The sequence below is a fragment of the Numida meleagris genome, chromosome 4 (assembly GCF_002078875.1).
Source record: "Numida meleagris isolate 19003 breed g44 Domestic line chromosome 4, NumMel1.0, whole genome shotgun sequence".
NCBI lineage: Eukaryota > Metazoa > Chordata > Aves > Galliformes > Numididae > Numida > Numida meleagris.
Genome location: NC_034412.1, coordinates 42,223,147 through 42,348,579, shown reverse-complemented (window position 1 = coordinate 42,348,579; position 125,433 = coordinate 42,223,147). Strand labels below are relative to the sequence as shown.

At 39.2% G+C, this 125,433-nt stretch overlaps 2 protein-coding genes and 2 long non-coding RNA genes across 9 annotated transcripts; 1 reads left to right on the top strand and 3 right to left on the bottom strand.

The window, feature by feature from the left end:
* Window positions 17,044-19,376, bottom strand: LOC110399020. 2 transcript variants are annotated; one of them, XR_002438826.1, is made up of 4 exons: window positions 19,281-19,376; window positions 18,727-18,830; window positions 17,473-17,663; window positions 17,044-17,184 (listed from the first exon to the last, which is right to left on the bottom strand). It is a non-coding gene; the product is annotated as an uncharacterized LOC110399020 (long non-coding RNA). The 2 variants fall into 2 exon arrangements; XR_002438825.1 differs by having other exon boundaries at window positions 17,044-17,663.
* LOC110397719 lies at window positions 23,094-40,501 on the bottom strand. Of its 3 annotated transcripts, none has more exons than XR_002437940.1 (5): window positions 38,996-40,501; window positions 38,320-38,526; window positions 25,772-25,881; window positions 24,808-24,898; window positions 23,094-24,586 (listed from the first exon to the last, which is right to left on the bottom strand). It is a non-coding gene; the product is annotated as an uncharacterized LOC110397719 (long non-coding RNA). The 3 variants fall into 3 exon arrangements; XR_002437941.1 differs by lacking the exon at window positions 38,996-40,501 and adding an exon at window positions 38,900-38,978; XR_002437942.1 differs by lacking the exon at window positions 25,772-25,881.
* On the top strand, window positions 29,721-57,866 carry HPGDS (hematopoietic prostaglandin D synthase). The gene is made up of 6 exons (XM_021394411.1): window positions 29,721-29,838; window positions 40,508-40,649; window positions 51,360-51,452; window positions 53,559-53,668; window positions 56,727-56,825; window positions 57,425-57,866. The coding sequence occupies exons 2-6, from the start codon at window positions 40,517-40,519 to the stop codon at window positions 57,587-57,589; spliced, it is 600 nt and encodes a 199-aa protein (XP_021250086.1). The 5' UTR covers window positions 29,721-29,838; window positions 40,508-40,516; the 3' UTR covers window positions 57,590-57,866.
* SMARCAD1 (SWI/SNF-related, matrix-associated actin-dependent regulator of chromatin, subfamily a, containing DEAD/H box 1) lies at window positions 60,472-105,201 on the bottom strand. Of its 3 annotated transcripts, XM_021394410.1 has the most exons (24): window positions 105,049-105,201; window positions 104,679-104,873; window positions 94,809-94,983; window positions 90,811-90,988; window positions 88,690-88,753; window positions 84,905-84,993; window positions 83,217-83,306; window positions 82,513-82,597; window positions 80,686-81,077; window positions 75,865-76,067; window positions 74,281-74,371; window positions 73,034-73,133; window positions 71,373-71,432; window positions 71,088-71,163; window positions 70,383-70,518; window positions 69,279-69,416; window positions 68,890-68,985; window positions 65,652-65,769; window positions 65,275-65,396; window positions 63,948-64,136; window positions 63,006-63,124; window positions 62,036-62,218; window positions 61,321-61,430; window positions 60,472-61,027 (listed from the first exon to the last, which is right to left on the bottom strand). In XM_021394410.1, the coding sequence occupies exons 2-24, from the start codon at window positions 104,845-104,847 to the stop codon at window positions 60,966-60,968; spliced, it is 3,045 nt and encodes a 1,014-aa protein (XP_021250085.1). In that variant the 5' UTR covers window positions 104,848-104,873; window positions 105,049-105,201; the 3' UTR covers window positions 60,472-60,965. The 3 variants fall into 3 exon arrangements, with proteins under 3 accessions (XP_021250085.1, XP_021250083.1, XP_021250084.1); XM_021394408.1 differs by having other exon boundaries at window positions 60,472-61,430; XM_021394409.1 differs by having other exon boundaries at window positions 60,472-61,430; window positions 65,658-65,769.

The window sequence follows — 125,433 nt, the reverse complement described above, 5'->3', positions numbered from 1 at the left end:
AGATTAGATCTACTATGATGAATACCACAATTAATTGAAGCTACAGTGAGGGTATAATTCTCAATAGCTGGAACAGCTGCTGAAATCTGGATTGAGCAGCTACTGGGAAGAGTATTTCTCCAGTTAGCACTGGTGTTGAAGCTTTTATCACAGATCTTGCAGTCCTGCCATGCCCAGGGCAGGCATTCTCACGAGTGCTCCTCAGGGCAGCTGCCTCCATGCAAGGTACCTTCACAGCTTGTAGCCCCTCTCCTGGCAAGATTTCGTTGTTACATTCCCTGGACAGAGAGCAGGCAGAGACTGACTGTAAACATCCAGGCACAAAGGCAGGCCCAGCAGTTGATCAAGAGGCCCTGTACACTCCAACTTCAAGCTGAATCTGCATCAAGATCATCTGTCTTTCACTGCAGACAGAAAACAGGCAATGTGAAGAGGTTTAAAGGCATTTCACATAATAAATAACACAAAACCATCTCTAGTTTTGTTGTTGGAACAAGAGAAAGGTATGCTCTCAAAAACCAAGAGATAATTTGCAATCATGTTCATTTCTGAACAGTGCAAGGGCATGTTAAGAAATGTGTATTGTTGAATATTAAGAGAGAAAAGAATCATATAACAATGAGCAAAACTGATTAATTCAGCAATCCACATTTGCGAGGGATTCATCTTCCACAGGTTTTAAATAGCTAAAGATTGATTTGGGAATTCATCTTCGGATTGTTATAAGATAGAGTGTAAACATTCAAAGTCATCCTACTGTGATTCCGACATCTCTGAGAAGTCTGACATACTTCACATGACACCAGAAACATCTTCATTGCAAAGGAAAACAAAAGAATTAGCATGGCCAGGCCATCTTCTCTTATTAATGAAAGAACGTTAGAAGCTCAGGGCTCAGAAAAGTTCGCAAGAAATCTCATGGTTTAGACTCAATCACAGATAAGAATCTGTATCTCACTGTTTGCTCAGAAGGTATGAGGAAGAAAAGAACATGTTAGTACTTATCTAGAACACATCTGATATACAGATCACCCAACCAAAAAAAGTGTAAAGATGTGAAAGCTTGACTCTTTTCTATCCCTCTAACAGAGGGTACACGGCATTAGCCAATTGTGAAATTTGATTATGCATTTGTCTTTTCCTCCTGTTTTGCCTATGCCAAATCTATGGAAGCCAGTCAGAGAGAAACTGGAGGTAAATAAGGTAACATGCCTGCTGGAACAGGGACTCCAGCACAATTCTTATTCCTTTCTTCCAACCTTCTTCTCCTTATCCCACAAGGGCTGACATTGTTTCTACCCCCTTATTCCACCAGCAGAAATAGGTTACCAGAACTCAGACACAAATTTTCCTGCCAGCTTTATCATTTCTTGGAGTCCTTCCAGAGAAAAGAACAACATGGCCAAAATCCACTCCCAGTCTTTTGTTCTTCATGTGAGGACAAAGACTCTTCAGCCACATTTTACGGTCTTCACGGCCATTGTGAAGTCCCTAGCCCTCAGGAGAGTAGTATCAGCATCAACCCACAGCCAAGGGTTTCATCTCTGTCAGAGACAGAAAATATCAGAGAAAGAAACATAGGAGTCATAAGACATCTAGAGACACCTTGACCTCAGGACAGGAATCCTGGTTCCTAGCTGCTGCTTCCACCACATTTACCCTCTAGAAATGTTTGAACTGGAGTGGAAATGCATTGCTTGTGCTGGAACTGGGTCCTCAGACCAGTATTTTCACAGTGCCACCAATCTGTAAAGCTAAAAATTTCTAGCTTTTTGACAGAGCTTCAGTTAGCAAGCTGTAATATTTTCACTTTTAGCTATCATTTTGATTGAGAAACATTTTATGATATCAGAACTCTCCACAGAAAACAGACATTTTACTTTCTGACTAACTCACAAGTTTTCTTCTGGCGCAATTCATTGAAAAAGATTTCTCCAACAACTTAGTGAAAAAAGAAAAAACCCTAAAAGTCACAAATTTTGTGGTCAAAGTCATGGCAGTGACAGCACAAAGATTTTTCTTTGTTGAACCGTTATCTTCTGTACTGAATTTTTCCATTTCAGCTCAAAGGTGACTTGTTCCTATAAACAGAAACAGCAAAAACGTTTTCACACTTTAAATGCTTTAAAACAGAATTGTTTTGTGTAAAAAGCAGGCTTGGATAACTTCATCCTAGAAGGTTAATGCATGAGAGTCCCGTATCAGTGCTGATAAGGGCTCTCGATAATGAGGTTAAGAAAAGAAATCTAGTCCTTGTATTGCCTTCCTAATTCAAATATGGTTTCAAAAAGAGGCACACGGAATAAGGAAGTCCTTATAGGTCTACAGTTTCTACGAACTAAGGGAAGAAAGAATATACAAGGATGTAATATAGCAGTAAGAGTTGTGTCCTTGAAGAGACAGAGCTACAGCTACTAATATCCAGAAGGGATACGCATTTGACAACTGCTATGCTACTGCTTAGACATCCCAGCCCAGAACACTTAGCAGAAAATGCTCTGCTCTGTTAAGCATCAGCTCCAGGGAATCCAGTACACCAGCTAACACAACTACAACCACCCTAGAGACACAGTGAAACACTGGCCTTGCTTTGTGCAGTGTGCTTGTGAGTAATGGCCTGCCATGTTCTAAATACAGCACGTTGCAGAATATGGTAATGAAAGAGCATTGAAAGTGACCTTCCTGAGCTGTACCCTGACAAATAGTATTTCACTGACCATACATCAACTCCATTCTGCAAGTCCTTCTTTTGTCATGGCCAATTCTCAAACTGTCCAATGGGAACTAAAATCCAGGTTCCCATTAAAATTAAGGGTATGAGATAAGCAGTAAATTTCAAAACTTCTCAAGATGTGTTGTGAAACAAAACCAATAAATACATTACATCTTCACGCAATATTTCTGTGTTTTAAGTCGGTCTTCACATAAAAATATCCTCGAAGTGAAACCAGAGTAAAATGGCAGTTAAATGATAAACTCAAATAAGATGTGTCTTACAGTCTTTAGTCTTGAATATCTTCAAGACTTAGTGGCAAATACAGACAACAATGTTGTTTCTTACCTCAGAAAATGAAAGTAACAGTGTGCTGCAACTGAATTAGATGCATTGTAATGATTTTACCCTGAAGTGAGAAGAAATTTGGATTTCATCTCTGCTCTCAAAATAAGGCATCACTAATATCTTCTGGGTGACAGTTTGACGTATGAATTTGATCTGTTTTCACACACAAGTGCTAAAATTAAATGAAAGCAAACTCAAGATATCTCCTCTTTCTTGCATCAAGATCTTCTGTGATTTTATCTTCATGAGTTTCAATACTATTCCATAGAAAAAAAAAGAAGAGAGAAATAGTTTAGCATCACAGAACAGTTTAGACCATCTAGCTCCAACATCCTGCTATGGGCAGGGGCACATCCCACTAGATCAGGCAGCTCAAAGCTGCATCCAGCCTGGCCTTTAATGTCTCGAGGAATGGGGCAGCCATGGCTTCTCTGAGCAGCCTGTTCCAGAGCCTTACTACTCTCACAGTCAAGAATTTCTTCTAAATGTCTAATCTAAATCTAACCTCTTACAGTTTAAGGCCATTATGCGTTGTCCTATTGCTACACTCCCAGATAAATGGTCCCTATCCAGCTTTCTTGAAGGTCTCCTTCAGGTACTAGAAAGCCTCTATGAGATCTCTTAGGAGCCTTTTCTTCTCCAACCTGAACAGCTCAGGCTCTCTCATTCTCTCTTCACAGGGGAGGTGCTCCAGTCCTCTGATCATGCCTCTCTTCTGGGCTCAGTCCAACACGTCCATGTCCTTCCTGTGCTGGGAGCCTCAGAGCTGAACATAGTACTTCAGGTAAGGTCTCATAAGAGCAGAGTAGAGGGGGACAGTCACACCCTCACCCTACTGGCCACACTTCTTTTGATGCAACCCAGGTCACTGTCAGCTTTTTGGGCTGCAGGTATGCATCGCTGGCTCATGTTGAAATTTTCATTACCCCTAAGTCCTTCTCCTCAGGGCTGCTCTCAGTCCATCCACTGTCAGCCTATATTTGTGTTTGGTATATCTCTGACACAGGTGCAGGGCCCTGCACTTGGCTTTGTTGAACTTCAAAATATTCGCGGCTCTTGGGACAGCTACAGAAACCATAACTATTCCATGATAATAAATTTTTTGAGTTTAAGAAACCTTTAGTCACTATCAGAACTATCCTCACCACTGCCATACTCTAGATAGAGGTCTTGACACTACAGCATCTACCATGCAGCCAGTTTTTATGCATGCCTGCATAAGACTGACCTACAAGTCAGGTAATCTGTCTACATCAACAGACTTATACATAGGTCTGTTTAAAGACCAGGACTCCTTTCAGAGATGTTTCCTTCAATTCCGCCACTCCCTTTGATGCCTCCTCTGCCAAGATGCATTAGTGGCAGCATCAGAATGTTGTGACCTCAGCATCCAAGACTTTGTGTGAATGCTGCAAACACTGAACTCCCATCTCTTTTTTGTTCTTGATGTAGACTCTCTGGCAGCAGTGAGGAAAGGTGTTTTGCACCTTTGCATTTTAAGATTTTTAGTTTAGATTAATGCCCCCCCTTAAAAAAAAAAAAAACAAAAAACTCAACTCTTCATATACATGAACTCATGCATAAGCAGCATAAATCTCAAACTGTATCTGCAGGATGGTCGATAGAGAGTATATACTGATTAGGCAGGAAAGCTCCATGTCTTTTTCTTCTTTTAGATATGTCTACCAGCATGTAAATACATACTTCACCTATATTAACATTAGCGTGGTTAATACTTAAATTCACTTTTTTTTCTTCTCCAGAAGAGGAAAAAAATAAAGAACTACTCAAAATCCTGTTCTTCCATTCACTATGCAATTTCAGTTCTGTAATCTCTTCTGTGTCATGGTCTGGTTTTTATTTCTGAGTTTCTCTTGCAGTAATGTCACATGAGTTCCTGTAATCCCTGTTCCATCTGGTACAGAAGGCACTGGGGTGCACTTACCTTCATCAGCAAAATAGGTATTACTGAAAATCCAGCCTTTCAATAAAATAAAATATGTAAGATAAAACCACTTTCCTATTAGAAAATGTTTAAGATGAAACCTGCCTTGAGAGATTAAACAAGGAGCCTAGCTATGCTGGCAAAACTTCAGTATTTTGCCGTGTCTGTTCTGTGCAGCAATTTGTGAATGTAATGGTGCTCATTGTGCTATCCAAACCCTGAAAAAGAAAAAAAAAAAACAAAACCAAAAGCAGAATTCTTTCTGAGTCGGCTTCCTGATATGTTATCAGATTTTTGGAGTACACTCTCTTAATACTAGTAAGGAGCAGCAAAAGCAATAAGGCGTACAGGCACCAGAACTACCTCTGATTTGGCTGAGTTGCACATGGCTGCATTTCAGGTCTGACAGAGTAAACTGGTACAGGAATTATAAAAGATGGAAGAAAGTTATTAGCTTTAATTCAGAGGGGGAAGAACAGCACACAGAAATGGAAGGACTTGCTGAGTATCTCAAAGGAGGATGGTACGGTAACTCAGGTGTCTGGGCTTATGCTACCAGCTGGTGTCCTCCTTCCCATTCCTACAAGCATAAGTAAGAGCAGCTATTTCAAGAACTTCTTTCCTGCAGTTCTCATGGAAATCGAAACACAAAAGGACGCATTCCCTGAAAAGGATATAATGTGTCGCTTCCTCTATAACTTATCAAGAAAACTTTGAAAAAATTAAACATTTTTCCAATTACAGCAAATACAGGATAGCCAGAATGTAAAATCATTGCTAGGCGACTTCAGGGAGAGATGCCCTTCCTCGATGCTCAGAACTGCAGAGAAGAGAGAAGCAGATGGAATAAGATGTTAAAACAGAAGAATAGAAGGACATTTTTGTTGTGAGACAGTGTCTCTTACACAGAGCTACATTAATGACTATTTCAGGGTTCATGTATTTCTAAATATTTTAATACTTTTTTAAAAATCATGAGTTTATAAATAAATGTCACTGAAAATTTTAGATTAAGTTCTAAACCAGTCAGATTGTACACCTAAAACTGCTGGGACTGCCTACTTTTGTGTGCATCCACACATTTTGATTAAAAAATTGTTTTAATTTTAAAAAAAGCTTTCTCTAATATAGTGAATAGTTTTCACTGATGAAATTAAGTGTCCCTTTACGGATTGCTTCTTCTGACAACTCTAATTTCGAACTCTTCATCTGACAGCTCAGCTCTGCCGAAGGCAGGTGTACAGAAAACCTGATGTTAGCCTGCAAAATACACTTTGCTACTATTAAATTCAAGAAATGGGGCTGCACAGGATAATATTGGTGTAGTAATTCTCATTTGTTTTGTGCTTTTCCCAAAGCTTCCATGTATTCTTTCTTTCTTTCTTCCAAATGATAAACAAAAAATGACCCTTACTCCCCTTGTCCCCCATCCAAAATGAATAAATAAATAAATATTTCCTTGGCAGGGGTACATTTGGGCAGCAAGATCTTTGAGGCTGATACGCTTTAGCAACATTCCTGCTTCTATCCAAAACTGTATTTAGATGCAAGAAAAAGAATGAGTAGAGCAGTGAGAAAACAAAAATTCAGAGACGGAGCAGACCCAGCTCTCTCTTGCCTGCTGGTGTATCATCAGCATTCAAGGATGGACTACAATTATTCATTTTTATAACTAGAACAAAAGAAGAATTTACCATAAATTCCACAGGAACCACGGCTGCCAGTGCATAATGCAGATTGCTTAGGCAAACAGCATAGGTTTGCAGGTTTAATGTTGTAGTACTTGACTACTCATTATTGCAGCTCTGTCAAAAACCAGCAGTCAAAGAAACAGATAAAGAATCTTCAAACAACATCACGGCAGTGGTGTAGTATTATATGCCAAGGAAGAAAAAAGTCCAGACCTCAACAGGCTAGATGTGCCATGACTTTTTTGTTATTAATAAAACCAAAATAATAACCAAACTAATTAAAATGTCCCTACACCCATCTCAACCTAGTGAAGTCAAATGATGGTAAATTGGGATTGGGTGCAAGATACAGTAGAAGCACTAAGCCTCTGTTCAACAAAGCCAGTTCATGCAAATTCAGTATTGTTTTCCTACTATCAATTTTTCCTGTAGCCATCAAGACCAGAGTAACAAATCACTCACTTTACCTCACGGAATCAAGATCTACTGTTAAATCACAAGCTCCATTTGGGCTCTCATGTAAGTTTTAGGGCAGTGAGAACAGAGGATGGTCTACAGCACTGATCTTCACACCTGCGTCCAAAACACAACCTTAGCCTTTTTGCACATTGCTGATGAGAAATATTTTTGGATAGAAATCACTGTTAGTACTTACTTCAAGAGCACTGATCCTTCTTTATTTCTAACTTTCTCTCTCAGCTCACTTTTTTCCACACCTAAGCCAGCAAACATTACTCCGGTCCATCACTAATGAGGTCTGCTCCAATTAGGTTTCATACAGAAAGTACAGCAGGAGGAAGGTTTGGGTGAAGTGGCACTACAGCAGAAAACTAATATGTTAGGCTGAAAAAACTGGCCGTGCTAATCTTTCCTCTGCCTCCAGTTTTCTCTTTCTTATCTTGCATGGCTCACATCTCTGTACTTTTTCACAATTAAACATCTTTCTCAGAACCCTGCCAAAATTCTGCAGCTGTGCCATAGCAAAACTAGATTTTGGACCATGGACAGCTGAACTCTTTGCGAGAGAGTTGCAGCTCCTCAAAACATAACTGGAAAGAACTGAAGCATCAATACTGCCAGAAGGCCAAGCCCAAAAAGAGAAGGGAAAAGAGAAAAGCCCTCAGATAGAAAAAGGGGAGAAGGGAGTGAAAAAAAGTAGATAAACGATCAGTTGGACTGGAGAGCCAAAGAGAGAAAAGAATGCAGTTACAAAAGAAAAAACAACACTCATAAAGAAAAAAAAAAACATAGAATGCAAAACAATTTGCATTTGACTACAGCAAAGAAACTGAGATGACCGGTAGCGTGGAGAAGAACATGAAGGACAGGATAGAAAGTGATCAAATAAATGTAGGTGAATACTACTCAAATTTGGAATGTAACCTCTTTGTATGTCTTTTATTGCCACTCTTCAAAGAGCAACTCTCTCAGACATGAATCTGCCAAAAGGGTTTTATTTAGAATTTTGTAAGTATTTCTGTTATAAGGCCTTATATCTCCCTCATAGCTGTGAACATCAGCACTTGAAATATTCCTACATGTCTGCAAGCTCAATTTTTTCCCCTTGGCCAAATAGTACTTAATCACATTGATGATAGCTGAGGATATAGTCTGGTGTGATCAAAACTCTGTATGCAACCAAAAAAATTGCGAGTTTCAACAGTGACAAGATTTGATAAAAGGAGAGTTGACCAGAACATTTCAGGCTCTCTACCATCACCATATGGTGATGAAATGTGCTGTTGCATTGGCATCCTGCTAATACTGGCTGGGTTCTGCACCTGTGATGAGAATGCCTCTCAGGGAACAGAGGGTTTATAGTGTCTCACAGCAACACCAGGTTCTACTGAGTGAGTAACGTGAGCTGCTCACACATTTGCACTTTTTTTTATCACATATCCAGGTCTCCTTTTTAATGGATATTCACACACCACAGCCTGCAGGACAGGGACATACTGCAGGCCCTTTAAATTCTGCTTCCACTGTTTGCTCTTGGCTGCAGCTTGTGTTTCCTTCATTCCATTCACAAAAGCAATTCCCACTGGCAACACATGATCAGAAAAGACTGCTCTGGAGACTAGTTCATGAGTTCCCATCAGTCCTCACCCAGGAAGGTTCAGTCTCCCAGTGACTGGAAATCATATTCCAATGCTGAGTGCCTGCTAGGAGATGTTTCACACTACAGGAAAATACTGGTGAGCTTTTCCACACCAGGAGGTGGTGTGGGAAATACATGCCCTAAAGCTTCTTTTCCAGTGTGGGAAATACATGCCCTGGAGCCCAGGGAGCTTAACCCATGAGTCACCTGGCTTGGCTTTAGATGTTGGAGAAAAGAATAAAAGAAAAAGCATCAAGTTTACTCATTGAAGTCAAAGTTTAAACTTGGGATTACAGAGTATGAAAGAAAGCTAGAAAAGAAAAACATAGACATTACACTATTTGCAGAGAACCTAATTCCAGTCTGTCCTTCTAGCTTGAACAGGGCTTCTCTGAGGCATATCTTCGACGAGGAAAACAGGCTGATGACTCACATCCTATCTCCAGTCTTGCCTTCCAGAGCTGATCTGTGGCTTCGTCCACCCTTGGAATCAAGGCAGAATCCCCCAGACCCATTTTGCTCCCAGGCACTGTCTTCCAGAACTGAAGTCCCAATACAGCAGGTTTGTCCATCCAACTGCCTCTGGAATATGTTACCTGAGATGTAGCTGCATCTTCTCCCTGCTTTTTGTTTCAATGTCGTTCTTAGTGCCTTTCAATGCACTTTAGACCTCCCTGATTCTCTTTTGTTTTAACAAGAACACGGCATGGCATCATGAAATACTACTGCAACTTTACCCATGCACCAACTTATTTTTATTTCATTTAAGTGGTCTTGTTGAAGGCCTGAACATTATAGCTCTTTACAAACTATACATCAATCAAAGGATTAACTACATAAACATTTTGTTAAATTTGCTGTCACTATTTCATCATTCACTGATGATAACTGCATATTTGATTGCTAATACTAATTATTAGCCTTGGCAGATTTGCCCCGTATAGTGATTTCTACAGTCCCTTCCCTACAAAAGCATTTCCTCACCTCTGATCACCTCTGTGAAATTATCATGGATAATTTCTTGCTTTCTCCATGGTGTTTCTCAGTCCTTCTATCTGATTCCCCAGCATCTCTACCTCCACCTAATCAAAAGGGTCACAGCTGGAGAGGAGATAAATACATGAGTTGAAAAAGTATGAATTGCCTCTGTATATAACATTTCCTAGTGATGTCATGCATCTCACAAAAAATCTGTAGGCAGAATGAATCTCAGGCAGAACTGAAAGGAGCTATTAAAGGCAAAGAAGAGGAGGCAATGAAGTCATCTCTTATCTATCTTCCTCTGGTGGAACAATTACAGCCGCAGTTACCTGGTTTAACATTCGGCTTGTTAGAAAACTAAGGTACTACAGAGCATACTCTGTACTCATACTCATACTGAAAATACAGGGCAGCTTTTCAGTTTTCAAAATTTGTTCTTATGACTGTAAAGTATTTTTATTTACAAGTGGTAAATCAGTACACTTATCAACTGGAGTTACAGCAAACTAATAATTTCATCTTTACAGATGCTCCTACAAAAACATCTCCAGAAAAATAAATTGACGTCAAGATATCACAGCTATCAGAAGTATGCAAACTAAGCCTGGGGTTTAGATTTAGTTTTGTAAACGATGTTTTTCCTTGTGCGCTCACACTTACAAACAAATTTGTTTGGTAACAGAAGTTTAAAGAGGCACTGCTGAATCTTCCTTCACACGTTTTGAGAAAAGGATAGTTGACAGCTATCTTGGAGAAAAGTATAAAATCAGAATTCCTAGATGTGAGAATCGTGTCTTTTATATTTTATGGAAAGCAAAATATTCACATAAAGAAACCAACAGCTCGTGGTCATGAGTTTACTACGTAGGTTTATTTTGTATCATTTTTAAGAACCTTAATACCTTACTACGTAGGTTTATTTTGTATCATTTTTAAGAACAAAGTTCATTTTGTTAAAGAACAAAAAGTGTCTATGTTTTCAGTGTTAACGGTACAAAAACTGGTTGGATCTTTGGAGCGTCACTACTGCATTAAGCCTGTATTTCCTGAAACATGCTAGCATTTATTAGCTGACAGATTGACATGACACTTTAAACTCTTGGGATTCTTGCTTACCGTACAGAACAAGGAAAGTCTTTTACCAAAGCTAATGCTGTGCTATTTGTAAAGTCAAGCATAAAATGGCATTACATTCATAAAGCACCATTATACTCACTGCTTTGTGCTCACTTATTGCTTAAAATGTGACAACAAAGCAGCATAACTTACTTGAACAGAATGGATCTGTGATGACCTCACCATGACTGGCTATCAATAATGGCCAAAAATGTACTTGTCCTGTGAAAAGCGGAGAATTGAGTTATGGAGACAGCATTTGCTTCTCCCAATGCAAAAGGTCTGTCACATTATGCTGTTTAAAATAATACTGCTACTTGGTAGGAAGAGAGCTGGAACATTTGACCTAAATTTGACCATTTGAGAGTTGGAACAGATGACCTAAAATGGTCCCTTCCAACTCAAATGATTCTATTTGCAAGAGACTTGACACCTTACATATCACAGGGTCCATGCCCATTTGAAGCATAAATAAGATGGCAGGTACCCTAGCGTAGAAACTGGACTGCTGCAACCAAGAGACTACGTATGTATCCAAGCATTAATGGCATGTTCTTAGCCATAAATGGACACATCTCCTTCAGTTTGGCTTTAAAAGCCCAGACGCAAATGCAGGATAGACTTGCTCTAAGTTTATTGTATCTAAAAGTGTATTAATATGTTGGAAATTCTCTAAATGGATTAATTTTTGCACCCATACTTGATTGTGTAAGTATTTTTTTCCTCAAAATTCTCTGTTTAAGAGCTCTCTTAGAGCTGTCTTCCAAAGCATATTCACTTAAGTTTTCTGTATTTTATTTATTTTCTGTCTGTAGTTATTTTTCCCCATTTCCTAACCTGGCTAGGAATTTAAAATATCTCATAGTGCTTCTTAATTATAACTGTTGAAAACTATAATGCAGTGAAAAAAAGCAATGTGATATCAAGGAGAAGCATTAATAATTTTCAATATTCAAAGCTTTGCTAAAAAGACGACCTCAAAAAAAGGACTAAATACATCTTTAATGTGTTACATGGAACTAAGAACTTTTTACTGGGGTTATTTAAAATAGAAATTTATTTTCTGATGTATTTTTTTTTTCCTGGGAAACAGGTTATACTGAAAAAGATCTACATTAATTCAGAAATATTTAAAAAAATCTATATATCATTTCAGTGTGACTTGTGCAGAAATTAGTATATTTCATTTTGCCGAATGGACCCTCATTGTTTAGTTTTTTGGCAGTTAAAAAAAAAAAGGAGACCACCACTCCCTTTGCCTCAGAGAAAATATACTGACATCCACCCTCATCCAAGTAAAACATTACAAATTTCACACTGCCTAAACTGCTTGGTGTGTGGGAGTTGCACAAGCAGGTGATTCACGAGAAAGTTATTTTGGTAAAGGAAGAACTTCTATAAAGCGTATTTTAAAAGAAGAATTATTTTCCCCTTTCCTACACCTCCGATGCATTTACAAAAAATCTGGATAAATACTGAAGTTACAAAGTGCTTTGAGATATTTGGAGATAGATTATTTCCAACACAGTCCCTTCCAACACAAGACATTCTATGAACCATCTATGGTTTCAGTAATTCAAATCAATTTATGAATGCAATTTATGAATTTAACATACTAACACAACCTGCTGAGATGAAGTATGTAGAAGTAAATTATTGATTTTTGAGGACTCTTATTCCTAAACAGAAAAAAGTTGAAATATGAGAAATTCATATCAGCAAAGCTCTGCATTCAAATACCAGACTCTGTCGTGCAAGTTAATTCCAAATCCTATTTAGCTCTCATAATAGCCCCTTCTGAGAGATTTTTGTTGTGTACATCAGGTGGCTGTAATTACTGTTCTTCAAGAAAATCCCCAAATAACACTTTCTGCTTATGCTTCAAGGTAAAGAACATTTCCCCATCCAGGCTACTACTCACTGATACAACTGCAGTTTCCTGGAGATGAGATTTTTGTGTATTGTTCTATACATCCAATAAATATTTTAATTTCTCAATTACATCCTGAATCTACAGACACAAGGGGCACCAGGTGGATGCAAAATCATTCCCACCAGTTAGAGAAGAAACCTTGTCATCTCAAAAAAAAAAAAACAAAACACACCCTAGAACAAAAACAGTTGAACAGATGGGCATCTTGAATTCCTTTGCCTCTACTGTGCTTCAAAAACCTGAAGAAATTCGGGAATTTACTGATGTCTACTGCCCTCTTATGCATTGGTGCTCAGTTTGTTTTTCCCCACCATATTTCCCTGCTTGTATAAAATACTCTGATGTGTTTACCATAAGGATGCGATGAATTCAACTCAAAGAACATATTTCTGTGAGCAAAATTAGAGCACCTAGTGAAGGATTTTTGCAGCCCCATTTTTATCTCTGTAATATAAATCAGCTGTGTCAGTACTGCACAGAAAATCCTATGACTGAGCTGTTGTTGGAGTATTACCAAGTAAAACCTGTCAATGGTATCTACAACAGCTAACCTAAAACTATCGACTAATCACAAGCATCTGCTGGGCTCTAAAAAGCAGAAAATGACATAGATCTTAATCAGATCAGACACCAGATTCTCTCAACTCTATCTCAAAGTCTATCTGATTTCACGCTTCATTATAAAATCGATTAATTGTTTCATTGCCTAATCACTCTATGTATTGTTTATAAAACTTTGTGTTGATATTCTAAAAGGTCACAGGCAGTCATGATATTTTGTCTGGGAACCCCAAAGGACATGTGTGGAAAAACAGCATTATTTTTAAAAGAACATACTTATAAAACAATTCCATGAATGAGTTCTCCTGATCATTCGAAGTGACATGATCAATTGTACCAGCCACAGGGCACTTCCTGCATGCCTAACAGCTCTGCTTTCAGAGGGGCATCTCGGCCTCTTTTACAAGGAGAGAAGTGTCATTCACAAACCCACCCCCAGTACCACCTTTTCCAAGAAATGCACTCACACTTCTCCGCAGAAGAGCTGGTCCTCCTCAGAGCTGAGAGCCAAAACATCTTCAGTGCAGTGAGTCATTTTCTAAGCAGAAATTAAGCACAAAACACACAGTTAATTAGAACAGATAAAATTACTAGGGACTACAACACGCCAGATGTGGAACATTCAAGCTACAACATTTTGTCGCTTTACAATAATAATTTCATTTTCCAAGCAACTTAGAAATTTGAGTGAATATTTACGGAAAACTGGATCATTCACTTAAGCATGAGCTTCCAAATGAAGTTTATTTTAAGGAAGTTCTGTACAGTTTATTCTATCAAGCTTTTCATTTACATCTAGATTCAGCAAAGCTATTAGGCATGACGTGTACAAGCTCAAGATGTACTTTCATGAATATATAACTAGAAACATCAATTTCAGACAAACAGGACTAACATTATCAAGAATGGAAAGAATTTGTTAAGATTAAGCCCTGCAAAAAATATGTATATATCTTTTCTACTACAGACAGTCATTGTTGGCTGAAAACATTTATTTCTATTTCATCTTTTGTTCCAGTTGCCATGCATGTGTTCCAAAGAGCACTCAGCCTTTGCTTACTTGAATAAGTGTTTCTATAACAAATACTTGATTTTTACCTTGAGTTCAATTTTACAGTGTAGATTTATCCACTTGTCTTTAAGCTTATTCATTGATGATCTGTTGTGCTCTCTTCCTTTGCGATTTACAAATATTGTTCAGAAAGGGCACAAAGATGGTACTTTAACACTCTCTACTTTTAAGTTATCGATAATTTACATAACCCTGTCTCACAGGTCTTCTGAAATCGTTCCTCATTCATATTGAACCTGCAATCAGAACTGTTCTTCATCCAGTGTAGTATCTTGCTCTTGACAACTACAACTCACTCTTTCAAAGGACACATACTAGAACATACAAAGAGGAGCCATAGAAAAAGCTTATTTCCTATGGAACAATTTTTCAGCCCATTAGTTAGAAGGTGATTGAAGTTTCCTCTCATATTTTAGGTCTTCCTTTGCCTTTCACACAGAAGCAGCAGAAGTCCACAATATTCCACATCCCTCACTCTAGGTCTGTGTCTGCTGGTTATGGTTTTTACTTCTATCCATTCCAGGAAAGTGATCTTCACACAAATCTTGTATTTCTTGAAGCTTCTTCAGTACTACTCCATCCTGTCCCAGTACAAAGCACTAAAACCTACATTTACTCACACTGATTTTGTACTGGGAAGTGGCCTTAATCAGACTTTTAAAATTAACATAAACCTAATGCTCATGAGTTGGGATCACACGAGAAAGACAGTGCCTTGTGGCCTATAGGCCCCTGTGGGTGGGATGAGCACACTGCAATGTTTGATTGCTGCTTGAGAACTTGCCTTCAAAAGACATGCTCACTTCCATGAGGAAACTCACTCATAGCTTCTGTTCCTGCCCTGTACAGGACATCTCATATTTGGGAAGTTGGGTAGAGCCCTACCTGATCTATGGGCTCCAAGAGCAGGAGGGCAGCAAAATTTCCTTTTCACAAATATAGTAATTGCTAGGTGGAAAGCTCTAGAAAATAGTCTAAAGGAACAAGTCTCACTACAAACACTTGACGCTAAATAAAACTATTTACGGAAACTATTACTCTTCTGGGATGACAGCACATGCATTACAAGTAAAAACTTGGTCTTACCAAATTACTGATGTTTTCCATTGACTTTGTGAAGAATTCCATCTCTTCTTTCTTTAAAATTTGAGCTGCTAGGAGACATTTCTATTTAAATATTGATTTCCAATATTTCTCTGAAGAACAGAGGTCTAACACAACTGGACTGCCTTTTCCTTGAATCTGTAAGAATTCGGTAAATATTTATTTTGGCTAATCTACTAACAACAGTACTTTTATAATCTTTCACGAGTTAGGTTGATTATATACAGTACTCACTGAGAACTACATTTACTCATGTACCTCATCCACAAGAGCACAAAACTTTGTTTCCAGTCTTCTGCTTTCACTATTTCAGAAACTATGGTTAATTTGAGACTTGCTAAATAACATCTCCAGTGTACGCCTAGGCATACATTTAACAGTTTCAAAAGCAAAGACAAGACCACTTCCAAAAGCTCTGTTCCCTATGGGGAAAATAGAAAAATAGCTGTGAATCACAATGCTGGTGGTTTTGACATTCATGATTTGTCCTTTCCACCCAGTTTATTAAAAACGAACATCATCATTTGGCCACTGCAGGGATGCCTCTTAGGAATAAGTTGTTCTAAGTCTAACTTGATCAACAACATGCTCAGTTGTTTTCAAGACACTGCTGTACAGGATTCAAAAGCTTGGTTTATTGCTAGGAGTTCTTATCAGGTCCTACAAAAATTTCACAGTACCTTCTTGGAATAAGTCCTACATGTGCATAGCATTCTTAGGTAGTAAAAGTTTCCCCAGGGGTTAGCACAAGTTCACAAATAGTCTTAGACTCTCACTTCTAGGGGAAATTGAATCAGATGATCTCAAGAGGTGTCCTTAAATGGTATGAGTAACTTTAACACCATAATCTGTTTAGTACTGCTGCTGCAATTGTTCTGTTGCTGCTACATTCTTGCACGCGTAACATCAATTTTTGCATCATCTGCAGTTCATTGGGCTACAAATAACTGCAAATAGTTCCTATTGATTAGCCCCTCATTCATGGATAATGTGAAAATATGAGGTCAAATATAGCTTCAGCAATGGAACAAACATGTCATCTGCAGCATTAGGGGTTGGCTAAAGTGTTTGCAAGCAAAGTCATACAGAGGGCAAATCCTTCCAGGGTCTCGTTATGCTAAGAGATAATCCTTGCATTGTCTGTGATTGGGTTTGGTTCAATTTTCTATATAAATTTAGTAAGACTTATGTAAAATAAACCTTGTGAGAAAGTATAAACTGTGCTAAACTTGAAGGATGTTTGCCAACGTGTTTTTCCTCCCTCTGAAGAATGTACATACACGTCATAGTAAATTACAGTTACATCAAGTTACAGTTATACAAATTATAGTTACATTAACTCTCAAGAACACAAAATTACTTTTTTTTTTTTCAGTTAAATGGGAAAATTACCAGAATTCTCCCATGATTTTGCTGTTTATTTACAGGAAAACCAAAAGTGTGTCACTGAAAGCTCATACAATGGCAGAGTTTGACTAGAAAATAATTTATCAAGAATTTAGTAAGTTTACTGACATCTTACTGTAAGTGGTGATTTCTAGGCAGAAAACACACCAGCAGGAAGAACTTCAGCTTGGAAGAAGATGCTTGGAAGCATGCTGAACATATTCTACAATGTTTTCCTATAACATGAAGACAGAAAATCCATCTGTTTGGGTTGCATATTGCATGGTGAAAAACAGACAGTGTTCACCACTTAAGGAGATGTCATGTTTTTCACACACACCAGAGAAGGAAATGATAGTATTGTCTCTTGGGGATGGCTTCTCCCAAGCCTCAGGGCTACCTGGATAATCAAAACTTCCCCAGTCACTCATTCAGGCAGGTCAGGAGGCAGGTAAAGAGGTGAGAAAGCTGCCTGCAGGCAAGCTGTCAGACTGGCAGCATAAGGCATAGGGTTGGACAAATACCTGTTTTATCTCATGGTGCAACCCGAGGTCTGATATCCAACCCCACCCTAACAAGACAGTCAGTTCTTCCAAGCCCCGTGTGGCAACCTGCTTTCCTCTCTTCCTGTTGTTTTCTGAATCAGGGGGAACAAAAGGGTGCATTGTCTGAACCGGTGAGCAGTTTCATCGTGGTTTCCAGAAAAGCTGAACAACTGAAAACAAAACAGAAAGATACATTATCTTGTCCCATTTTCAGCCCCTTGCAAAAGTGCAGTGATTATTTTATGTACAGAGAGGTGTGGGAAGCCTCTAACACACATGGGGATTTGCATATCCACAGTTTCAAAGCTTCGCATAAAAGAGCATTGTGCACCAAACCATGTACCATCCAGTAAGACATTCCTAGATAGGTCAGAACGCTGCAAAAAACAGGTAAAATATTATCTCAATCATCAAAACAGCACAAATCCACAGTGCAGATAAAAGACAATTTACATAGGTATTTAACACTCTTGAAAAGATCAATTTTAGCTAAGAAAAGCACATTTAAAGATGTTGCGAAAGCCTGAAGATTACAGCAAATATTTTGAGTAAGACATCAAAATAGTTATACTCCAAGCAATTTATGTTTTCCTTCAATTTTACAAGAGTGGGTGGAATGGTGTAAAATATGTAAAATATGTATGAGGTAATCAAGTGTTTTACATCAACATTCAAGTGTTTTTCCTACCCCAAACAGACAACGATAAAAATTGCGATGTCTAGAACGTGGTAGAACTTGACCTTTTACACAGTGCAATTTTAATTTGTTTGTTTTCCTTCCTGTTAAAAAGAACTGAGTGGCTATTTGAAAGTCTTTTTAGAGAGACCGCTATGTTACCTGAATCTCTTGAAAAGAAAATTGGGAGGAGGAGAAAGGGTAGAAATAAACGTTTTCACAACATTATAATAGAGGATTAAACGCTCAAAATCAGCAATCTTTTAGGAACAGCTCATCTTGATCATTTAAAACTTCTTCATGGGAAGCAACCATGAGTCAGGATTGTATTCTGACTCACACAAAGCAAAAAAATATTGATACTGACTTTAAAGACTCAATTCTGTTACAGCCTGAGGTATTTAACATAATTTCCTGTTACACCTAGGAGAAAAGAAAACAAATCCAGGCACTGTAACAGGGCAAGCTCTGATCTTCACATAAATTAAAGCCCAAATCACTGAAGTTGTACTGACATGAAACAGTAATAAAACTTGGATCATTTAAAATTATTTTACCTCAAAATGTCTTCACGCATCTACATCACTTTGCACTATCACTGTAGATAAATTCGTCTAGCCGATTGTTCACCTTTCTATACAAACCTGAGGCAACTATCACCCTAGAGATGAAATAAGAACATTACAAGAAAATATACTATTTTCTCCCCTTCCGCCTCTACAAGGACAGCAGAAAATGTTGTAGCTTTGCTCTACATTTTACTTGCAATATGTCTGGTTTTCAGGGAGAGAATATCAAGCACGATCATTCTTGGAAATTGTTTCAGCCCAGATCACAATTCTAGGTGCTAAATATTTTATGCTCCCTGGCACCTGAGAAAAAGGAAATGGGGAGGCTCGGCTCTGTTCTCCAGAGCTGCAAAAGGAGAGTCTTAAGCCAGAGGCTCCATGCTGCTCTGTCTCAATCCACAGACGAAAAAATCACCAGACAGAAAATCGGTTGAATCACAGAGTCACTTGGGCTGGAAAAGATCTTCAAGATCAACAAATCCAACCATCAGCCTGACCTACTAAGTCCCAACACTCAGCCATGTCCTGTCTCTCTCAAATACCTTCAGGGACTGAGACTCCACCACTTGCCTGGGCAGACTGTTCCAATGCCGCCCATTCTATGAAGAAATCCTGCTATTTGATTCTTCCCTAATACCCATGATAACCATCACAGAGAAAAAAAGAAAAGTTTTCTCTGCCTCAAGTATTTAGCTTATCCCTATCACATGTTGGAGAGCTTTCCCCATCTGATTCTCTTTCTAATCATGCCTAGTATGTGTTAATTTGTAATTAGTTCTGCTGTTTGCACCTGGCCTGACATCAAACAAATTCTATCTCCTTTCAACTTCTGCTGCAGTTCAAGCCACTAAACAAAAGAGACTGTCTTCATGTATTTCAGGTTCAATAACTGCAGGCAAGCACAAGATGAAAATATTTATTGCTAGAATTAGAAATGGCCACCAGGTCTATCCACTAAGTTTTGTAATTCTTTGCTTTCTATGGGCAGCTCAGGAATGCAGCTACCTCCCAGGTGCATGATTTTCAGTTATTTTTGCACCTAAAGTTTTAAGAAACTGGAAGCACATACCTTTAAGTAACGTGCCTGCAGCCTTGAACATACCAACCCAGAAGAAGGCATGGAGGAAAATCAGGGAAACCAGGTGATAACACCATGGGTCAGGGCAGCATACGTTAGCTGAAGTCCCCATAGGCCATAGCCAGACAAGCACCACATGCTGCATGTGGCTCATGTGCAGCACAGCCAGCTTGTCCAGGAACAAGCATACTATGTGACCAAAGCATGCTTGGTGAGATGCCTGTCTTCAGTCTCAGCAGCCATCACACCACTTAACGGGACAAAAAATAGAAGAGGCTAGAACCCTTTTACCTACCTATTTTTCCATAGCCGATATAAATTAAGACGAAGAACACCTGAGTACTTTCCATTTAAGCACTTCAGACTATTACTTTATTCAGAAAGGAAGGAGAACATCTAGTAATCTGAGATTAAAAACTATTCCTTTCCCCATGTTTTTTGAGAAGCAGAACATGAGCAGTCCTTTTCTCCTTAAACACAAAATCATAAATGGATAATTTCCTTGCTCATAAGCCCATAACAATTTTCTATTGACTTCTGTTAATTCTCTGTTGAATTCCACGTTCACAGCTTCCCTGGTTTAGAATTCAATTAGTTCCTGGTGCACAGAGACAGATTCACCACTTCTTCCTCCTGTCTCTGTGACCAGTGCCAAGAGATAACTCAATCTCTTGGAGTTCTTCCTCAAGACTATTAATCAAAGGCATCCAGTATTTCAGCTAAACAGTTTTATTCCTTACCTACTATTTGCAGCAAGATTTTCTTATATATTAATGTGTATACACTCCTTTTAATCTCCTTCAACATAACCACATCTTTAGGCTTTAGTAGTCTAGTTGCAGAGTTGGGTAAGTTCTGACCTCTGAAAACAAATTCAAGCATTTTTCTCAATGCATTTATGCTTGGAGTCATCTGTACAGATTTCTACCATGAGTAAAACAGTTGTTGCTGGAAAGTTGCTGCTGGAAAGTTGCTGCTGGAGTCAAGAAGGTTGCTTTAAAAAAGGAGTTCTGGCTTTTGTGCAGGATGAAGTATCTAACTTACATGCTTCGTGAAGTATTTCTGGCTCTGCTGAGTGTCAGGTAAATTTGGCCACGGAGACTGAATCATTTGTCTGGCTTGCTTTACCAGATCATCCAGGCATATTTCCAGGAACAAAAAACTTCTACAGCAACATTATGGAAAAGAAATACAACAAACAACAAGTTTTCAAACTTCATTCTTCACAATCTACTTTTGTTTCTTTGAAAAAGACTGTGTTACTGAATGATTCATTCTGATGAATCACAAAGGATGGCACAGTGAAAAACTTCTGGGAACGTTCACATTTTAAAGGCTATAGGGGAGGATTTTCCCCCTCCCCACAGCCTCAGCATGCAAATCTGCAAAATGGGGGGATGTCTTCCCCACCCCAGCCCTGTGCCCCCGGTGTTTCTTAGCGAGACCCTTCAGTACTTTCTCAGGAGATGAAGCAGCTTTATGGTATTGAGAAGGCTCCTCTTTAAACACTTGCATTATTTCCTTCTTAAATACAATGCATGCAATGACACTGCTGCTGAAACCTATCTGTGTGGAATCACGGAGAGAGCACATGTGCTATATTACGAAGCTTAACATTTAACTAATTGCATTGGCCTACTTGAGTGAATCAGAGATTATTCTCTCACTCATAAAACACATCTGATTTCTCTAGGTAGCCATTCATGCAATGTGAGACAATTGCAAGGGTCCTCAAGGGGATGAAACCCTGTGATTCAACTATTCAAACATAAACAGAGAGCATCTCCAATTTTCATCAATAATTTAACCACATGCAAGAAGTGTGGAACAAAACTCTCCTCTTCTGCAACCTCCACACAAATATTTTATTCTTAATTCTTTTTTCTTTTTTACAGAGGGATAACAAAGCTTTAATTGAAATACAAAAAGCAGCTGACTGGCCCTGATGTAGTGATGTACTGTTTTTTTGGTTGTTTCTTTTTTTAATTCCACAAGGGGTTTTCTGCAGGATGTAATGGGAAACAAAGCATTAGCACAGAGACCGCAAATGGGCGCAGGCCAGATGTCAGCTGATGTAGGAAGGAGCTCTGGTCTGTGCCTCTGAGTAGAGAGACCCTCTGGATACCTGTGAAGTATTTCAGATGAGACATCCGTTGCTCACATATTATCCTGCAAGCTGAGAAGGGTTGTTGCTTCTCTTCTAGGCTGGAGATGCAGTAAGATAAAAGCATTCGCACTGTGGGGTGGTATTTGGGTTTTCATTACTTTGGCCTGTTTCTCACAAATAGGTGAACTGAGGAAGTCAACAGTGTACCAGCTTATTCTCCCGCTTCTTATGAACAAGGGTGAGGTAGTTCCTGAACACATTCAGCTGTGTCCAGTGGTCTGCTTTTGCTCTCCATGTAGCACTCTGAATATGAATATGGCATGTTGGCTTGTATCAGAAATAGTGTTGCCAGCAGGAGCAAGGAAGTAATCACCCCTCTGTATTCCGCCATGGTGAGGCCACACCTCAAGTACTGTATTCCATTTTGGGCCTCTCACTACAAGAAAGACATCAAGGCCTTAGAGTGTGTCCAGAGAAGCATAACGAAGCTGGTGAGGGGTCTGGAGCACAAGTCTTATGAGGAGCGGCTGAGGGAGCTGGTGTTGTTCATTCTGGAGAAAAGGAGGCTCAGGGGAGACCTTATCGCTTTCTATAACTACCTGAAGGGAGGCTGTGGTGAGCTAGGGGTTGGCCTCTTCTCTCATGTAACTAGTGATAGGATGAGAGGGAATGGCCTCAAGTTGCACCAAGGAGGTTAATGTTAGATGTTAGGAAATACATCTTTCTCTGAGAGTGGTCAGGCGCTGGAAATGGGCTGCCTGGGGAGGTGGTGGAGCTGCTATTCCCAGAGATGTTCAGGAAACATTTAGATACTGTATTGAGGGACATTGGTGATAGGTGGACTGTTGAACTGGATGATCTTGGAGGTCCTTTTTCCAGCCTCAGTGGTTCCATGAATCTTTCCATTTATGCTTTCCATTGTTCTTTGCACAAAAATTCTGCTGCCAGGAATACAGAAATAACCCCCAAAACTGCAGGCATCTGTTTAGTTGACTGCTTCTCGAAGCTGCCCAGTTTTCAAACCAAATTCATCAGATTTCATTGATCATTAAACTTTAACTATTATTAGAGCTTCAGTAATGTTGATGGGACCTATCTGATTAAGAATGGATAATCTCTCAGATTCATTCATGACCTTTACTGTGCATCATTTTTTTTTTGTTATATAACATAATATAATAATCAAAGCAATGTATATGCATGGACAAAACAAGCTACAAATGTAAAAATAGACATATTCACGTAAATGATGGGTTTAAAGAATGCTCACCTTTAGCATTTTACTATGTTTCAAATTAAAGAAGAGCAACAAAAATGGTAATTCACAATGAATGTGGCAATATTCCATAATGAAATAGGTGATTATTTTCGATTCTGCCATGACACACGGTTCTTTGAGCAAAACTAATTTTCAATTTAGGTTGCATTTACTAAATATTAGGTCAGTCTGAAGCTTTATTTCTTCGAATGAATATATCATTTGCTACGAGAAGAAAAATTTCTGAGTTCCACTATGTATAAACATAAAAAGCCAAGCGTCGCTGTATTTACAGGTTTCTGAATAATTGCCCTCATTAAAAATTATGATGGTTTTATTAATCTCTAATATCTTATACTGACTGACTTGAACGAACGAATGTTTAGTACTAGAAGAAAAATGCTCTACTTCATAAAATAAAAAGACAAGATCAGATGAGGAAATTTTCAAGGAAGTGAAGACAACCACTACTTATAGAGTTACACTGAAACCTCTGCCCTGAGCACTCAAGGACACTTCTGCAGACAGTTCTCCTGACACACATAGCATGCAAGGAGACTCACTAGCATGAAGTAACATAGTGTTTGATTTCAAACTTTTTGCCTAACTACGTGCACTGGGATGCAATGCAACGTGGTGACTGGCAAAGGAGAGGTGGGGAAGGGCTGCACTGATTCAGAAGCCAGGGGAATTACACCACTTGGGATGATGGTGAAAGACGTGGGCTGTAGTGTACTTATCCAATAACAGCCAGTGAATACTCTGAAAGAGACATCTGCTGAGCTAAATCTTGGATTTAGTTTTAATCCATGTGGCTTCCTCTGCATTTATCTGGGGCTTTCAGACAGTGTGGAGGGCCTCAGTGTGACCAAGGAAGAATACAGGTCACTTAGTTAATGTCTCCATGTCCCTGTATAACATTCACAGAAAACTGACTTGGTGACTCCATAGAATACATAAACATACGCCCACAAAGCCTTCCGTAGGGCTCACCAGCATTGGCTGTGGCTGACCACAAGAAAGCTAGATAGTTTGTTCTGTCACCAACGGGCAAATGGCTGAAACATAAACTTCTGTGTGGTGGGGCAGCAGATTCTCCTAGGAGACCACCTCTGCCACACACACCAGTGAGAAGATGTCTGATCCGAATGGATGTGTATCTCATCTGGGTAGAGAGATGTTTCCTTCAATAGAGAAAAATTCCAACTAGTTTATTTTCAGTTCTAAAGCTTCCAAAAGATGGAAAGAAGCAAAAGATCATTGGGATGAAAAGCAACATCTCTCATCACAACAAGTTGCAATGTACAGTCCCAGGCGAACTGCATGCAGCTGGCTGGCTGACAATTTTTTCATACTGCCAACAGCTGTTGCAGGCTGTAAGGGCAGCATAACTGGAGAGCTTAATCTGCAAGAAATTACCAGAGGAAGCGAAGGTTAAACCAGTTCAGCACATTACTGACTTCATTAGTTTAAATGTATGTGCATAAATGTATTCATATTTTAGGAAGCATGGGAATTTATTTCATTGTTAACTCAAGCAGTGAGTAGCATATAGCAGAAAAAGAAGTATTACTTTTTCTTCAGGAGAACACATCTGCTTTTAATCCTGTATAGAGCTGTGCTCACCTGTGCAATGAGAGCTTCTGGGAAGCAACCTTCATACATCTTATGGTGCAGTTCTGCCACAGGAAAAGCTTTTTTCCTGGAAAATTTTCTTCTAATGAAATGGAAATAAAAAGTTCTCAGTTGCTTCTTTCCAATGAAGGAACTGCCATGAGCCATAGACCACCTTATATATTTAATGAACAATTAAAAGCTGGTAAAATATGTCTTTAGTTAAACCTATTTAAAATTCCCTCTTTGGGATGTATTTGAAAACACTCCACTGACCTACTGGACGAAAAGAATGCTTAAGCATAAATCTTCACTGCAAAGTCGAGGCAAGCACGAATGTAAGGAGGTGCTACCTTCATGGTTTAGCCTAGGCAGTTTGTCTTGAATCTCAAATTATACAAGTCCAGAACATCAACAACCATTAACCTATGAAAAATGAATGAAACCCCAAAACATATGTGAGACATGTATCAGGCCTATTTCTGTAACACCAGCGAGCATTGTTCCGTAACCACTGCATTTGCAGATTGCATACAACAGGAATAAAGCACAACAACGCTGCACAGACTTTCCTGAGGTCAAACAAAGTGAGGAAGGTCTCCATTGACTTCAGGAAATCAGCTTAAATAGGCCTGACACCACTTCCTTTTCTCTTTCCTTGCTGTTTCCTTATTAACGTCTTTCTTTACTTTCTCCAACTGTAAGTGGTCCCAACCGTAAGTAAATTGCTAGCTTAGTTCAATGAACTAATATTTCATGTGAAATATCTGTTCTTTCTCAAGAAATATGAGGAAAAATCTTTCTCGGGTATTCTTTCCTTAAGTAGGACCTTAGTAGATGAAAACTTATTTTCCTTAAAGGGAGGTCAAGATGTAACAAAAGGATTTCACAACTATTTTGTGGTCAATACCAGTGAGACATGATATGATAATACCTGAAATACAGGAAAAATACAAGAGTAAAATAATGGAAGGACCTGAAGGTGCTGATCCAACTGGAGGCAACCATGCAATAAAGTGCCAATGTGTGAGATCTCCAGAACACATCACCTCCTCATTACATTCCATCAGCTCTTGCCACAGCATACTTTCCAAAAACGTCATCAACCATGGGAAAAGAAAGCAAAAGGCATGATTGTAACATGTCACAAGATCAGAACAGAAAAAAAGAAAAACAACAAGCCTCTATTCCTGGTAACAATGATGAAGAATCATCTTTACCTTGTGCATAGAGCTTAATCAGACTTACGTAGTCTACTGCGACAATAATAAAAATGTTAGGCAGCATTCATTTAAACTTCAAAGCATCAAGTGGTAAGGGCATGACACTTTTTCCTGGAATTAAGATTTTTGCTCCTACCCCTAAAGCACAAATTAGATATTGTACCTTTTCTGCTGTGACTCTGGAAAGCCTTTAAGTGTGACTTTTCTGCATGATTTGTTTACTCCACATAATTTCTTCTTCAATAACATAGTTTCCAGTGCAAGTCAGTTAATTCTGCTCCTGAGTGACATCACTTGAAATGGGATAACAAAGAGCTGCACTGTTCTTTTCCCTTTAAAATCTGGCTTCTTGAGATTGAATACCCTTACAATACCATACTGTACTGATTAATTCCCAGCAGTAATAAGTCCAAGCAGTTACCTATTCCTAGTCTTGTGATTTCCTGTTGTTTTTTTTCTCCAATATCTCTATTGAAATACAGTGGTTGCTCATAGTAGTTCATTTTTGTTGGTTACAAACTTTGAAAACCATGTGCAAGTTTTTGCATATTATATCCTTACGCTTGAAAGTTTTACTTTCTTATTGGAATCAGAAGACTCCACAACACAATCAACCACCCAAAATACTGAAAGTTATTCTTAAACTTCTGTCTTCTCTATTTATAGCAGTAAAGCAAGTAGAACTGTTAATAAACATCCATCTTTGCTTGTACTTTGGGAAATGCAAATGCAAACAGTTGTTCCATTTTTTTGGAAGCCATTCTATAGCCTTAATTATTTTCACTAAAAGAGAAGGCCAAAGCCATATACAGTTTTAAAGAAGCCATAGTACAGTGGATTTGCACAATGAACTGTTTTGTTTTAGTTCCTTTCTCAGTAATCACTAATGCTCACTTTTCTCACCAAATATCAGGTTTATGTTTTCACAGCATTACATAAAGTGACTTTAACATCCTGCCCCTGTGTATCAGTGGTTAGCTTACTACCATGTAGGTGAAATTATTTTTCTCCTTGTGCATCAGTTTACAACTGTACCTTCTGAATTCCATCAGCTGTTATTTCACTCAGCTGTGCAATCACAGGGCTATTCTGCACTTTTTCACAGCCAGTTCCTATCTTCACAACCATGAATAACTGAACACTAGGGCCACTAATAAACCCTGTAAGACTGATGAATATCTCTCTTCAGAGAGAGAAGTGACTTTTAGTCAGCAGTTTTATTCACGTGAAGATCTTCCTTCTCATGACTCCTTAGCTTATTTGAAAACCTTTTTTTTAAAAAAAAAAAAGATTCTGTAGAAGTCCTTTTGGAAATCTGTGTATGCTGGTATGCTGTATTAACTTTCTCTCTCATCCATATTCTTATTGACTTCATCGCTATCAACTGTAAACGTTTATAACAAATTTTTGACACTTTATATAAACCTTGTTGATTCTCCTTCAATAGATCCTATTTATTGCGGTTTTGCTAATTCTGTTCTTTTACAGTATCCCACAATGACTCCAGAGCAGATTTCAGAAACAGTTTGATAATTTGAGAGAAATTTTCCATGAATATTAAAAAATTAGTCTTGTTCCATTTTCGCTTTAAAGCAGCTGTTACTAATCTATCCAAAACTCAACGAAGTAAGTAGCCATAATGTTTTCAGTCATTTAAGTTGTGTTCACAATAACTTTCCAGTGAATTAAAGTATAAGGTAATAGCCTTAGAATTCTCTCTCCTTGTTTATGCTTTCCCAAGTCACTAACTGGCACTTAAAAGTTACCCAGTTACATTGGTCAGATTAAATATATCACCTCCTGGAAGTTAGCTTCTGATTGGAGTCTGTTGCCCTGCTTTACCTTGTCACTGCTTTTTTTTTTTTTTTTTTTTTTCTTAGAGCAGACCCTTTGGAGAAAGGCACACTGGTTCACTTCCCACTGAACCAGTGCACACTGGTACTGCAAGCCAACTACACTGAATTTGCACATTCATTGTCATCTTCAATTTGTGGTGTGGAGTGTCTCAAAGTTTTTAAATGCTCTAATGAACAACCAGGTAGGAAGACAGTAGATCATTAATCAACAGGTCCAAAGCTTGCCCAGTTTTCTCTCTTCTGCAATTGTGAATGGAAAATACTAGTTACTGAGTTTGTTCAACTTTTTGATCCTCTGCAGTTGGTAAAACAATGCACTGTGGTACTTTATAATCTCATTTAGACTTTGATTCGCTTAATTCAGTTTGAATTGATAAGTAGCCAAATGTCCATATCCCTGCATAAAAAAAAAAAAAGAACGTACAGTAAACATTATCTCATTCAGTATGAGATGACATTACAGTATATAGTTCCAGTGCAAAGTGCTGCAAGCACTGGAGCACCACTCCTATGAAGAAAGGTTGAGGGTGTTGGGCTTATTTAGCTTAAAAGAGGAGAGGGCTCTGCGGAGACCTCAGTGCAGCTTTTCCAGTACTTGAAGGGTGCTTACCAGTGGGAAGGGGATCAATTTTTTCCATGACCTGATAGTGATAAGACAACAGGGAAGGGCTTTAAGCTAGAAGAGGGGAGATATAGGCTAGATGTTAGGAGGAAAATTTTTTCCCCTCAGTCTTGTGAGGCCCTGGCACAAGCTGCCCAGAGAGGTTGTGGATGTCCCATCCCTGGAGGTGCTCAAGGCCAGGCTGGATGGGGCCCTGGGCAGCCTGATCTGGTGGGTGGCAACCCTGCCCATGGCTGGAGGGGTTGGAACTAGATGATCTTTAAGGTCCCTTCCAAACTGAGCCATTCAATGATTCTGTTATTAGCTGATCACAAACTGCATATACATGCAATGAAACATTAGTATTTCCATATCATTGCATTTAATTTGAATGTATAACAAACCTCCTCACCAGGAAATTTAGGAATGATATCATTGTTACACAGCCCTAAAGTTACTGTAATTTTTTGTACAAGTTGCATGTCTTTAGTACGATATAATGATCCTCAAGAGTTTGTTTCAGGAAACCGAACAGCGATGTTAAAAAAAAAATTATGGATTATATGATAGAGTTTGTAAGTATTAGTATTCATCCTTGTTCATCATGGGGACAAAGGAAAAAAGGTCACATTACTATCTAAGAAAACATTCAAATGTTTAAGTATTATTTAAGAAAAAAAAACAAACAACAATAATTTCCACAAGTGATAAGAGCAGTAACACAGAGCGCAGACTACCAGCATGCATTACTCGTGGGCAGAGTTCACTAGAATCCCCTTTGCCCCCTTCACTGTTAACAGCAAGAAACTCTTAAACCACTCACTTCTTTATGAAAATGCTTGGAAGTTGAATTTGCTTTTTTTTTTATTTTTTTTCTTATTTGTCTCCTGTGTTTTAATGTAATAGCAGCCATTTTAAGTATTGTTCTTTAACTCAACCAGAGCTGAAGGGATTTCTGATTATCAAAGACACACTTTGAATTTTGCTCCCTAATTAAAAAAAGCAAAAAATAAAACAATCATTTGGCTCGGTTACCCAGTGTCTGACCATTCAAATGTCTGATTCTTTTTTGCCCTACAAAGGAATTCAAATTATTTTTGCCCATGAACACAAGCTGAAATGGTGCCCAATTCGCTGCTATTTAATTAAAAAGAAAAGTCTCCAAGCTGCTTGCTTGTTTTCCAAGGAAATGATGCATTTGCCTTGTGAGCACTGATGCGTGAAAGAGAGTCATGATGACATAGTTGTCATGGGGGAGTGGTTTGCATGTTAACAAACACTATATGTAAGCCTTTTCCACAGGGGCCAGCCCTCAGAGCAGCTCCTGTGCACTGAGGAAGGGACCACGTACCACCGCACCCAAGTAAGTTCTGTTTCAGCTTTGCTTACTGCAAGAACCTGGCTTCTCTTCTTTCCACTTTCTTCTCCTGATCTCGTTCTGCTGTTATAACAGTTGCACAGTATTTCACAGTATTTGCTTTCAGCAAGTCCCGCTATTTGTGCAACAAGTTCTGAGAGTATCTCTTCTTCGTAACGTTGATAAGTTTATTGAACATAAGTCTATAGCTCCTGGCATACTGAAGGATAAAACTAAGCTCTGCACATCAGCTGCACTAGCTATATACCCCTTTTTTTGCTGCTTACAGGCATCTTTGAACTCCCACCTGTACTTTTGGCACCTGTACAGACACTCGCACTGCCACAAACAAGCTTCAGCTATTTCTTCTCTAGAGGCAAAGAGGTGGATTACAGCAAGCCTCCGCCTCACCAGTAGCTTATGCAGTCAGTGCTGAGCAGCTTTCATACTTGAGATAATTGTCAGAGAAACACGTTCAAAAGGAAGGGCAGACAAAAGACTAATGCCGATTAAGCATGCAGGGTTCTGCGGAGGGCTTTCAGCAAGCAAGAGAACATTCTAGAGCAATATTCTGCTAGATGTAATGACTGACACATGCACTCGCTTATGTAACCAAACCAAATCTAGGCTAATGTCAGAGAATTAGATACATATTAAGCAGCACTACCCAGTTCCTCCAGGTCATTTTTATGCACTGTTCTGTTTATTTTCCAAATTCCTGCCTGTTCACTGGCTCATCAATGGATTAACATACTCTCATTCTAATTCCTACCATTATTTTATAGAAGAAATCCTCCTGCATCTGCTTCTACTTGCTGCACTTTTCTCCGTTCAAAAATTTATGCGATTTTTGTCTTCTACTTCAAAACAATTCTGAGTATCCAGCCAGGATTTTTTTTCTTTAAAATCTCACTGCCTTCATTTGTCTATGTGCAGAATTGTCCTGAGCACATTTTCTCTGCTAAAAGCCATCCTCTACTCACTGCCTATTTCAAATAAACAAACAAGCCTTAGCTTTATAGCATGTTTTTCTGAATTTCTATCAAACTTATAACTATCTGGAAACACTAGAACTTTCATATTCAAATTTTATGAAGAAAAAATAGTGGTCAGAGAAATCTCTTGGAAGTTTGCTTCTGTTTATGCTCTGGTTTTCTTTAATCCAACATAGAAACTCTCTCTCCCTAAAACATCCTTGGTGTGAATGATCCCTGCCTTGGATGTATGCAGCCACGTCACATCTATTGACATAGAAATAAGACTGAAGCTCCTTCAGTTTTAAACCAAAAAATTACACAAGGTGACTTCCAGAATTCCAATTTTGTGCAGATACAAATGCGTTGTCCTCAATGCAGCAAACTCCTATGCCACCGATGGACATAGTCTGTAATCTCAGGGTTTGCTCTTAAGATTTCTAGTAGCTGTTTGCTATACTCAGCTGTTAGAAAGCAGAAATTGTTGAAAATATAGGTCGTTTATGAGCAAAATCGCACCAGTAGTTAATTGCACTAACAGCCACTGCTGGTTAGGTTGGTATGCCACTTGCTGATTAGCAAGTGGCACACCATGCTGCTGAAAGATATGCATACGAATATATGATGAAGGCTTACCATACATGCTCCAAACCTCCAATAGTCAAATATATTCACCCTGTTACTAGTTAATCCAGGAGGAAAATAAATAGAATCTGCTATATCCCACACAGCTCATACAGTGTAAACAACTTCACATATCTGGAGTCCATCTGCTAACACTCCCATAAAATAAACTATAGCAATGAACTGAGAAAGTTAAATACTCAGCGTTGCCCCTCCTTAGAAGTGATTGGAAAATAGAGCTGGAGTGACTCTGAAAGTAAGAGCCTGAAATGAAACAGGAGAGAAAACAAGGACATTCAGCTAATATCAGAAAGACACTTCTATGCTTCGGATTTGGGTAACAAATGGCAGAGGAATCTTGTGATACTACCTCCCTATTTTGCACCAGGTGGTATTTGTGGGGGTGGGAGAGTGGACATTATGACCTTCAGGGTCTGCCAAAGCTAAGTCCTGCTCACAGATAACTAACACTGGGATCCTTCATATACAGTCTTGTGCTGAGCTGGGCTTGAATAGAAGTAAGTCTCCATTCAGTGTTTAAAGGGAGATTACAAACAGAAGAGAAATCAACTTTTTACATGGGTAGATAGCAACAGGACAAGGGGAAATGGTTTTAAGCTGAAGGAGGTGATACATAGATTAGATGTCAGGGAGAAGTTTTTCCACAGAGAAATTCCTGAGGCACTGGTGCATGTTGCCCAGAGAAACTGTGGATGACTCATCCCTGGAAGCATTCAAGGTCAGGTTGGATGGGGTCAAGGGCAGCGTGACCTAGTTCCTGAGATAGCAGTCACAATTCTGTCCACAGCAGGCAGTTGGAACTTCACGATCCTTGAGGTCCCTTCCAACCCAAGCCATTCTATGATAACACATAAGTAGGAGTTGAAAGGCTTCACAAACTTGCTGTTGTACAATAACTTACCAGCCAGAAAGAACAAATGCAGGACACCAGTCTAACTGCCTGCCTCAGATAAACATTCTGTATCAAGTTCTGGGCAGAGGCCGATGAACCCACGATCATCAGCACTGTCCCAGAGCTAAGCTCTGCCTATTGCTGCCATTATAAAAAACTGAAATGGTTAAAAATTACGGCTATGTTTATTACCCTTAAATGTAGGGACAAATAGGTTAGGGTTTTCACGTCACGCAGTTAGTGAACATAAGTCAGGAGAAGTTGGACATTTACTACCAGATCTAGGTGGTTCCCAGCCTTCTGGCCAAGTGTTGCCCAAAGCTGTAGGTCCCCACTTCTCAAAACGAGCCTGTTTGATGAGACCAGTGAAGTCCAAAGAGCACCTTAGTTAGAACTTTGTCTCCTTGGGTTCATTCTGCTGTGAAATTAACATCAAATTAACTGGAAAAACAGCACCACCACCACAACCAGGAGATAAGAGCACTAGGTCTGACAGAGCAGTGTGTTCCATCACTCTAAGGCTGACCATGGGGGGGTACAGGAGGCCTAGTGGGCAGCGCTGGAGACCTCTGCTAAGTGAGTAAAATCAAGGCATATTTGCACGGTAAATTGAGGGAACACACATTCTCCTGAATATCTACATAATTTATTTATTTATTTAATGTCTGCAGTGCTGTTTGACTTTGGCTAGTCGTGCTGCAGATTCACAACAGGTGGCAGCTGAAGAACAAAGCAGTTTAGACTAGTCCAGACAAAGAGCTGGAGTAGCTGGTATATAAGGGAAGAAAAAAAAAAAAAAAAAGCTATTTTTTCCCCACATCTAAGGAAATACACTAGATGGCAAAGACAACCGTTACAAAGTTACGGTGTTGAATGAGTTTGAGCATTCAGGACAAGGACATGAATTCCCCTGGCAGAACCAGCAGCCACCTTTGGAGAGCTGACTAATGCACTTAAGACACAGCAGTGACTTGCAGCTATCCTCTTTGTTTTATGGGGAGAAAAAGAGAGGGTGCTGGTTTGTCTGAAGACTACAGAGACTGCAACGCACAAATTTTACAAGCATGACTGGTGTTGGCAAGAATTATGATTATTTAGACTTCTGTTCTACCATAAAACACTCCAGGGAATTTTTAAACATTCGAGGAGGAAGTAAGACTTAAATAGTCTCTCATGAGAAATTATCTTGCCACTCCCTTGTCTGAATACTTCCTGACATTTCTCCACTTGCAATTTTATTACTCCGTATCCCTTGGTCTCAGGTGTCCAATTTACACTCATTTGAAACTCATTACATTTTGTACAGCCTGAGAGGCTGTACAAAACAATTTTAATATTTATTTACATAAAAGAGGGACCGAGGAATTAAAAAAAAAAAAATCAAAAATCTGAGGGTCAGACAGAAAGCAAAGTTGTCACAGATGCTCAGGTTCTAAAACAAGGAGCCTGACAAAGCAGACTGAGAAGCCCTGTCCCATTGCCATTCTGAGCAGATCACCACCATGGTGGTTGACTCAGAAAAGATCATGTGAATGCACAAGATTCACATCTAGCTACTCACATGGAATTAAGCATGCACTTGGATGTACAGAACCATTCTTTCATCCAACACTTGCTTTGACTCCAACAAAAACCTAGCACGGAATAGAGTTAGGACCCAAACCTGTTCGATTCCTCCTTCACCTCTCACTGACTTTCATATTCCAGGCTAGAGACTGACCCATGGCCTGCTGCAACTAACAGGAATTATTCCCAAGGACAGTGATGGATACAGGGCAAGCTTTAGGAGAACGGGGCACTGAGAATGCATTAGGAAGGAAATAAGAGGAAAAGGCACCCTTTAAATTCCAAGGCAATGCTGCTTCCCTACTTTTTACGTAGAGACTCTGTGGGCAGTTCCACATATAGAAAGGCCAATTTCGCCACCAAAAAAGGTGCTCCCCATAAGTACAGATCATATTTGTAAAGATCTATTTGGTATTTAGCAATTCCTAAAATATTTACGGTTATAACTTCAGGTGATTGAATATATCATTAATGTATAGCCAGCAACATCTTAAGGACTCTTCTCACATCAGAAGACTCATTCCACTACGGGTTGCAAGTAACAAATGCACTGGATAACAGCACACAAAAGTCCATTAAAAATATATATATACTTATAGCTGTGTATATATCTAATCTTGAAAACCAAGCTAAAGAGTATCATGCTGTAACTATTACATTTGGGATTTGTTGTTTCAGAACTCAGTCCTACATCAAATTGCATAAACATTTACTTCAGATGGTTTGCGCATTAAGCAGAAGGGAGGGTGCACTTGTTTTTTTTTTTTAATTTTCCTCTTCAATGTCCAGATTACTATCTGGCATAGAGAAAAAAAAAATCAAATTAAAATGTTTACTTCCTGTAAATGGGAGGAGTGGGAAGAGACAATTGCTTTCAGAAAGTCAGTTTATGTCAAATGGAGCCGACAGCAGTTAAACAGAATTACTCAAAGTTTATCATTTTACCATATAAAAACAAAGACCACTGGTGAAATCTTTAATAGGAGACTGCGCAGGTCTTCCAGTGAATCTGCTAATATTCTCCATGCATCCTTCTCCAAAAGAAGGATGGAAATTTTCTTACTTTCTTCACTAAAGAAGAATTAATATATTTTGGAGGAGAAGAAATAGTTGGTTTTTTTTCTTTTGTAATTTTCCAAAACTAAAAATGTCCCTTTAGCCTCCAACATTTTTTACTGGGTGTTAAACATAGGAGTTCATTGTTGAAAAAAAAAAAAAAAGGACATATTTTATGTTCTGTGGAAAATGAGTGTTTTTCCTTCTAGCAGTATGTTGAAAGAGGTCCATCTAGATTCTTCCAATAGGACTTTGAAGCCAAGATTCTGCAGTCTCTCAACTTCAGCCAAAACCCAGGTCATTATCAGCTCAGATTTCTTTTAGTACCATACACAGGGCTTGAGAGGCTGGCCCAATTTGCAGAAGGCTTGCAAGGCTCTTTAGGTTTCTCCTGCCAAAGCACAGCATGTGTCATGGAAGCGTCTGCCACTTCTCATTGAAGTGGCAGGAAAACTAACTCAGAAAGGGAACTGTTCCAAAAACTGGGGGAGAAAGCTGCTTTAGTCCTCTCTAGACAGATGAGGTATCTCCATGTCAGAGGACAGTCAGCAAGGTAGGCAAAACTGAACTTAATATTGTTAGTGTTTCACAGGTGAAATGAGACACAGAGAGTGCCTTTTCTGGTTAAAATCTTTTTATATGCTTCATAAAGAAACACAGCTCTTCCCAGCTCCTAAGCATTAAAACTAACAATTAATGCTTCCACTTGGATAGGTAACTTCTGACAAAGTAACCTAAGAAAAACCTCTCTTTTAATGCGTCTGTCTGAAGAAAAACAGAGTCAGCTTCTCTCCTTTTCTTTTCTATATTCAATTTCCTAAGCGGTATTAGTACCATTTTGCCTAGCAGCTGAGACAAACAAATAGTTTTCAATGCAAGAGGTTCAGCTGCCAGGAGTTAGAAGGGTTAAGCTGCATCCTGGGTATCACAGAAATACACAAGTGAGTAAGCATATGAACTAGTTGAAATTGCGGTACTCTCTCTCTGGTAGGACACGCAAATCAGGCTGTTAGATCTGTATTTATTTCAGACCTACTCATCTATTTTCCAGACCAGATTTGTTCAAACATTGCAAAGAAATGCCAACTCCTTTAAAAGCAGAATATTAAAAAAAAAAAACAACAACAACAACAACAACAAAAAAAACCACTACCACCAACTCTTCCAGGCTTTCAGTTTTCAAATACAATACTGCTTAGGGAGGGCACGATCTCTGTTTTCCACTTCATAAGGCAGGATACTTCTTAGCAGAAAGATACCTGTAGACTTAAGAATCTTTTGTGCCCTATTGTAAAATAAACAGAGGTACCCATCCACTAGCTCACTTGCCTTCAGGGGAAGTTTTTCACCTTCCTTGCCACAGATGGCTCCATGTTACCTTCTCATGCCCTTCAACAGACATAGATTTCCCCTCAGGCAGATGCCAGGACCCAACCTTATTTTTGTTTCATCACTAATGGTTCAGACTTACTCACACGCAGCCACCCGTGCCCAGTGAGGTCTTGGCTGCTGAACCCTGAAGAGCCCCCATAATAGACAAATATATGTATGAAGCAATGCATCACCTCTTCCAGGCCGACAGCTTGGTGTGTAGAGATACACTGATAAACCTCAGATCAACACTTCTGCCCTTGCTTGCTGGAGAGAAAAGCTTAGCTTTTAAAAGTCTTCGAACAGTGATGGAATCAAAGCCTATATATTATAGGAAAGAAAACCCTTACTTTTTCACAGTGCAAAGTACAATGAAAGGAGATTGAGGAATATTTGTTTGCATTACTTTGAACGCTGGATTTTCAAGAAATGTAATGAAACACCTCTACAAAGGCCAGCATTCCTCAGTTTAGCTGGACAGAGCACACCAGGTCTCTGCATGAGGGTGTGTCATACCAGCAGAATGCATGCTGTGCTCTTGTGAATTAGAAATGGAGGTGGACACACAAGGACCTACACTGTCACTGAGGACAGGCAAAAGCATTGCACATCTTGCAGACACAGAACTGCTCACTTCTGCATCCTTCAGGTTTCTTTGTATGGTTTGTAATCTGTCGGTAATTCTTCTTTTCTGTTGTAGCTCTCTCTGAAACCCAGCATCTTAGTTCTTAGATAACGATGCTGATTCCTTCTAAGCTTTTAAACTTCAATCTTTTTTGAAGTTTGCAAATTGTCTGCTCAGTCCTGCTTACAACTGGAAAAGAAAAGACTCCTAACTCATCAGGTAACACAGTTTCCCCATAGAGACATATAATTGACTTGAATTACTTGAAATTTGTTGTAAGATGCCTAAGAAGCTTGTAACTCCAACCTGCATTTTGATGGATGAGTTATATGGAGGATGTCCCCCCCTACACATAGCTGGGGTGAGATGAGACCAAGATGGCCTGCACAGATCCATGCATCACTGGTACCAGCCATGGACCAGTTTTCACCATTTTCAGCTATATTCATGGCTTAAGAAATTGAAAAATAAGAAAAAACAAACAGCCAAGAAAAAAATATCAAAACAAACACTTCTTAGAAGACAGATTTATCAGTGGAAATTAGATACTCCCATCTGCATTTATACACACTTGTCTTATGACTTACCTGAACAGAACTTACAGCACTAAGCAGGTGGCTGCAAGCTTTTAAGTGGACATTAAGATCCACTCCCTCCAAGGCTTCATTTTACATAAAGTTATTTTTTCAATATTTACTTTTCTTAGAGCTGACATTTTTCAATCAGTTGGAATAATTTTCTTAAAACTAGTTTTCAATTTGTTCCAAAAACAAAACAAGACGGGAGAATGAAGTAGAAGAGGATAAGAGGAAACATGACTATCTTTCTTTCAATGTTTGGCAAAAAGGTTTTCGGAACACAATCTTTTCTTTCATTTAAGAAATCTACGTGGAATTGTTTAGGAAGTGCTACTCCTGACATTTCACAACGAATATAAATAAGAAATAAAAACTACAAACATTTACAAAAACATGCTTACGACGAAACTATAGAGACTTCTAAGATGTCACGCATTTTTTGGTAAACTCCTCGTAGGGTTACTTTGTTGTTGTTCACAGATGGAAAAAAAACAGAAGTTTAAAAGTGCATCAGCACTGCAAATACTTGATTACTCCTTGCAGCATATTTATTAGAAATTTGTTTAGCTTTGCTTTAAACACTTGAAACAATAGTTTCCACTACTTCCTTGATAGACTAAAACATTCCACAGCCTACTACAACTCTCAGAAATACTTTCTGGTATTCTGCCAGAACTCTCATTTCTTTACATCATCTCACTGCTCCTGCTGATACTCAGCTTTCTCTTCTATGCATAGAGTTCTCTTGTGATATAGATCAGACTGCTTCAAGATGCTTACCACAAAAAGTATTCTGCTTCACTTATCCATAGCCCGGTCTGCGTACAGGACCATACGTTAAGCCTTCTACCCTTGTTCTTTTCAGTGCCTCCCAACTGCTGGTAACTTTCTGCTAATGAAGGCTCAGGGCAGCCAAGACACTCAGGCTACAGGTGGGAGGTAGTCCACAGCACTAGACTTGATATTAAAAGAGCTTTGTAGACACCCCTGGAGAACAAAACAGACAGTTACATGGGCTTAGCATGCTGAAGGTCACATCCTCTACAAATGGAGGTTGAATTAGTACTTTTCTCCTATGCTTATATAACAATTAGAACAAGCAATGTTTTTTTTGATTTAGTTCCTTCTTCTGCCTTTTTCTCCCCTCCCATGTCTAATTTGGACCTCAGAGAACATGTGCTTAAAAAAAAAAATATATTGTTCTTCCCTCTCAAATGACTACCCAAAATCAAAAGCAGAAAAATTAAAATAAAAAAGAACACCCTCTAATCTCATCCTCTCATGTTACACTTCTGACACTCATTGCACAGACAAATACATTTTCCAGTAATACATCTAGAAAACTAATGGCACAACTCACATAGCTTATTTTACATACAGCTTCCATCTTTTCTACAACACAAATAAAAACAACAGCAAAACACTTTCTTGACTTTAAACACAACAGCAGTTATACCTTTGTTCTGAAGAACCTGTAGATATCTCCACCTGTATCCCCTGGTGGCTATGGTTGCTTCCCATCCCAGCTGGCACCTTTCAAACACCTCCCTTGGATGATGAGCTTTTCTGACCCAGCTGTGTGCTGCAGGAGGTGTCTTTCATGGGGAATTAAACAGTTTCCACTGTGCCCATTCGGAATTCTTTTTGTTTTCCTTTACTACTCTTATTATGGAAAGTAGATGGTTTTACTTCTGAGGAGAAAGTTGCAAATGCAGTTTGCTGACTTCAATGTGACTGAAATGCAAGTTTCCCATTTTCCTGAATAAAGAACTTCTCCCTCTGAAGTAAAAGCTGGTGATACATCTGCTTTCAGACACATGTTTTCCAAGGCCAGATGACTAAATAGGAGGTCATTTCTCTTGCAAGGCCATTTATTAGCACTTAGTCACAAAAAACTTCTCTTTCTTTACTGGCGCAATGGAAATTATCTATGTTGCATGTTTCATTGATAACACTCTGAGCCTGATGTATATCAAAAGGATGATAAATGGCATGTAAGATCTACTTTAAGGCTGAAACATTCTCAGTGAAAGAATTATGTGTTAGAGACACACGTGGGTGGTAGTTTTAATTTCCTTTAGCCAGTACATTTAAACCTTAGCTGAGCCCATAGTCATCTCATATAGTGCACTTTAGCGCCACATGCACGGAGTTTAAAAGCTTATTTTTAGTTTAAAGGGACCTTGTCTAACCACCTTTCCTGAACCATCCTCACTGTACAATCCAGCTGATAACCATTTTCTACTGTTGCATGTTACACTGAGGATCAAATTGAAGTATCCTGCAATGTGACTCCAAACTAGCACTGAAAGAAGAAATTCACTTGAAAACCCAACAAAGCTTTTTAAGTTTTCTTTTGGTTCTAAACAAGGACTTGCAAGAATTTGATGCCAATTTTCTTAAAATCACAGTGTGTAATAACTGCCACAGAAAATTTTGCTCAGGTCAGTTCTGCATGCAGCTAGGGTAATAACAGCTAATGAATCAAATTTCAACACTTTGCCAATTTGCCTGATTTTGTCTTGAATGAAGATCTCCATGAGCAGTTGAGGTGAGCAGGGCAAGCTTGAACAAAACATCTGCTCAGCAAAGCATCTATTTCCTGTTTCAGTATATGGTTTTAAATGTGCACTCTGATCAAACACTTCATAGAAATGGCCTGAGCTTGAACTAGCAACAGAAGTAAGCCTAGGCTGAGAGTTATTAGTAACTGAAAAAATCAAGTCATCTTTCTGGAGATATCTAAGGAGCAATTTCAGGTTGAAATGCAGTTGCCCATTTCTGAATATTGTGTCTGACAAATGCGGAACAAAATGACTAATGCAATGATTGCAGTATACAACACATCATGGCTCAGTGCAATACATCTTTTGCATTGTACAAGCACATTTCATTAACAAGCATAGGTTGTGCTTTGCTAAGATGTTTGTTGCTCATGTTTCAAGTAACTCAGAGAATTCCCTTTCAGGGACCCAGCATGCCCCAGTACAAGCTGACGTACTTCAATCTGCGAGGAAGAGCAGAAATCAGTCGCTACCTGTTCGCCTATTCAGGCATAAAGTATGAAGACCACAGGTTGGAAGGAGCGGACTGGCCCAAAATTAAACCAAGTAAGTAGTGCAGATTCTTATATCCAAATCTCCACTAGAAATGATGTCAAAATGCAAAACAATTTTGGAGGTACCTTTGTGTTTCATAACCAGAAGCACATTCAATCTTGGCTTTAATTAAGGATATGGGAGTTTTATTGCCTAGATCTAAGATGGCCAAAATAGCATTCCTGATGCTCTCACAGAATTCCAAACACAAATCTTCAAGCACTCTAAAATGACTTACCTGTGGTCATTCGAATGAGCTTTTACTCCTAACCAATTTGGTTTGACTAGTACCTGCCTAATGCTGACTAAACATACGTTCATCTTCCTGGGTTCTTTACAGTTGGTCTCAAAGACCACACTGCAGCCTTCACTCCAGTTTTAGAAAGCCAGGTTGGAAAACGACTGCCATGGACACCCTTTTGCAACAAGAAAAGTCTTCAAAGAGAGAAAGTGATGAGAAAAAAAAAAAATGAAAGAAATCAGATTATTTAAAGAGGAGAGAAAAAAAAGATCAAAAGAGATGCCACTGTGTTGTTGTTCCCAAGAACAGCACAGCCCTTCCCAGACTTCTGAGAGTATGCTGTAGGCTACAATGCTCAATTTCATGTGTTTTTAAGTTAAAGAAACATCCTTTGAGTTATTGAACCTGTATGTTACATCTGCTCATTATATTAACCTCAGTTCAAATGAAACTGAGTTCAAATAAAGAGAGTGGGGAGATTAAATCTGAGATATTTATGACTTCATTTCATGGATTTGGCCTATGTTTTGTACATAGTCTATGAAACTTTTAAGATACAGAAGAAAGAATAACATCTTAAATGTAGGGAAAATATACAACTAATGAACACTGCAATATTTCTTGGTAAGTTTTCACACCATTTAATAGGCCCAGTCGGTGGGTTATCAAATTCTTGTAGGGTGCAGTTAGGTTTCTCTCTTTCCCAAAATGTACTCAGTGAGTTGAATGGCAAATAGGCAAGCACTGCTGTTTTCCCAGTGATAGATGAAGCCAACCGAGCTGCTTGAGTGTAAAAAACATTGGCTAACATCCCACAAAGAGGCATGTCAGTGACAGACTTTGGTATCCTATTTTTTTAAGATCTTATAGCTTGCTGACCCTGTGGCACAGGCTATTTCTCCACTCAGGGAAGTGAAGCAGAAGCTAAAGGCAATATTGAGAATTCAGATGAATTGAGGAAATAACTCCATAAGATTTTTTCGTATTTAGGTGTGCACATATTCAGATGCACACATCAACTTCTGTCCCAAAACAAAGTTCAGACAATATTAGCAACACATAAGTTCAGTATACAAAATTCTAGAATTTCAATAAGACAAATTAAAAAAGATAAAGCAAACATAGTGACTTGCAGGCAATAGAGACATTTGCACCTTAGGAAAAGCTGTTCAAACAGCAGTCTGTCAGCCAAGGTCAAGGTGCTGCATCTCTCATTGAGGTTCAAGTTGGATGTTAGGAAAAATTTCTTCCCCGAAAGATTAGTCAGGCACTGGAATGGGCTGCCCAGGGAGGTGGTTTAGTCACTGTCCCTGCAGGTGTTCAGGAAATGTTTAGATGTTGTACTAAGGGACACGGTTTAGTGGGGAAATATTGGTGGTAGGTGGATGGTTGGTCTTGGAGGCCTTTTCCAACCTTGGTGATTCTATGATCTGTGCAAAATTTATGCTCGTTTAAAAATTTCAGGCTTTGCTTCTGTTCAGTCAGCCAATGGGAACTTGAATGGATCATGCTAATTGACCAGGAAAGATTTCTCATGTGAAGAAATAGTTGGCGGCACGTCAGAAAGTGCTGTTGTATCTCTTGCTTCTGGAAGGCTCACTGAATCGTACCTAGCTCAAATACCTATGTAACAGTGGCCTTTGCCACCAGTGGTGTTTGCACTGCAGTCAGTTTTCAAGTTCAGAAGTTTATCAACTAAAACTAGAGTTAAGATATCTTGTTCTGCGTGCAAAACAAATTAACATTGCTAAGGAAATTGCCTGGAGATCAACCAGTAGATGACTACCACATCCTCCTCTTCTGCAAAGCAATATTTACTCACTCATGGTATTTCCAGACAAATTATCTGCCACAGGCAAATCATTAAGCTAAGCTCTAGATAAAAGGTAGCAATGGGGCTTGGATGTTAACAGCCTCACACTGTACATGATCAAGGGTCACTGTCCAGATCTGCCCTCAGGTGCTGAAACGCTGAGCATACCATGACTTAGCAAAAAATGCCTCTCAGCTAGGTTGTATTGGATTTGTGTGTCTTAACACTACAACAACATAACATAAGCCATTTGGATTCTCTACTGGGCTGAATTTTCAAAATGCGCCTCAGCTCCCTCCATGGAGGATCATATTGAAGAGGGAGCAGCCATCTGAAAAAGCACCAGTCCTTAGGAAACTGGGTTACAGGGCCCTTGCCAAAATGTTCAGTTACTGCTTTGTTGAACACTACATATGAAATGAGGGGATCCCTACAACCCACTGAACACACACAGGCATAGTTCTCTCTGCCGGCAGATCTCACTGCTGTCATTTCTAGACATTTCTAGAGGTGACTTCTAATGAAGATCAGGAATATTTTTCCCATTTTGCCTGTACCGTGTCTAACTTCTGCTCTTATGGGAGTAAAGTAGCAGATTCCAGTCAATCTCAGCATGGTGAAAACAAAAGGGTGCTAAAATATTAAGGAGAATTACAGCTACTTTTGATGTAATCACAGCTAAAATAATAACAACTTGGTACACTGCTTATTTTGTAACCCTCAAAAATCATTAAAATTGGCCGAAATCATTGAACTAATTGCATTATTGTATATTTAAGTGAGGTTAAGAAATAACACACAGTAAAAATGCTATGTACACTTGCACACAGTAAGGTATGTTTGCAGTCACCCACTTGACTTTGATAGATCTAAAACTACTTTTGACTGCAGAGTCTGCAAGTACAGTGTAGGTGTGCTTACTGCAAAACCTGAAGTACAATAAATTAGGAAAAAAACAGTTAAGGAAGCAGAAATTGTTCTCTTAACAAGTTTGGATAAGAACAGTCTCTTCATGATTCAAGGGAACAAATCAAAGTATTTAAGTTTTTCTAAGAGCACAAATTATCCGCATAGAGGAAGAGTTTGTTTCATCAGTTACCAAAAAATTAAGGTATGGTTTCACAACAGATACCACCCTGCCGCCCAAATCATCATCCCATATAAAACAGAAAATACTGCCACTGTTCTGAAGAAAGGAAATTGAAAGCAACATAGAAAATGTCTATGGTGAGATTAATGTGCAGAAACGTCATTTAGAAAGCAGACTCGCAGCTGCTGCAAGTCTAATTCTGGACTAGACAGAAGAGTGTTATGCTTTTTTGTTGTTTGTTTTGGCATTTTTAAGTGGCTACCCCAGCAAGCTGGTCCTTTCAGCATGTTCAGGCAACTAAGTAACTTCTTGTGCCTAGAAACACTGTCTCACTTGATTCTGTTTACACCCAAGAGGTGGGAGTTTATTTTGTAGAGAAGAAGGAATAAATTTATAAAGTTAAAAACATGCGTCATTTGTCTTACATATTCTAAATATACATTTTCTGTAACTCAACACTTCTTATGTGCTGATTTCAGGCAAAAATTGTATTTTGAAAATGAACAAGTCAAAGAAAGTACTAAGTGAGTTGAACAGCTTTAGCACAGACTTGAATAAAACAGCTGAAGATCAAGAAGCAGCTTTAAATGACCCTTCACTCTACATAAAGTCAATTGTCAAAATAAATAAACAAACTCAATTTTACATTTGCTTTAACTTGAATATGCCATATTTAAACTTTAGTCAATTCGAGAACTATTTGCAATCATGTAATACTCTGTCTTAAGATCGGTTTTATCACATAATAGGCTCCTGTCAAAAGAAAAATGAAGTATTATTGCACCAACAAAAGGCACAATATAGCTTAGAAGCTACTGCAATAATGTTCTAAGTTAACATCCTCTTGAGACACTGGGTTAGCGTGCAGTAACAGCCACTGTTCTGTGCCTCATTCAAGGAATTTGATGCAATGGCAATTACACAGACTTTTTAGTCATAGCAAAGGATGCTTTAATTGCGCTGATAGCTGTAAACACCCCATAAGCTGTTTAGGAGGTGGAACAGTTCCTGAAAGGTCCTCAGGAAACCCAACAGACTAATTATTGTACTGAAAATATTTCCAATAGATAAATCTTTATAGACGCTTGACAGCAGATAAAGATTTTTTGGGGGAGTACCTGTCCTGTTTCCTAAATGACATGCTGCTACATAGATCTAGCTAGAATTATACACAATAATGATCTTTTACTCAAAGATAGGGCTTAGCAATGGCTTTCACAGAAAATCTGAGTTGTAATAGCAGCAGCACTAAAGCTGGACTGAAGTTGGAGCACAGCACCATCCTAGTCATACATTTCTAGGAGGTACAGGTGCTGGATGCCTCCAGCTCTATCCCAATCACTTCCCAGGGGCCTTGCCCCCCTGCCAGCCTTACAAAAAAAAAATATTCTGTACACTTGTATTGGAAGATGCAAAGTTTCTGACATATGCGTTTCTCGTGATCCAATTTAAATATTAATGGAAAGGAAAATAGTGATGGACCATTTTCAAGTCAAAGAAGAATTCATTTTGACAAGGAAAGGCAGTAAGAAGCATAGCTGTAATGTTTATTTTCCCCCATCTTTAACCAATTGAAATACCTTGGGATGATGCCAGTCTCAGCTGCCTGATTGCACCATTATTCAGGTTTGGAGGAACATTCAACTACTTAAGTATGGTCTGCTTAGCATTAAGACTATGGAAAATTTAACTATAGTCAGGAGGACGCATGAGGAGGAGCAGGTCTGTTAGCAAGTATCAGTCACAGGAAATATGAGTACCTAAACTGAACATCTGGGAGCGAAACTGAGGCAAGCCAGGATGATTGTGGGGAGGAAGGAACAGAGATGATAATGAGAATAATGAAGAAGCAAAGATGAGTGGAGAAGGATCAAAGAACTAAGGGAAGGAGAAAATTAGAAGACTGTATCTTTGTAGGGGCTCCTCAGTAGCTGAGGAAGCATAAGTGAGAGCGTAGCTGGCAAGCTTGAGTGAATCTGTTCAGCTCTGAGTTAAAATACCCCTCCCTGTCCTTGATAGAGAAACAGGTCCACATGGTTACTATCCACTGGGCTATGCCCAGGAGGCTGGGCAAGGAGCTCTTCTTGCTCAAGAAGAAGTTCTGAACACTTTAGAGAGAAGCCATAGGCACTCCAAGAAGACAGTACGTGTCACAGCCCTTGGGGGACTTCATGAGATGGAGGAAATTTATACAGACATCCTTGCTTTTAACACACATCAGGCTGCATTCTCTCTGCTTAGTATCCATCAGAGACTATGAACATCATGGCTCCAATCACAACAGACATTCAAAACTGAACTATAAAAATAAATTATACAGTGTTAAACACTAGGCAGATACTTCAGTGAATCCTTCCTGAAATGAGAAGAGAGGATGTAGATCAACCTGATGACTTGCACTCAGCCTCTGCCAAAGTTTTCTTGAATGCATGCAATACTAAAACTAATGAATAACCAGGATAAAAAGAAAAGTAAAAATCTGCATATTCAAGTTCAATTTAAAGACAATCACGGGTTTAGTTTTGCAAGCAGCATACTTAAAAAAAAAAAAAACAAAAAAACACAAACCTGTTCTGTTTTTCAGGGAGTTTTCACTTGAAATCTGTAAATCAACACAATCTTTCACAGGGCCTTCTCCATCAGATAAACAAGAAAACGAGGGGATGCTAAAAGAGAAATTTCTCATGCCTGAGAAATGATGCTTCCAAGATGACAGTAGCAGACTTCTCTAGTTTTCTTTCTTAAAATGAATTTGATTAACTGGGAGCTGAAACTTCTGCAAAACAATTTGAAATGCTGTTTTGAAAAGCATGGAAAGAACATCCATGTTACTCCCAAGGGTATAAACTGACATAAGTAGTCCCCTATAACTGATCAAGGTTAAAGAAAAATGAGCAAAGTGACATGCACCTCCACTCAGTATGCATTTTTTTTTTAAACTCTTCTTTCATGTTTTCTCTCTCATTCTCATTCTTTGCAAGAATGAGAATAAGATCCCTCTCATATTCTGGATGCATGTGCCACTTCTTTCAGTTTCTTATTTAAGGTAGGAGCACAGCAGGAACTTACCTATGTGCTTTGTTCGCCTAGAGCTACATGAACTCTACCTTTCATCAGTAGCTAAAGGGAAGTTCGGTATATAAAGAGGTGCTGTAAGAAAGACTCTTTAGCAGGGTCTGTCTGATAAGACAAGGGAAATTATTTCAAACTAAAAGAGGGGAGATTTAGACTAGATATAAGGAAATAGTTTTTACAAAAGGAATTTTTTTTTACAATAAACATAGAGAAGCACTAGAAAATTTTGCTTAGAGAGGTGGCAGATGCTCTGTCCTTGGAGACATTCAAGGTGAGGCTGGATGGGGCTCTGAGCAATCTGATCTAGCTGTAGATATGACCCTGTTCGTTATAGAGGAGCTGGACAAGATAATCTTGAAGGGTCCCTTCCAACTCAAACAATTCTATGATTCTACGATCTAAAAATGGATGATGAAAATTCAACAGTGTCTTAATGTAGTGTTTATGTACACATTGTATTCATAGAACTCCAGAGGTTCCTTGAGCATATGACGTCAATGAGGAGAGCAAGGGCCAAAAGCACTGGAGAAGGCTCAAAGGAAACCATGGAAGACCACATCCATGGTGTAAGGATAGCACTGAGTGTTTTATGTTGTAACTTGAGGTCTGTGAGTAGATAGCCTGGCTGTGTTATCTGTATGTGGGAAATAAGCTACATGTATGGTGTCTACAGAGGACACATGGAGGTTTTTTTGCAAACCCTGCAACCAAATGGCAGTCATTTGGTGAGAAGAATGCTTACATCCTTCCCAACAATGAAATGAAATATATAACACAAACCCCTCTTTTCCAATCATAGAAGGAAATTTCCAGTACTCACAGAGAACATATTCCAGCCCACAGCATTCAAACTTGAATGTACAGGCAGTCTCCTAATGATGCTGTGAATTTATTAATATGGAAGTTTTTAAGTTATAAGAGCAAGGTGACACTTCACTGCATGGTACTAAGAACGTGGACATTGCTTCATGAATTTTGGATACTAATGCTTCAAAAGCAAAAAGAGTTTCTAAAAAAAATCTTCTTCAGCCTGAATATCCAACTTGATAAGCCATTATACCTTCTCCTCCAATATGGAGAAAATGCACTGTAAATGTTTTCCATTCTGACTGTTCCTTGGGTATCTGCCATACTTTCGTGTGTGTAAGGATAGCCCACCCTGCAGCTAAAGATTTTTGAAGAACTGACATATTTTAACAATGATCAACACAAATGGGCTTTCTTCAAACCTCTCAGAAGTTGCACTCATTTACAGCTCAGTAATTCAATACTCAACAAGAAACCAGCATGGTAAGGTCAGTGTATGGTCATATCAGACACTGCACCATCAAGAAAAACATCTATATTCAAACGACAAAGACTTCTTCCTCTTAGTAAGAAAGAAAAATAATCAAATGACATTTAGAAGAGAAAAAAAAGGAAAAAGTCTGTCTTATTTACTATCTGTTACGCTTTAAAGACTTCATTGCTTAGTAATGATAACAACAAGTATGCTGCCTCTTAGCACAAAAAAAAAAAAAAAAAAAATCCAAGCCCCATTATAAAACATAATAACAATTCCTTTTGGATCTTTCAGATTCATGAGGTAATGTGCAATAAAATCTACTCTGATTTATTAATTTTATACTGCTTTATGAATCACGCAATTATGAATATCTCCAGTGCACACAAAGCAACAGCTGTATTAGTGTATACTTCATTTTAAAAATCAGTTTCTTTTCTGGGAAAAAAAATAACCAGATTCTAATGAAAACAGGTCAGCGCTGAGAAGAAAACTGTTTCTAGGCAGTAATGGTGCTTTCAAGCCATTTCCTAGAATCCTGTGGGACACCAGGAAAAAAACAAAGTAATCCAGACATGGGTACACCCCTGAGAAACAGGACATGGAAGATGACTAGCACACTGCCACACAGCTGCCTGTCACATCTTCACCCATCTTCCTTGGCCATCTGTAAGATGTTTCCCCCCTTTTGCCATGATAGAGGGCTTCTCAGCAAGCAAACAAACTAGCTGGTTTTCATTTTCCTCTTAATGAGCATCAGAGTGAAACGTCAGTCAAACTACAGCTGTCAGACTTCTCCCCTCAAGTGTAAACTCATTAGAAAGTAGTCTGTTCAGTTTTGGATTAAGCAATTACAGTTTCCCAACCCGAACTGTCATCACTGTGTTCTGGCAGTTATTGCCAAAGAATCTGGCTGATTCATGTTGACCAAGCCAAAGCTGCATCAGACTGCTGCACTCCTACCAGGTCTCTGCAGGCATCCCATTAACTCCTTCTAGGCAACATTCTTTGTTTCTGAACTACACTTTATCTATTACCCTCTTGCCAAGCTCTGCAATGTGATCTCTTCTTGGGCTAGGGTGCTGGAAGGACACTTCCTTGAAGTATGGATGCACTGCTATCCAGTATGAGCAAATACATTCCATGGCTCTGCAGCTTTGGACACACTGGGGCTCAGGGCACCCAGCACTATTAGCCCATGGCTGAACCAAGTCTGTTCTCATTTTCACAACCAGAAAGCTCTTCAGTTTAGCATTCAGCAATGTTCTTTTTCTCTCTGTATTTGATAAACAGGTGAAGTAATATGTGGACTTTCCAGGACCTTGCTGCTCACTGGATGATAAAAATATGAAGTCTTCTAGGAGAAAAGGTTACTATTGTTTCAGTACAAACTAGCATTGCACGCTTTCTCTCTGGAGTAATATAGTTGATCCTCTTTGAGCTCTCTTGCTTCTGCTAGTCATCAATGTCGACACGTATCCTGGCCTCACAGTGCATTGAACTTGGGGAAAGAAAGGTTCTCTGCTCAGATGCAGGAAAAATTGCACACAGGAGTCCTGCATGTCCTGTGCAGCTGCCAAATTAATTCTACAGATACAGATTTGACATTTAAGGTGTTGTGCCTCATGAAATTCACATACTGCATGTTAAACCACAGAGCCATGTGGCAACACTATTATTATTTTGATAAACAGGTGAAAAGTGCATAAGATTTCATTATTTTTCTCCTTCCATTGCTCATCTACTTTAGGAGAAAGAGTGTTCCAAATTACTCACCAGGAGATCCCATCAAATTTGAAATCTGGTGTGCACTTTCTTAGCAAGTGGCAGCAGAGGATTTGGAGAAGCAGAGAAGTCAATAACATTTGTGGAAAGGTGTACACCTCAAGGGTAGCTGAGCGTATGTACTTCTCATCTCCTTGGAACCTGCAGAAACAACAGAAATTGAGTTAAATCACTAAACACACCAAGTTAGTTGAACTGATGCACAGATTCCTCTGTCCTCCATAGCTTATGTTAACAAGGAATGCAACCTAAGCCATATCTATCTAAAATGATCATCAGACGAAAGGAAGAATGTATACATCACCCTAAAGGTGACAGTTTCACATTGCCTTGCATGTGGTGGCATTCAGAGAAGCCCTGCTCCTACTAAACAGTCAGAGAAACCCCTCACCCCATCGGACAGCCCTGCTGGCCTTTCTGAATTACAGGCCAGCAAAGACTTTTGTAGCAACCGGAATAGATGAGGGAGCAGTGTGTTACCTCCCTACTAGCCACAGCCTCCTATACCTTTAATTCTCTGCCACGTAGCATACTGAAGACTCCTGTAGTCATTAGCTTCTCAGATTTTCCAGCTTCCCATATTTTTCTCAGATTCAGCTTTGTTCCAAGGTTCCAGCCCCACTTGCTGTCATGCCAACCAAAATTCAGCATAACAGAAACCAAAGTTTTCACATACAATATATTATTAAATGAACAGATTCTCACGGGTATCTATCATGCCTGCTTAGTCTGCCTTCACCTAAGCTCAATGTCTGAAGGCCTTTTCCCCAGGACTGATTTTTTGTTTTTGAATGCAAACCTAGTCAAATAGATTTGAATATCCTACCATTTGTGGTTTGTTGTGAGATGAACTTGTACTTGTCTCCTAGTGAGATAAGCTTTCATACCATCTCTGTTGGAGAACTGTCATGTGGAAAGTCTTGTCATAAGATAAATTCTGAAATACAGAGAATTCTGCTGAATTTAAAACAACAGCAAGCAAGTAAGCATCTTTGCAGTCTTTGCCCAATCTTCTATTTCATACCCCAGTTGGACCCTGCACTACAAAGACTTTAGTAGTACTTTGCCCAGCCTTGGCATTCACTTTCCTGGGGAGGAGAAAGCTGAGAAGAAAAGAAACTATAAGCTTCTGAAGAAAAATCTCCCTCTGTAAAGAATCCAGGACATCTAGGGACATATTCAGCCTTCAAAGCACAAGTCTAGGAAATAGGAAATGCGGTAGTTGGTTTCTACACTACAACTGCCTTCTTGCAGTGTGAGGTGGTTTCTCCTTAACCTGACTTTTCTTTCTAGTCTGTGTCTATAGCATCTCCCTACAGAAATACTGTGAACCTGCTAAGTGCTATAACAAAGTTTTCCCTCCAAGAGTGGCAAAAGTGCAACTCACTGTTAAGGACAATGACTTCATTTCATTTCATTCTTTTCTTCCCTCCAAGCTATCCCATTTGGCAAAGTCCCTGTTCTGGAAGTTGATGGAGTGATCATTCACCAGAGCCTGGCAATTGCGAGATACCTCGCCAGAGAATCAGGTAACTCATTTTACAACTTTCTTGCTCTGTTCTGCGCTCACTTTTAATGCTCTGGAACAAAATACACCCAATCACCGCCAAAAGCAGAAAGAAACTAACAGCTTGACAAGCCCAACCATGGAGTAGGACTTCTGTGAGTCACCAAAGCCCTAGGGCAAAATACAGAGCTACTCAAATGGAACATAGGGAATAAAAATCAAACCACAGTAAAGAGTGAGGCTCAAAGTAACAGTCTGCAGCACGATGTGCCGTGGTGTTCACAGCTGAAATCACTTGGCAGAGCTTCCCGTTTGTACATTAAGTATGTTGAAAGGAAACCTCACAAATAATCCTGAGCAAACTGTTCTAGCTATGGCTATGTCTCTATTCATTGCAGGAGAGTTGGAGTAGGTGACCTTTAAAGGTCTCTTCCAGCTCAAATGATTATAAAAGTCTATGAACCCCTTTACAACCAAGTGCATCCCCTTCTGCATCTAACACCTGGGTTTTTGTTCAACTTCCACAGTCACTAAACCTTACCCTTCTGTCTCTACATGACAGAAGGTGTGTACCTGCAACCTCCTTCCCCTCCACCCAATGGCTCTCAGGGTAGTTTTCCATGCAGCTACACTCTGAGCTGTCATGAGAACTGGAAAGCGCCCAGGTAAGGAGCTTTTGAAAGCACTTGAGATGATTGCAGCCAGCAGACAGAGCACTCCAAAGAAGATGTAGGCAACAGTTCTGCTCAGGCAAAGAGATTAGATCAGACGGTGACTTCACTCATCATTAAATACTACACACCATGAAAGCACTCAGCCAGCTAGACCAAACGATATAAGGCTCTTTAGTAACGCAAGTAATCAAAGAGAGTAGTCAGGGCTTGCTTTAGGTCAGTAGCTATCATTCAGACTCATGTGCAAAATGAGTCTGCTTGAAAGCAGATGTGTTGGTGATGTGCTGCATGTCAGCAAAGCAAAACAGGCTGGGAAGCAAAGTGCTGTCAGACTGTTTTTGTATTCTGAGCAGAGAGACATGACCTGCCTTTCAGAGCACTTCCAGATATCCCATGTTTTCCAGCTGAGGAAACAGTGAGAAGCTCACAGTGTTATTCTTCAAGGCACTACCATAATGTATTTTCACACGTCGAGCAATACTGCCTATTTCCTCCATCCCTGATACGATCTATTACCAGGGAAGAGGATGATGAGCATCTACGTGGCAATATAAGACTGGGAAAAACGATGAGAAATTCCTCCTCCCTCCCACGCCACCTTCCTGCCTATCTTCTGCTGGGAGGCTGACTGGAAGTCGTGCTCCTTTTATAGTCAGAAATTACCACTTGATATTCCCTCATGGCTTTTTCCATCAGACTGCAATGGGAATTTCCTTCTGGCCAATCCTGGCAAATTCAGACCATGCTGCTTATGTGTCAGTGCATCAGAAAAAGAGCACGAGTGGAAGGGGAAAATAAAACCTTTTAAAATTCCCAGTGACAATTTTCAGTAACCCTTTAAAATAAAGAAATGGCATTTCTGGGTGTCCATCACAAACAGTTCTTTACTGAAAGCTCACAGAATTTGGTGCCCAAAAGGAGTCGCATATTCATTGCCTTCAAATGCTTAAGGTGTAAGTCAGGGAAGTGACTTGACAGAGGAAGGGCGTATGACTTACAGGAGTCTAAAAGAACAGAGGAAGAAGAAGATGGCCTGGCTCTGCACAAAGGTGAAAGCCTGAACACAGGTCTGTGAAAAGAGAGCAAGGGAAAGAAGTAATACTGAGGCGACCACAGGCAAACCAGAGAGCAGCAGGGGAGGAAAACAGATTTGCTAACCAGACAAAGTAATCAAAAGTAAGCAGTATGTAATGAGAAGGTTTAAATGGGTAGTGCGTTCAGGTGATGGAAAGAAAAACTTGCACTTCAGGGAGCTATATGAGGCTGTACGGGGAAAAAGCAAAGGTAGGTGAAATTATGCCAGGATGTAAGGAAGTCAAATGCATATTGTTAGTATCAAAATACTCTGAATAGCACATGTTTTTATGGAAATGTTCACAAAGAACAGAGCTTTCCTCTGGGGTATCGAACATTCCTGAGGTGTCCCTAACCTCTCTTATGCTTGCTTCTGACAGGTCTGGCAGGTCAGACTCCAGTGGAGCAGGCATTGGCTGATGCCATTGTGGACACCATGGATGATTTCATGACACTGTTCCCCTGGGCAGAGAAAAATCAGGATGTGAGGGTAAGACAGCCACTAAGCTAAACAAAGATAACCCATATGAATGCCTACCTGAGCATTTCCTCTGCAGAAAAAGCCCCGTGCCAACATCTGGGTCCATCATCTCACCTCACACCAAGGTGGAGGACCTCCACAGCTCTTCCTCCAAGCTAACTGAGTTAAGGTCATCCTCCCCCTTCCACCTCCACAAGATTTCCCCCCATAGTGGGAACAATGAGGTCAGCATTACCCATCTTTCACCAGTTCACCTTAAATTGAGGATACCATATGCATATACATCAAACTGCTCTTCAAAGAGCACTCTCATCCCAGCAAGCACTGTAATATCTGTGCCCTGTCACAGAGAGCTCAAATCTTTCTGCTTCTGGTATTTCAGTAGGATTAACAGCTCTATCCCATTTTCTTTTTGCATTCCTACATCTTGGTTTCTTTTTAACATTTAATAAAACTTCAATAACTTCACAACCCCTTGGCCCCACCACCACCCAGTGTGGGTTTTCTGCAGACACCAGTGTCCATGGTAATATGTGGCTGTGATATTTTAACACAGTCACGGTCAAGTCCTAGGGCACTTGGAGTTTTGGTATCCCTCTGTTTCCCAGGACTCACTCATCACATCCTTAAATGCAAGCCTACAGATTTGTTACTCAGGGGCAGTGAGTTAATGCCAGCGTTGCAGATATTCCATATAGTTCTGACCTCAGCAGATGACCCAGCCCTTTTAGGAAAGTTGTGATGCAGCAGCACTTCTAATCATTAACCACCAGGGCAGCCACCTTCTCCCTGTCCAAATATTTTGGGCTGAGTGGGATATTGTATTACAAAAACCATGGAGGGCCAAATGTTGACAAACTAATAAAAATCAATGAAATTATACAAGACCTGGTAGGGGAAAATCTGAAGTCTCAAGTTTTAGTACACAAAAATGCTGATTACTTTGCTTCCTAGAGAGCTTGTGGAATTTCCTAATTTCCCTCTGGTTTGGCAAGGGAATGTTGACTCACAGTTTTTGAACATTTAGAAACAGGCACAATATTGCTCGTGTAGTAGTGCAGAAGAGTATGACAGCCACAGAGCTGCTTCCCAGTTCCTCCCTCACTGGGCGTGCCCCAGATGTCCCAAGGCACTTCTCTGAAACAAGGACCTGGATCGTAATTCCAGTGCTCAACGTGAAAGAGAGCAGTGCTCACAGGCAACCCTCATGTGCCTGTGTGCACGTATGCTGCCTGGCACTGTTTGGGGGCCAAAAGGTCTAGAAAATTTCCAGGAGTCTGTAGCACTTCTGGCACTAATAGCAGGTCTCTCTGGGTCCGCTGCTACCACCTTGTGGTCGATGTGCAAAAGGACAGAAAGGATGGAGACTTACGGGGTAACGAGATTTCATTTATTTTGTATATTTTGCAGAGGGTGGCAATATTACAAAAAAAAAAAAAAAAAAAAAAAAAAAAAGGAATGTTACAGCACCAGCTGCAAATCTGACATTTCTGGATTGCAAGCTTGTGGCTGTGACTTGCAGTCATAGCACTCAGTTCAAAGAATCATAGTACATCCTGAGCTGGAAGGAACCCACAAGGATCTTGGAGTCCAGCTCCTGGCTCCACACAGCACCACCCATACATCAGACCATACAGATGTCTGAGAGCGTTGTCCAAACACTCCTTGAGCTCTGGCAGCTTGAGGCCGTGACAACTGCCCTGGGGAGCCTGTTCCATGCCCACCACCTTCTGGAGAGGTGAAAAGCCTTTTCCCATCGCCCAGCCTGACCCTCCTGTGATGCAGCTCCATGCTGTTCCCCTGGGTCCTGTTGCTCTCAGAGCAGGGAAGAGCTCAGCGTTGCCCCTCCGCTCCCCTCATGAGGAGCTGTAGGCCGCCATGAGGCCTCCCCTCAGCCTCCTCTGCTGAGTTACCTAGCTCTTTGCAGACAGCAGGAGGAGATGCCAAATCTTCAGTCTGATCTGCAGAAGTATAGGTTGTATTCCAGCCAGTATTTTTTAGGTTAGGCTGCTGCTGCTTCTAAATTTTATGTTCTTCATCAACCTGAATTTCAAAGCTGTTGAAACAACTCTGTTACTATATAGCAATTCTTACTTTACCAAGCCTGAATGGCTTGGTTAAATGTGTGACTGGGTCACATATTAACTGCTCAAACTGTGCCAAAAAGATCAGGCAGATGACCACAACTGTTGCAGTCTCAATCATTTCCATTCAGGTGACAAGAGAAAAGCAGCTATCTCCCGAGGAAACAGCTAGCCCTTTACACGCAGTCTTAAAACCTTCTACTGGGGGAGCAGCTAGTGGAGAACTGCTACTGTGCAGTCTTACTCTTATACTCTTATGCACCAACATGCGAGGTATCCTCCCATCCAGGCTTCAGCTTCAAAAGCCATGAAGCACCTCAAATCTCACTGTTGCATAAAGAAAAACAGAGTACAACCTGCTAACTTGAAAGCCCAAAGATAAATCCAGCAAAAGATCAAAACCCTGGTTCATAGCACACGTGAGGAGGACTGGCAAGGAAAAATAATTGACCAGCTCTTGACTGACAGCAGGGAAGTGAGCTTATGGGATTCTGTAGATTTGAGAGATGGTACAAGAGGAACGTCCATGAAAGCTTCCCAAATCTATGGCAGGGCTCCTGCCACTTTATCACAGGTAATTGAGTGGCGTCACCACACACATTGCTCTGTGGGAGCTCTCATCATCCTTCAGGTAGCCAGCTGCATTGCGACACAGCTCGCTGAGTCTAGTGCTTAGCATTTCAGGCAGCTGACACACTTCACAGGTAGTTCACCTTTCCTACATTGCATAGTAACCCTTTGCAAGTACTCAAATGAGAATACAGCTGCCTCCACATTTCTTTATTTTAAATAACTTCTCTGTTTGCTTTCTTGATCTGTACTTGGATGTTAACACATTCCTTCCACCAAAGAGGAACATGACAACTCTACTTGGGTCAGACCATCTATCACCTTTTCCAGTTTTCCCTGCTCATCTTTATTCCTAAGAAACCCTCAGGAATCCAGTTTTCCTGACTGCTGTGCATGTTCTGTTCCTCTCCCAGGAGAAAGCTTTTAATGACATCCTCACCAACAAAGCCCCTGAGCTGCTGAAAGATTTGGACACTTTCTTAGGGGACAACAAATGGTTTGTAGGGAAATCTGTAAGTATAATTTTGGTTTCTCTCATTCCAATGACACTGCCAGTGAAATGCAAGTGTTAACTATAGTTAAAAAAATATGGATTTCATGCTATCCCATGAAATCTTGTAAAAACAAGTCATTATTATTATTTGTTTTTAATTCTTTGTTCTTACCAATACACAACTGGTTGCTCCGTTGTAAGGTGAACACTGTTCACACCATCAGAAAAGGAAAGCAAACCAGGATAGATCTGCATTTCCATTCAAGATGTTGATACAAGACATTGTAAATGTTTTTTTACTAGTTAGAGGAGGTATGAGTTAAGAACTCTGCTTAGAGTCACTGCTCAATTTATAAGATAATATTAAAAAAAAAAAAGAAAAAACAATCTTAGTAGCAAGGACCTCTTTTAACTAATTTTTACTCAAGTTAATCCATGCATTGCAGCACAATTACTATCTTGGTAACTTAAAACAACAACAACAAAACTTAGCACAAACCAGATCAATTCATGCTTCATTTTTGCAGAGATTTCTTTGCTGTTTGCAGAGAGTACTTGTAGTCCCAATTTTTTGAGATAACCGATTAAAATTTACAACATTTTCTCTCTTTCCACCAGGTAACATGGGCTGATTTCTACTGGGATGTGTGCAGCACAACGCTTCTGTCCTATAAACCTGACCTGGCAGACAAGTACCCCAGGCTGTTGGCTCTCAGGGACAGAGTTCAAGCACTGCCCGCTATTGCGGCCTGGATCCAGAAAAGACCAAAGACAATAATGTAGATTGGCTACTCAGCAGAAAAACAAATGCATGGTTGTTTTTTTTTGTTTTTACACATTACAAATGTGATAAGTTATTAATTTTAGAATCATTTAAATTAATTTCAGGTGGGTATGCAGTACCAAATCAGAATGTAGTAGAGTAGAGCCTGCGTAGAGGTGCTGTTCCAGCTGCATTCCCTTCACCACTAATAAAGTGTTTGAAAAACACAGCTCATGTTCTGTGGGTCCTCAGAGGGAGAAAAAAATAATAAATACTACTGGACAGATATAATCTCAATGATACTTTGTGTTCATTGTTGACTTTCTGGAGGAAGCGAGGTTAAAGGAGAGGGGAAGTGTTTGGGAGGATTATGGACACTAGGCAGCACAGACGAAAACTACTCACTCTCAAAAGATGTCAGGTTTCTCCAACACTTTCTCAGCCTCCTGCAGTTTCTGCTGTGGCATTACAAAAAATGCAGCTTCCCAGCTGAACTACTGCCCACATTAGCACCAGCTATAAGCACACCAACTGAAAAAACATTCAATTAATCAGCATCTCTCCAGTAAAAGCAACAAACAACAGTGGCAGGGGTGAAAACTAAATTCAGAAGAAAATAAATGGAATATGCCAATGGTTTGTTCTTCCAACAATGGGGAAAATAGGTCTGTGAAGCTGCTGAGAACAGGGACAGTTATAGATGAGATAGGTTTACCCGAGCTCAATGGGAGACAAGCACTCATAAGAGGACTCTGTTGCATGTTTTAAATGGATAAACCACTACAGACTGGGCTGAAAATGGACAATGCTGGGAAATTGCTTCCCTTTACAGTTACTCTCTCCCCCTGCCCCCAGTCCAATGAGTATTATTTTATTAAGCTATAAAAGTGACATAAACCAATCACTAAGCAGTTCAGAAGCTAAAGGTGTATTGGCAGAAAAGGAAGCAAGGTTCAGTCTTAGGTAGATATGGATATGCAATCTCCACTTGCTCTTGCAATTCTTTCCATACTTTGTTGTAGCTTCTCTTATTTTTCTTCCCTCAGCTTCCAATATACTGTCCTCTTCAGCAAGTCAGACCAGAGACACAAAGTAACTGAGGCTAGCAGTGACCTCTGTGTCCATCTGATCCCACCCCTACTCCAGCAGGGACACCAGGACCATGTCCAAGAGGCTTCTGAAGATCTCCAAGGAGGAGACTCCATAACCTCTCTGGGCAACTTGTGGCAGTGCTCTGTCACCAGTCACCTTCTGTGCTCCTAACAAAGCATACAGCAGCTGAAGCTTTAACAGAGGACAAGGGTGACAAGAACTTTCCCGTAGTTTGACTTCCCTTGTGTTCCAAAAAACAACCACCTGAACCATAGCTACTCTGAGCGTAAAAGACCAAGTTCCAAGCTTTTCCTCTGCCCAGGGAAATAGATATCCTCCTCTCCTACCTCCTCAAATTATGTCCTTATCAGCAGATTATGAATTTCAGAATCACCCATCACAAACAACACTAAAGCTGTTCACTTCACTCAAACAAATCCAAGATTTACCAAAACTTGTAAGAGACCAAGACGTGCATCAATACAGGTCAGAGGCTGACCTGCTAGAGAAGAACTCTGTGTAGGACCTAGGATTCCGGGTGGACAACAGGTTAGCCATGAGCCAGCAGTGTGTCCTGGTGGCCAAGGCGGCCAGAGGTATCCTGGAGCTCATCAAAAAGAGCATGGCCAGCACCAGGTCAAGGAAAGTTATCCTTCCTCTCTACTCTGCTCTAGTGATGCCCTGAATGGAATACTGTGTCCAGTTCTGGGCTCCCCAGTTAAAAACAAAAGGCAGGGATCTCCCAGAAAGAGTCCAGCATTGGCAGCAAACACTATTAAGGGCCTGAAGCATCTCCCATATGAGGAAAGGCTGAGAGATCTGAGACTCTCCAGTCTGGAGAAGGCTGAGAGGGGAATCTCATCACTGTTCTTAAATATTTTAAGTGCAAGAGTCAAGTTGGTGGGGATGGACTCTTTGGTAGTGAGCAATGAAAGAAAAAGGGGCAGTGGGCAGACAGTGGAACACGGCAAGCTCCATACTAACACAAGGAAGAACTTCTTGACTGTCAGAGTGATGGAGCACTGCAACAAGCTGCGCAGAGAGGTTGTGGAGTCTCCTTCTACAGATATATTCAAGATCTGCCTCCACACCTACCTATACAACCTGCCGTAGGGAACCTGCTTTAGCAGGGGGGGTTGGACTCAATCTCTAGAGGTCCCCTCCAATCCCTACAGTTCTGTGATTCTGTAACATAGGTTTTGAGACTAGGGCACTTAACTGTCAGACTGCAGATCTGGTGTCTACTCCAAGGACTGACCAAAAAATTACAACTGGGTGGAGAACTCAATTTGACAGCGTAACGCAAAGGAGAGTGCAGCAATGACAGCAGAGCTGCAAGGTCCTAGGCTGCAGCAAGTGAGGACTTGCTCAAAGGCAACAGCCACAGGCACAGAAATAAAGGAAAGAAGCTGCTTACCTTCAGAAGGTTTCAGGTATGCAGGGATCTCCAGCAAGATTCCCTTGCCCCCACTGCCAACTGTTAAATGAGGTCTGGGAAGGGGTAGATCCTGGCTCCACCCCTTCTGGTCACTCAGGTACATAGCATGCACCTGAGCTCCCCTGGGTTGGCCCTGCCTTCCCACCAGGTGTTCCATACATTTCTGCTACAGGCAGGAACTTCCATTTTCATAAACTGCATTCTAACACAACTTTTATTTGAATATAACGAAATATTAGTAAATGTTTACTACAAGATAAAGAGAAGTCAGGTCAAATGGAGCATTTTGGATAGTTTGGAAGCTGCCTTTGATTTGTAGCATTCAAGTTACCAGTTCAACCCTCCTCTCCCAATAACCACAACATGAGAACATTTTGATAACGTATGGAGTTTTATTTGAACAAATTGATACAAAACCAGAACAGTACATCAAATGAACCAGAACAAGCAGAAACAGACTTTAGCATTGTCAAATAAGGCACATATAAAAGAAATCTACAAGCATAATCCAGTGAAACAGACAGTTTATATATATATATGTCTGGAGGTAGAAATAATTACAAAAATACTGACAAATCTTAAGCAGTAGCAGATTTATTATAACAATTACTACTTAGGTCCCCATTTTGAAAAATGTCCTGTAAAATAATGTTTCTTCAACATCTGATGTTGGTAGACTTGTACTGTTTATATTTTCAAGCTTCGAAAGAATGCTACCAGTGTTAAAAATTGTCAATACCATGAGGAATAAAATGAAGAAACTATAAAAAGTTATAAAACTTCATAAAACTCATGGTCACCAATAACATACGAGTCCTTGGGGGTATAGCATTACGTTTCTTCCTTAAATTCCACATATTTACATTTTAGAGACCTAATGAGGCTTTCAGTAACGTAGCTATATCTGCTGGAATGGCCCCTTCTTCTCCTGAAGAATAAACACATACATTAGTAGAGCAATAAGTATTTTACATAAATTGACAGAAGTCTAGAATCCCAAAACCGTACACAATCTTCTACTTTTAAGCATTTGGTTTGCGTGTTAGATTCAAGGGACACTTCCTGCCAAACTGAAAAGTAAACTGGCACAACACATTTTTCTAGTTTCAAGTGAAACAAAATTATCTCATCTTCATTACAAGTGCAGTTTTTTTGGTATCATATACTGCAGTGATCTCCTTAACTCACGAAAGGGGACATCACTACTAGCAGGAGACTTACCCAAATCCGCTGCAGTCATGTCTTGCTCTAACTTCAATTTCTGCTGGTTGATTTTGAGCATGGATTCTTCAATAGTCCCTTTACTGATCAGCTTTATGACTTTCACTTCTCTGAAAAGCACAAAATAGGACCTTTACAGTTTCTTTGGATTAGTGCAAAAGGAAAGGATCCATGCCTTTGCTTGAGGGGCAGTGGTTTACAGCAAGGAGGAAAAACAACAGAGGCACCTGTGCTCCGTATTGACAGAAAACTTGTTTTTGTCTGTACGGTCTCAAAAACTTATGTTAATAGAAACAACGGAACATTCCCCAGTACCATACTGCAGCTGAAATACCATTTACTAAACACATTCACAATTTATTCCTTACTGAGGACTATAAAGCAGATGACTGATTCATTCTTCAAGACAGTGAGGCACTTTAAAGCTTGGAAGTCTTTGGAAGAGCACAAACAGCTTTTTCAACCAGTTCCAGTGACTTCAGACCTGCCTTCATATAAATTTTTGGTGCTAAGAACAGATGTAAATGGTGGAAAAATGAAAGAGTAGAATGCAGTTAAGGTTAGTTCCACCTACAACTTGTATTTGTAAGACAATTGCAATTACCTAGCTGCCTAGCAATCCAGAGATGGCTTACAGAAATCTGCTTAAAATGGAATCTTTAAATCAAACTATTTGCCTCCAAGAGAAACAAACATCATAATTAAGGAGTCTTACCTTGTCTGACCTACTCTATGGCATCGATCTTCTGCCTGCTTATCATTGTATGGATTGCAATCAATGTCATGAAGAATAACAACATTTGCTGAGGTCAGATTGATTCCCAAGCCACCAGCTTTGGTTGACAGAAGGAACACAAATATACCCATATCTGTATTGAACTCATCTATTAGATGTATCCTACAGAAGACAGAAACACATGCATTAGGCCTTGGAAAACAAAAAAGAACAAAACTCTTGCTTCAGAGTTGAATACAGAAGTTAAGATTATGATCTTCTGAGGAAGAGGCCAGTGGTATAGCAAAGCAACTCAAAAGTGCAGATGTTATGCATAAAGGAAAAGGTGTAACAATTCTAAGAGGTGACCAGAACATACTTGTGTCAAGACTGACAGCAAAGAATGAAGTGATGTTTGGAAAAAAACTCTTGGATTATTATCACAGAATACAAAGAACAAGCTGGTGGAGGAGGGCGGGGAGGACTGAAGTATGGCAAAACAGGTGACAGGAAAGCAAAGAATTTAGATCCATGATTGTCTTCCACTAATTGCACATAAAAGTAAAAGAAGAGTAGAGATTTCAGCTGCAAGTGGGAAGTAACATCACACCAATAACTTGCTTATTTAAAGAATAGTTCTGAAAAAGAATCCATGGAATGGGAAACATCTGCAGGTGAGCTTTTGTTAAGTCATGCTGACATACAAACAAATCAAAACACCATTTACAACAAAGGTGAAAGTTTTCCAATTGGATGTGCTAAGATGATAATTTATCTGATCATTTACACTCACCTTTCAGCCTCATCCTTATTAAGGCAATCTAAAATTCAGCACTAAACCCCTACTAGTCAATTCCTAGAAACTACAGAATTTTGTATACTGGAAAACAAAGGTTAAGTCATATTCTCCCTGCAAGTGGCACATCCAGTTCATTCAACTGACTTCAGAAAACAAACAAGAGTCACATACCTGTCAGAAATCTGTGTTTTTCCATCCAACCTAATATATCTGTGTTGCCAGTGTTTTAGAAAAACTTCCAAGATATCCAGCATCATTGTAAACTGGCTAAACAATACAACTCTGTCACCCTAGAAACAACAAAGCGAACGAAAGTTTTAAAACACTTCAGTTCTAGATGATGACCTAGACAAGCGTATTATTTGCATTAAAAAAGTGATTTTATTTAGAGTCCCTGATTTCCAAACTAAAAGACTAAGCTGAAATTACTAAGACACAGACTGACTTTTAGTAAAACACGTCCAGTATTTCTGTTGCACTAACCCACCTTTAGTTCGAGCCAGAAGTTTTTTAGTTATTTTTTAATTGGGTCAATTAAGCAGCCCAGAAATCACAAATAAAATGCAAGAATGACACATCTACAAAAATATTTTCATTAAAAACTGTTAAATTTAAGCTGTTTTCCATCATACAGAGCAGTAGCTCCCTGTTGAAATAGTAGGCTACATTCTTATTTGCAGAATTGGCCAGTTTGAGTTCGTAACTCAAAACAGTGACATCTTACGTTTACGTTAAAACAACCATGTATTAAGCCAAATTAATAGTCTTATTCAATGGCCAAAAGAAAGCCAGATGATTTAACACTTATAAGCTGTGAAAGTGATACTGTCCCTTCCTACTAATTGTTATGTTAACTTGGAATAGAATATTCAACACTTGGAAAAATGAGGAAGCTCACTTTCACTGTGTAATCTTGTTCTCTATAGAGTGAGGTGCAAAAGTAGGACTACACATTAAAAGCAGTGCACTGCACACCCATTAAATCACACTGTAGTACTCCACCCAAAAGCAACTGGGTTGCACATACAGTTGCTTGAAACCAGATGGTGAGTTGTTTGGAGCCAGCCATTAGACAAATGTGCAAAGGACATTTCAACCACTTGTAGTACAAACCTTCTCTTTAAGGTCAGATAGAAGACGTTCCAATACTCTAAACTTTCCTGAATCCAAAATCTGATCCATGTCTAACTTGAAGTCACCAACATGAGAATATTGCTTACAAAGCAAATGCAGTTCAAAATCTGTCATTACTGTCATATCTTCGAAGATAAGGTCAGGATTAGCATCACAATGTGTGGGCTCCTATTAGTAAAAATGAAGGAAAATAATGCAATCATACATCTACAATCTTGCTACACAGACAAGAAAAAACACAATTACATCCACAATTTCTGTAAGAACAAAAACTAGCACAACTAGACACTGACAAATGCCAGAGCATGGCTCATGCAAGCAACAGAAGATGAAGTCTGCAACCCCAGGTTTATAATAGAGAATTGTTACTTCGCAAGTTAGGTTTTAAAAGAATTTGCACTACCAAAAACTAAGTATATGCTCAACCTCCACAGCCATTACCTAGTTCCCATCAAGCCCTACGATCTTTTGCCCCTGTATCAGATCTCTTCCCCTGAAGACACACTCCCTAAAAGGGAGATCCAATCCTTGGTTAGATGGTAGAAGACATGGGAAGCCCAGCCCAGCCCAAGATGTAGGGCGGGTAGAGGGATGTCATGCCTGGAAGAAAGAGGAAAAGAAAAGCCACATCTGGAGAGCACGATGGTATGAGAAGGAATAAAAAAAAGGGACAAAAATCCTTCATAAAAATGGATGACTTCTTCCCTTCCACCCAACCCTGACTGGCTTTATTTTTAACAAAGCTACAGATATTCAAAGCCAGCTGCAACTTTCTCAGAGTACATCCTTCTGTATGTCCCAAGATCTTTTTTTGTTTGCACTTCAGAAAGAAGAAACAATTTTTCCCAAACTCCATAGGCATTAACCCCAGACACATCACAGAAAAAACCCCAATACTTCAATACATAGGTGCCCCATTTTTAGGTCTATATAGCCCAGATTTCTTGCTACTCAGCAAATACTAGTAAACTCAGATGCCCTCCTGAGACTTTTTCGTAAGTACTTTGGTTTTAAGTTTTGGTGTGGAGAGAAGAGGTGTTAAAAGGTGAGGGGCTAATGAAAAGATGACGACTGCAATCCCAGAACTATTCTCTCCATTTAATATTTGATCTAGAAGTCAGAGTGTTAAAACACACACAGAACTTGGCTGCAGCATGGGATAGATGCAGAGAAACAAAAAGCAGCAACAATGAATTAAGATTTACAAAGACACACTTTTGATCCGGGGACTGACAATAAAAATCTAACCAAGTTACATTAAAAATTCAGAGGAATTAAGGACTGCTGCTGAATCTCATCACCTTACCTTGAGCATAAGTCTGGACATTGTCTTGAGCTTGTCAGCTGTGTAATACTGACGATGTAAGAGAGGGTGATTAGCCATTTTTCTAAGTTGCATCATTGCATTTCCCATATCAGAGTTTTTCTCTGTCAACAAAAAAAAAAGGTAAATTCAGAAGTAGCATAGATCTGGATGCATCTTTATCTCTCAGGAGAACATTAGTTTTAAGGAATATTCCTTATATTCAATATTCCACCTATTTAAAAATAAATCCCAGAATGGATATAGTCACTTTATGAGTATTAGACATCTTTACACAGCAAAGACTTCGTAGTCACACTCAACAGAAATCTAAGCTTAGAAAAAAAAATCCAGCAAAAGGAAATGAGACCATTGTATACCGTTACCCTTCATCGTTTTCTTCAGCTTGTTTAAGAGATCACAGTATAGCTGCTCTTGTTTCTCAGACATAGCACATAATTCAATGTGATCTTTTTTGGGAGGTAGTTGTTTAAGGACCTGAGAAAATAAAAACGTACCAGGTGAAAACTGTACTGTAACAAACAGTACTGTATTATTTTACAAGCCTACTCTTCAGCTATCCTACTCATTCTCTTCACGTCAACTTCTGCAACTCTGCTAATTGAAACTGAGTCAGTAAAAAATTAGAACTTACAAATTCAGAACTTGCATTACGCATCACACATCTCCTAACGTTACATGATCTGAACACTTACAAAAAACAACCAAAAAACAGTACCTGCACAAAATAACAATCACACTACTAGGAACCTGCTTCCCTGCTAATCAGAGCAACCTATTTTTGAAGCTACTGACTACAAAGTGCACATGAATCACAGTAAGACACATAAATCCTTTTCAAATTATTATATTTTTTCCAGTCTTATGCATGCAGTTCTAAATAGAAGGATTCAGCTAGGTTCTGAATTTAAAATGAAAAAGAAACACTTTGATAATAGCAACATAATCTGTTTCTAGTCAAACATATGCACAAACGCATGCATGAACATTCACTGCCTTAACCCTTGGAATTCAAGTAAAATGTCATCCTAACACAGCTGGTAAGAGAGACTACCAGGGAAGGAGCCCCGCTAGACCTGCTGTTCATAGAAAAGGACTGGTGGGAAACATGGAGGTCGGGGAGCTGTCTTGGACAGAGTGACCACAAAATGGTAGAGTTCTCGATTCTTGGTGAAGACAGGAAGGGGGGGTGCAGCAAAACTGCTACTTTGGACTTCTGGAGGGTGGACCAGGAACTGTTCAGGACACTGGTAGGGAGTCAGTCCTAAAGGGTAAAGGAGTCCATGAAGGCTGGTCGCTCCTGAAGAAAGAAGTCTTAAATGCACAGGAGCAGGCTATCCCCCTGTGCCACAAGATGAGCTGGCAGCAAAGAAGACCGGCGTGGATAAACAGGGAGCTTTTCTTGAGGCTCCAGGAGAAAAAGACAATTTACCTCTTGTAGAAGAAGGGATGGGCAATTTGAGGAGAGTACAAATGATTTGTTAGGATGAGCAGGGAGAAAATTAGAAAGGCAAAAGCCCAGCTTGAACTCAACTTAGCTGTTGGGGTAAAAGAAAACAAAAAGCTTTCTTACAAACATACTAACATTAAGAGGAGGACTAAGGAGAATATCCATCCTTTACTGGATGCAGAGGAGTACGTGACTACTGAGGATAAGGAAAAGACTGAGCTTATCAATGTCTTCCTTGCATTTGTCTTTAAAAGTCAGACCACCTATCCTTGGGGTACTCTACCTCAATCTACCTCAAGGTTGAAACAGAGACCTACTACTCCACCTGGACTGCCACACATCGATAGGGCTGGATGGGATCCACCCAAGGGCGCTGAGGGAACTGGCAGAGTTGATTGCCAAGCCACTTTCCATCATTTATCAGTGTTCCTGGTCAACCAGAGAAGTTCCAGAGGACTAGAGGCTTGCCAATTTGACACCCGTCTACAGAAAACATCACAAGGAGGATTTGAGGAACTACAGGCCTATCAGCCTGACCTTAGTGCCAGGAAAGGTTATGGAGCAGAGCATCTTGAGAGAGATCACACGACACGCGCAGGACAACCGGGTAATGGCCCAGCCAGCATGGGTTCATGAAAGGCATGTCCTGCTCTACCAACCTCATCTCCTTCTATGACTGAGTGACATGCCTCGTGGATGAGGGAAAGCCTGTTGACGCAGTCTACCTAGACTTCAGCAAAGCCTTTTACGCTGCCTCCCACAGTATTCTCCCAGAAAAGCTGGCAGCCCATGGCTTGGACAGGTACACACTTTGCTGGGTGAAGAATTGGCTGGATGGCCAGGCCCAGAGAGTGGTGATGAATGGAGTTTAATCCAGATGGTGACTGGCCACGAGTGGTGTTCCCCAGGGGTCCGTACTGGGACCTGTCCTGTTCAATGTTTTCATTGATGACTTGGAGATGACGGGATTGAGCACACCCTCAGTAAGTTTGCAGGTGACACTGAGCTGGAAGGGGTGTCTGGGGTAGGAAGGCCCTACAGAGGGACCTGGACAGGCTGGATCACTGAGCTGAGGCCAGTAGGATGAAGTTCAGCATGATCAAGCCCTGCGTCCCGCACTTTGGTCACAATGCCCCCAGGCAATGCTGCAGGTTTGGGGCAGAGTGGCTGGAAGACTGTGTAGAGGAAACAGAGCTGGGGGTATTGGTCAACGCTCAGTTGAACATGAGCCAGTAGTGTGCTCAGGTGGCCAAGAAAGCCAATGGCATCCTGGCTTGCATCAGAAATAGTGTTTACAGCAGGAGCAGAGAAGAGATCAATCCTCTGTACTCAGCGCAGGTGAGGCTGCACCTCAAGTACTGCATTCAATTTTGGGTCCCTCACTATGATAAAGACATTGAGGTCATGCAGTGTGTTCAGAGAAGGGCAATGAGGCTGGGGAGGGGCTTGGAGCACAAGCCTTATGACGAGCAGCTGAGGGAACTGGCATTATTTAGTCTGGAGGAGGCTCAGGGGAAACCTTACGGCTCTCCACAACTACCTGAAAGGAGATTGTGGCAAGGCGGGAGTCAGCTTCTTCTCCTGTTTAACTAGAGGGACTAGAGGGAATGAACTCAAGTCGCAACAGGGGAGATTCAAGTTGGACATTAGGAAATACTTCTCTGAAAGAGTGGTTGGACGCTGGAACAGGCTGCTCAGGGAAGTGGTGGAGCCACTGACCCTGGAGGTGCTGAAGAAACATTTAGATGTTGTACTTAGGGACATGGTTTAGTTGAAAATACTGATGATAGGTGGACAGTTGGACCAGATGATCTTGGGAGGTCTTGTCCAACCTTGGTGATTCTATGACTACTATGAAGTCACTTGATGTCTGCTTAGTGCACCAGATAATCCTTCTATGATCCTTCTTAACTAAAATTCCTAGCTGCATTAAACAAATACTGAGCACTGAAATCCAAAAGTACCACAGCACATCACATTCTTGCAAACTTCTTCAAGATGAAGAGTAAGCAGCTCAAGTTTCTTCCTCCTCCTTGAGAAACATGCAAAACTAGCACTGATGAAACTTGGCACTAAATTCCACAAGTCTCAAAGATCATCAAGTTTTTTGATACCAAGGAATCATTATTTTAAAATTAAATCATTACCTCATCTTTTACTCTTCGCAAGATGAATGGTTTTATTATCTGCTTTGCATGTGCAATCCTTTCCTTTTCATACACGCTTTGTTCTTCAGCAGTCTTCTATGGAAGATATCGCAAGAATTCAATTGCAGGGTGAAGATTTCAGCTATAACAATGCTATCTTAAAATTTCTAAACTGATGGAGAACTCAACCAGAAGAGACAGACCTAGCAGGACAGTTAGCATTCTGAGACATCTTATTATGATATACGTTTACTTGAAATTGTTTATTTCACTGTTTCACTTTCTAGATTTTCACTACCTGTTTCTATAAGGAGCCAATAAGCAAGTGGTAACAGCAGTGATACAGCAAAAAAAAAGTTAGTTTCATGAGAAGAATATACAACACTTACTGCTTTTGAAGAGAACATCCTTCGGATTTCACTTGTGCTGCTACTGAACATATGTGGCATAACAAAATTCAAGAGAGACATCAACTCCAACAGGTTATTCTGAACTGGAGTTCCTGTTAGCAGTAAGCGATGCTTTGCCTATTTGTCCAAAGTAAAAAATGGTAGTGAGAAACAATAGTTGAATGTGTTAAAAGCAAATATTGGAACAAGCAACATGCTCATTGAGGACTGAGGGGAACTTGATTTAAACTACAACTATTTAAATCTTAAATAAACTTAAATCTCATGGAATAATTGCTTGGTGAAGTCAAAAAAATGTTTTTGGGATCTGTGGGAAGCTGACCTTATATCAGCGTAAGACTATTCAAGAAGCCTAGCCCAGATGTAAGACAACCTTCCCTGTCTGTATTGTGCTTTGGTTGGTTTTTTTTTCCCCCTAATTAAAATAATGCAATAATTGTTGCCTACATATTTTGTTTTTTCTAAAGTGAAAGAGTGCTTTAGACACAAATTTTGAACTGCAAGTACAAGCCACGATTTAACTGCTTAAAGATCAGCTTCCTAAAACTGCTTTTAGTGAAAATATTGAAAAATAAGTTGTAATAAGTATATTATTACTTCTTATTCATTCAGTATTATTACTACTTATTTCAAATTTCTCTTTAAAAATGCCATTGAATCAGGCTGCAAACTTCAAGAAAAAGCTATTTCAAAGTCAGCTTTTTTTACATGGTCCTATCAGAATCCATCCAAATACTACAATAACCCAGCACAAGTCATTTTAGTTTTCAGAACAGCAATTTTACCATCTTTACTGTGAGTAAAGACTGGAAAACTGCTTAACACTGAAACTGAAGCACTGTCATAATTTTAACGATGCTATAAGAAACCAACTACCTCTCTTAGGAAACTCATCCCCTTGAAAGAGATCATAATGCAGGATAAACTCCTAAAATCACACCACAACTTATGTCAGCCTGCATCTTGCAGTTTCTGAAACAGGATGTGTATATAAACTCCTTCCTTCCATAATGACAACACAGAAAAACACAATCAGGGAACTGTCCCCCCCATGCCCTCCTCTCAACAAACTAAGTCTCTTACATTAATTCTCATAAGTTGCTGGTAGCGTACAGAGCTCATGTTCTTGAGCATATGACCTTCATCAAAAATTGCATAGTTAAGCTTCACCTTGCGAAACAGACTTCGATCGTCCGAGCTGCTAATTGCACAGTTATACCTGTCAGAAGAATAAATCACAAAAGAACCATTACACACAAACTTAACATGAACATACTGCTACCACAACTCAATTACATTCTCTATCACTCTAAGAGTTATGGAAAAGAACAGTAGGGGGCTTAAGTAAAACTGTCTAGAAATAATCAATTATAACACAGTTTACTTGATAAGCCAATGCTCTTCATACCACTTTCCAGAAATCCACACAAATCTAGTATGAAATATGCATAGTATCTGCTACAGCATTAATAAAAGCCTGTTTATCATTACTTGGAGAATATGAAATATGAAATTCCTTTTCTATCTCATTGCATTCTAAATATTGTTTGTTAGTTATTCATTCTGTGAATTTCATCAGCAAAGCATGCTTTACATCTCCCTCACTAAGTGACATTGAAAAGAACAATCCTCATAGGCTTTAACTCTTGCCAAACAAGATAGAGAAAGAATGAAGAAAGCTTCATGCCCTTTAGTGAAATGCAACTGTCAGAGATCAAATTTTGTTATATCACTAGAGGTCAGTAGACAGCAGCTAAATTTCATTTGCTTTTTAATTACTGTACTTACGTAGTTACAATGACATTGAAATCTACAACTCTGTTATTAATGTCAGCCCGGAGATGTTTCCTGTCTTCCTGGGATCCTACGGAAGGGAAAACATGAGTACAACTACATATGTACATAAAATTTAAATACATATTAAAATCAAGACTGTATACAGGAAGACAGCATTAAATATGTCTATTTAAACAATTATCTGAAAACAAGGCTTCTATGAGCAATTTATGTTTTCTGAGGTTGAACACGCAACCAACTGTACAACTGGATTAATTTCTAAATGGCATTCCTCACCGTAGTAAAAAAGGACATTCAGTTCAGGACACCACAAATTAACTTCTCTTATCCAGTTATCTGTAAGACATCAATAAAAAAAATCCAAGTTATTTCTGCTTATGCCTTACATAATTTCAAAAACACCTCAGCATTAAAACAAAAGCCTGACTATAAAGCAAATACCTTAAAATTCTCCCAAATGTTAAGAAGTATCTTTCCAAACACTGAAAAATTGTTAACTTTAGGGAAGTTAAGCAACCATCAGACTCCAAAGCATCCTTTTTCAAAGGGCTTCAGAAGCTTTCTTCAGCAATTCAAAAACAGCAGCTTAACAAAAATGAACCTTTTCTCTATGACTCTTGCTATCACTTAAGTAGCTTAGCTTTTAACTCCTACTGAAATCAGAATTTTTACCAGGTCGAAAACAACTTAAGTGTCTGTTGCATTGCTTAACTGCTCAGCCTGAATTCTTCCTCAGAAGAATTAATTCCTCAAAAAGCATCACTTCATTTATTAACTATTTTTATTTAGAAATGTTTCATCAGGAAACACAGTGCCTCTAGGAATTGGCAAAGTTTCACAACACTATCCATTTCCAGGTGTGCAGCCAAAGCAGCCACCAGAAATGTTAGCAGGCTGAAGAGAAATGTGTTTATACATGGCACATGAGTGTTATTCTCAAACCATTGCATACCACTGCAGAAGGGGGTTTCTGGTAAATGCCACTTGTCCTATAGCTGGGCTGGACCCAGCCTGGGGATGATGGGATCCTCCAACAGAAAAGTTTGAGAAGTTGCTGGCAGGCTGTGCTTTTCAGGCTTCACAGCACTGAATAATAAAAGCTTGGCTGCTACAATTCATGAGTCTCTACATCTCACTTCATGAAAGCACCCTCATTCACACCTCAGGTTTTAAATTATATGCATTTTTATGAGTTACTTAAACTTACGGATTCTAGTGAGTTTCAAAAGCATATTGATAGTGGCATTTTCAAACAGATCTTGAACAACTGAAAGCTTTTCTGATGCGTTAGAAGAAATGTAAGATTTGCATTGGGTTCAAAAATTAAAAGCAGTACTTTCTTCCCAAATTAAAATTGCTACTTTATCATAGTCTTTCAATAAATCCAATTTAACTCCAGAGAAATAGTTTATCCTAAAATTCATCAGCTTTGCTGACGTATTTCATTCCACTATATTTTTTGTACTTCTAATTGATCTCATTAAACAATCAAAACACAAAATTAAAACACCCTATTAGCCTCATCATTTTAGGATTTTGATCTGCTTTAAAAGACTGCATGAACCAAAGAGGAAAAAGGCACTAAACATTTTGAATGCAATAAAACTTAACTCTAAGCACAGCCTGAAGATATGGAATTTCAGCCAATATTCAGTAAGTAAGACATTTAGCTAAACAAGTTCAAACTGCAACGAGCAGCTTTATTTTTTGTGAATCATATACAACATATTAAATAAATCCATGTAAGGTCTAATTACTTTATAACGAGCATACTTCCACTACAGTTTGCATTCCATTTCTAATTCCTTAAGGAGTTGAATATCATCATGAGAAAATTAAGTTTTATTAATATCGTTATCCTAATTTTAATAGCTCATCCACAGTTTCTCCCCTTTTCCATTTTTTAAAGCCAAGCAATTTTGAGACTGACAACTTACCTAATGTTGAAGCTGGCACAACTATCAAATGGGGACCTCCATCACCCTCTTGGTAGATATGGGCCAGAAACGCAATAGCTTGAATTGTTTTTCCTAGGCCCTATGGGAATACAAATCCATTTAAACAGAAATTAGTCTCTAGACTGTATTAGTTTCATACTCACAAGATGATTACACTGTTGTCAGTGATAACTAAAGACTACAGATCTGCATAGGAAAATCATTCTGTTTAACAGTATTGTTTTCAGAAGACAATTCCTTCTCAAACAGTCAAAGTTAATTGTCTTTTCAGCTCAATATTTGAGCATCAGCAATTCACCTACTTCATTTATGAAGTTTTTAATTTTAGTTCAGCTCATCCCTCAAAGCTTCAAGGAACTACGGCTCAGACAACAGCTCATTTGGAAATTAATCATTTCTTTCAATAAGAACTGATCATGCAACTGACTCTAGCTACTTCTGAGGTGGAATTAAATATGGAAATCAGATTTGTTTGCAATAAGTTTACATTTCTACCAATGCTCACTCACCTGTCTTTTATATCATGGATTTAAAATTTTATCTTAGCTACCAGAAAATTTGCTTGAGGTTACGCTCACAGGCATGAAAAATACTCTGCCTAAGTCTTAGTGAAGCAAACCAATCTATTCATTCACAGTAAATCATAAGATGAAGAGCAACTAGCACTCAAAACCTCAAATCTGTAACCTTTCCTGGTTTTAATCCTCTTAAAAAAAAAACTTATGAGGGGTATATTGACAATAGATGGTTCAAATGCTGGAGAAGCAGTAATTGCTTGCACTGTGTTTTTTCTGTATATTTAACTAACAGTTTGGAAACTGATGGAGAAAGGTAGAATAAATGGGCTCACTACAGCTCATTGCTGGACAAGAAGAGTTAATTTTCTATTTAATTGCACAAACCTATGAAAATAAATGGCTCAAGAATAATCTGTTGTGTTACAAATTTGTTTCATTACATCAGAGGACCATACGACTTATAATTATCAGTATCAGTATCTATGAATCTCAAGTTACCTTTCACTTTCAAATTGAGAAAAAGAGCTTAGCAGCTACTGATATTGAAAAAGATATGGAGAAACGTTTGAAGAATTTGTTTGTGATTTGAATTGTACTAGCTAAAACAAATGTTTTCCCCCTTTTTTTGTTTTAGAAGCCCAAAGCAGATTATAACTAAGTCATCTCCAACATTTTTAATAACTGTTAAATAATCAGTTTCATGCTTACCATTTCATCAGCCAAAATGCCATTCAAACCATGTTTATGAAGAAGTGCTAACCAGTTTAAACCAATCTTCTGGTATGGCTTGAGTTCCAAACTTAAAAGAGAAGAACATCAGCTTTACCATGTTGCTTTCTTTTGTTTGTTTATCCATGAAACACAACTTTAAACTTGTTTATTACAGTATGGCAAGTTTAACATTGCTTGTATTTTAATCCGCTCCAAATCTGGTGTACTGAAAACACACCTCCAACTCTATGCAATCAGTCAGCTGAGTATCAGAAAACATTTCTGAACTAAGTAGTGTGTTGGAATTCTTATACATGTTGAACAATCAAAATGAATATTATAATAAATTCCTTTCTTTTAAATCAGTGATTGGTAACCAGTTAAAAACAGTTACACAATCAGTACTTTTTAAAATATGCAATGAATTAAACATTACTGACGATATTGACACCAAACAAAAAAAAACACAACACATAATCCACAAAGCATTCTTGACCAACTCCCTTTCTGCTTCTGTTTTGAAGCAAAATAAAATTATCTTGCTATTTACCATTAATCCCTATAGGTTTCATTCAGGTACTACACTGGCCATTTCCATTTCATCTCTCTACTTCCTAAACATTATGATAACATACCTTGTCCCATTCCCCTCCCTGCTCCCCACTGCCATTCCTCCTACAATCCCTCCTTATTTCCAATACCCTCTTGGAGATTATTACCAGCCTATGCGCCTGAAATAAATCCTTCCCTTCAGCAAATCCCCATGCATGGAAAAATACAGATCATGGCCTGAACAGCCAACTAGCCTGTGAGAGGGCTCATGTTGGCTTGCGAACACAAGTAAATCGCCTCTAACTTCTGCAGGTAGATAGAAGAAACTTGCTTGTGAGAAACTGCTCTGCAGCTGCAACCAAGTATCCTTGCTTTCTGTGAATGACCTAGCTTACCCCAATACACAATACTTTATTGTCTCCCACTGTTAAATTTAAGGCCGCAGTACTAAGAGGTTGTGCAGACCTCTCTATTAAACTGATGAATATTAACTTGCCTCCATGTACTTTCTTCAGGATTGGTAAGCCTTATGCAGAAGCACTGAGGCTTTTGCATGACACCCTCCCACTGGATACAGAGTTCAAGATCATTTTGCTTATCTGCCTCCTGACTAAGGTCCTCAATGCAGCTGATAACCTTTACAAGTTTGCTCAGATTAATTGCCATTTGTCATTCCTGATATATAAGGTTCCCCCTTAAAGACGTGATTTTTGTTTTGTCACATTTTTTTGAAGAAAAAACAACTTGCAATCCCATCACTCAAAATTCTATATTCATTAAAAAACTGAGCTGTTTTACCATTGCATCATTCCGTTATGTTCACAATCCTCCTCACCAGCTTTCCCGATAGCTTGAAAATATTTATTGCATTCCCTCAAGCTTTGCACATGCATCACTGTCTAGATCCCCAAGAGATACTGAGTGTCAAAGACTTACAGTTTCACTTTCATAAGGTACAATTCTGAAAATCCTGGAGTTCAAGCACAGTTTGTTGTCCAAGGCTCTTTCATACATGAAAAAAATATATACCTCTGATTCAGAATGGAGGGTTGCTCCACATTCCATTTGCATCCTCCATCTTCAGTAATCTTGGTTACTTGTTTCGTCAGATTATTTGAAATTTCTTCACATTTGTTCATGAGCTTGAGAACCACATCTCTCTCCTTCAGCAGGGTCTTGCAGTTCCACACTATGTCTTCTGACAAGCCAGCAGTCTTAGTTATTTTTGTAAACTACAAAAAAAATTAAAAAAAATACTATGAATACTGATAAAAGGGAAGCAGCAGATCAAATGCTGGTTTGCGACTCTTAGCATTGCACCCACCATCTTTCTGTTCACAAAGCTTTAGGAAATTGTGCTGCCAGCTGCTTTCAGGAATTTTCTCCCTAGTTTTACTTAAAATTGCAAGAGCGAAAGCACTTTGCTTTGTGTAGCTGCTGCAATTCCCTGTCCATCCGCAGCATACCAAGGATTAATACAGAACAGCTCTAGTTATCTTTGGATGTGCCACTCTTTTCCTAAATCTGAATTAATCTCCACGTAGGTTTTTCCACATTTTTATCAGTATCAGTATAATTTAGCACAAGACAAAGGAATTCTAGGAGAATACGTTTCTTAAAAAAAAATCAGAATTATTATGCATTAAGTAACATCAATACCTCAGAGTAAAAGCAAAATATGTTAAATTGGACTGTGAGTGATTTGACTCAAAAAAGTTCCAGCGATAGTGATGCCCTCTGTTGACAGCTCTTAGAGTTTCCAGTTGGTTTTTGTTTGTTTGTTTCAGGTTTTGCTTCTTTAAAACAAAATCCATACAGTTTATCAATAGTCATAGGTTAAACCAGGCTAAGGCACTCATGTCAACTCTTGCAAAAAAAGTAGACACCCTTTAATAAAGAGTTGCAAAGAACATGATTTTCAATAGGTGATTAATAAATTTCAACATTTGTTTTGATGCCTAAAGCTTCAGTTGGCATAAACATAAATCCCATAATCTATAAATGAATGTGTGGAGAATGCAGCCATCTGTTATTAAAAAAAAGTTGAATTACTTCATGTCAGCATATTAACATTCATCTCCAAGTTACAACAAGAAACATTTTAGCCACTGGTTTACAAGTGGAAAAACACAAGAGTTGCGCTGTCACTCAGAACACGAGACCGGTGGATGGCCTCTGTATTACCAGCGGCTCTCACTCCTTTAACTCCACACATTTTTCAAACGAGGTCCAAAACCCTGATGCTATCACAGACAATTTTCCACAGCAGGCTTGAGGAAATATCCTGTAGGACAGTATAGTCAAGCCCGAGCAACACCACACTGACAGTCTGCTCAGCTTTACTCAAGAGTAAGGATTTCACTTTACTGCTTAGCAGTAAAAGACAGCTTCATCCTTGATAAACAAGCCCCAACTCTTTAGCAGTGTCTGTTTCTAACCCAATGCATTTGCTGCTTCCACTCAGTTTCTTCTGGTGGAAGACTTCTGGATTTATATATTTTTTATATATTTTTTTTTTTTGCTAGTTCAGGTTTTGTAAGAGTTTACAACTGTAGAGCCAAGCAGAATGAGAAATGACAATATAGCTCAAGCTCCCCTCCCTTAGGATGTCTCAGCTCATACAGTATTGCAGCATACAGAATGCAATAGACAAGCCTGGCTTTTTGGGGAAGTAAGAACTGAAACAAAGACACAGACTGAATATACACGACTTCTAAACTTCCACATAATATTTTTTGTCATCAGTTTAACTTCCATGAACTCCTTAAGAATTTTCAGGCTTTGTTTGTTTGGCTAGTTTTTGGCTAGTTTTTTTTTTTTAAAGCTACAGGCATCATTTAATTCACGAGGTCTTTAATTCCAAAAGAGATGGCTTCCATTGTGATTAAACAATACTACAGTGATTGACAGCAATGAGAGAACAATAAAAACGAATCACAGAACGATTTGGGTTGGAAGGCACCCCTTAGACCATCTAGTTCCAAACCCTCTGCTATAGGCAGGGACACCTCCCACAGACCAGGTTGCACAAAGCTCCATCCAGCCTGGCCTCGAATGCTTCCAGGGAGAGAGCATCCAAAACCTCTGGGCAACCTGTTCCAGTGTCTCAAGCACACAGCAGGGCAAGAAACATCAAGCCTCCAAGAACCTGAAAAGCTCAGCTCAGCTTCTTCCAGACTTTTTAGCCAGTCTTGGGTCTATCCTTAGTCCCTCTCACACTCCAACAATGGATGCCTTACAGGTGTTTTGGTTACACGACTGCAATTCACAGCTTATCTTCTGAGGAAGCAGCAGAGCTGCTGTTTCCCATATAGACCAGTTTGGAGAAGAGGACACAAAATAATTCATCACCTGCAAGTTTTTTAGAGTAAGGGAGAGGAGGAAAGGCACTAGGTGCCCAGAAGTGCCACCATTATACATGGTAGTATATAAGCATGACAGGAGCCACCACTGAGCAGCATTCTAGTGGCTCTCAGCATTCCTCAATACTCCTCCCTCTCTTTGCTCCCAGTTCCCATAAGTTCTCTTTCTGCTGACAGCCATTCAGCTTGTCTACCCCATCATCCATCTGATCTTATTGCACTATACCCCCAATTCTCAACACAGGAGATGCACAACCGCTTGCTCCTCAACATCACTAATTTCAGCTTCACACCCCTCTTTAACTGTCAATCCATGTTTTGTCTTGGTTCTGCGTCTTGTGATCTTTTGTGAAGACAAGTACCAGAAGACTCAAACACATGCTTTTTAGGAAAACGCATCCCAGTGTATGATGTTACTACCTATTCTCTTCAAGTACACAGTGGATTCAAGGGGAAGTCACAAGTACTTTCCCATAGAACAACTGATTCTACAAATGAAGAAGCATGACAGCTAAAGCCCCAATGAAATACCCAAGCAGTGTCACCAAACCAAGGTGGACATCTGCCTTCAAAATCTGCTCAAAAACACAGTTAAACAATTCCAAGAATTTTCAGTGATCTTACAACTTTGAAATCCATCTGAAAACTTTAAAACCATCTGAAAAAAAATAGTCTTAGTGCAACTTAAAAGTTTTGTCTAGAAAGAAAATGGTATTTTAATTTAAGCTTTCCTAGAATTAGCCATTTAATTTATGAAAAGGTAGGCTTCCCTGTTAAGGTCATTAATCTTCACCTCAGGCTGAGAGCTGTAAGATCTTCCTCAGTTCTCCTGAAGAACAGTAACATCATCTAGTGCTTTACAAAGTTGTTACAAAAGTAACAGCCTCTGATACCTTCATGTTAAAGGTGAAAAAATACCTTAAAAATAAGCCAATTTCTTTAACACTAGAACAACCAACTCTCTACATTATTCTACCACTCCATTAATATGTAGGAGGAAAAAAAAAGCACTGGGCCACTGTGCTACTGGATCATTATAAACAATTAAGTAACACTGATATTAAACATCTGGTAAAATTTGCTGCAGATCACTTCTACTCCAGGCAAGTATTCACAATACTACATAAACATGCAGTTGCTGACAGCAGCAACCTTGAGGAAAAAAAGATTTTGAACACGAACAGGCCCATACAGTTTTTCTGTTAAATATTTTACACAGAGAAAAAGAGAACAGCCCTGTAGCAAATATTTCTGTAGAGAATTAAGCTCAGGCAAAACCCAACAAGTTTAGAAAGGAATTGCCATATGACAGATGTTCTGTAAGAAGCCAAAGGCTTGAGGCAAAACGGATTTCTTTTGCAGAATACCTGTACCTCTCATTTTTTTTCCCCAAAGATTCTTCTCTTATCTCCCCCTTTTGCAACACAACATACAAACATGATTTTGTTTTCTTAAAAGTTTCTTTATCAACTCTTACCGTTTTGTGGTAAGACACTTCACGCACCAAATAATACATGTTATTGTTTTAGGAATATTGATGAAATTACATTCTGTTCTGAAAAAAATACAAGCACATCTTGTACACATCGACAGGGGTGGTTTCAGAACACATACTGATGAAAAAATATACATAGTTACTCTTTAAGAGGGCCTACACAGAATTATTGCCTTAAAATCCAAAGCACTAACAACTAAACCAAGACAGCGTGGTGTAAAGCACTTCAAATTTCTTATTAAAACATTGCTCGTATCAGGTCTGATGTCTTGCAGTTAACTGAAATGCATGAAAGTTGAAGGCAACAAGCAACCCATGGGAAACATTTCAAAGTAACATCCCAGTGACAATAGATAATCTACTTACCACGAGCTACTGCTTTCCCTTCCGTTGTGGATTGTGATTTATCCTTCTGATGCTTTACCTTTTATTAATAAAAACACAGCAGTTTCCTCCACTAAAAAAAAAAATGGCTGCACTGCTTAGCTAGCAAAACCATGCTAGAAACTAAGCTGCAGTAGAATAAAAAAAAAGCAAAAGACAGACGACAACTGTTTCTTATATGAGACTGAAAATAATCATGCTGGTATCTTAAGTAATGGAGGTACCCTTGAAGAGGCTGCAGTAAAAGTTCTGCCACATTCTTGCCTTCTTCTTCATGGGTTTTCAGCTAAATCAGCTCAGAACAGGCTAGTAAACACCTCCTTCTTAAATGAAAGATCTAATTTCTTCTTCTGCAGTGAAATCAACCAAGTTTCTATGCTAAAAAGTGAGTGGCAGTAATGTCAGCCAATCAGCTTGAGTTTTTCAGCAAAATCACCCCTTAATTCATTCAAAATTAGGTCATATGACACTGTTTGAAATGCTATTGGCTTACAATGAACATAGCATTTTAGCCTAATCAGGCTAAGGCCACCCATCTATGCCTCTCTAGACCGAAGACACCTTGACTCTAGGCATGCTGGGGATGTTAAAACAAGAATGCAGACTTACCAGAGCTTCCCAACTATTAAAGGGCCGGAGCGCTATTATCTTCTGAACCTTTTTCTCAGAACACTGGGGAATCATAGTGAGTTCACTTGGGGAAGCATCTTGCAGGAAGCTAAGGATTTTACTTTTGTAAACACTCTCCACCACTTCATCGCCACTGCCATAGTCCTCGTCAAGAGAGCTACCGCCATCTTCAGCAGCTGACTCATCCTCTGAGTCTTGTACTTCTGTTTTAGTGCTCCAAACATTTGCTTTGGCTTTATGTTTTTTCCTAAAGCAGTTCTGCTCTTTCCCAGAAAATTTCTGTTTCTGCTTCTCTTTCTTCTCATCACTTCTGCTACTTGCAGAGACTTTGGTCCAGTCAGAAACTTCACTTTGGGAAGGAAATTCCACACCTACAGATGTGATACAGAGAAGGCAACAAGTTAAGTGCAAATAAAAACACTATGTTCTTCCAAAAATAAAAGTGTGCATTAAAATATTAAAACTGTGCTTCATAACAACACACAACACCTCAACAACAAACAACAGGTGTTGCGAAGAGAAGGAAAAAGAACAGTAAATACCATTCCAGCCTGTTTGAAACATGAACAGCATCAACTGTGACTAGGTGAACGATGATAATTTTTATACTGCTCAAATATTACGAAGTTTTAAACAACTATCTTAGAACACAAATGAGCAACATGGTGTCATACGTGTGAGCTGCAGAAGCTTTGAGGTAGGAGCAGTCTTCAATAGTTTAAGAGTTCTGGTAACACTGCTGGAATGAGATACTGGCCCCACTCTGCCCAACTGCCAATAAATGAGTTCTGCTGATTTCATTAAACAAGTCTACTTTCACACACAGAAGTATAAATTCTTTTCCATTTTATTGCAGCTCAGTACAGCATTAAAGATGGGATAACAAAAAAAACACACCTGTTAAAGAAACTGGAAGAACAACATATTCCCAACTACAACAACTCTACTATCTTGCAGTAAGATACAAGTTATTTAACTGTAAGCAAAGTAGTCATTTTCAGAAGGATTTGTATGCTAGAGGCTTCCCTCCCCTTCGCATGTCACATGCACTGCTTTCTCTTCTGTCCAATGCCAGCTTGCTACTGAGTCACTCCAATTCCCAAGCTTCACCTTCTGATTACTGAGAAGGCAAGGAACCAGCCCTTTGCATGCTGATAGCTCTCTCTCCTCTTGAAAGATTTAAGAATAGTATCCTAACCCCAAGAATACTGAAAGAGCTGATACAGCAAAACATATGCATTTCTGACAGCTGGGTAACACCAAAAAGTTATCAACTCAGTAAATAGTATTTAAGGTCTTATGCACATATCTACCTGGGGTTATAGTTTTTGCTCCCCACCACAACCAATCAACTGGTATTTATACATCCACTACATAATTTAAGGCATGATTTTAATATTTTTTATACTACAGCATATTTTAAAAGGATGCAAGTATTGGCAATTACTGATTTTCTTTTAACTTGAGTAATTTGTAAAAGCAAACTTACTTTTAAACAAGCGGGATGGGAACAAGTGACAGCTTTAATATGTTTCAGAATTTATGTTGTAGGTAACTTCAAATTTTTATGTAGATCTATATTAGCAAGGCAAAGATACTAATCTCTACATTTATAGAGAAAAAGGTTAATATCCAGTTTCCTTCTTTAAGCTCCACTCTCCTCCCCTCAGTACTATTTGCAAATATGAATTCAAGTTTCAAGATGTAGCGCTGTCAGGATCATTACTGCTGGACATTAGAAAAGATTTAGATTGCAAGCCTGTTTGTTCTATCTTGGGATAAAATGGATTATCAATCTGTCTTTACCGTCATTGTCTTCTGCAAATACTCTCAGGGCCTCTTGTGCTTCATGAAGCACCCAGTTATGTTCCCGAAGTACATCTCTCAGTTCCTAGTAAAAAAAATTTTGTTTTACGGTAAGGTAAGCAGACACCAGATTTCTATAATATAGTAACATTGAGGCACTAACACTTACTTTAAATTGCAGAAGGCAAGTAACACCTGCCTCTCGTAAGTGTGAGAATTCAAAAGAGAGGAAAACAAAAGTAGAAAGTCTTTTGGTTTATATTCATACCCTCATTTTATATAGACCTGCACTCCATTTGTTTGAAAGGCTAGGAACACACAAACAAGCTCTGCTTCCAAATATTTCAAGTACAGCATTAAAAGGCCATGGTAATCTTTGTGTACTAAATTAATGCACAGCATGCAGAGTAAAAGAGAGGGAAGACCTACTGTACATTTTATCATAGGTTAAACTTGACTATGCCAGGCTTCCCAATAGGACCAAAATACTAAGACAAGAAGTACCATACAGCCTTGATTACTTCCAGCTGCCCTCACTTAGGGCAAAATACATTCTAAAAGCAGGAACAGTGAAGACCTTCCTACTCCAGGCTCCTCCTGAGAGTGCTGCTGGTGAACGGACTGTTTCATTTGGACTTGGAAGAACAGATACGCCGTTTTTTGTATGTCAAAATCTCATTTGCCATCAGGAGACACAAGCTCACCTCCTTATCCATGTCAGGGAATTTATTTTGCAGCTTCTCTACAAGCATCTCTTGCTTCTCCCATTGTAATTCAGACTTTGGCTCATCCAGCTATGTTAAAAAAAAGAATCTATTTTAGGTTTAATGTAAATTATTAGCATAGAAACAGAAAAATCAAACCGAACCAATATTGCTTACCTTTAACGAGCCACTCTAAATGACAAAAGCACTTAAGACAAATCCAAGATGTAGAAATGATTTCTCATATATATAAACAATACTCAAGGCTAAAACTTACAAGAGTGTAGAAAGTCTTCGGTCATGACAGACTGGCATTCTTTACTTGGTTAGCATACACCATGAGAAGTTGCATACCAAAACAAATAGTTTAGAGGTACCTAGTTTGTATTTCTTTAAAATATGAATTATATTTAGCAGTGATTCCACATGATATTTAAGGCAGAATGCAGTAGTGTTAACATTCAAGAGGTATAGTTAGAAAACTAACTTAACTGACTGTTGTATCTAACCCACCAGAATCTATAAATGTGTCAACTGGAACATTTATATGAAGATCTATATAGAAAAATCCATGTACAAAAACTCTGTAACAGCACCACCCAGTCACATAAGAACCTGGCAATGTTTTCATCAGTATTCGCTTCACTAACAACTACTCTAAGTGGGGAAAAAAAGGGAGGTTTCTTATGAACAAGTGCCAAAGCTTCTACATGCCACAAGCTGTTCTGTTATGTACTCAACACAAAGAATTATGCAAGTGTCTTCCATGAATGCAAAGTGTTTACCAATCTACATACCTACAGCAGAGATGCCAACATCTCTGATACATATTTACTTAGCTGAATTATGCTATTCACTGGAAGAGCATAAACCAGATCACCCAAAATTACTCCAGGTGACAGAGGACATAGGTCCTACCCTTGCTGAACCTACAGTATCATTAAGAATAGAGCTATGGTCAGCACAAAAATTGGAGCTCTCTGTCTTCCCTCAGAACAAAACAAAATTTAGTTACATTTCAACTCAGAGATAATTATTTATTCTCCATACAGCCTCTGGTCCGAACTGTGAAATCCCCCATTCTCAAATACTTTCCCGTGTTTTCCAACAATGCATCAATGGTCTAATGATAGTACTATAGGATTGTAATACCAAACTGAATGTGCCAGGATCATTTACACAGTTCCCATTTACAAGCACAGGTCAAAGTAACCATTCCTTTAACATAACCAATTCGTTCTTTTCCATAAGCCACTGTTCTTTCCCAACCAATATGATTCTACAATTCTATCACTTCTATAACACAGGGTTAACAGTAACACCAGATATTGAACTCCACCTATTTGAGGAAAAATAAGGAATGATCTGATGAGGCAAGTTGCCTCATAGTTGAAAACTCCTGCTGATGTTCACAAGAATCGAATGGCACACAGTGCCTCACATACTGCTACTTGTCATCAAATTCTACCAAGAAAGCAATAGCTATGCACATATACTAAAGATTGAAAGGAGTAACTTTTGGCATTGCCAAAAAGAATGAAGCAGAAAACTCATCCAGAGGGCAAGATTTGAATTTGATAGGATTTTCTAATAACACATAGCAACTTCATTGCACAACTGTCAATGATCCAACTCAGGCAGTTCCACTTACTTCATAGCGCTCAGGCAGGAAAAAAAATGATACTTACATAATTAGCTTTTGCCTTTTTTGTCACATGTTCGTCACTGTCTTTGCCATTTATGTGAGAATCATTTAGTCTCCTTTTACGAGAGGCAGCTTTAAAAAGGAAATAGAAAGAAAACGGAAATTACTTTCATTAGGTTCACCTCAATAAAGTAGGATCATTCAAACCACTACTGTAGTAGCTACTTGTTAACTGCATATTTTTACTAGTTTTCTGTAATGATTTCTTACTACAGTCCATGGGTATACAGAAACTCCGAGCAAAGCAACTGCTTAAAAAATTTATACATTTTTGTATCCTCACATTTTCTGCAGTGCTTCAGCAGTTAAACAAGCAGCTTTGTCCTACATGGAAGAATGGGCTTTGTTTTTTGTGTTTGCTTTTTCTTTTAATAGCCAAGCATTTTACACAGAAGTTGAATAAAGGTGCATCTCTGTCTTTTAAACAGGAGTAGTTTTCACAACAAAAGATAATCCTATTTAAGCTGTATGCTTTTCGAAAGCTGGATTTTAGCCTTGGTAAAGTACTAACTGTGAGTTAGAGTATTTACATCACACTCCATCTGGAAGTACTGATGACTGATTTTTGGCTCAGGTACCCACCAAAAAGGTTATTATAAAGCAGTTTTCAACATTAAATCAAAGCCTTTGAAAGAAAAGTATGCATAGTAAGTCAGAGATAACTAAATATCAATGAACATTAAATTACCTATGAATAGCTTACATGAGTCAGAACTTCCTGAATATCTTTGGGCCTGAGTGATTACCAGAGATTATCATCTTAGCATTAATATCTGTCCAGTCAGGTGCATTTTCAATTGCCACTGTGCACAGCTCATGAAGTTAAAAAAAACACATTATCACTGTTTCTCCACATTAACTTTGGTTGAAGCAACAACTGTTACTGGATGAATGCTCTCTTTTCACTATAGCCCAAATTATTTTAAATATTCCTAGCTGATGATCTGATTTATTACTGCCAGTCAGTCTTTTTGGAAGACTGCCAACAGAGCTCTGATGCCTTACATCAGCATCTGCAGCAAATCTCCCCTCCCAGACAGCCAAAGTACAGACAGTCAGCGAACAAGCAGAGCTGATCACACACACACACACAGCACACTTGCTTTCAAATCCTTAAGACTGTCTGGAAGATCAAAATAGTTTTAGTTGTGAAAAACAAATTATCCACTTATTTGCACAAGCACACATTTTTGTGTGAAAATATTGTCATAAGTTTTCTAATAGACTCATTCACTCTCTGATGAGAAAGAGAGACAAGGTATATAGATTAAAGAAACATTTCTCAAAGAAACAGAAGCAAAGCATCAGCAGTAACTACATCTTCAGTAAGTGAAGTACCTAGCAAGATCAAGATATCTACTAGCAAGATTTTCCAAAGCATCCGTGTTCTGTAGATCAATATAAACATATAAAACATACACAGCTCAAAGGAATCCTGCAAATATGCTGATGGATAGATCAGAAGATAGATTGAAGAAGATATAGCTCTCCTTCAGCGTTCAGAGAACCATGCATTTCGCTCCTCTGTCCAAGATGCTCATTTAAACAGTACAGCCAGGAAGAAACAGACTAGTAGCTTAAGACTCAAACGTGTCTTAGCCTTGTCTTTACATCAAGGCTAGGGGCAGTCAGGTTTCTGATGGGTAAAGCACTAAAAATTTAAGGAGTTATAACTCTTTAAGATCAACTAGAACTGTATTCAAAGTGGTTAACTGCAGACACAAACAGGGACCATGCCCTCAGCCCCAAAAATACACAGACTCCACATCAGAGTATTTCTAAAATCACCCTACTTTGAAGTAATGGGCTGAATGATCATTGGTCTTTGGAGGAAAAATAAATAAAACTGATTAAGAGCAATTCTAGTGACAATTAAACCACAGTGGAGGATCTGAATAAACATGATCTCAGGAATCCATCAATGTAAAATTACACAGAAATCATTCTGTGGACTTCCAAAACTAACCACATCTACAACTGAAAAATAACTTTCTGAAGAGATTCACTTCACAAGCTACACATAATTATTGCTTCCTAGGCTAAGGAAGCATAGGACGGAGGGGATGAAGAAGCCCTGTGACTGCTAGGCATGAATCATCCTCGCAGTGGAAGCGGAATGCATGGGGCCTGGACTTTATCTTGTCCCTCACTTCTCACCCAGTCAATGCTTCATAACAAGTAAAACATATCATCAATCGACATGGATAAGCAGATGTTCAATAGCGTCTCCACTTAAAAAAAAATGTATCCAAAATGAGATGATTTATACCATCACTTTCAGGCATGCTCATTCTTAACTAAATATTTTATATAACAGCTGTGATTGAAGAGAATTTTGCTGCCAAGATTCTTCTGTGGGCTTTCACATTGAAAGCATGTGAAGCAGCACACAGACTAACACAAAAATGTTGGACTTGATGATCCTTGTGGGTCCCTTCCAACTCAGGATACTTTTATGATGAGAAATGGCCAGAAGGGAGAGCCTAGATACCAGAAATTGAAGTGTTTCAGTTCAGAAATTGAACTGTAACAAAATTTACAGATTAGAGATCTATTAGCTTAAAATGGTTTACAACTAACCAAAACCCTTTAAAAGTACATCTTCGTTTTCCAGGATGGGATTTTTATAGGAGCAGTGTTTAGAAGTAGCACATCCCTCAAAAATATGTCAGCTTCAACCCTTCGTCACCATTGTCAACATCAAATAAGTCTCCGTCTAAAGAATCTGATCATACATACAAAGATAATCCCTAAACACAAATAGTCAGAAAATATAACCTAGTTAAGTTAAAAACATTTCATTAAAAACAGATTTTTTTTTCTTACACTTTTTTCATAACTGTTAAAAATCTTGGGAATTGTGTACAGATATCTGAAGATGAAAATAGGATAAGTACAACAGGGAGAACTAAATTAGCAAAAAAATCATTATAAAACAAGTACAACTGTGTTCTCCTCAGCACATGAGCTTCCTAGAGACAATTTCCAAATCCATGGGACGCTCCACAAAAAGACACATGAACCACATAAAACAATTAAAATAATCAAGAGTGACCATAAACAGCACTGGACTTAAGTGATGTCACAGAGAAACCCAAAGCCTGAAATGATGACACTGACATGCTTACCAGGTTCTTTGGTAACATCATGAGGCTGCATGGATTCAGATGCAGAAAAAGAATGCCCTAAGCAAGCTGAGGGCTCAAAACATTGCTTGGGGGATGTTCTGCTACCGAATTTGTCTAAAGACCAATAGTTCTTTCTCAGAAGTACAAGTATAGAATTCATTCTGAAAATTGTGACAGAGCTTGACACAAGTAAGATTTGACACAAGTTAGAAATAGCTACCTACTCCAGCGCAATTCTTCACATCAGATTTCTCATGTACAACATTCAGAACTACCATCTCTAACCTGTTACTGTTTACCTCAACTTCTGAGTAAAGAAGGAAGCAACCAGTAACAATAAAAATCATTAAAGACTCCAATCTTCAATCAGCAATCCTGATCTAGACAGAATAAATCCCCCCTTTTGTTCTATCTTTGGATTTTGCTATGTATCCATTTCTCACGTCTCCCATTCCAAAGTCTGTAGCTTCAGTTCTGTGCTATTACAATAAACAAATAGAATAACATTTAATGTATGCTTTACCACTTCTCAAATACACTACCCTGTGTGCTCCCCTCAAGTTTACCTGGTAACTTTATTTACTAATTTGGCTGTAGTTTCTAAAACATTTCCCCTCCCCCCCTCCTTTTTTAAACGTACCTTCATTACTGAAATTCAAACAAGCAGCTATTGCTTCATCCATTGAGTGTGTTGATTCTACCAACTGAAAAAAAAAAATCAGCTGCTAAGTGGTAAGACTTAATCTATTTGAACAGAGGATAATAATTATAAACAAGCAGGACTGAAATACATTTGGAAAATAAAACCAAAAAAACACATACAAAAACACACATCACAAAAAACATTTATTGTAGAATCCAAAACCAACACTTACAGGTTACTCAATTATATATACTGAATACAATCATATCAGCTGTATTTGGAAATATCTTATTTAAGCTGTTGTCCGGTAGGCTTTTAAATCTCATTTATTACTAATTCCCCTGCCATCCTTCCTATTTCACAAACATACTACGCAGGTTCACTTGAATTGCTTTTTCAAAACCCAATCATGGTCACTATTACAACGTCAAATGATCCAAAAAGATTAATAGCTTAAGTCAATAAGTTTGTATATGCTGTTATGTCATATTGGTTGACTTTCTGAGTTTATGCACACGAAATTTAAATCATGCCCCCAAAAGGTTATCATCCTTGCAACTCTAGAACCTTTCCCCATCCGTCTGTAATCTCAGAATAGATAATTTTTACAGATTAATTGAATGCTGAGACTTACAAGTACTGCTTTTTGCAAGTCTGACAACTTCAACAGAAGCAAATGGCCTAACAGTTACAAACACACAAAAACCCTGTGTATAAGAAAACCTGATTCCCAAGCATCTGTTTATATTGTAAACAATGGCCTATAATTTTACTGTAATTTCCATTATGAAAGGTTTAGGGTAGATATTGCCTACAGTTTTTCCTAAACAACATTCACCAGTCATATAGGGTTTGTCAGGACAAGATGACCCAGACTGTTCGTGAAGAAACAATAGATTTGCCTACTATTCCATCTTCCCTCAATAACGTTGTACTTACAAGGAAAAACACCTGCACAGCCATTACGTACTACAAAATTCTCTTGATACAAAGAGCTATCTTATGCTCTCCTGAGAACAGATGCCAACAGCACTACAAACCACTATATAGTTAGAACCACCACTGAAGTTACTCCTCACTGAAGCCACAAAACTGCATCAGACAAACCATACAAGTGTCATTTCTAGTTAGTTTCTAAGCTACAGAGAATCATGATCACTCTTTGCTTTAAATAAATTCTATGTGGTAAATCAAACATCATATGCTCTGGATATTTGTAGCCTAATTTCCCCAAGACAAAAAGTGAATAAATCCCAAACATATTTGCAATCTCTTATTTCTTCCTCAGGCCTAAACTTAAACCTTGATCCACTAAAAACAAAACAAAAACCCCAACAAAAAAAAACAAAAACCAACACTTAGCAAAAAAAAAAAACCAATAACATTTCCTTATTTTTTAATGACATTTCAACCAGGAAACTTGACAGATTGAATTAAACATATTTGGCTTTGAAAACTAAATTTACTGAAAAGCTAGTTAAATATCAGCCGTAAGAGGTAACATTCCTGAAGATGCATTTTACTGTACTGAAAACAATTTTTCTGTAGTAAATTATTGTAGTATCATGGTAAATTTGTGCTGTATGTTGGAGAACAGCCAAGAGTATCTCAGCTTTATATGGCAGCATAATCATAAGAAATTACAGTAATTTCAAACGTACTCTTTTTACCTCGCTTTCATACTGAGGGCTTTGAGTATTAAAGCTGAAGAAAGAGAGAGGGAAGCGTTACATCTATTGAAGATGACAACAATAATTTCATTCATTCTGCATTTAACCAGTTAACTGCATTCCAACAGTTATCAGTAGCTATCAATCAAGATAGTTACGAGTAAGGTCGAATGTCAAGACAAAATAAATAGAGAAATTTACTATACCCTAGAATTCACTCTTGAAGAGATTTTTTTTTTAACATATATCTTCACACATACATAGACGCACTTAAACAAAAAAAATGAAATAAGCTTCCATGGTTGTAGTTCCCCTAAAACAAATATTGTTTTCATATATGCTTTTGCTAATAAGAATTAAGGCTTTTCTCAGTTGTAATGCCCAAAGTATAGGAATATTGTCTATAAAATAGCTATCAAAATAAACGAAAAGAACAGAGCATTATTACTTGTAACAAATCCTGGTCACTCCTCTGAGGAAAAAGTTCCTTCAGTGTTTGTAGCTTCGCATTTCTGATGTCTTCCTCTGTATCTTCCTGCAAGCCAACCAGTTGGTCCCCGTTGTTTACATAAGCCACCTGCTGTAGTTCATACACAGGCTGGTCGTCCTCTGACGAGTCTTCTGAGCTAGGATGTATGAGGGGCAGGGAAAGTATTAAAACTTTTGTTTCCTATGTTTATTCTACCAGAGTGTCATTGTAGAAGCAAACAAACAGGATCATGAGTTGAAATTGATGTTATTAAAGGTTAGCTTATTCTAAAATATACAGTTTTTTAAAAAGTTGCTGCACAGTAAGCATATAAAACATTTTTAAAAAAATTAAAGATTTATTAGTAAAACTGGTGCCCTCTCCACCTTCCATAAGATGCTGTTTGAAAAATTCATGTATCACAGAAGACAGGAAGAGTCAAATTCAGTTTCCTTTCTTAAAAGGAAAAATAAGTCTATTTGTATGCACTCAGTAACACTGAACCAGCTTATACCCAAAGTGATAACTCCTGCCTAGAACAAAATAAAGCATACATAGTTTGGTATACACTTCTGCTTGCAGTAAACACAATTCAACTTAGCATGAGGAAGAAGGAATAGACAGAAAATACCATGACTTACTCTTGTATTGGGGTATAAAAAGTTACTGGTCATTTTACAAAATGAATCTCAAATGACAGTTCATCATTTTAGATACCTGAAATACATCAGAACACCTTAGTCTGTCTCAAACAGCACAGTATTTATCTGCCAGGCAAACAGATGCTGGTTCTTTTTTTTAAAAAAAAGCCTTTCAGGTGTGGAATCAATTCCCTGTTCTAACTCTCAACTCATTAAAAAAAGAAACAACAACCAAACAACCAAAAAAACCCAACGAAACAACAACAAAAAATCCACACCAAACAACCAAATACAAAGTTCCTTTTAACACCTCAGAATGTGGGCAGAACCTCTTTCAAAAAACCTGAAATCCTAACTTGGCTAGAAGTTTTATTACTAGAGCTATGATGCATGAAAAACCAATCTCTCTATATTTTTGGTCACATTCGGTTTACAGATCAGACAGAACGTAGGTAGAGGTTTCTTAGGCTACTGCCCTTCATAGACACAAAATTCCCTTCCCTGAAGTAAAACTAATTGAACTGTATGGAGCTTGCCATTTCATAAGGATAACACTATCTAAAAGACTTGTCTGCAAGACTCTTCACACAGATATAGGTTTATTTTCAGTCTTTTAACCTATTTTTTTGGCTGTATCTTTCTCTAGCAGTTGCAATAGGCAAACTGCACTTCAATTCTGCAAATAGTAGTAATATACTACTTACACACTTCTACCACCAAAAAGCTATTATAGTAAAAATTCTCATAACAAAGAATAATTCAAATTCCTCTTCAAACCACCAATCAGTCTAGCCATAAGCTAGAAAAGTCAAATCAGCATACCCTTAGAAGTCTTAGAAAAACGTCATATTAAAATTCATTAGCATATTTCAAATCTTCCTGCCTTGAAAAGGAAAGTTTCCTTATAAACTGCATATAAAAAAGAACATCAATTGAAATTAACATTGTAACATTAATGATCCCATCTTTTCTAATTAGGGATTAACATCTATATACTTGTCAACAAAGCCGGAGTGCACACATCTTATGTCTTCTATAATCACATTCTTCACAAGCACGTAGAAATGCTCATTTAACCACTAAAAGAATACGACTGACCCACAAAGTCTTGTGTTAGAGTTCTGATTTTCCAATAAAGCCCAAATAGTGACTCCAATAGCAAAGCTTGCCTGTCTTCCTTGCAGCAAATCTGCATTTTTTGCTCTACAACATCCCTTTATCTAGGATAACAAGGGCTAGGGTACCCAGCAAAAAGGAAGAAATTCACAAAACATCCAAACAATGTGCAACACATGCACTCATTACCACAGTGAGAAGACACTTAGTTGACTGATTCTGCGCAAAGCCAAGCTAAACTCAGCATGTGGCAGAACTAGTAAGCCAGGCCAGATCCATGCTAACTCCTGCCATGTTCTTAAGTCCAGTCTATTAGCAGAACACCACTTGTGAGATAGCTCCGTGGATTCAGTATACTTTGATTAACACATGAGGCAGTAAGCCATGATGAAGCACTGAACATCAGCAGCTACAAAGGAATAAGAAAGAGTATGAGAGGATGTGGCTCATGTTAGACTGTTGTGATTTAACCCTGCAGGCAGCTGAACACCCCACAGCCTTTTGACCACAAGCCTTTCACTCACTTCCTTCAACCCCCCACCCCTGTGGTGGGATGGGGGAGAGAACTGGAGAGAGAAAAAAAAATAGAACTTTGTGGGTTGAGATAAAAACTATTTACTAAGACAGAAGCGAGAAATAACACATACTCACAAAACAAGCGACACGCAATTGCTCACCACCCACCAACTGATGCCCAGCCAGTCCCCAAGCAGCAGCTGCCCCCAAAAGCCAACTCCCCACTGTTTTTGAAGCTTTTTTTTTTTAAAAAAAAATGATGCCATATGGGATGGAACACCCCTTTGGCCAGTTTAGGTCAGCTGTCCTGGTTCTGTCTCCTCTCAGCTCCTTGTGCCCCCTCAGTCCCTCTCACTGGCAGGGCAGTAGAAGAAGCTGAAAAACTCAAACATCCTTGGCTCTGTGCAGCACTGCTTAGAAACAACTGAAACATTGCTGTGTTATTGATGTGTTTTTTCTCCCAGAGCCAAAACAGAGCATCATAACAGACACTACGGAGAAAATCAGCTCTGTCCTAGCTGAAACCAGGACACAGACACAGACCAATCCCACTGGCAGATGCTTTGGCGTCTGCCTGACCCTCTCTCCATGTAATCATACTACAGTGTGGAAACAGCAACATACAAGCTGGATCCTGCATAGCTTATTAGATTCTGCTCCACACCACACAAAACCTATTGTACTACTTCCAAAACTATCTGACCCGAGAAGCAGCATAACTCTGTTTGCTCAGCACACAAGCCAATATGATGCACAACCTGCCTTAGGTTGAAACTTCAGGAAAGATCTATTAAAAAAATATATAACAGTAGTTTCAGATCAGATAATAGCAGCAGAGAAAAGCACTATTTCATTTCTGCTGACAAGGTTCTGTAACTCCATGCTCTGCATATGGACTGAAAATCAGGCCAAAGACCCATTGCTGTTCCCATTAAAGTTTAGGACAGATTAGTTTCAACTGGTTTAACCTACATATTTTCTTAATCTGTCTGTTATGCTTGGCAGAAATACAGCTAAGGGGCACAGACAACCAGCACATTTTGGTCACAGATACATATAACTAGCAGGTAATTAACATCACTGATTTCTTCAAACCATTCCAGCTGGTTTTACCAGATACCTGCCCATACCTTGTCTCTCCCACATTCACAATGCTCCTTTTTTTCAGTGACCAAAAAAGCTACAGTTGCATATTTACTTAAACTTCCAACTTATTTAAAAACACATTTCCAAACTGCTGAAAAAAGTTTTCACTAAGCATAACACAATTACACACTCAATATGTAATAATTTAGTTCAAAAATTCTTATACTACATGCTGAAGCAGTGTTTGCCTTTCTGCCTCATTACAGTTTCATTAAAAAAACAACTACAATTTCAATATATTTTAAAATTAAAAGCTAGTATTTATAAGAGTAAGCTCTCTAGTGCCATCAAAAGGATATGAGAGGTGCAAATATGTGAACACAATAAACATTACAAGTATCATTCCATATCATGGAATTCCTCGCTCATAAACCATATTTTCAGAGAAGACACTTAAGAGCTGGATTCTTCTTACCTGGAAATCCAGTAAAGTTTAGCTAGGAGAGGATAAATTGCAAACCTATAATATTATTTTGCCAGAACCTAGCATATTATTTTGAATTTAATATTACAATTGAGAACATTGCATTGCATAAATATTACTAGTTTAAACCTTACATTAAAATCACATCTTTCCTTGGAGCCTTGTTTTCTTTTGCAGCACTGACTCTTCTTGGTACTTCATCATCACTGTCAGAAGACTCATCTAGGAAGTGCACCCCTTTTTGATGCTTGAAATAAGACAGCTCCCTTGTCCTCTCCGCTTCAGGAGTTTCTGGGATGCTGGAGTACCCTGTAGCCATTTCAATAAGAAAAAGGATGGGAGAAAATGACTTAGAATTTGAAATATTTATCTATACTTAGAGCATCAGATAGCTATGATAGCTTCCTTATACACGGCAACCATTTAAACAGAACTTGCACCTTCATGCATGGAAAACTCCCGTAAGTGGTATTCTTTAAAACATTGACTTATCTGATAAAAATTGCCACAGCAATTTTATTTTGAAGAAATATAAGTTTGTATACTGTAACCCATAAAGATTAAAAAGCCGTGTATTTTAGGCTAGTGATTATTTAAGTATGTGTTTATTTTTGGCAAAACAATCAATCAGCAAAATCTTCTGAGCTACTTCCAGAAGAAGTCCAGAGAAGGACACAGACAGAAACATACCAGCATCTCTTGTTGCTGATTTTATGTCTGTCACAGTCTTTCAGAAAAGGAATGCCAGTATTAGATGGCAGAAGATTAGGAAGCTACTCTGGGGAGCTCGACAGATAAAGTTGCAAATCCTATAGATATAATCTTCACTAGTCTTTTCCACATAATGCTCCAGATGATTCTTAACAAGGAAAGGAAGGATGCTTTGTGTACTTTCAGGACACAAATCTGTATGTTTCCACAAGAAGGTACTGCGATTACATCTCACAAGTGACACACAAGTTCCCATGAAACCTACCAAATGAAGCCACTATGCCTGCATTAGCCTGTACTGACTTTTCACTTCTGAACATGCTCTTAGGACAACAACAAGCAGCCAATCTACTCATGTAATCTCTGATTAAGTGACGAGTAGTGCATGATGAAATCTCATTGTCAGCTACACCTGAAGCCAATTCCATCCTGATGGGGAAAACATGACCACAAAGGGAAATGGCACAGAATATGACATACAAAACAGGTCTGGAACCTAAAGCAAAAAGAGGATCAGATACTGTAAACCAAAATAAAAAAGTATGCAAATCATTACATTCTGCACTGTTTCCCTCTTTCAGCACAGTACCAAAGGCACAGCATGATCTAACCTCACATACTGTGTATTTCAAAGTAGTTTCTGTGATTATAACTGTAAAATTGATGCTCCCATATGAACTTGGGCAAGCTAAAGCACATGGTTCTATCCATTGCATACGGAGGCTAGAGCTGTTCAGTCACATTTCTTTAGAAAACCCTAGGAAAAAAAACTATTTGTAGTTGACACACACGAACTTCAATGTGTAGATCCTACATCTCTTGCACCATTAAAACCACACTACACAACTAGATACTTGCACGCAACTGCCACCTCTTCAGTGTGCTATTTCATGCCAGCAGTTGAAGTATTTGAACCATTCTGCAGAAGCTGTGAGCCAAGAACCGTAGCCTGACCCAATGCACTGGTCCCACATACCCTATAAGTCATTCCTTTCTACTACTTTATTTACAGCCCATGCTGAAGAGAACTGCTGAACACAAAATAGTTGGTAAGCCAAGTATTTTATTTAAGAGCAGACAAATTATGAACCCTGGAGGTACATGACTGAAGAAAGGATGAAGAGTATGTGGAGTGGAGAACACGACAGCTGCAGAGAGCATTTGCTGTCCAAAAGTAATCTTGTAGAAAATAAACTTGAAATAACTCACTGCGGCAGCATTTGATGGAAACAGAGATAAATTCCAAAAGCACAATCACAGGAATTTGCTGGAAACTCAAAATTACTAGCTGATACTGGATTTGAAAAGGGAGAGGTACTCAATAAATTAAAAAAATGTGGTATTGTAGTGTGCAACTAAAAATGAAGAATTTAAATATTGGGTGTATTAGCATCAATTAAACAGAAAGGATCTTAAACTTCTTAAACATCCATAAGAAAATATAAATAAGGGTTCAATGATAGCTGAAAAAAACTAAACTGTTACAGTCAATCTTCAGAAGATCTTGGCTACAGATAAAGATCTTATAGAAAATATGGAACATACTTATCCAGGCATTAATCCATCAGGATGGAAATAGAATAGGAAGAAAAAAAAGCACATAGTAAATTGGATATTATTTTCATTTTAAAACCTCTGCACTGCTGTATTTTGTATTGACCACTGTAACAATGCATGCTTTGCCTTTCTTTCATACCAAAGAACACCTTGCTTCCCAAGCTACAGGAGAGCTCTGCTTCCTATCAGCTGCTGCTGTTACCTGGTCCATGCTCATTTCTCCATTGCAGAATTACAGACAGTAACCAGGGATGAGCAAGGATAAGAAGGACTGAAAACTTAACATCTAGCTTCCAAAACATGGCATGTCAGGATTTCATGCTTGCCACCATTTAAGAGTCAGGTAGCTTTTGTTGTCAGTAAGAGACAGTTGAAAACCAAACCTCAGGTTCCCCATACAGAACAGCAGACATTGTAACCAGTCTCAGGGGCCAGACAAGAACATGCCTTTATTAACAAAAGCCTCTATGCTTGCTCAGAAACCTCTACAATTGTCCACATATGCAAAACCAGAGCTCTGACTTCTCTTCACATGAATACAACTGCATCCCAAACGCAAAACCTGGCAGCATGCTTCAGTGCCCTCCCGTTTCGATGCACTCGCCATGAACTGCCTCATGCACAGAGAGATGAGTGACTTGGAGCCACCGGTCCCTGCCAGGCTTCTCAGGTCACTTAGATCCCTGCAGGCTGGTCCAGCCTGCTATTCACCATCAGTCAGATGGATACAGCTACAGAGTTCCCCTTTTTAGCCCCCTTATTTCTCTATTTTCCTTACACATGTTCCTCAAACCGATCCCTTCCTTTTCTCACATTTGGCTCCCCTTTAACTATTCCATAGAAAGATTCACAAGGCCCCAAAAAAGCCCTTATCCATATGCCCTGATAAGCCTCATGCCCCCTAAGGTCATCTGAATGATGCTCCTGAGAGCCTCTCCACTTGTGGTGACAAGCATCATAGTCAACCCATGGGACTGATGGCTCCCCTGTGACAGCCATGGGAGCAGATGGGACAGGCTGGGGTGCTGGGGCTCTCTCACCTGCCTCTGTGCTCCCTCACATGCGTGGAGATGAGCGTTTCACTCCATGACACAACATAACGAATTCCATTTGCACAGTCAGTACTGAACTAACTGCTCCCCCCTGCTAACAGCTTCTGACTTACACTGTAAGAGGATAGAACATCAAAAACATGCACAGTATAATGGCTATATTTTACTATGAATGATAACAGACAATAATATACTTTGAACTGGGATGGCAGATGGGTGGAAAAAAAACCCTCTTCCATATTCATTTCCTACTCCAAAGAAATCTGAATTCAGAATAAGGAAACAGACCAAATCAACTACACAAGGCAAGTCCAGGAGACAGCTACAGAACTCTTGGGAGGGCTGAGTTTTAATGACACAACTGTCAGTTCAAGTCCTTGTATAAATGCATCTTACATCCTCAGCACGTAAATACAGTGTCACATGCACGCTCTCCCCTCTAGCACATCAAACCTTTCTTAAAACTCCCGTGCCTACAAGCCAAACACCAGTGCTTCTTTCTCAGCTGCCAACTCAGGAAACAGACAGCTGAACATAAAGGCAGTTTCTTCTGCTCCTGTCATTAGCACAGAAACAAACTGAGATCAGTTACCACAGAGTAATCTGAATTCCCAGAGTCAATCTGCCAGCAGAAGCCAAAATTCAGCTGCTAGCCAAAGGCAGAAGTGAACTACAGGTGGTCAAACTCATTCCTTCATGAAAAAAAGTCTCGATTTTAACCAAATTACCATGAAAATCTCAACTTTTTCTATCACTTTCAGATGAGGTAGAAGATTACAGTAACAATTTTCAAGATAGCCAAGTGACTGAGCAAAGCCGTGCCGATCTGTCTGGGGGTAGGAAGGCCCTACAGAGGGACCTGGACAGGCTGGATCACTGGACCAAGGCCAGTGGGATGAAGTTAAACAACATCAGGTGCTGGGTCCTGCACTTGGGCCACAACAACCCCATACAACGCTACAGGCTTGGGGCAGAGCAGCTGGAAGACTGTGTGGAAGAAATGGGCCTGGGGTTGTAGGTCAACGCTTGGCTGAACATGAGCCAGCAGTGTCCCCCAAAGCCAATGGCATCCTGGCTTGCATCAGAAATAGTACAGCCAGCAGGACCAGACAGCCACACCTCAAGTACTGTGTTCAGTATTGGATCCCTCACTACAAGAAATGCACGGAGGCCCTAGAGCGCATCCAGAGAAGGGCGACGAAGCTGTGAAGTCTCAGGAGCACAAGTCTTACGAGGAGCAGCTGAGGGAACTGGGATTGTTCAGTCTGGAGAAGAGGAGGCTCACAGGAGATCTTATCGTTCCCTAAAATAACCTGAAAGGAGGCTGTAGCAAGGTGGAAGTTGGCCTCTTGTCTCAAGTAGCTAGCGGCAAGGCTAGAGGGAACAGCCTCAAGTTGTGCCAGGGGAGGTTCAGGCTGGATATGAGTAAGAACTTCAGAAAGAGTGGTTAGGCATTGGAGCAGGCTGCCAAGGAAAGTCACCATCCCTGGAAGTGTTTAAGGAAAGGGCAGATGTGGTACTTAGGGACATGGTTTAGTGGGGAAGTACTGGTGGTGGGTGGACAGTTAGACTAGGTGATCTTAGAGGCCTACTCCCAACCTTAATGATTCTATGTTGTCTCAAAAAGCCCATACACATGTAAACTTAGGAAGGGCAGCCTAGGAAAGTACTACCAGTTTTGGAGCAGGAACAGTGTCCCAAAACAGGCCTTCCTCCTGCCAGTGTGGTGTTGTGGTTGCAGGAAGTTCCTCATGATCTGTACTTCTCTCTGTATCTAGGAGGAGACACATGTCCTTTATCTGTCTGATTTACTTTATGTGAAAACCATGTATACACAGAAATTTTAAGAAAAATATAAGAGAAGAGACACGGGAGTAAGTATCACACACTTCTCTTACACTTAAATGCAAAGATATCGGTAATTCCTCTCTAGCAAAAAAACTCTAAAGGTAGAGTTCTCAAGGTTATCAAGTTGGGCTAGCAAAGCAAGGGTTATCACAATAGCAAAGAACTGACAGATATCTGAGAAGAGTTTAATAGAAATATCAAAAGATCTTTATAAAGTAATGAGACATTCCAGCTCTACTGAATTAACAGAATTGATAAATGCGGTTTTCATGATCTTTTTTTGATTAGAATATGCTTCAAATGCACTCCTCCTGCAAGTAGCATGATATGCAGTTGGCAGGTATTCATGAAAGCTCCACTAAGCACCCTTACTGGATTTAAACTAAGTTCACAAAAACAACACACCCTTAAAATTTTTTTTATTCCTTAGAACAAGCCTTGGAAGACATTTATATTTAAATAAAAAGTGCATTTACTGACTCACTTTGGGTCTCTTCAATTTATTTGTATTTTATATACCAATCACTCTTCCTGACAACTCCTAACTCTCATAACTGTGAAAGGCTGAACTGCCTGGAAAAAGCATTCTCTCTCTCAGAAAAGCACTACTTCCTTCCTCCATCTATTCCACTGAACAGAATCCCTTAGCAGGAGAAATGTGGAAAAAAAACCAAATCACATACAGAATAAGAGGAGTGGTTCCAATATATTTAGAGCAAATTATAGCTTTGTATAGCACTAATCATTTAAACAGTTGTTGCCACAGCACATAATTATTGGAGGCAGAACTCCCTGATTGCAGCTGATTAAAGAGAACTTCTAAGGAATGCCTGTATTCACAGGACCAGTGCTTGACTCTAAGGCCAGAAATAAGAAAACACTGAAGTAACCCTACACAGAGAAGGAGAAAAAACTAACAAAAACACACATCACACTCAAGATAGGCTAGCTCCTCTCTCCCCTAAATAAAAACAAAACTGAGGCCATACTTTGAGGCTTACCATGCTTAATGCCACTGCACAACAAACTAATTGTCAAATGGGAGATACTTTCTACTCCGTTTCAGAAAGCAGTATCAAAGGCATGCTGCTCAAGTGTACAAGCTAATCATAGAATTAGCTAGGTTGGAGAAGACCTACAAGATCATCCAGTCCAACCATCCACCTAACATCAATATAACCCCACTAAACCATGTCTCTCAACACTATATTTAAGTGTTTCTTGAACACTTCCAGGGACGGTGACTTAACCACCTCCCCGGGAAGCCTATTCCAGCACCTGACCACTCTTTCAGAAAAGTAGTGTTTTCTAATGTCCAGCCTAAATCTCCCCTGGCGCAACTTGAGGCCATTCCCCCTCCTCCTGTCACTAGTTACAAGAGAGAAGAGGCTGACCCCCAGCTCACTACAACCTCCCTTCAGGTAGTTATAGAGAGCGATAAGGTCCCCCATCAATATTTTTGTTTCAAATAAAGGTATTTTTTCATTTGATAGAGTAATCCTAAAATAGTAGTAATAAGTCTGAAGTGCTTCTTAAAGAGACCATTTTTAAATAGTCAGCGTATCTTTCCAGGAACTCCTCGAAAAGTTCATTAGGTACTGAAGGCATTACTTTTCCCAGAAATCCCAGAAAAAGAATGACACTCCATGAACTTCAACATAATAGAAGACATGACTTCCTCTGGCCACGGAGGAAATGATAACAAGGCAGAATACGAGGCAGAAGCAGTCCCGGTGCAAGACAATGACGTGTCAATGAACACTGGAACCTGAGAGTTCAATCGTTTGCGTTTCATGCCTGAATTATACAGAAAGGCTATCAACAACAACAACAGTATTGTATACCATGGTTTAATTTCATTTACAACTTTTATTTCTATTCAATGTTGAAGTTTTATAAGCACGCTTTTGGAACACAAATCTTATTTTGAAATTCTTGATGGCAACCCTTCTAATTCATATAGTTTCACCACAGTTCTGCTCCACTTCCACAACTGGAATAATCTTGCCATTTTAGTACACCAGGCTATTTAAATAATTAAAATTACCTAAATGAAAATTAAAAAGACAGCTTCACCATATAATAAAATCAAATGTGCATTATTTAGTTAGTAATACCAATTTCTACAGAAAATTTTAATAAAGTACTCCAATGCGTTTTCCCATCTTTTTAGAGAGGCACCTCTCTGATGCAATCCAATAACTGCCTCTTAATGGTTGATGGCTCTAACATCCCCACTCTGAGAAGTGATGTTTAGAACTAATTACTTCCAAGTTGGCTGCAAAGTGGCTGCAAGCCCACATAATTTTCAAAATATACAAGCACATAAAGATGACCAATTCTTCCTGTCATCATGTTGAGAACTGTTTGTTGAAGAGTAAGGTACATATGTTCCATACAAAGCAACAAGGAGCATTACATACCTAGGGTGCACAACATTCTACTGTACATTCATTACTTTGTTCTGGCAAAAACAAAAATTAGCTAAAAAAAAAAAGCTGTTTCATGGCAAAAGAGGAATAACCTAGCTACTTCCCCCCCACCCCCAGATGAATGGAATTACAGTTGTTCCTTTTTGGTAGATCTATATTTTGGGATATACAGCAAAATGAAATCAAGAGAAACCCATCAGAAATGACATCGAAGGTAAGAGTCTGATTTTAAAGCTCTTTTTACATATACAAAATGACCATATGATATAATATTAAGCAGGACAAAAAAAAATAATGCCTCCAGCTATTTAATCAATTGTTTTCGTTTGTATAGATGAACCAAGGAACATTCTTCCCCTTATCCTAGCTTTATGTGTCAATATTTGCAAATCCACTGTGTTTGTCTTCAGAAGACATGCAGGTAATTGTTGTCCTTGTACAATTTACTGAGCAATTAGAGCACACTGTTTTTAGCTACCTTGATGAAAACGGCTTCTTGTATAAAGCAACTCAATTCTTTTGCTTACATATTTAGCAGAACAGAGAGCACACAGTGCCACAAACAGGTCATTTTTGCATATTTTCCACAATAATACAGAAATAAACAATACGTACCTATTTTACTTGACTCAAAGAAAGAAAAATTCTGTCTTCCTAATGCCATTTAGGAAACAAGGAGAATATGCAATTGCTAAACCAATGTAGTTTACTCTTTTACACTTAGTAATCACGTGTGCTACAGACAAAATCTGAATAGTTTATTTTCAGTTAACTTCTACGGACTTCAGAAAGCATGATTTAATTTTTAAAATAGTTTATTTAAATGCATTGCATAGAAATGGTGTGCAAATGTGAGGAAAAAGTCATAAGACCACCACAAATTGCTTAAACACTCAATATTTGTGAAAGATGAAGATAACATAAGTACTAATAATTACAGCTAAATTTTAAGTGTTAACTAGAACCCCTGTTCTACATCAGTAGATATGTCTGTGATATCTTATTGAAGTCAGGTGCTTGCCCTGCACTTCTACCCAACTCTGATTTACCGCTGGTCACAACTGCCTTCTGCTACTTCTCTCATTATTACTTAGCCCTCCACAACAGTTCCTTTTTTAAGCTGCCTTTTATTACCTCACATATCTACACTGCTAAGAAGAAACCTGATACCCCTCTAAGCAGTATATTCCTTCCCTTCCGCTCCATCCATCCTTTGTCCTACCTATGCAGTAACTAACAAGCCAAGGCTTTTGTTCGTTTATTTATAAACATGATGTCTCTTCATTGCTACTGAAAACATTAAACCTGCACAACATCAGAATTCATGGAAAAATAAATATCAACCTATCATCACATTGCCTGGTACACCTTTAAAAGAAAAAGCAACTCCTCCTTTACAAGAAAGGTTCTCTTATCATATAGATAAGGCACTACAATAAACAGTCTTCTAAGGGTAAGCCATATGCGGAACAAATGATGTTAAACAACACCAACTGATATTGTTGCTCCTTCATTACCTAAATGCATAATCAAAGTCTGTCTGATCTCTCCAATGACACTTCTATCTTGACATCTGTATCAGAAGTTACACAGAATAAGAACATCCAAAATGTATTAAAAAAAAAAAATCAGCAAATACTTTTTGTTCTTCCATTCCCACACTCAGCAACTGAAAAGCTGTCAGTACAACAGGGAAAAAAAGTTCACGAGTGATTACGTAGTTGACAGCCATTACAGCTGCACACCAGTATCAACTGATGAATCCAAATGCAACTAGCACCATTCCAACATATCAGCCAAACAAGCTAATCAGTTTCTACATGAGCAAAGCTTTTTTTTCAGAATTCCATTAAAATCACAATCTATTACCAGAGAAGGGGACAAACATTGTGTCAATAGTTTTGCAGCAATCAGTTTCTTATAACTAGCAACAGGCATTTCTGCTCTCTGCAAAACCAGGCCAAGCTGAAAGACAAAAGCAAGAACAAACACTTGTTTTCAGCTTTATCTGTCATATTCCACATTGCATTCATCTCAGACTCTAGTGGAAAAGTTACACCTATGCAAGGTTGCATTTATAGACAACATCCTTTTAAGGCCTTAGTATACTTTGTCAGTTTAAGACAAGCACCAATAAACAGGAATGCTTCATATATTTTAAACGCAGTCTGCTTACTGAATTGAAATCATTTTGTCTCTGGTTATCAGGTTTCTGATGTGACCATGAATGCACAGATCCAAGCAGAGCATGCACTGTAAGGATGCTTCCGTGGAAACCGCTGTGAAACACGTGCGTACAGGGAAGCACCTTTATAACAAACGAACACCAACAAAGACGCCGGAAGTGCTTTATTTCTAGCAATGCAGCACTCGAGCCATGCTACACACGAAACACCTGACTCACCTGCTCCCTCCGAGGCCGGGCTGCCCGGCCTGCTACTCCCTGCAGTGTCACTCCCACCACGCGCAGCAGGGCTGCCCTCCTGGGCCTGGGCAGCAGCAGGCCGCCCGTCCTGCTCCGCGCTCGTCCTCCTCTTCTCGTAGCGGAAGCGGTCCAGGTTGAACAGACTCATCGCGGCAGCCCGCCGTCCCTCACCGCCTGCGGGGATAAACGGGATGCGCTCAGCTGATCCTGCGGGAACAGACCGGAGGAAGGCCGCATCCCCACGGGGATGCACAGACAACGCGGCTCGGCCCCAGCCCTTTTATACTCCCCCCCCCCCACACACACACACACGCCCCACTCGGCTCGCCCACGCCCCCTCCTCACGCACCTGCCGCGCATCAGGCCCCACACGGGAACAAGAGACAGCGAGGCGGCACGGCGCTCCTCGCACGCACGAGCAGGTAACACCAACCCGCTGCCTGCCGAAGCACAGCCCGGCGCGGCGCGGCACGGCACGGCGCTCCGTTGTGACGTCACCGCCCCCCGCCCAACAACGCGCCCCGGCAGCGGACGCGTGCGCTTTGCTCCGCGGGGGTGGGGCCGCGCTCGTTTCGCGCGCGCTGCGTGTGGGGCCGCCCCGCGCACACAGGCAAGGCGGGCCCTCGCGGTCACCCGAGCAAGAAAATACAAGAGTTAGCGCCGTTTGCAGTTGTGGTGCCTCTCTTGGGCGGTATAGGTGGAAAAAATAAAACCGCTCCTGTTAATGCTTCCAGTCTTTCTTGAATGTGACCTGAAGTGCTGCCCTTAAATCACTTGCACGCTTAGGATCGCTGAGAGGTACCAGCGCTTAAAGCAGCCGCATGTGAAACCAAGTGCTTCAAGGCTAGACAGAAAGGAGAAAAAAAAAACAACAAAAAAAACGAACAGGAAAGAAGTGACTTCCCCATGCGTCACGGCGGGTCTGTGGCAGAGTGCGCGCACCGCGCTCCCCCGGCGTTACCGCAGTGCGCTGTTTCACACAAGGCCGCCGGGCGCCTGCGTGCGGGTTGCGGCTGGCCGCGTGCCGCTTGCCCGGGCTGCTCGCTGCGTGCTGTCTGGCAGACGCGTTGCGGCCTGGAAGCTGGACGGGAGCCAGGTGTTTCCAGAAATGCCACCTTCGCGTGCATTAGATCTACCTTGACGTTTGTTTCTACTCTCAGAGAAGTTTTCTGGTGCTCCTTTTGCCGTTATAACTGTAACGATGCATCACAGTGCTCAGCATACATTCACGTACAGTCAGCACAAGCAGGTGATCCAACTCATTTGTACGCGATTCCAGTTCTCCTTCCCTTTCCTTCGGAAAAACAGCAAGGAGAAGTGGTGTGGGCTCTTGTGTCTCTCCGTACTGTCTTCTCTTATTCCAAACGCAGCACAGTTAGGAGTAGGAATATAGAGCTGAGCACTGAACAGGTAAATAAGTGACATAATTAACCTCTAAGGAGTAAAAGGGTTTGGAAGAACCTCTTTCCAAACCAAGCTCCAGGAAAGATGACTTGCCTCCAGATCAGATATGAATCTAATATTTGGAAAGCTAAGGATTTAAATTGGAGACATGAAAGTTGAACTTGTAAATTGAATGGAAGAGATTTTCCCCACAGAGATGGATGCAGGTGGATTTGCAAAGATGCTTTCCAGGTGGTGGAACTCCTGAAGTTGCAGAAATAATCTGATGTTATCATCTGATGAGGGCTAAATTCTGCTAAAGAAAGAAGAGTGCAAGGCTGGAATCACTGGTGACATAATAAGGCAACCGCTCTGGGCTTTTTCTAGGAGAGTTCTCCTTTGCAACTCACATGCAAGGTAATTAATGCACTGGTAAGTTTGAGAAGGGGCGAGAGGTCTGCCTATCGCCCAGGGTCTGGGTACTGCCAGCTGACATACTTGCAAACTGGCGCATTTCATCCACCTAAGAGGCTTGTTACTGCTGCAAAAGGGAATAGAGCAGTTTGTAGATGCACCAAAACCAAGATGGATGAAAAAAGATGGACCGCAAGGACACTTTTGTCAGAAGCTGTGGGATTAGCTCCCTCCTGGGATCTGATAGCCATCACAGAGCTCATCACTTTTTTGCAATTTGTTAGTACTAGTATCAGCATGTCTGACATGATTGTCTCACACAGATTTACGGCAACGCGTGAAAACATCTACAGTTTTAGAAGCCAGATAACCCTGAGCCCATTCTTTCCTCAAGAAGATAATAATTCATGTGTTAATAGACGTTAAGCCACATTGCTTGACTGACTTAAAAGTCAAGTGCTCAAGAAGTATTAATAGAAGATTTGAGAGAGGAAGACAGCTCTGGAGAAAGCAAATGTACAGGCTAGTGTTGACTGAGGTCAGTCTGTATTTTTGACTCCCCATCCATCATTCAACCTGTCTCAGGGCATGGCAGTGGGGGGGCGGGGGGAGGAAGAAGGCATGAATTCCAGAACTTGGAAAAGAAAGCAGGTGAAAGCTAAGAAAATAGTGAAAATGAAAGGGGTGAAATTCAACACTCTGAAATGTGTTAGATTTTAAAAAGCGTTGTGTTAACAGGAATTAGCATGAATCTGGAAAGTGCTGCAATAGATTATTTCAGTTTTTCACAGTGCTTTGAACTTGAAAGGACTAGGTAACTGGGAGGAATCAGTATTATTAGCACGCTATACGGAATTCCTGGCAAGAAAAGCAGGCAAAACTTTTTTTTTCTTGAGGTGCTAGTGATGCCAAGTAGCTCATGCTTGCAGGAGAACTGACAGATTGCTATCTGCTATTGTTTTGAAGGATGATTTGTGAGATCTTTTGAAAGAACCTTGTTGTAAACCTCAGGAGCAGAAATTTGAAAATAATTATGTAGAGAATTACTTTACATGCAGCATTAGAACTGTTACATTTGACACGTTTTTACTTAAACTACAGTTTTGCTGCTCTGCCAGTGATAAAGACGAGCATACCAGATGGTATGTAGGCCTTCTGAGATAATTACAAGGGTTTATGAAGCAATGATATATAACAATTTCCCAAACACCAAGAGTTGAAAACAAAAATACCAGATTAAAATTGCTCTTTTTGAAATTGATTCTTATTCAAGCATTGTCTTCAAGTAAAGTAAAATCAACTGTAACAGTTTGATATTAGAAGTATGCCCAGGTGGAAAAAGCCTTATTTTGCATGCCATTCTACAGATTGACAAGTTATTAGTAAAATTGTTGTTCATTAGTAAACAGTGGCCAAGACAAAATGTGTCTATGGCCATTTGTTTCATTTTAACTACTGTTATTTTACTGTTCATTGATGCCCTTTTTATGCTCTGTCATGACTAGGAATATTGGTAGATGTCCTGCCCGTAAACCGCTGACATTGTGTTAAGAAAAAGTGATGGTCTACCTTGACTACAGTGTTAGAGCATGCCAAAGTTACATCAAAGTGGTATGAAATCAACAGAGTGTGTGACACAGATTCCCACAGCACACCTGTTGGGGCTTGTCCCCAAATATTGTGTGGGATTGGTGGTAGGTGTTTCTGCTTTGTTATAAATTGTGAACAACTTGACAAGCTGTTGAGTGGAGATGAGTTTGCACTTGATAATAAATTATATATATATATAAAATGTTTTAACTAGTTCTTACAGCTGCAGTTGGGAAAGCAGTGGGAGTTGTGCGCTGTACATGACGTTGCTGTAGCAACCCCACTGTACTTAAATACATGAATATCCAAGCTATTTAGATATGTGAGTTGCACAGTGATTACTGAGTAAGACCTCAGGTCAGAATTGTCCCAGAGCTGTGTCTTTTCTCTCTTACTCAAGGGGGTGTTCGTTTTTATTGTCCATTGAATAGACAGCTTTCTCTATTTGAGAGACAATAAAAAAGAACACACTTTCACACTTTGAGGAAGAATAAGAGGATAAGACTGGTTTTACGGAACAGCATTGGCATTACTTTATGTTATTCTCTTTTTTTGTTGTTGGTTTTCTTTTTGGATACTTTAAAAGTGTCTGACACAGTTCATGTTTACTAAGAAATATTGTTCTAGTATATGTCTTTTATGTGAAGTTGAGATAGTTAATCTCAAACACTATTATTTCAAGATAACTTTGTTTGTTTGTTTTACTTAAAAAGAATCTTAGTTTTATTTTAATTTCCTCCACCTCTCTGAATTTTTCAAATACTCATCTTGATTTTCTAAGTATTTGATTAAGGAAGAAAAGAGAGAAGAGCGGTAACTGTTGAACTTAGGATGTGCTTCTTAACCATTTCACTAGGTCAGGCAAATGATATTTTGGAAATGATGCTAAACATGTATAAAATGTGGGCCCATGCAAACCTCATGAAGTTCAACAAGGCCAAGTGCAAGGTCCTGCACCTGGGTCAGGGCGATCTCACACACAGATACAGGTTGGGCAGAGAATGGCTTGAGAGCAGCCCAGAGGAGAAGGATTTGGGAGTGCTGGTTAATGAAAGATTCAATGTGAGCCAGCAATGTGTGCTTGCAGCCCAGAAGGCCAACCATATACTAGGTTGCATCAAGAGAAGTGTGACCAGGGGGTTGAGGGAGGTGATTCTGCCCCTCTGCTCTGCTCTCTGGAGACATCACCTGGAGTACTGTGTCCAGTTCTGGAGCCTCCAGCACAAGAAGGACATGGAGTTGTTGGAGCAGTGCCAGAGGAAGGCCACAGAGATGATCAGAAGGCTAGCTTTCTGTACTCAGCCCTGGGGAGGCCCCACGTCGAGTACTGTGTCCAGTTTTGGGCCCCTCACTGCAAGAAAGACATTGAGGCCCTGGAGCGTGTTCAGAGGAGGGCAACAAAGCTGGTGAGGGGTCTGGAGCACAGGCCTTATGAGGAGCGGCTGAGGGAGCTGGGATTGTTCAGTCTGGAGAAGAGGAGGCTCAGGGGAGACCTTATCACTCCCTATAACTACCTGAAGGGAGGTTGTAGTGAGCTGGGGGTCGGCCTCTTCTCTCTTGTAACTAGTGACAGGACGAGGGGAATGGCTTCAAGTTGCGCCAGGGGAGATTTAGGAAACACTACTTTTCTGAAAGAGTGGTCAGGCGCTGGAATAGGCTTCCCAGGGAGGTGGTTGAGTCACCGTCCCTGGAGGTGTTCAAGAAACATTTAGATATAGCATTGAGAGACATGGTTTAGTGGGGCTATTGGTGGTAGGTGGATGGTTGGACTAGATGATCTTGTAGGTCTTTTCCAACCTAGCTAATTCTATGATTCTAAGGCACTTCTCCTGTGGCGACAGACTGAGAGAGCTGGAGCTCTTTAGCCTGGCAAAGTGAAGGCTCCAGAGGGACCTTATAGTAACCTTCCAGTACCTGAAGGGGGCCTTCAGGAAAGCTGGGGAGTCACTTTTTATATGGGCATGTAGTGACAGGACAAGGGGAAATGGTTTTAAACTGGAAGAGGGTAGATTTAAGACTAGATATCAGGAATAAATTCTTTATTGTGAAGGTGGTGAGACACTGGAACAGGTTGCCCAGCAAGGTTGTGGATGCCCTCTCCCTTGAAGCATTCAAGGCCAGGCTGGATGGGGCCGTGAGCAATCTGGTCTAGAGGGAGGTGTCCCTGCCTATAGCAGGGGTTTTAAACTGGATGATCGTAAAGGTTCCTTCCAGCCCAAACCATTCTATGATTTTATGATTCTATGGAAAAATCACTAGTTTCCAAATAGCTATGTCTTGCTGGAAACTATTTATTGTATTTCCATTTATTTTTTTGTTGTTGTTCATTTATGCTTTTAAGTGTATTCTCGGGTGATTTCAAGCACGATGCTCCTGAAGAAATACACAGTCTGATTTGGTACTGAATCATACAGTAAGTGGCATCATTTCTAAAATATCATTTGCCTGACCTAACGAAATGGTTAAGAAGCACAACATCCTAAATTCAACAGTTACCGCTCTTCTCTCTTTTCTTTCTTAATCAAATACTAGAAAACCAAGAAGAGTATTTGAAAAATTCAGAGAGGCGGAGGAAATTAAAATAAAACTAAGATTTTTTTTAAGTAAAACAAAAAAAAATTATGGCCAGTAGTGCAAATTAGAATATCTGTAATATCAAGCTTTCATGGGGTATCATCTTTGTTTTTTATGTATGAGGTCTTAAAAGAGCCTACTTTAGTGGAGTTCTTCAGCCAGGTGTTACGTACTAATGCTCCTGCATGCTTAGATATGCTTTCCTCATTGGTTTTGTATCGTACTCTTTATGTTCCACATAAAGCACAAATTGCTATGGCAGCATAATGCATTGAACTTGCCAAAAGGAGTAATGTCCAATCTATTCCTGATCGCACAAATAGGAGAATTCCACTAGTTATTTTCCAGAAATATTTTCTTCACATGAAATTCAAAAAATTTCACCTAAAAGTGGAGACATTTATAAAATGTTTACTTGTAAAAATGTGAATATGACCTTAAAAGTAGTATGTAATTTCTCAAAGTCCATTCATTATCTTAAAGTAATTATACTGTATGCAATACCCGCACTGGAATGATTGTCTAAGTGCAGGGGTATTAGTCCAGCCGGAAAACAAAACAAAGCAAAAGAAAACACTTCACTGCTTTCCACGTGTGCTGGAGTAGCAACTTGACTGTGAATGGCAGCTACTAGGACAGGTACCACTTCCTTTTTATGTACCTCTAGAAGGTACATAAGGAGTGGACCTAAAGATAGAACGGTTTACATTTCTTGGTGTTGTAAGAAATGAAATTTGACGAGTCTGAACTAGCTTTCTAGGTTGGCTGATTGAAAGCTCCATTACAGGAGCTCCAACCTATGGCTCATACCAGAGGACTTTTTCCTGTCCAGCTCTGTTCCTTCCAAGTATATGCTGAGTTACAGATAGATCTATCTGAGGCTAGATTATCAGTTTCGTTGGAACAATCAAGGAGTTTCACATTTCATTCTGCTCTTGCTGTGGTGTCATTTGGGCACAGTGGTTTGCCCATGCAGAGCTCATGGCAGAACTACAGCCTATCTTTAGATCTTTTAAGCCATTCTTACAGGATGTAGTCAAGGGTGATCATCTAACGCAGATTTTGTTTTCCCTCAGCATTCCTAATTTAGTGGTATCCCACATATTCTAAGCATTTAGAACCAATATTGAGTGAGAAAGTTATGCTAGAAAGGAAAGCAGTAGTTAGTATTTACTTAATACTTAAAAGTGTTAAACATATCTGAACAAAATGCACCTTCATCAAAATCACTTTTGCTTGAGCTGTTGATTACATGACCTTGGGAATGATAGCAAGAGACATACATTTCTTATTCCTGTAAGAAACTACTGGTGTCATCTACCAGTGAAACGCACAATATAATAGTAAGCCTTACCATTATTTTTTTTTTTAAATAACACTTGTCAGGATGCACACGGAGTTACATTTTGAAGATTATTCTAGGGTAAGATGTTATTTTAAAAACTGGAGACGTTTCTGAAAATATAGGAAGCCTTTGTGTATGACAAAACCTGCTGTAAGAACTGGGGAAGTTTCTTATAATACAGATCTTTGGTTAACAAAACCTGCAGTAATGGGTCATAAAATGTTTGCTTGTGAGAAATTTGACCTACTTAGGAAAAGCAAGCGTGTAAGTTAGGGTTTGATTCTACCAGATGATGTCAGGATGTGAGGGTGATGGGCTTAAGCTGCTCTATGTAAAGCTGAAAATAGACCCAGTATGAGAACCTTACAAAGACTTTTTGAAGATGGCTTTCTACACAACACCATCATTTGATGATTTACGTTTAAACAAATAACCGTAATTATTAATGAGATACAGATCCTTAGGACAGTTTACATTGCTGATAATCACACTTTTTTTCTCTTTATATTATATTTAGATTTTATTCATCGCAAAGAAAACTACTAACACGCTAAGATTATCAATAAAAGCCTCCAGTCAGTAGCTGATGACTGAAGAAAAAAAAGTAGTGGTTTATAAGCAAACTAGTTAGCCTGAGAAACTAGATACTAAAGGTGATGGCAACACCGTAGACATTGATTTGCCAGTCCTCAGGAACTTTCCTTCAAAAATCATAGAATGATAGAATGGTTTGGGTTGGAAGGAACCTTTAAGATCACCTAGTTCCAACCTGTCTACTGTAGGCAGGGACACCTCTCATAGACCAAGTTGCTCAAAGCCCCATCCAGCCTGGCCTTGAATGCCTCCAGGGAGGTGGCAGCCGCAACCTCGCTGGGCAACCTGTGCCAGTGTCTCACCACCCTCACAGTAAACATTTCTTCCTGATTTCTAGTCTGAATCTACCCCCTCTTCTAGTTTAAAACCATTTCCCCTTGTCCTGTTGCTAGGTGCGTACATCATTTTCAAGGACTTTGGGTTCATTGCCCAGACATGAAACTTGCCAAATTACTTGAAAATCACAGACTAATTACTGTTTTGGATTTTCTTTTCCAAGGAACGTTTTGGTGAGAAGCATAAGCTTCAAAATGGATGCACAAAAATGTTTTAGTCCTTCTGACGGAAGTGGAGTATTTCCAAAGGATGATCTCGTGCTTAATTGCTATCAGGCTATGCTACAGTAACTCTCCCATACCTTTACATTGTCAACACTGTGTGATACATGAGGAGAGAGTCAAAATGAACAGGAAATGAAAGTTCTTTGGTTCTTTGTTCATATAGCTGTCCTTGTATTTCACCAAAGCAATGTCTCAGGTGCTTGCATAAACAAAAACATGCCTAAATAAGCATAAACAAATATGCATAATACACCTTTGCAAATACACTTCTTTTTTTAAACAAATTGAATTTGTAAAACCTGATCCAGATATTTTTCCATCTACCTTTTCAGATACAAGGACCAAACTGGACTTAAGAAAGAGCATCTTTTAGGGCAAAATTTGAGTTTAAGCAAATAGTATTTCTTCACTGGTACATGATTAATACACAAGAAGTTAGAGACTTTTGTCAAATTCTGTTCTTTTTCCCAAAGAAACTGGAGCAAGGCATGTACAGTCTTTCATTAGGTACATTTACATGTGTTTTCCTTCCTTTGTCTTTAATTCACAATTTTAAATTCTAAAACCTAATTTTACAGCAAGTAGAGTGCTAAAGGAAGCCTTCCCTGCACTGAATAGAAAGATCAGCTAACCCTAAATATACTTAAGACAAGTTCTTTTTGTAAAATAAAAGTTCTTGGCACATTACTTTTATTTTTGTTTCTTTATAACCAACTAATTTTTTTTGTTTCAATTTTTGATATTTAGAAACTGGAGTCAAGATTTGCAATACAATTATGGGATAAATACAGATGCAGTTCCATTTGCAGGTTTACTCTTCCTGCTTTCATTTCTACTTCTGTGATTGGATCAGTGCACTTTATTTCATTTTGTTTTCCTTCCCAGGAAAATAAGTCTTTGTTAATGGTTTACTATTATATATTACTTATTCCTAAAGCCACAATATTATGCCAGAGTTGATAATCTGCTCTTTCATTATGAATATATCTTAAAAACTTTGTGATTTAGAAAAGCTCATATAGTTAAAAGGGGAATTTACACATTTCCTTAATATTAACTGCTTGTAAATTAATGTATGTCATATTATAAACTTTTTCATAGTAAAGCTTACAGTTATTAGGTTGCATTTAACTATTTGCACCCAGTAAAATCTTTACTCATTTAAAAGTTTGAGGAAAGGATGACAATTTCCTGTTGTTATCTGTTGTGGCATTTTGCATTGACTCTAAATTGCAAGGTACTTTTTAACTCCAACACAAGCAGCTGAAGTTTGAAAGACTTTTAATGAGTGGTAGTGATTAAGGCAAGAAAAAAATCAAATAAATTATAAACACTTAGTACTTACCCCCATCCCCAACCTAAGGAACAAGCCAGTGTGAATTTGTGTAAAAGCAACATCAAACCAGTTTTATTTCTTTGCATCATGGCAGGAAGGCATATGAATGTGGAAAAAAATAGCAAATGTTTACTTTTCTAAGGTTTTTTGCACCATACATTATGTGGATTTGCACATTGTGGTGTATCCATAACTTGGGGCATCCTGTGGAATAGCTGTAAGCCATAGAAACACAGTTCAGATTAGACTCTGGAATTGGTTAAAAGCCCTAGAGATAATTAAACATTGGAGTATAACATCTGGTTAAGGTTGCAAATTCTTCATTATTAGAAACTCTTAAGAACCTGTTAGACAAACATCTGTCAAAGTCAACGTACTTACAAGTTGATCCTGCCTTTGGCAGGGAATGGACTGGATGATCTCCTGCAGCTCCTCCCAGTACATTTTTTTTATGCTTCTTTCTCTGTCTCTCTCTCTTTTTCTTTTCTCTGTTTTGTTATCATGCTTTCCAGATTCTCAACCTTCCTTCTTGCACCTGATTTGAACAAGAACATTGTGTAGAACTTGTGGAGGCTTTCCGCAGTATAACCTTCGCATTTATTTTCACTTTGCCAGACAACGATATCGTGCAAACAAGTTCACTTAGTTGATTTTGAAACATTACAGTTTTCTTTGGTTGGTATGTGTATGTTTCAAGGGAAGAAAATATTAGTGGTTATTTACAATATGGGCTGTAATTAAATTATCAAGGGTGCATCAAACCCGTAAATTCCCAGTTCTTACTTCTGTAGCAAGAATGAAAAGAGGGAAAAGGCAAATGCTTGTAAATACTATTGTTCTCAAGCTATGATGAATAGAAAAACATCTAGAAATACTACTGCCTCCCACTATCTGCTCTTTCCTCTCTCTTTGGTCTCTACCTCTCTGTAACATAGGGACCGAAGGAAACACAGGCCACTGCTTAGCCAGCTGTGTTCACCATCCCTTACACTAACTGAAGCTGTAGCTGAGGTTAAATATTCCTTGTGTTGATTCTGTGGTAAGGGCTGTAGTGGACAAGAGTTCTCTTACCCCTGCTGTCCACCACACTGTGATGAGTATCCTCGCCATGGCCAGCACTGAAAAGAGCAGCTTTCCTTCTGCCTCTTGTGCCATGCTCACAGAACCCAGCAAGGCCAAGAGCTGGAGCACAGAGGTCATCCAGTTAATGGCATCTGGGCTCAGATGTGGGGAAAGGAAGCCGGTATAGCTGTCTGTAAAGCAGTTATTGACTAATGGCTGCAATGCCATATAAATGCAGTGTTCTCCTTGTTTTGTTGCTGTACCACATGCTTATAAAAGGTCTGTTTTTTCACCATGAGAACCAGCACAAAAGGAGCCCAGTATTACATAGAACTAATCTCAAGTGAAATTTTCAATTTCTCATATTTTTTATTCACTTCTTTTTGGAAGGCCAGGCAAAGGGAATTCTGAATAAGTATTTTTGAAGACGTGCTGTGAGCTGCTTCGCGTTTAAGGCTTTGTTGAGATTTTCAATCAGAACAAACCTTTTGGGCTGAAAACAGACATGCCTCTTAATTGACATGGTGGCATTAAACTCAAACACATTGCAAAAGCCAAAGGGATGTTTGCTAAGTATTCCCTAGCAAGTACTGGGATGCATTATTTTCTATTTCACTGCTCTGCTGACAGCTCAGTTTTCAAATCATCTAAGTAACATCATTAACATTTCTGTCACTTCTGTCTTAGCTTTATTAAAAAATGAATTACATTGTCTTCTTTATAAAGACCAAGAATAATAAAATGCATATTCCTAGGCCTTTGTCTTTTCTATGAATATTTGGTTAAACAATCTAATCGTGTCAGAATTTCCTATCAAAACAATACAAGTTACATCATCTGCCTGTCAAGCATTTCATTACCACTCCATTAGTTTATTCAGTGCCAATCTAGAGTGATAACTCACCACTGTTATCTGTAGGAAAAAACGACTTCTGTGCTAAATTTCTGTCCACTTTTGGTTTTCATTTCCTGCAGAAATCAGGTCATCCAACACCTAATCAGGATCAGGGATGCTAGCTGATTCAGAAACCAAGGAAAGCTCATGTCCACCAGGGGGAGAAAAGTGCCATCGAGGGCTTGTGCCAGGCTTAGCAACAGCAGGTTAAAGACCTTTTTTTTTCCCTAAGACTTTTCAGAGACTTAGATCCATGTATTGGAATAGTAGTCAGAATGAATTCGTTTTGAGAAAACAATGAATTTTAGCTTTTTTTCCTAAAATTCATTTAAAAATATTGTAAAATTTTACTTAATTCATATATAACGTAATTTAATTACATGGATCGTGTTCTCTCCTTCTGTTACTATTGTATATTATCTTATTCCAAGATTAATCCTATTACTTTTAATTGGACTAGGTGCATAATAACACATAGCTTGAGTAATAACAGCAAAACATTGCTCTAAATGAAAGTAACAGATCTGTTCAAAGCAACTGTGCCTCACAGCACTTATAGCTTACAACTTGGCCTCTAAGAAGCTCAGAATAAGAACATGAAAGAGAAGGAAAAGAAACGTAAATGTGTGCTTGGGAAAGGTAGTCTGCATGCTCAAATTCAAAATGGAAGGAAGGAAGAAATTCAGCCTTGCTTGCATCTTGTTGGAACAACTAATGAAAATATAAAAATGTATTTGGCATTTAGTGATGTGAGTTCTTCCCATTGTACCTTCTATCAATACTTTATCTTGTATTCTCTCATTCTGAGCAGGTATTCAGAATGATTTCATTGTAAATCTTCTGATTTTTTTTCCCACAAGATTATATTCACTGTGGGAAAACAAAACAAAACATGGAAAACTGTACTGCAGAAAAGCAAGTCCCATAGAGGAGCTATTTGAAAAAATAGCTCAAATGTATTTTTTCAAGCAAGTCGGATTAAAGACTCAACATGAACGCTTAACAGCAGTTAGGACTTAGTCAACTCACAACGACTTGCAGTCATGTACATGAACTGAACATCGGTACTCATTTCGGGGTTTTGGGTAGGTAGCCCTCAGCTCTGCTAAGCAAAAAGGTAAAAGCGATGCAACAGCAAAATGTCCACTAGGTGCCAGACTTCCTTTGCAGAGCAGAGCAGCCGCACAGACTTTGCAAAGCTTTACACAGATAACCTCTCTCCCTGATGTAGTGGACACAAGCCGTAGTGTTTAGCACCAAATTCTAATTCCGTTTGGGTTCAGTGACAAACCTTCTGGATTTATCCCCTCTATCTCCCAGAAATTTTCAAGAAGGGCAAAAGACATTTCAGAAGGACTAAAGATAGGAGCTGTTGGTAAGAAGAACTGGGTGTTTCTGCATCCCTTATTTCTGTGTCAGCAGAAAGCTCCCAGAGAAGAGACCGGATTGAGTTTTGTGGCTGACGCACTCGATCAGCAAACAAACCTAGTTGAACAGTAGCACGGATGATGGCTGACCATGCCTCCTGTACTCCCAGTGCCACCATCAACAGGTAGGTGACCTCCAACCTCTGGCTGTCATCAAACAGGTCAGGCAGCAGCTCAAAATATTGACTTAAGACAGCATTGGGGCAATATTTGCTTTTTTGGTTATCTCATGCCTGTGGTTGATCAGTATGTGTGAGAGAGGCTCCTGGGGTGCAGGAGGAGTTAGAGGGGTGGCAGCCTGGAGCGCTGCCACCAGCAGTGCCTGGGGCTGGGCATGCTGCAACTCACATGGTGGCCAGCCACAGGCCTGCAGGGCACACCCCTCTTGGGATGGGGGCAGCTCTTCGTGAAAAGCACAGGCGTGCCATCAAGGGTTTCTAATTGGGTTGGGATTACCTCTCAGAAAAAGGCATGGTAGTCAGAAGCCACGGTGGCTCTGGTTTCTGTAGGGACAAGAGTTTTATCATCTTTGTGGTGATGTTAAACGGAGAGCCCAGTGCTCTGACTCCTTCCTCACTTGCTCAGCTCTGTAATCCAGTGCTGTGTTAGTTTCACAGCGCTGGTTGCTGGAAGAGAAAATACTTGATGTGAGCAAGGGCCTCTGGCAAGTTAGAAAATACTAAATAGGAATAGATAGGTACATAGAAGTAGGTTAAATTGTCTGTATCTAACTTAGAAAATTAACTATTCAATAACACCTGCTATATTATTCAGGAAGCCCTTTCCTGAATTCAGAATAGCTATCAGATTTTAAATCTTTCTGGGGAAAAAAAAAGCACAAACAAACATACCAATTAATTTGAGAAACATCACCAATGGAAAAGAGTAAAAACTGCTTTCTTTCAGCTAGGGTAACATGACACAAATAGCTACCTTGTGACTAACACATTTTATTTAGTTTCATTTTTAAACAAAATGAATCTTCATTCTTTAAAATAAACTTCGGTGAACCAACCAGTACTTAGTATTCGTATATATGTATTTCTCTCCTAGGCACTCAAATTTTGCTTCTGGCTCAGCAGGCCCTGTTCAAATTTGCCATGCATCTCCCATGGACTCCTAGCAGAGACCGAAGCACTTGAAGTTTTTGGGAAAATCAGAGTACTGCAGTTCTCTGCTCACCTAACAGCAATACCCAATAATCCTGCCGCACGCTAAACACTGAAAAAACAATTACAGGGGATACAATAGGGCTCTTGGCCACTTTGCCTATCATTGGCTTCCCTGTTGAGATCAAGTTGCGTAAATGTTAATGGTTCTGTCTGTCTCGTGCTCTTCATTGTTGAACCCCTAAGCCCCGCAAAACTCAGAGTTATTGTGTCAGTGTAGTCGTTGTATGCGAAAGGATTGCTGCCGTTTTAAGCTTTGTAAGCAGTGTAAGCTAGAGATTTATTTTAGAACTCAAAAAGGAACAAAAATGTAAAATAAGCTACTAATACTGTACACAGGAAAAAACAGCAATGCTATTCTCTAAGCGTGATAGAGGTACCAGCCATTTTACACTAGGCAGATCCTTGTAGATAGAGACATTTCTTTATTCATGTATCTCAGTGAGTGGTAAATGAGGCATGCTCACAGAAGTTATTTGGGATGGAAATGAGTCTAATTAGTCTGTCCAATTTAGGAATAACACTGTGAGGGAAGTCTGCAGAAGATGGGAATTAGCAACAGAAAAAGTAGTGGAGAAACGGAGCTATACACTTTCTACAGCTAAGCAGTATATATATTTGAGGTTCCGTTTGGCAAAATAAACAATAGATAAGGGGACAGCTCGCACAGGCAAACATTTCTAAGCAACTGGTTTAAAAACATTTTAATTTCAGGGTCTACAAGCAGTCTCCTACATAACCCTACTTTAGTTTTCATTGACATCTTTTGCAGTACAGTGAACAGTAAAAACTGCTCAGTTAATCAGAGTTTTCTGAATGGGGCAGGAACAGATGCGCTCCGAACTTATATGACACTACTGAAAACTGGTAGCTGCTCAGGTTGGTAAGGGTGTTACAGTAATTTTAAAATAAGCTTCTAGAATATGTATATGTATTTTACATACTGACAAATCTTTTAATCTGCGAGAATCACATCTAGTAATGAATCACATTCTTGGAGTGAATAATTCAGCCCTTGACGCCAACCTCTGAGGGAGAATATTGTGGTCATGGTGTCTGAACAGTGTGGTAGCTATGGCTACCTATATAATTCTTAGCAATGGAAAAAAAAGTGACAATGACATTAAATTTAATCAGGTTCCCCTTTTCTGTGGTTCCCACTGGGATGAGCCACTAGTGTCTTGCCTTAAATATTCAAAGCCTTCAAAGTTTGCATGTGTTCATATACTGGGACAATATCCTGCTAATACAGAACAATGGATCTGTCATGTATTTCTCCTGTGAGTAGCCGTAAGTCTGAATTTAGTTAGTATAGGGTATTATGATTGCTGCTTCTTTAGCGATTGTCTTTACATTAGTCTTCACTTAGAAGGAAAAAGAGCAGTAATGAAATGTAGGCAAAAATACAATGAACTTGGCTATTTTGGTTTGGAAATATGGAGCAAAGGACTGTGTCTTCTTAAAAAGATCCAGCTTTATTTCCAGTCACACTTCATCTGATATGAATGAGCTGGTACTACGTATCACATGGCTGAATACATTTGGGAAACAGGACATAACGTATATTTAGGAAGGAGAGCTTAGAATCAAGCTGAAGTCGTTCAGTGCATTAATTCTGAGACAGCTTTCTGTAGTTTGTTTACAGAGCTGTGAAAACGTGACTTTTATAATTGTTACTTAGTGTAGGAACTTTCATTTGGACTTCCTTAATGTGCAGTAAAAGTCAGTATTGAAAAGGGTGCTACCGACTACAAATACTTGTGAATATTGATTTGGAGTAGATATTTAAAAAAAAAAAATCTTCAAGAGCATTTTGCTGTGTTTTTTTTTTTTTTTTTTTAAGTGGGAAAGGAAAAAAAGAAGGGTTTTTTTTTGCTATGGAATTGGAATTAAAAGTTTCAGAGCAGGTAAATGTGGTACAGTGAAAAAAATGACTGTAACTCTTACAGTTAAGCACAGATATTCGACAGAAATTTGTTCCCTCGGATTATGTTCTTTTCAAGAGTCCCTGTGATTAGAAAATGATAATTTTATATTCCATCTCTGACTTTATGATAGCTTAATGGTGCTTCTTTCTGTTTATCTGCCATTGTAAACATAATACTTCTCAGAGAATCTTAATACTTTCTTAGTTTCTTAATTCTTGACAGTGTTCCAACTAAGGTGTACCTTCTCTCATGCACATACTCACAAATAAATGCTAATAAATAAGCGAACACGTAAGCACCTGCCAGCATTTTTGCATGAAATCCAAAATACTTTAGAGTAGGTGATTAACAGCAAGTGACATTCTTACAATCTGTATCTCATTAAATGATGTGCAAATAGGAGACCTGTTTGTTCTGTTTCGACTCAAACTAAAGAAAATAATGCTATTCTACAATATAGTACATCATAAATGAAGCAGGATGTTATCCACCCACATTTTTCTAGGTTATTTTATGTTCGCATATGCTACTCACTATTTATTTTGCTTATTTTCTTCATAATTACCATGTGAAACTAAATGTTTCTTCCTCTTGCCCTTTCTTCCATTCAAAACAGATTAAGGACCCAGCCTTATATCATTTCTTCTAGGTCATTTAACATTAGAAAGTTAGATTTGTATCAATCACATATCAAAGACTGTGTGTTTTTCCTTTTACTTTTACATCGTAAAAGCCATGCACTAGGAAAAAGAATTTCCAAGAAGTTTGTTCGAGCCAGTGCAGTTTGGGTCCTAGCTGGAAAAGCAAGCTCCATGGCACAATCAGAGATGTAAGCCCCATTGGCTTCAGTCCCTGAAGAGGCAGCAGCCTAGAGACAATCTAACAGTAGAAGTACTTTTAAATTTACTTGCAAATAGCACTGTTTTAGACACAGGCTACCCTAAGCAGTATAGAAATGTTCACCGAAACGGTAGCAAGGGTAGGACTGTGCACATTGCAGGTTTTCCCAGCCACACCTGCTTTTCCACATGGAGAGTTTCTCCAGGTGGGATACAAAGACTTTGGCCTTTTGTCTAGGTTTTTACAGGCTGCCCTACTTAGTTCTAGCCTCTTGTTCTGAATGCAAATTTCACACCAGTGGCTTTTACACAAGCACAGACTGATGACACAGCATGCATGCAGTACTTACAGTTCTTCCTCAATTTAACACACACATGAAGGTCGGATGTCTCAGGCTCCCCATGGATGTGCGCTGCATAGCACTTGCTTCTATCCAGAAGATGCCAGATAAACTGGCAGATCTGCTCAAGATTTCTGGTTACCTTTAAGGATGAAGAGAGCCTGCTCTTATTTCTTCCTTGCTCATTAGGTCCTTGGTGGTGATTGTCCAGCCCTGCTGCATGTTATACAGTTTTTTGTTTTTGAGATTCATCTGCATTTTAATCTTACGTATGGTCCTTCTTGTATGGACAGAAATTGAGATTTTGAACAGGACTAGGTGAATTTATGTCTTCAAAAATTTCTAGGATTAATAATCTGAAGTTATTTTAACATGCATTTTACTCATAATTTTCATTCAAACTCCACCCAAAACCAACCTGCACCTCTTACTGACCCTTTAAACACTTTACAGATTGTATCACTGCTACGATAATGTCATAAAAAATGCTTGGGGAATCACCATCCAAAAACTGTTGGCAACATAAAATGATGTCGTCTGGTCTAATTAAGACCCAGTAATGAGCTACATATTAAAATACAGAACAATATGAAGCAAGTCGCAAAAACTGAAAGAGTTTTACTTTTTGCTGAGTCAGAGACTTTAAGTGGCCAATCATGTGTAAGAGACAACATCTGCTTTGACAAAACAACTTGTGGTCCTCTAAATAAAGTGAACCCCAAATTTAACCTATAAAAGAAGAGTTTCAGAGCTTTCCTGTCCACCAGTCGGTAGCAAACACCTGACTAGTGCGAGCATATTCAACAGATAAGGAGCAAATAAAGAGCTGGGCCAGTTGTTTCAAAACTGCTGTGCCTCCAACACTGACTATGTGCTTCCTACTGCTCTGAGTCTGTAAAGTGAGTCAGCCTGTACTTCTAAGTCTACATCTAGTCTAGATGCTATAAGTGAATATACTTACTATCATTTTTCTCTAGAATAAGTAACAGATAAATTCACAGTGAGTGAATATTAACAAGGCATTTCTTAAGCAGCCATGTAGCAGATATATAATGAGATACCTCCGGTGACCAGCTAGAGTATTCTTAAATGAACCAAGCAACAAAAATAACAGAAATCTTATAAACTACTTCAGAAAAAGATATCAGAGAGGGGAAGAGGAACAAGTGCTCTTCCAAGGAACTGGTGAGAGCAGATGTTATTACTAACAGCTGGCAAAGTGTGGGCACCACACCTGAACCACAAGCATGTTAAGGGTAATTGTCATAATGAGGAAGATATTCTCTCTTTCCTGAACTTATAACATAATTAAGTGCCAAAACACTGCTCAGGAGTGCCTGATGATTGCTAATTTATATCTAGTTGATGCTGCTATGTGTTTTACAGCAAATTTATTGTAAAGAATTATTAGCTGTGTTGACTACCTGCAGTAGTATATATTGATGATATAATAGATGCTGACAGCCTTATTTCTCATTTGAAATTGAAGGACATACCCAAGATAAAAAAAAATAACAAACTATAAAAAGAACAAATATATAGTATAAGAGAGTAGAAAAAGCAAGCTGTGACAAAATTGTGCTCAGTACAGAAAGATATAAACTTAAATATTAGGATATAAATGTTAATTTTATCAGATAATCCTATATGGCTACAAGAAAGGATAAGTGAACATGTGTCAGGTTTTTCTAAAAATTGCTAGTGGGCCAAGAGAGTCAAGGGACTGTTTTAACTCTCCTTAAGTCAATTCAAGATCTTAGTATTTATACAAAATCAACTTCAGAGTTAAAGTTCCTTTGGGCATTTAGGGAAATAATAGCATTGCCTTGATTTATTTTCTTTCTGGTTACATGACCAGGTATTAGTGCAGCGCTGTTTAAAAATGACTTTATTTTTTCCAAGAAAATGAATAATCAAAGGCATAGTTAAATTATTACAAGAACACAGCTAGGAAAACGTTTGAATGATCTTTCTCAAAGTATGGATACTGAGATTCATACTGCTATAGCATAACACCTGGACTTACATCTGATGCATGTTCAGTTTCCAGTGACTACAAAGAGAACTGCACATAGTTCACTTACCCTCTGTCAGAATTTGACCCTTAGCATTGTTTTGCTGTTTCATTATCATTGTATTTAACTTCAAAATCATAACGCGGGCCCAATACTGAAATATTTGTCAGCTTCATTCCCTGCATTTCCGAAGAGGCAGAAAATACTTCAGACAGGTAATACACCTGAAGTGTTAAACCTGAAATTGTACTGTATGGGATCTCTGAAGAGATAGAAACAAATAAGGTATATCTACAATGAATACTTTTAAAGTACAATACTCTTTAAAATATTCCGTTATCAGTAAAACCATTTAAATCAGGAAAGTCGGTTAATCTCAAGATTTAGTGGAAGAGCTGCATTACCAAAATTACATTACTAGTGGAAAAAAGAAATAAAATGGGAAGAGGCTTTGAAACAAGGCAGCTAACAAGAGTCAAGGGATTTCATTTTGGCCAGAGATGTAGACTCAGTCAGAAATGAGGGGCCGGATCCTCATCATACCACAACAGCAGAGACACAGGATAACGCAGAGGGAATTATTTTATGTATAATCCAGATTTCAGATGGTACAGTTAGGGGACCACAAGTTAACACTTTTGCCTTAAATTTCTAGATCCCCTAGTCTCATTGTAGAAAGCACAAATGCTCTGTGTTTGTGTTTATTTTAGACTCATTCCTATTTTCATGCAAACTCAGTCGTGCAGTTTTGTCTGGGGATGATTAAAATAGTGGATGGCCACAAGTAAAAGCTCATTCTTCGACTTTTTTTCCTTAATTATTGGAAACCACCATAGGGACTCACTTTCTGAGGTATAAAAATCTCAGAACCACAGGAACACAGGTTAACCAAAAATGGTACTGCTACAAACTGAAGCTGCGCGGGCTTAATAGAATTGTGAGTTTTTATTGCTAGATTCTCTGGATCCCTGTCATAGCTCTCATGGGGGAGACCAATGTAATAAAAGGGTAAGCTGATACAGACCTTTCGAATAACAGAGTTCTTATTTGCTTTACACAGTCCTTCCGTGGGCTCATCTGGCAGAGCACACCCTGTTGGCAAACAGAAGGTTCTAACACAGGCATGAAACAGCCATTCCAAAGTGCACTAACTTGTGTGTGCCCAGCAAAACCCAGCTGATCTTTTATCAGCCCGATGCTGGGACGCCCAAGGAGCCTACAGGGTTATGTGCAGCTCATTCCACAATGTGTTCCTGCAAATC

Coding starts and splice junctions, on each gene's coding strand:
- HPGDS (XM_021394411.1), top strand. CDS start 40,517: ATGCCCCAGTACAAGCTGACGTACTTCAATCTGCGAGGAAGAGCAGAA. Junction 40,650..51,359: donor CTGGCCCAAAATTAAACCAA/GTAAGTAGTGCA, acceptor CTTCCCTCCAAG/CTATCCCATTTGGCAAAGTC. Junction 51,453..53,558: donor ATACCTCGCCAGAGAATCAG/GTAACTCATTTT, acceptor TGCTTCTGACAG/GTCTGGCAGGTCAGACTCCA.
- SMARCAD1 (XM_021394408.1), bottom strand. CDS start 104,847: ATGAGTCTGTTCAACCTGGACCGCTTCCGCTACGAGAAGAGGAGGACG. Junction 70,519..71,087: donor TTCAATGTCATTGTAACTAC/GTAAGTACAGTA, acceptor TTCTTCTGACAG/GTATAACTGTGCAATTAGCA. Junction 62,219..63,005: donor AAAACACAGATTTCTGACAG/GTATGTGACTCT, acceptor TGTCTTCTGTAG/GATACATCTAATAGATGAGT.